At 46.3% G+C, this 144,179-nt stretch overlaps 1 protein-coding gene across 3 annotated transcripts; it reads right to left on the reverse strand.

Annotated features, from left to right (window-relative positions):
* Positions 1–7,464: 7,464 nt before the first annotated feature.
* Positions 7,465–110,374, reverse strand: VSTM4 (V-set and transmembrane domain containing 4). 3 transcript variants are annotated; one of them, XM_019499455.2, is made up of 8 exons: positions 110,249–110,374; positions 101,573–101,971; positions 65,706–65,774; positions 62,022–62,129; positions 53,121–53,154; positions 42,074–42,180; positions 41,317–41,378; positions 7,465–10,806 (listed from the first exon to the last, which is right to left on the reverse strand). In XM_019499455.2, exons 1-8 carry the CDS (start codon positions 110,301–110,303, stop codon positions 10,681–10,683), a joined length of 960 nt encoding a protein of 319 aa, XP_019355000.1. In that variant the 5' UTR covers positions 110,304–110,374; the 3' UTR covers positions 7,465–10,680. The 3 variants fall into 3 exon arrangements, with proteins under 3 accessions (XP_019355000.1, XP_006262119.1, XP_019355001.1); XM_006262057.4 differs by lacking the exon at positions 65,706–65,774; XM_019499456.2 differs by lacking the exons at positions 62,022–62,129; positions 65,706–65,774.
* Positions 110,375–144,179: the final 33,805 nt, after the last annotated feature.

Consider the following 144,179-nt stretch of genomic DNA (forward strand, 5'->3'; position numbering starts at 1 on the left):
CTGTTCTGATCATAAAACTGTTTTGTGAAATGAAGGAGGCTGTTCCCTGCCAGACCCCTACCTCATTTGTTGCAGAAGAGGTTTGAACCTCCATCTCTTATTTACTAAGGCAGTGTGCTAACCACCAAGTCACACATTAAGCATCATGGACTTAAGTTTATAACACTTCATCATTTTAGCTTTAAGAAAAAACAGGCAGCAAGGAGGAGGAGGTTCCACCAAGTTTTTGTATTAACTGTTTTTCAAGAGCTTAAGCAAGGAAGAATAGGAATTCACTTATGTAACACTAGGCACAGAAAGTAAAACTGGATTCTTCCCTAAATGTACTTTCTTCTTTTGCACATGCCTGATTTGATACCCTCAGGCATCTGGACAGTGCCGGGTTTAGGCATAAGCTAAATAAACTTCAGTTTCGAGCATCTTATGATGAGGGGCATCTAAACCAACCCCCCGGGCTGTGAAGGGTTGGCTGCCAGCCCAGACGTGACCACAGACTGGCAAACTGCGGCCCCGCAGGACTGGGTGGAGAGGCTGCAATTCCTCCTGCAGGGCCCGAAGCAGCCGCAGGGGGTGGACGTATCTTTACCTGTGTTCTGGCTGGAAATTCTGGCCGTGGGGCTCCGCGCGGTGGTCCACAGTTTGCCAGGCCGTGGCATAGAAAGGTCGGGAACCCCATCTTAGGGTCCCAGCATGTCATAATCCGGCCCTGCATCTGGGTGCCAGAATGCAATCCAGAACCCTTTGTTAGGTGAATCAGCAAGTCATAATATTTTTTGATGATATGTTAATTTGGGCACCTGTGCATTTCCCTTCTGCATGAAGCTGAAAGGAGCAACAGATCAAAGTCAGAAGCTTCAGTTCTTGACCCAAAGCTTCCCTGAGGGAGCTGGTCCCTGATCCAGTAGGTTCGATGAAATGGGTGTCTCTAAAAACAGATGTTCAGGCTCAGCAAGAAATAATGGGCAAAATGTAATGGCTTATGCTATATAAGAAAGATTAGATTAACATAGTCCTTTTTTAAATCTATTAATCTTGTGCTGAGACTCCTGAGGTTTACATACAGTTTCTGTCTTGGTCAGATTCCTAACACAGTCTATCAAGGATATTCAACTGATGTTTAAAGATAAGGTTTTGAGATGAAAGTCTTCTGGTGGAGGAAAAACAAATGTACTTATTTAGAACAGCACTGTAATAATGTTAAACAGATTTGTTCACTAGTATAATGGTTGCCGTGGGCTTTGAGATCTCTGGCTAGAAACTGCTGAACTAGGGTTACCAGAGTTATTGAAAAGCTTGCTATGATCTGCATCATTTGAAAGGTAAAAGAAATATGTGATGTCTGCTGCATACATAATTCTACCAGTCATCTAACAGGGGCTCCTCTGTTGCAAAGAAACTGCCTTTTAGTTTCTGAGCTGGTTAGAACAATCCTGTGGTGCTCCATAACACACAGTTTCTGTAATTTCTGAGGCCAAAAATATAACTAAAAGCCATCTCATGTGTTTGCTGCAGGGTGGGCCTCTTTCAAAAACTGTGAGTTGGAGAGCTGCCCATCCCTCTGCTCTCTATTTTGGATGAGGCGTGGGAAAGATTTCATGACCGAAACCACATCCAACATACTTTAAAAGCTCCCGCTTGTTTGCATCAGCAGCAACTGGAATCCGTTCCTTTTGGATTCTACTTGGTGGGCTTATCTGCTCCATATTGACCCTAAGTAGTTGTGGCCATCACATCCTCTAGGATTGTCTTTGATGGCAAATGGTAGAGGAAGGCAGTCAAAAGAATAAATATATCAGCGCACACTTACTTCACAGTGGGCATGCCTACATGTCTACATGTGCATTAACATGCCTTTTCTAATGAGCATTACATTTCATACCTGTGGGCACCTGTACACAAGCACGGAGGCCGCTCCGATGCACTGGAATTTCAGTGCATTAGTGCAGACTTAATTAATCAACGCTGCTGGAGTGTCACTCGATTAATAAGGTGTTTAAAAAGAGTGGTGGGGGTGCTTGAACTATAGCTTGTTGAACAAGGTTTAGTTCAAATGCCTCCAATGGCATTTTGAAATGTGGGGATGCTGATACACGAGATGCAGCCGCACTTTAATTACAGTGGCTCTAGGAGCCACTCTAATTAAAGCGCCTCCTCTCCCCCCACCCCCAGAGCACGTGTAAAAGTATCCTCCAATGTGAGGTACTGCATTAATGTGCATTAAGCTGTGCTAATGCACAGTAGCACATTTGCACCCTTTTTTGATGATGCTTAATGCACAGATTATTTTACTGCACATTAGCGTAATATCACCTTTTTATGTGACGCTTTAATGCGCAGTAAAATACTTTATTGTGCATTAAAGCGCATGTGTAGATGTGCCCACTAAGAGTGAAACAATATTTTCATTCCAACAAATCTGGTGGCCAGTGTGCTTTATGTTGGGATAATGCTTGCTTTCTTCCCAGCTAGGATTTTGTCTGCTTAATAAAATTAGATAATGGTTTTCAACAGAGGGCCTCAGAATACTTTACAAACAGCGTTCCCTCTAAGCTGTGTGGCATGCGTGGCCACGCAGGCATGCCTGGCAGCGTGGCATGAGCATACCTGCCCAGCTGCACACAGCATGCAGCTCAGAGGGAATGCTGTTTACAAACACTAATTATGCCTCATACTATAAGATGAGAGTTTATTCCCATACTACAGCCAGGAAAACTGAGACCACATTGGAAAAAATTCTTGCCCAGAGCCATGCACAAAGTCAGGTTTCCTGATGCCCAACCCATTCCCATTCATTCCTATGATAACTTTTTCCTGGCTATTAGCAGCAAGCAGTTCAGGAAAAACAAGTGGACTGATGATTAAAGCCTGACTTTATTTACTGTAGAATAACTTCTTACCTACAAACAGAAGAGGTTCTCCTCAGAAGTTATTTGGTCTTTACATGAGGAATAACAACATCAATCCTGTCCTTCTTGTCTGTATTCGGTCCTAGTGGCAGGCAAAGGAGTACCAAATGAAGCAGAATTTCGCCCAGAAATCATCACAAAGGATGAGTACACTTTACCTAGGACAGCATTCCTCAGCACCTGAATGAGGCATTTGGTTCTGAATTACTCAGGCTAGCAACTGCTTAATCATTAGACAGGTTTGGCCAGCATCTCTATCAGTCTATTCAAAATATCAGATCCTAGGATTTCAGACTTAAAGTCCCATTTACTTCATTTTAACCAAGGACCTGAATGAATGTGAAGTAAGAACCTTCAGAATTTGACTGCGCATGTAACCGACACCTTATTCATTGGTATTTCAGTTTGGGCAAGCAGAAACTATTCTCCTAGCAAAGGACACAAGTTGATTGTCCTTCTTAATGAAGAGAACAAACAGCACAGTTATGTTACAGTTATTCTAAAACAAATAATTTGCTTGTAAGTAGAGAGATAATGGCATTCCAACCACACCTACCAATTAGAAAGTTGTAATAAAGAGTAATAAAATACCCCTGCCTTGGGATGTAGAAACAGCCCCCACACAGCTCCCGACACTAATATGATTTACTCCTATTTGCTGATGGAGGATCCTGGCAATAAAATTTAATGTGGAGGAACAAGGTGCATTTAACCAAAGCTGTAAACATACCTAATTCTATTTAAAACTATAGGGTACAGTACATTAACATTTAACAATCTGACACTAAATTGGTATGAACCTAATAGAGCTGCATTTGTTAAAATTTCAGCACTAGGCCGTGATTTACCAATGACAACAGAAGGAGTGACCGAAATAGCATGACTCAGCGGACTCCAACTGCTATTTAATCAGGTGTTAAGAGTCTTCATAGGAGCTCCTGTCACATAAAAGGACACTCAACCACATTAAACCCTGTTGTAATTCAACAGGAGCTAGTGGGAGTTAAATCAGAGATGAATTTGGCGGGGTGTTTCCTATTGTGAGAAATTAAACCAAACATACATTGAGTTCTCCTGTTATTGTCTCCTGTGGCCTTTTTTTGTTGTTGTAATTCTTTCAAAGTGGAATGATAAGCTATTTAAAAGGTACAGTTAATTGGAAGAGAAAGGACAGTGCTTTTTTCCTGTAACATCATCTGAAATTCCTAATGCTCCATGGACACCGGTAAGAAAAGGCTTAGAAAATAACTAATGAAAAAGACCAGTGATGTTGGGTTCTATTAAGAAAAAGGCCTGAGATGGTCCAACTTCCCTTCTCTAAAAGGATTTGCTCTCTTTGAGCTAGATCATAACCCTACAAGCCACCTCCAGCAATGGAATCTCCCGAAAGCAGGACCAACTGGATATAGGCTATAGAAAGATGTGTAAAAGAATATAGAAAAAAAGGATATAGATGAATTAGAGAAGGTCAACCAGGATGATTAGTGGCATGGAGGGGCTTCCAAATGAAGAGACACTAAGAGGTTAGGCCTACCCAGTTTAGAAAAGAGAAACTAAAGGTTTACAATATACTAAATAGTGGGTGCATGTATGCATGTGCCCGACTGCGCAGTTGTTAATGCAGAGTCTGGGTGGCTCACGGGTTGTTTCCGACCCTACTGTGCAGTAGCAATGAGCAACTGCTCACTAGCATTAGCATCGTGGTTCATGCCTGCCGACACTATGTTGCCATAGCGATAAGCTATGTCTCCATAGCTCATCGCTTAAGTGACATAGCCTCTTGTGGAGAGGCACCCGGTGAAAAGGAAGTAAATAGGGATTTATTATTTACTATCAATACAAGAACTAGGGGTCATAAAATGAAACTACTAGGTAGTAAGTTTAAAAATAATGAAGTTCTTTTTCACACAGCATGCAATTCAAGTGTGGAGCTCACTGCCACCAGATGTTGTGGAAGCTGGCAGTTTAGCAGATTCAAAAAGGAATTGGACAAATTCTTGGAGGAACACAGCATCAGTGACTATTGAGCATGGGAGTTAGGGGTATGGGAGTTAGGGGTACAGCCTCTGAATCAGAACTTCCTTTATTTTTGATGCTGGAAGCTGCTGAGGAGCGGAACAGTGGAAAAAACCCTGGTCATACCCAGTTCTCTCTCCCTTTCAGCATCTACTCTCTGCCACTGTGACACAGGATGCTGGGCAAGATGGACCTATACTCTGACCTAGTGAATGGCAATTCTTATGTTCTCATTAACTGTATTATGATTTTGACAGTCTCAACTTCTCTCGCTTCCTCTGTGGTAGAGGACCACCCCTTTGGGTTGTACTTCTGACCCTGTGCACTGGCTAAGCTGTGCTGAATGGGGTGCTGGAGGCAGAGTCAAATTTTCCCTACTTATGCCCAGAAGCAGTAGCAGCCGGTATTAATATGCTTATCCTGATATTTAGGAGTGAACCTGAGAATCACCCTCAACAAGCCTGAGCCTCATGAGCCACCTCTTTTCATCTATGTCTTGCCTGGAAGACTATACCACAGCTGTCAACACTGTGCCTCCAATCCTAGTGGAGCCCTTCTAGGAATCAGTCTTGTCTTTCCTTTTGTGCTTGGCTCTAATTATGGACCACAGAGGTAGGAAGTGGGGTGCAGAAGGGCTGGAAGTCATGAAAAGGGGACTGTGCGATTGTGGAGCACTGCGATACATTTCAGACTCACTGCAGGGAGGGGAGGGCTAGAGGCACGCTCAGTCTCAGCTTCAGGAATTCAGCAGAGTTGACAGGTAAGACTGGAAGACTGCTGTGGGTTGAATATGAGGCCTTCCAGTGTGGTGGTTGGTGGGAGTCAGTGGCGTACCGTGGGTCTCAGGGACCATTCCTTGCATTTGCACCGCCCCCCTCCCCCCCAGAGATGATCCAAGCAGGGTGCGGTGCCCGAGGCAAATCAGCCTGTGCAGGGCCCCACCTCCCACCCCATGGCACTTCTGCAGGAGAGTTAGCAGCACACCACACCAGCCGCAGAGAGAGGGGTGGCAGTCGTAATTTCCGGCCACAATGGCCAAAGACAGCCCCAACCCTCTGGGCGGGAGGGTGGGCCACACACAAAACATGGAAGGCACCCTGGTCTCTCTGGCTGGCACCCCTCCCCCCCCAGGCTAGCACCTGGGGGCCATGCCGCCCCCACCTGCTCCCTCCCATCGCTATACTGCTAAGGGGAATGGGCATGAAGGTAGCCTTAAGGACAGTTTTACTAGCAGCAAAGGCCTAGCTTTAAATGGTTGTTCTCTTTTAGAATAGGATCTTCCCCTGGAGTAGTGCGCAAAGAGGATAAAGAGAGTTCATGTTCTTTTGCTCTCCTGCAATTTGGTTTCATTGTGCAGTTGTGATGTTGATCTGCTTACCACATTGATGAGAACTTTTTAACATTCTTATTCCACCAACTTCTGGGCAAAGAGATGGAGAAAAGCAGAGCATTGAATATCTTTCTGCCTCCTGACTCCATCTGTAATGAGCAGAATTGTGAGTATATCTGCAGGAAAGGTCACACTTGGAGTCCTAGCTTGAGGAAAACAGATCTCAGAGGAAAGTATCCCGGCTCGGGTCCTTGCCAGTAGGATACAAATGGGGGAATGAAACCCGGAATGGCCTGGACTGGCCATGTCCCCCTGCAGCACAGCTTCCCTGCAGCTGAGGCTGCACTCTAGTGCCCCCAGTTCCTGGTCTGAGCAACAGCAGGCATGTGCTTGTATGTCTGTGCAGTTACAAATTGGTTCAGCCTAGCCAGGTTAGACAAACCTACAAACCTATCCAGCTTTTGGAATGTCTGTCCCTAGCCTTTTACAGCATTTTGCCACTAGGGGGTGAGGAAGCCAAAAATTGCCTGTTTTCCTCAGCAAGCAGCTGCCCCTAGCTAAGCTGCATATAGACACACCTAGATTGGTGTAATTTAGAGCATTGTGCTTCAATCCCCTCATTTTCCTGTACTAATTCTAGTCTGGATTCAAATTATACCAGTGTTGGGCTTTACGAAGAATGTCTACTCCTTATTTCCATCAATGCAGACATGTGTATTGAAGTCCGGCTGTCCTGAGGTCGTTTCGAGTTTATATTACCATTATAACACATTAGAAATAAAAATGTAGTAATCCAGTAAATTCAGAATTTTACTTAAGATGGCAAAAATTTAAGATTCTGAAAGTTTGTGAATTTATAGGCAAAGTACTCACCAAAAGGTAACTCAGTTACTATAGACATTCCAGCCTCTCATTTTCCCTTCCGTAGTTTCTTTTGGTGGCTATTTTGTAAGACATTAGTTCTGGATAAAGAGCTTTTTAGTATATGATAATAGTGCTATATGAGTAAAAATGTCTTCATTCCCAAAAAAAGAAAAACACCGTGGGTTTCTTTTTTGTGTGAGTTGCTAAGGGCAGATGCCTTGTCCCCTATGCACAATGGAAAAACATGTGTCATTAGCACTAATAATTATCTTTAATGCCCATTTTAGTATCAATTTATAAATTTGTCCATTCCATATCAAGTAATAAATCCACACAGACTTTCTGAACTTCTATCACCAAAAAAGAACAGGTAATTTATTTAGCTTAATTAACAGTTAAGTTAGGGAATTCAATATCAATGATAAACAAGAATATACAAATACAAAACATTAATACATGAACAACAGAAATAATTAAAGTATTGAGTAAGGACTAAACATGTAGTAGTGGATTTTTCTAAACAATAAGCCTGATGCCCAGAACTGTGTGACTTGAATGATTTAAAAGAAAAAGAATTACCAATTAATTGATGGTTGATGGGGGGGAGGAGTCATCTTGCACAAAAATGAATTTAATTTTGAGAATAGTCAACCTCTGGCTGTTCCAGAGATGATCCTTAAATTTTTGCACAAAAAATATATTATTACTGATCAAAAGGTGTTAGCCATTGTTGGTGGTTGGTCGAAATGCTTACCAAACTATACTGAAAAGAATGCTGTGCCATTCAAAGGAAGAAAAAAATCTTATGAATAATGAAACGGTGAAATAAACAGTTACTTAACAACTCACAAGCCTGAAGATTGTTCAGCTAAATTGTTACCAGCAACAAAACTATTTGTAGTAATAAGTGTGAATTCGGGAATGAATGGTTGGCCTGAGAAGAGTTTAAATTTGGTATTATTGTTTTGGAATTAATATTATACGCAACAACTAATTGGACCAGATATTTTTTACATGTTCTCTCATGACATGGGCATTTCAATAATTTGGTAACATACAGATGACTGAATGTTGTGCGCCGTGTTTACATGATGGTGTTTTACACATGCAACAGAACCCAAGACCCTAGGAAAAATGTGTACAAAAATGTTACCAGGGAATCCTCATAAAAGGCAAAATTGTGCTCGCTTCACATACAAAACTTTTGCTAGCTTAGACATGTAATGGATGAGACAAGGGTCCTGCATGAGTAATATTGTGTGTTTAAGAACTGCACTGTAATACTCAAGTGTTGGGAAGCCTCACTATTTGAACCTTAAGTAATGGGTTGTTATTATAGCCATCTTTCATGGCATTTCATGGCATGGTTATTTTGAAAAAAGAAAAAAATAGTACTTGGCATAGTCAGACTGGCACAAGAATGGTACATGCCAAACATGGTACATGATGACCACTGGCAAGATCTGCTCATTTGCATCTCAGAGCACACTCTTGGTTTCCTAAACAGACTTAAGACAGGACAGCAGATCACAATCTTAACCAAAAATGAATCCACTGGGAAAGTGATGTAAGAATATAAGGGAATGATTTTTAAAAGCATTGGACAGATTTAGGAGCAAATGTCTCATTTTACTTTGAACATGTAATTGTAATCCCTTGTAATACTTTACAAAGTTAGGGTGAGTCGGATGGTCCAAACAATACGAACTGTTCAGAGTTTTGGGTAGTAACGGAAGGCTGACAACCATTAGCTACTGCACACTGGATTATATGCAACTGTCACCTTGAAATGGCTTGTACTTCTCCACAGGTTTTGTGCTTTGGCCTGTAAATGCATCCCAAGCTACAGTGCTTGCATTTCTTGCTCAAGACAAGTAATCAAACAGGAACGGAACCAAACTTACCCCCTGCAGGTCTGCTTCTCACAACCTTGGGCAAATCTGGACCCTAATGCTGTGGTGGAATTGCATCCATAGGAATGGAAAATGTTTCCTCTAGGCTACAAAGGAGAATATAAACTAGGGACATTTGCTGCTGATCTGTGCAGCCACTTGTTTATGCTGGGACAATATGGCACTCTGAAAGGCAGGAGCATAACGAGGAGGGAACGAGTGGGCTACCACCCCTGGGTGCCTATCTGGGGCGGGGGAAAGTAGTATGCCTGCAAAACATGCAGCAGCTTTGCTGTCAGCCCAGCTGTTGCTGCACCACCAGCAGTGTAACCACTGCCACTGTCCTGTGCACAGCACTCAAACACCCAGGCACAGCTCTGCTGGATGTCATGGCTTCATGCTCAGATTGTGGAAGAAGAAGGATGCAGAACTAGGAGCAGTAATGTTGGCTGCCATTGAGCAACTATACAGATGTTGCATCCTATGGAGTCCCAGCCCATGGCCTCTGCACTTGCTTTTCCAGGTTCAGCAACAGCTATGTGCATATGGCAATGTTTCCCAACCAGTGTGCCGCAGCACAAAAGTGTGCTGTCAGAAATGAACAGGTTTGCCGCAGAACTTTGCCATGGCAATAAGCTACAATAGGTATGAGGATGGGAAATGCCTTAACGGGTGTGCTGCGAAAAAATTTTATTAATGTAAGTGTGCCTTGGGCTGGAAAAGGTTGGGAAATACTGGCATATGGGATGGAAATCAGGCAGCACTTCCCTCACCAGCCCAGGTATCGATGGTGGAAATAAGAGATATGTAATACTTAGATTCTTCCTCACAGGACAGAGGCTCTAGAGTCTACTCTTAGCTCTGCCCCAGCCCTGGTCCTTGTCAAGGAATGACTCCACAGGGTGGTGGAGAGAGGCTGAAGAATGTGCTGTTACAGAGAACTGCAGGAGAGGGGCTCTTAAAGCTTCCCCCCTCCTTTGACACTTTGGTACTCAAGTGCCATGCAGGAGGTTTATACAGGGTTGAGGGAAGAGAGAAGCCTGGAGCTGGGCATAAAACTGTTCTTCCATTTTGCAAACAAAATGGAGCTATTAAGAATTTTTTCCCATTCCAAACTGGGACAGAAAGCCAAATCATAAAAAATGCCTCCCTCCCCCTTTCCCTTCCCCAAATCCCCACCCCAGAGCAACATAGGGGTTTAAATCAAAACATTATACTTTTTTCAAAAATGTTAAAGCTTTCTCAAGCTGAAAAGATATTCATTGAGCTTGATGCTTTCCTGGGAAAAGTCCCAGTACTGCTGAACTGGAATTTCTCATTGAAAACTGTTGGCAAATCCTTGACCAGCTCTACTCTTGCAGTAGGTATAGAATTGACTTGTGTGGAAATGAGGTTTCCACTGGGCTCTTTTGCACTTAGCATTCAAAATGGCCCAGGTAGTACATTAGTCTATAGAAACCAAGGCACCAAGAGCTTTTGAAAGGGCTGTTGTTTATCATTTGCCATCACTGTGATTCCTTTTAACTACAGGTTTAGAAAAAGTCTCATAAAAGTACAGAAGTACATGAATGGAAGTAAAAAAATAAGGACATTTGTAAGATTTTTATAAATAAACAGCACAGCAAGAATTACATAGAAAACAGACAAAGAATATATTTACAGACACAGGCTTTTACAACTTATTCTCCTCAAAGAGGATCTGTGCGTAGACTGTTGTAGTGGGGATGCCTTTGGCTTCCTGCAGGGGCTTGATCAGCTCAAGTTCTGCATATGTTAAAGTCTCCTCTGCAATTTTTGGCTATAAAAACAGAAACAAAAAATAATAGTTATAATGTTGGTATGGTTTTCCAGCTGAATGACTGAGTGCAAAAGATAGCTAAGTGTTATACTACAGGATCTTTTTTTCTGTCATGCTAAGTCTACATTACTGCTATTAGCTTTTTCATTACTAGCTCTCAAAAACAAAACAAGAAAAATTCTGAAGGAACATTTCCAATTTTATTTTCAATTCTTTCCTCTCTAAAAATGTTGCCATTTTGCTTCGTCTTCTTCTTTCTTTTCTTTTTGATTTCTCAAATCATAAACATTTAGAGTTTTGAAAATTTCCAAGAGTTGCACAGTTGGTTGGAAAACTGGAGAAAACTTGTGCGATTTCCCTCCTATACTTATATGTTAAAAACTCAGTCAAGGTCTCCTCTGTTATTGTTATGCAGGCAATTGTGCTAGATAGACATCCTAACAGCCTGTTGCCAACCCTTGCAGTTTTGGGTGGCCTAAGTGAGGCTATGGGAATATAGCTAAGCAAAAGGCCTGACACCTTGAAGCTCTGGGTAGCCGCCCTACAAATCTCATAAGCATTACAAATGTTGTGTCAACAGGTTGTTAAATCAAGCAACATCCCACTGTAAGCAAATGGCAAATTTGCCAATTTAAAAAGAGCAAAAGAAAAGCCTAGGCCTAAGAAGCAATTATTAAATGAGCTACTAGTCAACAACCAAAGATTCATATTAGTGTTTCAATATGTAAATTTGTGAACAGTAAGTACTGAGCTGTGTATTTCTATAGAACATGTATTGTAACTGTAAGCCTGTATTACCATATATTTTTGTAGCCGAATTCCTTGTAGATAGGGGAGAGAGAGAAAGAAGCAGCTTTATTATTGTAACCAGGAATTTAGTGATGAGTAAGAAAAGCAAGTGACAAGGAGATATTTCAGGCCAGTGAAAAAAAAAGGATTAGAAAATCTTCATTCTCAGAAGCTGGAATTTCAGGGTATAAATTTTAGCTAATCGAGATCTTCCTGGATCACTGAAGAACTGGTGTGAATTGGTTTTCAGGGGGAGGGAGGGGGGGACGCAGAAAAACAAAGGATTTTAAAAATGAACGATCAGAGAATGTTTGTTAGAGTTAACGACCCTCAGCCTGAAGAAGGGTGTGTGCACCCAAAAGCTTGCAAAGAAAGATATATTTTTTCTATTTTCTAGTGGTCTAATAAAAGGGATCACCTCTGAACCAAGAGTTTTAGAGATTTGTATTCTTCTCTTGTTAGAGTTAACTGTATATATCAGGCTTGTCCAACATACAGCCTGTGGGCTGCCATGCGGCCTGCCAAGCCATTTTATCTGGAGCGTAGAGCCAGCGGTGGTGGTGGCAGCGTGGAGCTGCGGCGGCGCGGAGTGCGGAGCCGCTGCTGCGGAGCATGGGGTGGCAGCGCAGAGTATGGAGCCACCGCCGTAGAGCGCAGAGCCACGGTGGCAGCATATGGGGTGGCGGTGGCGTGGAGTGCGGAGCCACGGTGGCGGTAGAGTGCAGAGCTGCGGTGGCGGGGCCACAGCGAGGTGGGCAGGGCCGACCCGTGGGCCCTAGCTGGCAGTGAGGGGAGGGGAGCTGCTTACCCCCACAGGGCCCAGGGGAGAGGCCCTGCGTGGGAGGCCAAGCAGCGGCCGGTGGCACTGCTGGCCTGCCTCCTCACCTGCCTGCTTCAAGCCAGCCCCGCTGCCCTGCCCTGCCCTGCCCTGCCCTGCCCCACAGCAAGGCGGCACCTGCTCCCCTAGCCAGTCTCTCCCTGGGTGCTGCAGCTCTCTGGGCCCGGCTGCCCACGTGCAAAGCCCCAAGGGCGCCACTTCTCATGTGCTGCTGGGGACGGGAGGAGCCCAGCCGGGTCTGCACCGACAAGTAGAAGTGGCGGCGGAGCCATGTGCCGCTCAGGATACGACAAGCCTGCACCGGTCAGCCTCGAGTGGCACATGGTTCCACTGCCGCTTCTACTGGCTGGTGCACACCTGGTCAGCCTCCTCCCATCCCCAGCAGCACATGAGAAGCCGGCTTTAGCCGCATGCTGCTTTTCCTGGCCGGTGCTGACCTGGTTCTGCCCAGGGGGGTCTTGCAGCATCATGTCAACCTGGGCATGGCACTGGCAGGCTGGGCAGGTCCCAGGTTAACCCCGGCCTGGCCCCGCAGCTTCTCCAGCACCAGGTCAACCCGGTTGTAGCCAAGCGGCTCCTGCAGCACCATGTCAACCCAGGCATGCATGCCATGTCAACCAGCACCATGTCAACCCCTGCAACTTCATTGGTGTCAAAGGTCACGTGACATCACTTCCTGATATAATACCACTTCCTGTGACATCTTTGACTATGGCTCGCCAGCCCACTGGGTGATAAAAAGTTCGTGATCTGGCCCCACATTCAAAAAGGTTGGACACCCCTGGTATATATACATGGGGCTGATCACAGAGAACGTGGGAGAACACAGCGCTCCAGCAAGGACCTGTGCTTCAGTGCAAACAATAAAGGGCTGGGCTGCAAACCTGTCTCCTGCCTCTTATCGCTAATACATTTCTAATTCAAATAACAGGCATGAGTCACCTTTTAACTTGATTGTATACCATTGTGATACCATCAAAGGCATAACTAGCAAGTTTTGCTCCCTGGGCAAAACCCTGATGAAAAGAGTGTGTGTGGGGGGTTGGGGGCGGGAGTGCTGCCGAGAGCCATGGCAGTGAGGTAGATAGGTTTAAGGATAACACTGGAGAGTAAGGTTTTTTACAAACAAAATCCTCACTATAAAGTACTAAGTAGTAGTTTTCAGGACTTTCATATCTACTGAAAATCATCAAGTGAACCTGTATTATAAAGCATTGGCATTGACCAGTAGGGCTATGTGAAACTTCAGTAACTGATTCAATTTGGAGGAGATTCGGCCTGGTTCAGCAGCTGAATCTCTGAATCTGAATCGAATCAGGAGACTCATTAATCTCCCCAAATTGAATCAGAAACCACCAAATTGATTCAGAGAGATTCAGAGATTCAGCCATAGACTGTACAGGCAGGCACTAGGCAGTGCTGGCGGAAGCAGCTGGGGGAATAGCTGGAAGACCCCTGGCTTGAGCTGGCAGCCCCGAGAAAAGGTGCAGCCTGTCCAGCTGGTCCCCCACCGGAGTGAGACAGGTAGGGCTGGCAACCCCAGGAGAAGCCGTGGGGAATGACCAGGGAGCTGGGAGATTGAACTGGGGAATTGAATTGGGAGCTGGGGGGGAAATAATCGGGGGCTGGGGGAATGATCAGGGGCTTCCCCTCAGCTCCTGGTTCGATCCCCCAGCCCCTGCAGCTTCTCTCAGGGCTTCTGGCTCAAGCTGTGGCTTGTCTGGCTGGTCCCCCATGCTGGGGAGAGGCAGACAGTGCTGGCAGCCCCAGGAGAAGCCATGGGTGCTGGGGGGAATGATTGGGATCGAACCAGGAACTGGGGAATCGAACCAGGAGCTGGAGGGAATGATCGGGAGCTGGGGGAATGAACGGGTGCTTCCCCTCAGCTCCCAGTTCAATCTTCCAGCTCCCCAATCATTCCCCCCATCCCCTGTGGCTTCTCTGGGGGTTGCCAGCACTGCCTGTCTCGCCCACACTGGGGGCAGCTGGCTGAGCAGCCGGATGAGCCATGGTTTCTCCCGGGGCTGCCAGTTCAAGCTCATCCAGCTGCTCCCCCAGCTCCTCCCGCCGGCACTGCCTGCCTGTATAGTCTATGGCCAGATAAGATTTGGTGCTGAATATCTTTGGATTCAGTCAAATCAAATCAGGACAGTGATTCAAATCACTGAATTGAATTACTGTCCCTCCGATTTGCCAAATCCGAATTCGAAGCGAATACTTTCCGCTTTGCACAGGCCTACTGACCAGTATAGTTGTCAATCATGAAAGAAGAATGATAGAATACTCCCTAATCATGACAGAAATGATTAGGAGGTAGTATAATATCAGGTGCACAAATAGCTAAGTATCACACTAGTTCATCCTGAGAAAATGAAAACAGGCAACACAAACACTTTTACTTTCTTCTTTACTGATTTTTCAGGACTGTATTATTCTCCCAGCAGCTTTGGGTCTCTGATCCTTATTATATCTTTGTTTGCTGCACTGCTGTAAGCTCCTTTGGGGCTTCATAACCTTCTGTGCCCTCTACCTGTTGTTTAATATAAAACCTAAATATGGAAGCTAAGCTAATGTAAGGGCCATTACACATAACAGCAGTATGCAAAACATTCAAGCTCTACAGGAGCAGAGCTACCCTGAAATCCCCACTGGGAGTTTTGCCATTGACTTCAATGGGAGACCAAAATATCAAATTGTGTTCCACGTGTGAAGACCCTTCCAATCTAGTGAGGCTTTGCAAACAAGTTGTTGGTCATGGCCAGTTTAAAATTCTGAATTTCCCATGGCTGTGCCAGTTCATCCTTTGTAACAAAAATATTTACATAGCTTTATAGAAATCAATTGCTCAGGGCAAACTAAATCCGTGTTTGCTTCCCCCTTTGCTGTTTAATTACATTTCACATTATGTTTTCACTTAGAAAATGCCATGTGTCCTAAAATAGCCACCCCAACGCCCAGCTCATGTAAATTTTAGAACTAAGATTTATGAAATCATATTGTCCAGGTGTTTTATTATATTATCTCAAAATTGCATTGTTTTCCAGTGTAGATTATCTCTTTATTCCTACTTTATTCTATTATGTTTGGATATGAAAAATAACACTAGATTCTCCAAATCAGGTCATTGGGCAGCATTGGCTGATGTGTTGCTTTCATACATTTTTATGATGTTCCTATAGTAAACATAATTTAATAAAGCCAAAACACACTAAATAAATAATTGCATCTAGAAAAGCAATAAAACCAAATAAAATTAGTACTTTCATAAGTGGAAAGGTACTTCAATTACTGCTACAAGCAACAGCACACCATAAAATGTGTAGAATAATTTCCCTTATGCATATTTCTAGTATGTAATAATTTGATTGAAAATATGAGGAAACACACAGGAGGTTCAAAAATGTGAAGGGTATACAGTTTTCAGCAAAGGATGCGTAATAACAGTGCATAGAAGCCAACGCTCTTTTAAAGTACCTATGGTAGCTAGCTTTTTGTTTCAGCCCCTCGTCTGTATTTCATTTCGTCATCCATGTGTTTAATTACATTTTGCATTTTTTATCTGAAAGCAAATATTCAGGAAAGCAGGGAAAGAAAACAAATGCTGCCACCATTTCCCTCATTTGGTTTTGATAGTATTTTGGCAAAGTAAGACCTGGAATCATGCCACCATCTTGTTCCAGGAACAAAAGTACTACCTCAGTACCAAACATCCACATTAGCAGGACTGTTCCTGGGAATGAAGATGAGGAGAGAAATGAATGACTACCATTCAATTCTCTGTTTCCAAGTGGTGCATGGTTGTCTTAGCTACCACTGTATGAGGTTGCTGGGAGTCTGACAGGACACAGTATGCTTCTGTACCTGTTTAGGAAAACTAGAAGTTATTGGAAAATGGTGTCAACAATTATTTTTTTCAGAATCTAAATTAGAATTCAAAGTGAGATTTCTAAGTTTAGGGCATTCATTTTGATAATTATTATTTTTTCAGGCTTCATGATCGATTCAGTGTAACATACTTCACAGAATCACAGAACTGGGAAGATCCATCCTTTATCTTGGCCAATACAAGATAATAAGTCTCCTTCAGTGTCCTCTCCTGTATAATTTTATGTTAGTGTAGTGTCGCTGGTAGGTGTTGTAAGGCTTCAGGCCCTTTCTGGTCAGTGCCTTGTTCCCTAGCGATGTCAGGGTGAGACCGCACCCTGGGGCCACCTAGATGTTTTCGGGCACTGCCTCTACTTGCCTGCCACGTCTTGATGTTGATTGATGGGGAGGCAGTTCCCTGTTGGTGGTCCCAAAAGGGGTCTTGACCCTGGTCTTTCTTTGTGGGGCTCCAAACCTCCCCTTTACCCCACTCTTACCACATCCACAGCCTGGGAAGACACTGCTCCCTGTAGTCTTCCCTGGGATGATCTCTTCTCATCCACTTTACCCGCCTCAATTGGGGTGAGGTCTTTCTGGCCGTCAATCTCCCCTGAGTCGCTTCCTGGTCTTCGGATCAACTTTCAGGCAACTAAACCTGCCCAAGCCTGGGGTAACTGTAACTCAGGAAAATTCTTAACTAAAAAAAAGGTGTTCGGCTTCTGCCGACGGGTGCCTGGGATTCTGGCTCCCAGGACCCCTCTGTCCCCTGGGACGGGAGAAGGAATCCGTCCATTTCTCTATGTATTTTTCCCAGGGCCCAGCTGACTAGGAGCTAATCACTCCTAATCCCACCACCTGGTGGTACTTGTCGCTTCCTCGTAGGGCTCCAAAGCAGCCGCTGCCTGCTCCTCCCTCTTCACCAGGCTACCCACAGGGTTTTGCTGTCACTCGCTGCCCCTCCCCGCCACAGTATCTGAGCTCTAGTGCGGCTGTGGCTTTGCCCCTGCTTGTGAGGATGAACTGCTTCTCCCCGCCGTGGCCCTCCAGCGATGTTCGGCTCCCAAAGCCTGGACTCCCTGTTCTTGCAGCCAGGCTTCCTAGGCTGATGCTGGAGCTTCACTTCCCATGCTCAGCTCTGCTGCTGCCCAGCTCTGCCGCTTGTGTTTCCTGGCCGGTGTGCCACTCCTCTCCTCCCGGGCAGCTGATTCTCTTCCCAGCTGCCCTTTGAGCAGCCCGCGCTTCTCCGAGATCCCACCCCCAGGGCTTTCTGATCCACAGGCTCAGGCAGCTGTGGAACTGCTGAGCCTGTGTCAGCATTTCCCCGCAGCTGCCGCTTGTCTCCTTCCTTACGGTAAGTACTGGGGCTCATTGGGAGGGGTTCTGGGACATGTTGGGGGGCTTTTACCTCCCCTTTCACATGTAGTGATGGGCTTTCTTGGGAGAACTGTTCCTTATTGCTTGTTACTAACAATCTACCTGCCAAATTCATCATTTGAGGTGTTGAAGACCACCTGATAAGTTTGTACTTTTAAACTTTTAAACTATTAGATTTTTGCTTCAAAATTATCAAGGAGATCAGGACTAATCCTCCTAGCTTAACTGGAAAACTTTTGGCACATCTCAAAGGTATTTACTATGAGCTCTTTCATGGATGGAGTGGACAGGTCTTGAACCTTCAATCAAGACATCTTTATCCAGTTTTAAATACATATAACAAACATGCAAATCAAATCTTAGAATTTTAAAGTTTGTCAAAATATCTCACGTATTGCTTTCTATAGTTCAACTTTCGCTCTCTTGGTTCTTATGATCTTACAATTGCATTAGCTCTCAAGTAATCTGAGTCTTCCAAAGTGAAATGAATGTATATTTGTAGTTTTTGAGCCAAGAAGATTTCTTTTAAAAAGCTGTTCAAGTGTTCCAGATTCAAACATAAAGAAGTAAAAACAGGCTTCAACCCAATTTACTTCATTTGCAGTCCATCAATCTCAAAAGACAGAGAAGTTTCAGCAGTGGTTGCATCAGCTATAGACAAAAAAAGGTGTCTAAATATGCGAAGGTCATGGGGGTTTATGAATGTAACAACATATGAATAGAAAGTTGTGTTGACTTGCTACACTGAACTGTCATCCCTTTATTATCTGGACTTAAATATGTGACCCAAAAATGTTCCTCTGGGAGTTTCATAAATATCTTATTTACTGCAGAAACAGTTAAGAGTGATATTCTGCATTCACTGGCTGTAGTCATGCTGGGTGGGTATATAAGTAGGAGAGAGGGAAAAGAGCAGTACCAAGCTAAGTATTTATTACCAAAGCTAGCTTGCTAACACATGGCAAAGTGGCACATGAGGGGTGACTGCAGTGTTGTTGCATGTGAATTGCTTCTCCAAAAAGAAAGCTTAAAATACGCCATTAGGGGTAGTATAGAGACAGGAGCTGGTGATATTATTGGTTTGATCCGATCTACAATTTATACATGCCAAGCTTTCCCTCCAACAGTAACCCTGTTTAAGTTGAATTTAACTATGTCTCTCCACGTGACTGAGTTTTGCAGTTATGCCCAGATGCCCTGAATTACCTTTTTCTTAGTGAGTTTTCCAGAACTTCCACTCTCTCATTCATTTCTCCTTTGCATACACCAAACACAAATCTTGGGTCCTTTCCATTTCATATTTGAGTAACACCCTGTTTTGTCCTCATGCTCTGTAACAGCTCCACAGGAAAAGTGCTGATATTATCCAGATGGCACAATTTAGGAGTATTTAAATATCCCATGTCACATCCCAAATATTTATAGGACCAGGAAAAGTGTTGGCAAGAATCTCCAGACCAATTTGAACACGTCCAGATATTTGTTTCTCTCTGCATATAGGTACAGAAGAGAGAAACAGTACAAATAGCTAAATCATATAGCACAAGACACTAAAAGTGATGGGGCACCATTAATCCCTTTCTGAGGCCACATCTACATGAGTTGCTGACTGCGCAGTTGTTCCTGTGCAGTCATTTAGTACTTGTATAAACAAGAACTCAATGAAGTACTAAATGACTGCACAGTATCCAGAATTACTGTGCAGTCATGATGAGGAACAGCTTTTTTGTGATGCTGACTGTGCAGTAGCTCATGACTACTGTGCAGTAGCATCACTTCACGCTTCCTGCCACGTGACACTACTGCGCAGTAGTCACAGGCTCCTGCACAGTCAGCGTCTCATGTAGATGCGGCCTGAGTATATTTCTTTACATAAGCATTGTGCTGTAAAAGCCAAGACAACAGAGTAAGGGGCATGCATGACAACTGCCATATAGGCCAGTGGCAGTGGTTTGACAGGGATCGTACACAGGGGAAAGCAGGAGATTCCAAAGCTTGAGCTGAAAAGCTGGCATGTGTGGTAGGCAAATGCATTACCTCCCTTGTCAATAGGGTACTGAGGGAGGATGTGTCTTGCGCTGACCAGTGAATGAGTTGCACAGGCACCCATTGGCATGCTCCAGAAGAATATAGCTGGAAATACAGTTTCCGCTCTGTAGCTTCTGCTTCTACATGTAGGCCACAGAGCCTGAAAGCAGGCTTGGGTAGAGCAGTGCACAGCTTAGGAGGAGGTTAGTGACTGTAGAACACCACGTGGGGCTGTTCTGCTACAAGGAAAAGGTAGAGAAATTCTCCTTTAGTCCTGCTCTTCCAGACAGACAAGATGGAAGGGGAATGGAACAAGTCACCCTCAACAGTGCACTCAGTGAAACAATGTGAAGTTCAGAAGCAGAGATAATTGTACAGCCTGGAATCTACCTGCATGAGCCTCTACTGCAGGGGTGGGCAAAATGCGGCCCGTGGGCCGGATGTGACCCACCATTCTATATGGCTCATGGAGCCCCTAAAAATTTTAGAAAATTAATATTTGTCTGCCCCTGGCTGCCTGTCATGAGACCCTCAATGGCTTGCCAAAACTCAGTAAGCGGCCCTCTGCCCGAAATAATTGCCCGCCCCTGCTCTACTGCCTAAGTCGAGAAGTCTGGCTCTCTGAGCTGAGACTGTTGCAGGTTCCATGAACGTAATTGTAGCTATGGCAGTACTAGAGGGGGAGAGAGGGATACATAGTGTGTGTGGATTCCAGTGACACTGCACTCTGGGTGGGATGTTCCAAACTATTCAATTCTGGTTTAACTTTGATAAAATTCACACTGACTTCATTGGAGCTAGGTTAGTCAATGGTGGCTGCTTTTAACACTCCTGCCTCTCTATTCATACCCATTGGAAAATCAACTTAACAGAATTTATATGGGTCAGACTTCCACTGAGACTTCACAAAGAGCAGTAAACTATAGAGCAGTAAACTATACTATACCTCACCTACATCAATTTATTAGGATGTGGATGACTCCCTTCTTTAGGCATCAATTTAAACCACATTTCTCAAGAGGCCAGAAAAAGAGGATTGTCAGTATTTTACCACTGGGTGTTTCACCAGGTTGTAGCCAGCAAGTCAGTATTTCCCCTGGAAGAGAAAGGCTTCAAAAATTGCTTATGCAAACACTTGCACAATGTTAGCAATTATGAAAGATGCAGCTGGATCTATGAGTTGAATTAGTCTTCAGAAATAAAAGCAAAATATAATTGCTGACCAATGTGAGCTCTGAAATGTCAAGGTTCAGTTTAATTACCACTGAAAGAGATCAATAAATATTGCATTGGGATGTTGAGCATCACCCAAACTTTTTATAATGAAACCATTGGTAGGAAAGTCTGTTTGCCCAGGGGAGAAAGACAGCTGCTTCCATACAACACTTGCCTCCTCCAAGATACTCACTTTTTATTCAACAGCGAAGTAGTTGCTAGAGCTAAATCCTACAGAGGGTGACTGTACACGTGGTTATTGGCTCCACACAGGAAGTTTGTCCATCCCAAATTACAAGTTCACTCCCTACACATCAAAATTAATGTCTATTGTAAGTATTAATACAGCCCTACTCAATGTGATGTGTACAAGTTATGTCTGCAGGCTGAACTCACCCCTAACATTATTCTACAGAAATAGTGAGTAACGCTAGAGATAAGTTGGTCCGCTGAGTTATAGTTGGTCATTTCCTCTTAAGAAGGATATAGACTTGAAAAATATTGGAAAGGTAGAACTGCATAGGACCTATGGAAGAGCATTTAGCCCCACCCTCAACAGTCCCCTTGTGACCATTCCCACAGGTGCTTTCCAAAACCATTCTTTAAAACTTCCAGTGAATGAGCTCCTACAACCCCCTTAATTAGCTTGTTCCCAGGCTTCAATACACCTACAGAGAGAATTTTTTTCTTAATATGCCTAAATCTTCTTGGCCACAAATCAAGCTGGTTTCTTTTTGCCTTTTGGATTCAAAGAAAAAAAAAAAAACCAAAATGATGAGATTTCTGTTGGAACCTACATTAGCAATGGGTGAAAGGTTCATATACCAAACCTCAAAATCACAAAGTCATTTGCTGTGGAGTTATATATATATATATACATATATATATATATATATATATATATATATAGTCAGTTCTCAGCCTAGCTCCATCAAAAGGTCTATTGAGATTTCACACAGCTTCTGTTATGGGTACAAGTGGCATTACTTGTGGTCTTAGCATGAATTCAAGCAAAGCAGCAATTTTGAATGTTTTGTATTCTGAGTTCGAACATGAATGTGCAAGTGACATTCAGGAAGTCCAAAAGAAGTGTACTTTTGCACTCCTCATATCCCATAATGATGATTTCTTCACAGCTCTTAATGCATCTTTGAGAAGAGACAAGCTAGAGGAAGATTATGTGGTCTGGCAAAGAGACAAATTGTGGGGTTTGAAAATAAACATTTTCAAAATTATAGGTGGTCAAGTGAAAAAATGATCAGTCTCTTTGTATATGTTCAGCTTTATATTACTTCTCTGGCAGTCATTAACATCTTTAGATATTGAGATTATAAATCACAGTGAAGACTGCTATGCATCTGGGGGGAAATTACCTTCCAAAAACACAGAACATAGTCTTCCAACTCCTTATTATCTAAAAAGAACTCATGTCTGATTGTTCACCTAGCCAAAAACTTCTAATCACCATATATATGCACAACACATCTTTTCCTCAGAGGATGAGCCAAATTCATATCTGATATAGCCCTGACTTGCAAAATAATAATGAAGTTACTAACCTGGGTATAAAATTAATTGACCCATACTCCCTCCTACCTAGGTTAGTAATTGAAATAAAATCAACCTGAGAGGTATGTCACTTGACTGAAAAAAAAATCACTCAACAAAGTGAAAGAATACAGTATATAAAGGGTGAATTAGTTCCTATTCCTACAAGAGATTGTAGCTGTAAAACGCTGGCTAAAGATGGTAGCTCATTATAAGGTACTGAAAACTTCTTAATCACGCAAGGACTTGAAAAACATGAGCTAAAACTCTTGTATTTCACAAGCTTGTTTCCAAAACAGTAATTAGGTTGTATATAATTCAATGATACTTGAAACCCCTCATTATGTTATGGTGAGAACTACTAGAACATAATATTCATTTTCTTTGTGCAGCAGATCTGGAGCAGCTATGGTTACTTGTTTTTGTAGAACTGTTTTGCTGGAAGCTAAAGGTCGAAAGGTTGGGCTATCCTTTTGAAAGAAGTGCTTGCAAGTGCCAGCCTCATTAATTAATTGGTTTTCAGACTATAGACCAGTGCTTCTTAACCTGTGCTGTGAGATCCTTTTAAGAGGGGTGTAGGGTGTGAGGAGGCAAACACAGAGTTTCATAGTTGTTAGTGGCTGGAAGAGACCTTACAGATCATCGGGGCCAAAGATTGCCAGGGTGGGTGACTGTACCACATCTGGGAGGAGCCTGTTCCACACCCTTGGTACTCAACTTATTTTTTTCTTTACATGCCTGTCCCTCCCTCTCTGCTCCTCTCCTCTGCCTTCCCCAGCTTCCCAAACACACACTGCCCAGCCCCTATGCAAGGAGGAAAGCATCATATTAAGTTAGTTTTAGAAATGAGATATCACTCAATTCACAGAAGTTACAGAGGGGAGCCTGGAGTTTAAGAAGGTTGAGAACCACTGCTATAGACTCTTCATGCAAAGGACTCATCCTTAGGCATACTGTGTAGAACTAAGTAGCTTCCCAAAGCTGTGCAAGGAATGTGGTTGCTCAGTTTCCATTAACCTTTTTGAGAACTGGGAATCCAGATCTTCTAAGTCAGGGGTTGACAACTTGTGGTCCTGGATTGGATCCGGTGTGCTGCCCTACAAAGCCCAGACATCTATAACGATTTGGCTGTGGGGGACTTTTGTAGCAGTTCTGCCGGAGGCACTGTGGGAAGCAGTGGCAAGGGAGGGAAAGGAGTGGCAGTGGCAGTATTGTGGCAGCAGAGGAAGCAGTGTTAAGTGATGTTGGCCAGGACAGAAGCCACAAACCACCTTCAGAACTAGCTCTTAAAGTCTTCTACTACTCCAAAAGGTTGCTAATGAATGCCTGTTCTATGTGGTTTTGCAAATCTCTGACTACAAGTATTTGTTATATGAGCATGTTTTGGTAAAGGAACATCATGTCAGCTTTTGGGAGTGCTCCCAGAGCCAAAATGACTTCCTCAGCCTTGCCTTGGAAATTCATAGCCTTTGATCCCTCCCCTTTTTCCAGTAGTTGTTACATCATCAGCCAAGTCCAATCAGCCAACCATATGGCTCAAGCCAATCAGTGCCCCCCCAGACCTCCCATCAAACTGTAATAAATAAAGGTATTGGTATTTATAATGTGATAAGCATACCTGCTAGGATGTTTCTCAAAAATGTACCAGCTAGCTAACTGAAACTACTGGATTTAACTCCTGGCGAATTTTAACTGCCCATGCTAAACAACAAGTACAACCAAATGCATGCTGAACCTCTTTGTTACCATTACTGGGGAACAAATTTAAAAGATAGGTCATATGACAAAGTTTGCTACCCGTGACTTGAATTCAGCTCTGCTAGGGAAAGGAAAGTTTACAGACAATGGCAGTAGGATGGCCCAGATTTTTGGAAACCTAATCCTGAGGCATTAAGAAATCATATAATTAAATGGGTAGCACTTACATGCTACTCTGCTTTACATTTCCAAAACACTTAATAACTAAGATCTAAGGCAATTATTTGTGAGAAAAAAATGTATTTGACTAACTCTGAGGTAGACAGTAGGTTATGCAAGTTATGCAAAGCCACACATACTCCTAAAGTGTCAGAAAATCATAGAGTCACAGAGAAGTAGGGCTGCAAGAGATCTCCAGAGGTCATCTAGTCAACCCCGCTGCCTGGGGCAGTATTATCTCCATCTAAAACTATACATCCTATACGCTCCATAATACATCTCCAGTCTATAGACTCCATAATATAAACTCTATGTATAAAGACTACCATTAAGAGACAGTCATGTGGGACCTTGTCAAAAGCCTCGCTGAAGTCCAGATATACTATATCCACGGCATTCCCTTTATCTACCCAAGTAGTTACTTTGTCAAAAAAGCAGATCAAGTTAGTTTGACACGATTTGTTTTTCATAAATCCATGCTGGCTTCTTGTGCTCAAACTTTACTCCTCCAGATGCTTGCAAATGTCCTTCCTTAGGATATGTTCCAGTAACTTCCCAGCTATTGAGGTGAGGCTAACCAATATGTAATTCCCCGGGACCTCCTTTTCTGGCCAACATATTTATAGAATCTCTTTTTGTTGTCCTTAACCTTTTTTGCTAGATGCAGCACTTTCTTTATCTTTGCCTTCTTGATTTTGCCTCTGCAGGTTCTTGCTATTTCCTGGCATGCTTCTTTTGTGACCTGTTCATTCTTCCACTGCCTGTATGCTTTCCTTTTGCATTTGAGGTATTTTAGAAGCTCCTTGTACTTTGGTCTCTTGCCATTCTTCTTGTGCTTCCATCATGTTGAACAGTTTCTTGTTGGAGCTCTGACACTGTGCCCTTTAGAAGCTCCCAGCCCTCCTGGGTACATTTATCCCTCAGTCTACCTTCCTATGGCACCATGTCTACTAACTGTTTTGAGTTGGATGAAATCCACCTTCTTGAAATCTAGCATTGTCATTTTGCTGATCTCATGCTTTCCCTGTATCAGGATCTGGAATTCTATAGTATCACGATCATTTCCTCCCAAGTTACGTATCAACTTCACTCCTGCACCAGTTCTTCCCTGCTGGTCAGGACAAGCTCCAAGATAAATGATCCCCTAGTTGTGGCCTTCAATTTCTGGAACAGAAAGTTGTCTTCCATACAAGTTAGGAACCGACTTGACACTCTGTGTATGGGCGTATTGTTCTTCTAGCAAAATGTCTTGGAAAATCAAAGTCTCACATCAGTACCACCCCATAGCTTTTTGATAGATTCATCATCCACCTCCTTTTCCTGATTTGGTGGCCTATAATAAATCTCCACCATTATATCAGTACTTTTACCTTCTTCACCCAAATGCATTCTGCTTTGCTGTCTTCTTCCTCCTAAACAGTGGAACAAGGATATGTATTTCTGACGTACAAGGCAACATCACCACCTTTTCTCCCAACCCCGTCCTTCTGAAACAGAGTGTAACCCTCAATGTTCACATTCCAGTCATAAGAGCTGTCCCACCAAGTCTCTGTGAAGCCAATCAGATCATAGTTCTTTTCACAGGCTACAGCTTCCAACTCATCTTGTTTATTCTCCATAGTTATTACATTTGTGTACATGCATTGGACATATTTTGCATTTTGATTTACTCTGTTCCCTTTTATGCTACTTGTTACAGTCCAGTAGCTCCCTGGCCCTTTCCCAGAGTTAAGTTGCTTCTTTACATTCTTTCGCCTCTGGACTGTGAACTCTGTTGCTAGAGGGTTTGATCATCATTCTTCTTGGAACCTAGCCCTCCTTACCTGATTGGCCAGACAACGCCCAAAGAAAGATGTTCTTCCCCCTTCGTGCCAGGTGGATCCCATCTCTTGATAGCAGTCCTTCTCCCAAGAACATCCACCCATTATAGAAGAAGCCAAAGCCTTCACTTTGACACCACCATCCCAGACACACACTCACTTCCAGGATACAATAGTCTCTGCCTGGACCTTTGCCTACCATGGGAAGAGTCGATGAGAACACCACTTGTGCTCCAAGCTTCTTAATCCTCCTGCCAAGAGCCTCACAGTCGCTTCTAATTTGTTCAGTGTCATTCCTGGCACTATCAGTGGTGTCTACATGGACAAGCAGGAAGGAGTAGTACTCCAAAGAATGGATGAGCTTTGGCAGTCTCTCTGTGATGTCCTGAATTTTGGCTCCAGGCAGACAGCACACCTCCTGGGCCCCCAAATCTGGATGACAAATTGGTGCCTCTGTCCCAAACTACATCTCCTTTTAAAAGCTCTGTCAAAATGTGAAAATCAATGGAAAATTTGCTTCAGCAAATGATTGTAGAGCTAGGTGTGAAGGGCCTACTCAAGCCATGAGGCATCTTTCCATTGACTTCAGATTAAGCACTAAGGTTGATGAAGATTAGCAACATGAAAGATGTCAAAAATGCATTATGTAGGCTGTGTTCTAACATCGAACTCTGTGCTCCTTTGTGGTGTTGGGCAACCACTGCTGATTTCTATGTGAGACACAAAGGCCTGGCTAGAAAATTTGGTTGACAAAATATAAAATCTCTAATGAATTATCTTTACAAACTCTTAAATCTAAACACTTCTGGATACATGCACAGAGGAGTTACTATACTGTACCACAGAAAATCTGAGTGGGCAAAGAAGAGAAGAATCTAGGACTTAGAATTCTGCCTCTCTCTATCACTTTCTGTGCTTTTAGCTTCACATAAATATGTATTCCTGCTAGCATTTCAGTATCTCTGTGTCCCTTGATGGGTACACATCTCCCAGTGACCCTAATGGGAAATGTGCTTGCAACAAGAGGAGCATAGAATTTTTATTCAGGCTAAAGCAAAAGCAAAAGCAATATAACTCAAGCAAAGTTTTTTTTTAATGGGTTTTACTTAGGGCTGTGGATCTGAATAACATATTACACTTTTTTTTCTGTTTTTAATTTTCAGCTGAGATTATGCACATATTTTATGCAGGTTACTGTATTTTTTTTCTTGTAAAATTCAACTGCAACCAATTCTAGCACATTAACAACAAAAGAAATCTCTAGCTTATTATAAACATCCTTCAAAGAAACCTTAAGCACATGTCCTCTGGAAATAATTTCGCTGGCATTTAGGTTATTATAAAATTCTCCCAGAATGCTGGAATTATTTGGTAATGTGCCTTTAAGCCCTGTCTTGACTGTTCAGGATTTCTACAGTGCTCTGACTGCCATGGCTCAGGTGCCTTATGCCAGGCTGATGAAGTTCAGAGATCAACAGCTCAGCGTAAGCAACTCTTATCGTTTTGCTGATTTACCAAGTGGCATCAGTTAAAAACCATCTAGTGCAGGAGCCAGCCATGTAAGTAGAGCTGGAAACTGTTTTCCTATCACTCAAAAATATTCATTATGTTCCAGTGCCTGGTGTTGCACAGAGGGAGGAGGGAAAGGCTGAGGGGATACCCTATTTCTTACAGGACAGAGATGGATCTGCCCTAAGATACTCAGCTCTTTCTGCTTCATTTCCCCACCATTGGTGGGAAAATTATGTCCTGTGATTAATCAATATATTTTTAAAGCAAAATGGTTCACTGAAAAAGTCTAGAGCTTCTGCCATGCATTACATATATTGTGATTAACTGTTTAATCACACAATAAATTTAGACTAGTCATATATGCAAAATAGTTATCACGCTATAAAAATGTCCATCCAGCTATAAAAAAGAGCCAACCAGCTACAAAATTAGTGCTTGAAAATGTGTAACAACGCTATAGCTGGTTCCTATCCAACTTTAATCTGAACTGTGGCCAGGGTCTAAATAGCTTTAATTCAGAACTCTAATTCAGGATGATGTAGTTCTGTATATCTAGGATCTTTGCCATTTTTTTCAATGTATGTTTTATCTTCACAGCCTAGGTCCTGTTACTAAGGACTGTATATTTATCTGCTCATCAATTTTGCATGTTATAGATACGGGTACTCACCATCCGTGTTTCAGTTAAGATGCCTGCAATTCAGACCCTCTGAAAAAAGAGGCCTAAAATGTTTTGAGGGAGATTTGAAAGTAGTAGCTAAACATTATGTAATGTTGACAATTTTTAAGAATTGGCATATCAGAAATTCCTACACTAGTGTATGATGACTACTCGGGGAATTTCAGAGTAATTTGTTTACACAATCCCGATACTCTGTTTAGACTGCATTAATTTCCTTATGCCTAAACATAATAAATGCTACTGATTGTGGTAATCCAAACTTTCATTCATATGATTTTACCCTTTCAAAGCTGAAATGTTTCTAGAGTTTTGCCAGGAAAACAGAAGTGTGTCAAAATGTCCACCTTCAGATAGAAACCTAAACTTTTTAGTTTGAAGTGGGGTGTTTATGTCTGGCCCAATAGTCAGGGATGTGGAAAATCCAGGGTCAGATCCCTGCTCTTCTGGGTTCAGTGAAGAATTTTTTTTGGAGAGGAAGGACTTGTACCTATGCCTTGCCTATTCCAGGCCAGTGTCTGAACTGCCAGGTTTAAGTATGAGAGAATCTCTCTTTCTCTCTGAAAACCTTCCTAACAAACAGTTTTTTTTAATTAGTTCAGAAGTCAGGTGGTGGGGGCCAAGATGATGTCTTCCCTGATTGTTCCAGTCAAGGGGAAGGGCCTGGGCAGGAGCAGACATATGCTGTGGGTCAATGCATGGCTGTGCAGATGGTGTTGCTAGCAGGGCTTTAGCTTCTTCAACCATCAGATGTTGTTCCAAGATTGCTAGGAAAAGACAGGATCCACCTGATGAAGACAGGGAAGAGCATCTTTGCAAACTGGCTCACTAACCTACTGAGGAGGGCTTTAAACTAAGTTTGTCAGGGGATGGAGACCAAAGCCCTGGGGGAAGTGGGTGACCTGGAGGAAGAACAAGTAGGAGGGGGCAACAGGGGAGGCCTTCTTATTCTTTCTGAGAAAGTAGGGCAGTTGGCTAGTTACCTCAGGTACACAAATGCATGGAGCCTGGGAAACAAGTAGGAAGAATTGCAAGTCTTTACATAGCCATGGAACTATGATGTGATTGGAATAATAGAGACTTGGTGGGATAGCTCAAATGACTGGAGCACAGTCATGGATGGGTATAAACTGGTCAGGAAGGACAGGTGGGGCAGAAGAGGAGGAGTTGCTCTTTATGTAAAAGAATCATAGAATCATAGAAATGAGGGTTAGAAGGGTCATCTAGTCCAACCCCCTGCTCAAAGCAGGACCATCCCCAACTAGATCATACCAGCCAAGGCTTTGTCTAGCTAGGTCTTGCAAACTTCCAAGGATGCAGAGTCCACAACCTCTCTGGGTAACCTGTTCCAGTGTTTCAATACCCTCCTAGTGAGAAAATTCTTCTTAATATCTAAATTAAACTTTCCTTGCTGCAATCGGAGACCATTCCTCCTTTTTTTGTTATCTGTTACCACTAAGAACAGTCCAGTTCCCTCTTCTTTGGAACCCCCCTTCATGTAGCTGAAGGCTGCTATTAAATCCCCTCTCAGTCTTCTCTTCTGCAGACTAAATAAGCCCAGTTCCCTCAGCCTCTCCTCAGAAGTCATGTGCCCAGCCCCCTCAACATTTTCATTGCCCTCCACTGGACTCTCTCCAATTTGTCCACATCCTTTCTGTAGTGGGGGGCCCAAAGCTGAACATAGTACTTCAGATGTAGCCTCACCAGTGCTGAACAGAGGGGACGAATAACTTCCCTTGACCTGCTGGCAAGACTCCTACCAGCAGCCCAGTATGCCGTTAGCCTTCTTGGCAATGAATGCACCCTGTTGGCTTATATTCAGCTTAATTTCCACTGTAACTCAAAGGTCCTTTTCTGCAGAGCTGCTGCCCAGCCAGTTAGTCCCCAGCCTGTACTGATGCATGGGATTGTTCTGCCCTAAGTGCAATACTTTGCACTTGGCCGTGTTGAATCTCATGAGATTTCTTTTGGCCCAATCCTCCAATTCGTCTAGGTTATTCTGAATCCTAGCACTACCATCCAGTGTATCTACTACTCTAAGCCATCTTTCAGGTCATTAAGGAAGATATTGAACAAAACTGAAGAGCATAAAGAGAATTGCTTGGGCATGCAGGGATGAAATCAGGAAGGCCAAAATGCAATTGGAGTTGCAGCTAGCAAGGGCCTTCAAGGGTACATGAAGAGTTTCTACAAGTATGTCACCAACAAGAGGAAGGTCAGGGTAAGTGTGGGTCCCTTACTAATTGGGGGAGCCAACCTAGTGATAGATGATGTGGAAAAGAAGTACTCAATGCCTTTTCTACCTCAGGCTTCACAGGTAAGGTCAGCTTCCAGAGTACTGCACCGGGCAGCATAGTTTGGGAGGAGGTGAGCAGCCAAAGAAAAGGTTAGAGACTATTCAGAAAAGCTAGATGTGTACAAGTCCATGGGCTCATGTACACACCATGATTTTTGCCCTTTCATGCGCTGCAACTGCATGTCTGTTTGCATGAGCGGGATTTCCAGACACTTTAAAATTCTTTTTTGTGCATTAAACTAAACTTTCTTGGATGTAGTTTGGTTTGGCTCACCAGGAATTAAAGCATTGAATCCATGGATTTGTTGTGTGCAAACACAAAGGCACTCATAGACATGTAATGAGCCTCTTTGTTCACCAGATGGCACTGTGACTTTTTTGTTGTTCACCCCTTTGAATTGCTTTCACTTTAGAATTGCTTACACTTTTTGTTTCTTGTGTGACTTTTTCTTTTTTTTTTTTTCTTGTTTGCCAGCTCCCTGCTTCCACAGCTGCATGGCAGGGCATGGGCATGGGGTGGGTGCGGGGCCCCAGGCTGGAGGGGCAGCGCTGGACCATCCCATTCTCCGGCGGCACTGGCCAGGGACCTGGCTTAATTAGTTTGAAAACCTAGTGCATGTAAACACAGATGCGACACTCCAAAATAAACAAGTTTAAATTTTATAAACCTACTAAATGTAATGAGGATTAAAACCTGTGGTGTGTACAGGTGCCCCATGGGGCCAGATGCAATGCATCTGGGGGTGTTGAGGATGTTGGCCAATGTGATTGCAGAGCCATTGGCCATCATCTTTGAAAACTCTCTCTATTGGGAGAGGTCAAATATAGTGCCTATTTTTAAGAAAGGGAAGAAGGAGGATCCAGGAAACTATAGCCTGGTTAGCCTCACCTTAGTCCCTGGAAAAATCAGGGAGCAGGTTCTCAAGCAATCCATTTCTAAGCACCTGGAGGAGGAGAAAGTGATTAGGACCAGTCAGCATGGTTTCACCAAGGGCAAGTCATGCCTGACCAACCTGATTGCCTTCTATAATGAGTGGCTCTGTGGATGCAGGGAGAGCAGTGGATGTGGTAAACCTTGACTTTAGCAAGGCTCCTACAACATTCTTGCAGGCAAGCTAAGGAAATACAGGTTAAATAAATGGACTGTAAAGTGGATAGAAAACTGGCTGGATCATCGGGATCAGAGGGTGGTAGTCAATGACTCAATGTCTTGGCAGCTGGTGTCAAGTTGAGTGCCCCAGGGGTCGGTCCTGGGGCTGAAATTGTTCAATATGTTCGTCGTTGCCCTGGAAGATGGGATGGAGTGCACCCTCAGCAAGATCATAGATGACACCAAGCTAGGGGGACTAGTAGATATGCGGAGGGTAGTGCTAGGATTCAGAGACATCAACAAATTGGAGTATTGGACCAAAATAAATCTCATGAGGTTCAACAAGGACACATGCAAAGCCCTGCACTTAGGATAGAACAATCCCGTGCACCAGTGCAGGCCAGGGACTGATTGGCTAAGCAGAATCTTTACAGAGAAGGACCTGGGGGTTACAGTGGACAATAAGCTAAATATGAGCCAACAGAGTACCCTTGTTGTGACAGTCTAACAGCATACTGGGACGCATTAGTAGGACTGTTGCTAGCAGATCAAGGGAAGTGATTATTCCTCTCTATTCAGCACAGTGAGGCCACATCTGGAGTACTGTGTCCAGTTTTGGGTCCCCCACTACAGAAAGGTTGTAGACAAAATCAGCAGAGGACAACAAAAATGATTAGGGGGCTTGAGCATATGACTTCTGAGGAGAGGCTGAGGGAAGTGGGCTTATTTAGTTTGGTGGAAGAGAAGACTGAAAAAGGTGGTGACAGAAAAAGGAGCAATGGTCTCAAGTTGCAGTAAGGGAAGTTTATGTCAGCTGTTAGGAAGAACTTTCATAGATTTCATAGACATCAGGGCTGGAAGGGACCTTGGAAGATCATCGACCCCAGCCCCCTGCCCCAGGGGCAGGAAGTCACCTGGGGTCAAAGGATCCCAGCAAGATAAACGTCCAAATGCCTCTTAAAGGAGTCCAGAGTAGGTGCTTGCACCACCTCTGGTGGCAGTCTGTTTCAGGCCTTGGGGGCTTGGACAGTAAAGAAGTTCTTCCTTATGTCCAGCCTGAAATGGTCTTGGAGGAGTTTGTGACTATTTGACCTTGTCATCCCATGGGGTGCTCTGGTAAACAGGTGTTTCCCCAGATCCTGATGTACACCCCTTATATACTTATAGGAAGCCACCAGGTCCCCCCTGAGCCTACACTTTTCCAGGCTGAAGAGTCCCATAGCTCTCAGCCTCTCATCATAAGGCCTGTTTTCCTGCCCTCTGATCATGCGCATGGCTCTCCTCTGGACTGTCTCAAGCTTCTCCACATCCTTTTTGAATTGTGGAGTCCAGAATTGGATGCAGTACTCCAGCAGTGGCCTCACCAAGGCCAAGTACAGTGGGAAGATGACATCCTGGAATTTGCTATAGAAGCATCTATGGATGCAAGCCACAGTTTTGCTCGCTTTGCTGGCTGCAACATCACATTGGTGGCTCATGTTCATCTTGTGGTCAATCATGACCTCCAAGTCCTTTTTGGCCATGGTGCTAGCAAGCGTAGCACTGCCGAGCTTATAAGCATGCTGTGGGTTTTTCTTCCCAAAGTGGAATACCTGGCTTTTTTCATTGTTAAACTCCATCAGGTTTTTGCCCACCCATTTTCCAAGCCTGTCCAGGTTGTCCTGGATCACTATCCTGTCCTTGGGTGTGGACGCTTTACCCCAAGGTTTGGTGTCATTAGCGAATTTGGCCAGTCCACTTCTGACACCAATGTCCACATCATTAATGAAGATGTTGATAAGAATAGGTCCAAGGACAGAACCTCGAGGGACCCCACTAGTCATAGTGCACCACGATGATTGACATCCATCAACTACCATTCTCTGGGTCCGACCTTGGAGCCAATTCCCCAGCAAATGGACTGTGATGTAGATGAGGCTGCAGTTGGCCAGTTTTTCTATGAGATGATAGAAAGCCTTTTTAAAATCAAGATATATGATGTCAAACTCTTCTCCCTTGTCCAGGTGATATGTCACCTCGTCGTAGAAGGAGATGAGATTGATCAGGCAAGTCCTACTCGCAACAAACCTGTGCTGGCTGTCCCTCAGGATGTTGCCTTCAGCCAGTTTGTCATGGATGGTCTCTTTGATAATTTTTTCCAAGATCTTCCCCGGGATAGAGGTCAGGCTGATGTGCCTGTAGTTCCCCAGATTTACTTTCCTCCCTTTCTTGAAGATAGGCACCACATTGGCCTTCTTCCAATCTTTGGGCACTTCGCCTGAGTGCTACGAGTTCTTGAAGATCCATGCCAGTGGCTCAGCTATGATGCTTGCCAGCTCCTTAAGTGCCCTGGGGTGTAAGCTGTCTGGGCCAGCTGACTTGAAGGTGTCCAGCCTCTCAAGGTGTTCCCTCACTTGGTCAACATTGATGAAGGGTAACAATTCTCCCTCGCCCTGGTCATTCCATACTGTATTGAGCAAGCCATCCCCTGAGGCTCATGAAAAACCGATGCAAAATACCTCAAAATACCTCACTCAAAGGAGATGGCATATTGTGAAGTCATATTTTTCTGCCAAATAACTGCTCTAAAGGGAAGGAGCTACACCCAGAAATGCAAATTTTAACCACTATCATCTTGCAGTAGTATACTGTAATTGTGATTATAGAGTAGTGGTGGTGAGAGGCCTGAGATACAGGATTGTGGAACTATTGTGGTAGGTGCTGTACACATATATATAGTAAAAGAAAGATCCCTCACCAAAAAACTTAGGTTCTAAGCATAGAAGGGCTGACAGCTGGAGAAAAGGAAGTAAACAAATGGAAGAGGAAAGACCAAGTAACAGTAACAATTTTGAACAGGACACTGAACTAGATTTTGATTTTTTATTTTGTTTCATCATGAGTCACATTCACAAGCTTTAGACACACACACACATGCACACCCTTTGCACAAAGTGGGAACAAATAGGAAGGGCCAAGGAAAGGGCAAAGAGGCTGAATCTACCAATAAGCTGTGAGCAGCAATCCCTGTTGACTTGTTTTCCAGCCATTGAATTGGAATAGCAGCAGCAAGCTCTGTTTACCCTTTGAACTGGAGTTAGAGGTTATTGACTTTAAGTAACCATGGATTCAGTGGCCAGCTCTCATGATAGTCCCCACACTTTGTCACAATGGTGGCTTCTCAAGTCTAGGTAAGGCAACTTATAGCTCATGTGCTGGATCTTTGTGGAGCCATTAAATCTAGCCTGTGGAGCCAGAGGGTTTTATGGTATTTTATCATTGTGGAGCCTCGCCTGGGTGGTGGCAAGAGACAGTGGCAGTGCTACTGCAAGGCAGAGTGGTGGCTGTGGCTCTGGCTCTGGCAGCATAGGCTGGGCTGGAAGTGGCCCATGCTCAGAACCAAGCTCCACTAAGTGGCAAACTACTACAAAAACCTTGCCAACCCCTGGTCTAGGCCCTTAAACAAAACTGTCTTTTCTTTATCTGTATAAGACTATATATATGACATACATAAATTATCTTTTGTACATGTTTATTTTTTTGGATGTTAGGCCAGATTCTTGGATGGCAGACACTTGGATAGTTGCACTGAAGTCAACAGAGCAATGCCAATTTATGCCATGCAGAGATCTTGCCATACACATATAAAGCTGGTGTTTGGGTACACATTTTCACTCTGTACTTATATACCAAGGTTAGCAGCACTTTGCAACTGTTTTTAACCTTGCTGATATTAAGTTTTCACTGGAAGAGTTTCCACTATTGCTCACAGTGTTGTAATTCCATTAAGTCTTGTCTGCACTAGAAAAGATTTGCAATTATATGTAAGCACGTGCATGTAGGCATGAGTATGTGCAGCTAGCTAGGTGCTGTCCAGGTATGTATGGGGCTAAATAAACTAATGATGAGCAGGTGTTAGGACACTGGAGGAGGAGGGCAAGGGCTTTGCTACGTTTCAGTCACAATAGATAAGTGCTTAGGGTAGTTGCCCAGGAAGTAGAAGACATGGATTCTAGGCCCTGCTTACTGAGGAGTTTGAAACTGTATCTCTAACTTCCCATCATGGTGCTTAAACTGTGAGGTTGCAGGTCAGACATTATCCAGTTACCTACTCCTGCCCTCCTTTTGAAGCTGGTTGCCTGGGCAGCCAAGAGTGTGAGGTGTGCAGGGCCAGAAGGAACAGGACAAGCCAGAGGGCTTCCTGTCCATTTTATCCAACGACTTGCAAATGCGAGGCACAGCCACTCTTATGACATCACTGCAGGGATAATAAAAAATCACAAGCTGTGTGCAAGTGCCAAAAATGCCACTTACGTGGCTGCACAAAGGGTAAAAGAATTCCACTTAGTGGGTGCATCTACATAAGATGTTTACTACACAGTTGACTAATTAGTTGAACAGTAAATGCTGTGCATCTACACGAGTGCCCCAGAGTAATCTAATTTACTTTACAGCAGGATAGTACTTGTAAATACAAGAACTGTCTTGCAGCACACGTATAGACACTGTCCTGGTTGGCTGGGGCATGAGGTGGGGGGTTGCCTGCCAGCTAGCACCACCTTTGTGCCCCAGCCAGGCCCTCTGCAGCACATTGGGCTGGGGGGAGCAGCCCTGGGCTGACAGGCTGATCCCTGGGGCCCTCTGTCAGCTGGGGCTGCTCTGACCCAGCTTAGTGTGCTGCACATGTGCTGCAGCCATATCTCTGTAGCTTAGTCTGAGTGACTTTCAATTCTGGGTTTTAAGTTAACAGCAATAAAAGAACAAAAGTAAAGCCTCCATGGTATCGCACAATAAGTGCTCTTCTGCAATAACATGCACTGGCTCAGCAACACCAAATGGAAGCTGCCTGTTCAAAGACACCAGACATTTAGGTGAAGTCTGATCTTGAAAACTTTTGCAGGTCAGTTTTGTGCACTGAAGTTTTGTTTATATGAAAACCAACCCTGGTCTGCAGATCATTTGTTGACTTCAGGCTCCTGTGGGTCCCAGGTGCACTCTGATGCGAAGTGATGAGCCAGCCAGAGATGGAAATTGCTTCCAGATTAAAATCTGTTAGCAAGGTAATAAAACAGTCTGCTGACTGCACAGGACAGAAACTCTCATCACTCTGGGAAGCTGAAGCAAAGTTATTTGCCTAAAAGCCCCTCTTCCTGCCCATCTCTAAACCAGACAAAGAGTCTGAGCCTTGTTAGGGCCTATTTATGATGTATAAGGATGTGGAGAGTGGAAAAATACTTGAGGCCAAAACCAGATCTATTCCAGAAATGCAATACCAACTGGAAACAAATGTGCTTAAAATTCAACATGTGTTTAAGGTATCCAGGTTGTAGCTGTATTGGTCTAGAGGAAAAGCAATCTGGGCTCATGGTAGAGGTGGTATATTTTATTAGACCAATTAGATATTTGTAAAAAAAAATTCTTTAATAGCAAGTTTTCGAGCACAAACACCCTTCATCAGGCATCAGAGAAAAGATAGTAAAAGTTTTTCTGGGTAAAAAAGAAAGTTCATATTTCATAGGATTTCACAGAGGAGTCAATAAATGGAATACTCCTTTGGGCAGGAAATTCTTAGCTGGTAAGGTGTTTGTGCCCGAAAACTTGCAATTAAAGAATTTTTTTTGCAAAAATCTAGTTGTTCTGATGAAAAATATCACCTCTACCATGAGCCTAGATTGCTTTTTACTCTAGAGCAATACAGCTACAACCTGGATACCAGACACATGGAAGATACTGAATTTAATCCCATTTTTAAAGTGAAATCTTCATAATTTCACAAGGAGGAAGCAACTTTCACCACCTGAAACCTGAGATACTGCTCCTGCCTTTGTTCAAGGTAATCTGCATCATCACAGAGCCTCAAAAGAAAGCTGAGGGACACCTTACCAGCTAAGAACTGCCTGCCCAGAGAAGTATTCCATCTACTGAGAAAGTATTCTCTCCTCCGAGAAGTCCTATTGAATATGAACTTTCATTTCTACCCAAGAGAACTTTTACCACCTTTTTTCCGATGCTTCATGAAGGGTGTTTGTGCTTGAAAGCTTGTAATTCAAGAAATTTTTTTGCAAAAATCTAGTTTGTCTAATAAAAGATATCACCTCTACCACAAGCCCCCACATGTGTTTATGTGTTTTGCTGATCTGATTTTGTGCATCTGATCCTTAATATGAGGTCCAAAGATTGAGTGATCTTAGATATAGCAGCTATTCCCAGTCACAACAGTATAATTCACATAGCACAGGACAGCTGCAGTGTCCTGATTCTGAGTCATTTACACCATAGACTATACTACAAAGTGCTTTTTGTGCACTCTGCATACTTCACTCAGCCCCCAGTGAAACCTGATGCTTCTGGAGATGGGCTGTCCAGGGCCCCATAATTCTGTATCATAGGGACAGAACTGGAGAATACTGTATACAGATTGGCAGAGTGGGGTTCTGGCCTGGCAGAACGTAATGAACTAAACTGAAAGGATGCCAGAGTACCATGGTTTACACTCCCGGTCATGTATAAAAGGGCCCAGAACACTGGCAAGTGGATGTTCATGTTCTGCACTTCTCTGAAAGCGAAGCCTTTGATTGGAGGCCCTGGGAAAGTTTTCTTGAATCCCTCTCCCGCTTGTTATGATTTTTCCTCTAACTAGGATTTCAGGCCTTATCTGGCTTTGTGTTTCTATCTGGGTGATTCTGTTTCCCCTTTGTTGCCTGGTTAGTAGGGGTACACCGATAGAGATTTTTGGGGCCCATACTGATAGCTGATATTTAAGGAGGCATATTGGCCAATACTGATCCGATATCCAATACAGCTGCCTTCAGGTGGTAAGTCTGTTGTGGAGGAAGAGGAGGGGGGAGGGGAAGAGGGAGGGAAGGGGCTTGGGGGTGTGGCAGGGCACTGTTGGTGCCTGCCACTTTAAGGGGGGAGACGTGTGGCAGGGCACTGTCGGTGTCTGCCCCTCTAAGAGCTGAGCCCAGCAGCCAGCAGGTGCTTGATTGCGGCCGCCATTTTAGATCTCTGGTCACCTATATAAACAGAGCAGTTCCTTGCTGGAAGGCTAGGCAGAAACATTGCCTGTCTGCAAGGCTGCATGCAACGTCCTGGAGGTAAGGGTAGGGGGTGGTTTGGAGGCTCCTGGTCCTGGCCATGACCTAAAACTGCACCCTGCTGGGAGTGGGTGGCTTGGTGGGGCTCTCAGTGGTGCGAGAGCCCACAGGAAATGCCAGGCCAGTTACCACCCAGAAAAGTGAGTAGGGGCGCCTTAACCCCATCCCTCACCTTCGGGTGTGTCATTTATCATCGGAGGTAGTTTGGGCCAGGCACAGCTGCGGCCATCTGAGCCCTGTGCGGTGTAAGACCCAGAAGGGGCCAGGCATGGCTACGGCCACCTGAGCCCCACCAGGGAGGGAAGCCCCATGGCCCCAGGGAGGGGGCAGAGATGTGGAGCCCCAGGGAGGGGAAAAACCAGAGGGCTGGGAGCCCAGTATTGTCTGAGTGTACAGAGTTGCCCCAGGACGGGGCCAGGGCGAGCCTGGCAAGCTTAGACCTGGTCAGGTAATTGACTGGTCACTACCTCGATGAGGGTTACGGGAGAGGCCCAAAAGACTGTACGTCTGCCACCCAAGGTATGAGCTAGCTAAAGCCTATGGCCTAAGGGGCCAGCTCCAAGAGGGAGCAAGGCAGTACAGGTTGTCGATGCATGAAAGAGACCCTGTGAGAGGAGATGGAGTGTGAGAGGAGGGAGGTATGAATGTGTGTGTGTCTGAGGCCTGACAACGAGGCCTAAGCTTGGTCCAGCTGTAGGCTGGGAGTAGTGTCATCTGGATGCCATCTGTGAGGCTTGGGCTGTGGTGTAGGGGAGGAACGGAGCCACATATAGCGCCCCCTGGCATCGGAGCAAGAATGGGCAGCCTCCCGCCTTAATTAACACCTCAATTAAGTGACAACAAGGCATAGCAGGTGAAACAGGTGGGCAGCGTGCCCAGAGGCAGGTGGGGAAACTAGCACTGTGGCTGGTCAGGGACCCTCACTTTTCCACAGGGGGGGCAGATCAATGCCCCTGCAATGAGGGAGGGGACAGGGGCAGGGGCAGGGGCAGGCACTGCCCAGGGAAAGGGGGTGTGGGATGTAGCCATGGCTTGTGGTGGGGAGGCAGCTCCTGCCACTGCTTGCATACTGGAAGGGTGGGGGGAGCGGGGGCGGGGGGGAGGGGAGTGAGTGCGCCCTGGATTTGCGCAGGGTGGGCTGGAGCTGGAGCTGGTGCTGTGTGGGGCTCTTCTTAGCAGGAGCTGGGCTTGAAGCAGGCACCAGTGGCACTGGGAGGGGCTGCTCCCACCCCAAACTTCGCTGCAGCTCCGCTCCCAGACCCATGTCACCAGGCACAGCCTGGCTCCAAGTCCTGCCTCCACCCACACACTGGGAAGAGCTGAGGCTGTGCTGGGTGGCTGGCATCGGCAGCGGTGCTGAAAGTACAGCTGCAGCAAAATTTGGAGTGGCTGCAGCTCCCTTCCAACACCACTGGTGCCTGCTCTGAGCCCAGCCCCCGCCAAGAAGAGCCCTTTGTACTGCTGGCTCCAGCCCGCCCCCCCCACCCTATGCAGATCTGGGGGGGCACACCCCCACTGCCCTCCCATGGAGCAAGCAGCAGCGGGAGCCGCCCCCCCCACCCTCATGAGCCACGCCACCATCCCACTGTCCCTGCCGCCCCTCCTGGGCAGACCCTGCCCCTGCTCCCTCCCTCCCTCCCTCACCATGGGGCTGTTGATCTGCCCCTCCAAGCCTCTTCCTTCCCTGCTCTCCTTCTGACTTACCAGCTGGAGGCAGCTCTCCATGCTGCTGGCTCTGCTCCGTGTTGCACTGTGACTGCGCGCAGCATGGGCATTTATCGGCTATATTATCAGCCCTATCAGTACCTGATGCAGCAAATTTTCTTTATATTGGTACCTATCTGATATTGGACCAATGTATCCATGCATCTCTACTGGCCTGAATAGACAATGCTGAGTATTGTTTACTAACAGAGAGAAAATGTGTTTCCTCTAAGCCAGCCAACTATATATGTAAGGCTTCACTGACCTGTTATTTCTGATTCACCCAACTGCAGAGTGGACTGAGACCCAGTATTTCATGTTTGAAAACACTCAAAGTCAGTTTTGCTAACAGTATCTGTGCATCACAGGATAACTGGTATAATTATGAAATTCTCAGCTCCTGGAAGCAAGTGAAATTCAATTTCATCTTTCACTTAAGAAAAGATTTTAAATTTCTAGCCCGTGGCGCTGTAGGGAAAAACTAGAAGTTTTTCAGAACTAGATCCAAGTGTAACCAAGGGCTCCAACAGCAGAGGGGAATAGATTCCCAAGAGAAAATATCACAAATGCAGCATGCAACCCCCCCCCCCCCAAAACAAAACAAAACAAAACAAAACAAAAAAACTTTTTAGGTGTCCATTTCATGACAAGCTGAACACTGGCTGTTGGCAATAATCACATCTGCAAAATAACTGAGAATCTGCAAAAATTATACTGAGAGAATAGAATACAGAAAATAATTTCATATAAGAGTACTTACCAGAATCACTTTTCTCTGAGGTTTCAGCAACTTAGGTTTAGGAAAATTGTTGGCTATTGGAGCTATAAAAATAAATATCAAAAGATTACTTCATATTAACACAATTCAGTTATTTTTAGTACATGCATCAGCCATTTTAAGTCTTGGATGGCAGCAATATAGCACGACAGCAAAAAGTGCTGTTTAGGAACAAATTCTTTTGCAAAACTCTCCACAGGTATTACTGTAGGAGCTGCTGGGTGTTTGAAAACCTGGCTGCAGAAGTGGGAATTGATTAGGTATCTTTAAGTAGATCTCAATATACCGTAATATTTGTAATACATGAACTATGCAAAATAGTAGACACTTTTTTAGTTGGCATTAAATAGCACCTAAACTATATGCATACATGTGTAGCTGGCTGTGCCAACATGGCTCTTTAGCACATCTGTCTTTGATTTCTCTCCTTTCTCCCCATACAGTGCCACTTGGAACCTTTTGTGCACGCTCCAAAGTTCCTACCACCATCATGGACACAAGCTAGCAAAACCACCCTCTCTACTCTAGCACCTTGCAACTGTGAATGCCAGAGCACCTAACAGTGTGACAAAGCGCTTCACAGTGTCTGTAAGAGGCACTGTAGATATCCCCCCACCCTTCCCGCCCCCACCCCATTTGACCAGTGGGAAACAGGAGTCACTGAGAAATGAATTGGTTCGCCTCAGGTTCTCCCTGTGTGAAATATAGCACCACTGGTTATATATTCCTTGTCACATACCTTTTGCTGGGACAGCTGGTGGTTGCTCTACTTTCTCCTTCTTTTTCTTTACTTTTTTGGGCTGTAGAGGGGATAGACTTGTCACACTAGTGACAGTCTCCCCTGAGCTGGGAAAAAAAAAAGGGAACTTGTGAAGAGCAGGAACAAAATCCTTATATCTACAAGCTCCAGCTTATCCCTGGCATGCAACAGCATTTTCACTCACACAGCCCTGACAGATTACTTAGATCCAGACTCTGTCATGTATTGAAAAATGCAACAATGCTGAGCAGCTTCTGTCCCAACTCACTTGTCTCATTACTTTTCTAGTACACAAACCAGTAAACAGACTTGTAAGATCTATGTACTCTGCCTGACCCATGAAGCACAAAGGGCCAGGTCTTATTTACCCCTTATGTTTCTAAGTAGTAGATACACAGCCTTACAATTGCACTTACTAACATTTATGCACAGTTTGGAGTTCAACATTGTCTATGTTAGCCAGGCAGGTAGGAAGGGAAATCAGATTCAGCCAGGTAGATATATAAATCCAGATAAGGCTTGGAAGCTGAGTTGGAGGAAGAAATAACAGGAGAGAGAAGAATGAAGGCTTCCCGCCTTCCAGTGTAATAGTTAAAGCAGCTGCAAAGGGAGCAGTGGAAGACATGAGCTCCAGGTCCCCTTCAATAGGGGGCTCAATTCTGTGTTTCCTGCTTCTTGGGAAAGTGCTCTAAGGTGCCTATACACATGTTGTGAGGCTGCTCTGATGCACTGTAATTACAGCATGTTGAAGCAGACTCGATTAATCAAGTCTGCTGGAGCGTGATAATTCCTGCACTCCAGCAGACTCCAGCATCACAGGTATCAGCATCCGCTCACTGACGCTGCTCTAATTAAAGTCCTGCCCCTCCCTTACCCACTCCTTCCTTCTTCTTGGAGCATGTGTCTAAACACTCCTAGCTACCAGACCATGGAGCAGGCATTATCCAGTGTCCTCTCCATCTTTTCTCTTGAAGCTGGCCTACTGGACAGCCAAGCAAGATCTGTGGGTACAGGAGAAAGAGAATTTGCTACAGAAAATGTGGCTTAGTAAGACAGACAAGGGAGGGGCCCTTGGGCATTCATCTGGACTCCAGCTTCAGTTGGTGCAGAAACTTGCCCAATGTGGTTTTATTTATTTTTCCTAATAAATATTACATGTCGGTGAGTTACAGAGCAGTTTGGGCAATACTCAGTCTGTGCCCTGGTGATACCTTAACTATTAAGCACTGAGCTAAAAGCTGGAAATCTCCCCTCTAGTAGGTATGGGCACCAATGCTAATGAACAGTACTTGGCTTGGGTGGTTACAACAACTGTGGTCCATTATAAACATGCCTACACAAGATGGCTTCTCTAGGTGAGCTATTTCATTTCAGAAGTCAGCAAATCCCCCAGATGTCTCCTACCCTTGACACAGCTGTGAGCTATGCAGACCAGGATTAAATGTAGTGTTTCCTAAATTACATCAACATATGCAAGATCTGGGGAGCAGGGAGTTCTGTTTGTTTAGTTCCAATAGTAATAGGATCCTGGGCTGTGACTGAGGTGTCTAAGTCTCACCACAGTAAAATAATAGTGACACTATAGTTTTTATTCCTAAATGCTTTATGTTCAGCTTGATGAAGGGACATTTTTCTTCAGGTCTTTAAAATAAGAGCAGATTTTCTAAACCTGTTTAGAGCCATGCTATTCACATGAAGCCAAATTTTTAAACTTTACATGCCTACCTCCCTTAGAGTTCAGTGCCTTTAGAGTCCAAGAGAGTTCAGTGCCTTTAGAGATTTCTACCATTGCCTGATCAAGAGTAACAGAAATCAGACTAGCTGGCCATTTCAAGCACCCAAAAACCCAGGTTAACTCTGTTACTATCAGGGGAGTAACTCAGGCATAGATGAAAATACAGCTGAGTTTGTTGTCTTCAGTGAACATTGTGGGTTTGAATATGTAACACAAGATGTAAAAATCTTAAAAAAGTGATTAGAAATAAAATATTTTATAATGCTTTATTTGTTTTACCATATTCACTCAAATCTAAGATAAGGTTTCTTTACTCCATTCAGCACAGGGGCAAAAACTTGAATCTTAGATTCAAATATGAGCCAGGCAAGCAGCTTCTGCAGCTCTGAACAAAGCCAGGGTGGCTCACACAGCCGACAGGGAGCACTGGGTGCAGGGGAGCATGGGGAAAGGGGCATGCAGGGCAGGGGGAGTATAGGGGAAGGAGCATGGGGTGTGGGGGAAAGTTATAGAGAAGGGACATGCCCCTTTCCCCACACTCCCCTCACACTGCATGTGGAGCATGGGAAAGCGTGGGGGAAAGGGTGCGTGGTACTGGGGAGAGTATGGGGAAGGAGCAGCCAGTGCTGGGGGGAGCATGGGGAAGAGACATGCTGTGCTGTGGGGGAGCATGGGGAAGGGGAGTGTGGTGCTGGGGAAAATAGGCATAGTATGGGGAGAGTCTAAGGAAAGGGAGGTGCACTGCAAGGAGAACACAAGGAAAGGGAGGCATAGTGCAGGGGGGAGGGTGGGGAGAGGGCATGGAGGAAGGGGAGCATGGAACAAGGGGACTGTAGGGAAGGGGTGTGAGGAAGGGGGGATGTGATGCAGGCGGAGCACAGGGAAAGGGACACAGAAGGTGTGTAGAACAGCAGGGGGAGCAACTGTGGCTCCAGCCTCGACTGGGACTGGGCGCTGGAGCCAAAGCCTCTGCTATTGCCTGGCCTGGCCACGTGCTCCATGGACCTGGCAGAGACAGAGACAGATCATCTGCAAAGGTAAGGGTTGGGGAGCAGGCACCAGAAGGGGGAAAAGTGACTAGGTGGGGAAGGCAGCAGGGGGCAGACTCAGGGATAAGTTGCAAGATGGGGACAAGGGGAATGGGGCAAGCTGCCTGCCCCTTGTCACTGCTTTCCCTGCCACTACTTTTCTGGTGGCAGTGTTGGGGGGATGAATTTAAGAGGACCCTCCAATAACTAGTTACAGAAGTTCAGGGTCTAAGAACCCATCAAGTTAAAACACATGTATAATTTTCTGTCTAAAATATAATAACTGGGGTTCTAAAATCTTAAGTTCAGGGTTGTCTTGGATTCAGGTAAATTAGTAAATTTTAGTTTTCAGATTAATTTCAATTACACAAACCAATTTAGAGACAGAGGGAACTTTAAAGTTCCCCCAAAATAGTGTCAATCTAAGCAATGGTAGCAATTTGCTACTGCATGAAAACCAGAAATTATAAATAACTAAAAATCGATAAAATTAAACTGATCAGCCTCATTTTACCATCCAAGCACAACACAATGTGAAAAGAGCAAAATATAATGAAACAGACTTTTCTTTCGTTTTTTAATTTCTTTTGGTTTTAATCATCAAAGGGTTTGTTATAAAAGATCAAAATAATGGTTTAAAGAGATGACTGTTGTGCTGTTCCCCTTCAAGCATGGTAATGTGAAATGGTTTCATGTAAATTCATTGTGTTAATGCTTATTCTTCATTTGCCACATAAAGGAGAAACACACAAACTTATTTGTGGCTTGCACTTCTGAAGGTGAGAAGTGTTCAGGGTTAACCAGCATAGTGAAATACAATAACTGTACTTGTTGTCTTCAAATCTAGTTCTTCAAACTAAATAAGAAGACTCAGAATGGTTTCCTTGGCTCCGAAACACTGTGCATCTGTGTGCTTGCCCTGTTGTACAGTTTCTAAAGAAAGTTACTTTTTTTATCTTGGGCTCCCTCCACCTCCTGGTTTCTATTTGAACAGAGTCACATTATGCCTTCCTTACTACATCTGAGGGGATTTCAGAGAACGAGAGTACAAGATATTTGGAAAAAAATGGTCATGGAATGTGTCTTAAAATCAGTGTGATTGGAAAGAGCATTATCTATAGGTCTGCAGATGCTGAGCATCAACACATGGTGTTTCTGGACCTTCATTTTGCAAGAACAAGCAGTATGTTATGTTTTATATTTTTTTTAGAAGGCAAGGTAGATTTGTACCCTATGGCTACATCAGAGATGTATAGCATAAATTTTGTAAAGAGTGGGCTATGAAGGGACTGCAGGAAGCTGAAAGCAGCACTTAGAATACAAAGGGTAGGGAAGGGGGAGGAAAAAGAAGGGCCACTGCTGGGCGAAGCAAGCTCATTAGGAGAGACAAAAATAGGACAGCTATTCCAATGCAGGATATAGGGGTTATTAACGCTTAATCTAGGCAAGGGGTTAAGAACCTATAGTCTTGGTTTGGACCATAGTTAACAAAATCAAGTCTGTGTATGATTTCTTGTTCCACAATTTCCTGTTCAAGTTCACTTTTGAAGTTCTGTTATCTAAGAAGAGCCAATCAGAGGTCAGAGAGGGAATGTCCAGGATGGTTCAAATGTTCTGCCACAGGCTTGCGTGTCTTTCTAAAATTGATGTCAAATTGGTGCTCGTTTATTTTTACATGAAGGGATTGCCTCGTCTGTCCAATGTAGACAGCAGAGGGGCACTGTAGGCAGGTGATGGAGTATATGACATTGGTAGAGGAGCAGGTGAAGGAGTAGGTGACAACCAAGGGGCTTGGCTGTTCTTGTCTCAGGGTTGGTACTGGAGCAGGTCGGAGCAGATTGTGAGCTTGGCTCTGTTGATTTGAGTAGCTCTAGTTTTCAAATTATATTGTAAGTGTAGGAATCCCTGCTCCAGATTCTTAAGGTGTGCATCCTGGGCAGTTGGATCAGAGCAGTTAGGGCTGTAATGTGGAGCTTAGCTGGAGATGATGGATCTAGCGGTGTACTTGGGATGAGAGCTCCTGGCATGTTGGTAGCTGTAGCAGTTGGTAGATTTCTGATACAATGCAGTGGTGATGTGGCCTTTGCAAACTTCCACAGTGGTGTTGAAGAAATAAATTTGCTAGAGGGTATATTCTAAAGCAGAGGTGGGCAAAATGCGGCCCACAGTCTGCATGTGGTCTGCCAGGCCATTCTATCTGGCCCATAGGGCCCCTAAAAAATTTAGAAAATTAATATTTATCTGCCCCTGGCTGCCTGTCATGCGGCCCTCGATGGCTTGCCAAAACTCAGTAAGCAGCCCTCCACTCGAAATAATTGCCCACCCCGTTCTAAAGGCAGTTTGGTGGAGGTGTGCAAGTCGTTACAGCCCTGGTGAAATTTCTCTAGACATTCTTTCCCATGCATTCATTTGGTGAAGGTGTCATCAAGGTATCTTAGGTATACCAGGGGGGATGAGAGGGCAGCTGTGGAGGAAGTGGACTTCAAGGTCTGTCATTATATATAATGACAGACCTTGCATATTGATATTGATGATATATATCATTATAGGCATATTGAGGGGGCCATACATGTGCCTATGGCAGTGCCATTCATTTCTAGGGTTTTTACCACCCTTGTTGATGTGCCACTTCTCTGGTGTTTATGTAGATCACGTATTCTGTCTCTCACACACGCACTTTCTTCAAAAGTCTGTTAAAAGGGGACTAGAAATTGGAAAGTCATGAAGGCTGCATCTGGATAATTTGTATTTTTCCAAAGGAAGAACTGGCTGCATATACCCAGAGGAGAACTAGGCACTGGTTTAGAGAAGGCTGGCATGGTGTAGTGTTTAGGATGTTACTCTGGGATTCAGGAGTAGAGCTTGGAAAGGGAAATTGCTTTTTATCCTCCATTAAATAGATTATTTACTGAAAAATGTAATTTTTTCCATTATCCTCTCTGTGCCTCTGCTTGCCATCTATAAAAATGTGGAGATACAGTTCTGATATCACTACATTCAAAACTGAGATGCTCAGTACCAGGGCTATACCAGTTCCTTAGACAGAGACACTATTGTGGATCTGGATTCCTGAACTTTCCCAAAGGTTGGCTGAAGGAGTTGGAATTCTCGCTGAGGCTCTGCTGGTACAGAATGCAGTACTTCTGCTTTGTGGGCATCACATGCAAATTTTCCCAGGAGTTGGACTTGATAGGTTCTTAGACTGAGCTTCTGTATCTGAATAAACTGAAAGACCTGACTGAATCTTGAAAGATTTTTGCTAGTTCTGAAGCAAATCACTGAATCCTTCATAGAAACAGTAGGGAGAGAGGAAGCTGACCTACAATTCAGCCCAATATTGGTCAAACACCTCCTGAGAACTAGTCCAGCTTCTGATGAATCTGGACAGGTTTGGAAGGTTCAGATAGACTTTATCTGGCTTCACTATGCAAAACCACACCTGCATCTCATCAGTGTTGCACAGGGGTAGGCAAAATATGGGCCTGTGGGCTGAATACATCCCACCAGGTGATTTCATTTAGCCCATGGCTGTGCGCCCACCACTTAATTGTATCTGGCCCAGCCTGTGGCTGCCCTGCTGTACTCCACATGGGATTGAACCCTGCCCACTCCCGCTGAGGCAGCATGCTGAGCTCCCACCTTTACCTTTGGGAAGGCCCCAGGCCCAGCCAGCATGCACAGCTTCTGGGTAGGGCTGTTGCTGTGGCAGCCACCCAGAGAATTGCTTGGCTTCCCCAGTCTCCCACTTCTCCTCCTGTCCCTGCTGCAGCACTCTAGGCAGCAGATAGGGAAGTGGTGGTGGGTAGAAGGGAAGGCAGGAGCAAGGGGCTGTTGCAGGGGCTGGCAGAAGCATGAAGCCTAGAGTGCAGGGCCAGGGTGGGTTGGTGGAAGCATGGGACCGTGTCAGTGGGAGCATGAGGCTGGCCCCGCTCTATCATGCGGGGCACCTTATAGCTCACGTGCAGCTCCTAGGACTCAGCTGGGAGTCACGTGCGATGGAGCTGGCAGTGGGAAACCCCATGTAATGGAGCCGAGCTGGCTCGGCTCGGCTCGGCTCGCCTCCACTCTCTGCTGTCCCAGCCGAGTCCTGGGAGCTAAACACGGCAGCAGAGAGTGAGGCTAGGCTGCTGGCTCCATCGTGCAGGGCTCCCCACAGAGGTACACAACTCCAGCCAAGTCCCAGGAGCTACATGTGAACCATGGGGAGCCTTGCCTGATGCACCAAGGTTGGCCTGGCCCTGCTGCCATGTGCAGCTTCTGGGATTTGGGCGGAGCTGTGTAACACTATGGGGCTCCAGCTTCCACAGGCCATGAATACCCTAAGGGCCTGCTGCCGGTGGCTGTATGCCATGAGGAGGCATGTGAAGGGGGCCCACATGCACACCCCACCATACCTACGTCCCCCTGATACAACCCATACCCACACCCCACACACACATCTACGCCCCCCCACAAAACCTACACCCACAAACCCCCCCACACACCCACATCCACCTACACACACATACCCACACCCCACACATTCCTCAACCATACCCCACAAACTCCCCCCACACATACTCCACAAACAATATGCAAGAGTAAGGCTTTATTTTGAGCTATTTTGCAATTGCCCCTTATACATACTATGCAAACACACAGAATTTAAAAATATTTCTATTTTTTAAAAATTAAATTAAAATATGTTATAGTAGATGTTTGATTTATCCAACACCCTACACAGATATTTATCCAGCCTATTCTTGAACCCTGCCAAGCCCCCTTAACTTTATTCCTCTGTCCTGCAGTTATCAAAGTTAGGATCATACTTAAGTAGACTTTTCTTTTTTTAGTAAAGCATAACAAGCATCTGCTTAATACACCATTTTAAGACTGGAGTCAATACACTGAAAATGTATTTTTACTTGTGCACTTTGGTTGCTGTGTTTCTGCTTTTCCAGGTTAGCAACATAATGTTTTGCTCCTTCTTTCCCACAACCCTCTGTCATTCATTTGCTTTTTGCAGTATTATCTCTGCTATACTGCACGTTGTCAGAGAGTTATGTTGTGTGATTTACAGCGATGTGTCTTCATATTTGACTACTATGCTCCCATTTCTGCCTCTAAATTGGTAGCCTTTTTTTGATCCATTTAATTTTTTTCTTTGTTTTGTGTTCTTCACCCATCTATTTTAATTTTCTTTTTTTAGCTATCCCTTTTTTCCTGGCAGCTAGCTATGAAACAGAAAGACAGAGTGGTCATCAGAGAGAACTAGAACTGCTGAGCTGTGCTGTTTATATCCATGGTTTAGTTGCAGTGGCTGTCCAGGGTCACAGAACACGGGTCATTCAAAGAGCAACATCAAAGGCTTGGCTTGCATTGACGCCTCCTGAACTCTCAATGGCTTTAGTGTGCATCCCCTTACAACTCACTTTAGGGTGCACTGTACAGAATGAATGCGGTAATTATCCCATGAGAAAGGATTGAAAATGACATTAAGTCAGGATCCAGGACATGCTATACTTAGTCCAGGACCATAGCCAAAAAGCATTGAGACTCAGACTAATGATAATAGATTTAAGGTCCAATATATTGTAAACTACAAAGGATGGAAACAAAAGCTTTATGTCACTGGCAAACTAGAAACATCTGCTCTCTTTGCATTGCCATGAAGCATTAACTTCTAAACCTCACTGGTCATAAGAATCTCTTGTCCCGTTTTTTCTGTTTCTGTTGCAGTGTAACACCTTAAAGACTAACTAATCAGTGGCCATGTATACACGCTATGCAGTAGCCCGAGACTATGGCACACTAACATCACATGGCAGCAACTGTGACACTGCTACTGCTCAGTGGTCTCAGGCTACTGTGCAGTCAGCATCATGAAAAAGCTGTTAATTGGTGCTACTGCACAGTAATTTGGGTTACTGCGCAGTCATTTAGTATCTGTTTATAAAAGTACCAAATGACTGTGCAGTAACAACTGCACCATCAGCGTCTTATGTAGACACGGCCAGTGACACCTTATAAACTAACTACCAATAAGTTGGCACTATGCCTTGCCCTCTGTTTCACAGAAGGGTTAGGAATCTATCCCTGTGAAGAATCCAGATTCTACGGAAGGGCGAGCAATTATTTTGGGTGGAAGGCTGTTTACTGAGTTTTGGCAAGCTGTCGAGGGCTGCATGGGTAGCCCCACCCCTTGACAGGTTTCCTGCCCCCTGGTCACCATCTTGTGACTGGAAGTCCCACCCCCTAACTCATGACCTTTGCTACCAGAAGTGCCTCCCCTTGCCCCTGGAAGTACTCTTCAGCAAGGGGTTTTGCCATCTCAGAACCAGAAAAATGTGAAATTATATTCTAAAAATCAAACATCTACAACATTCACTAATTTGATTTCAAAAAGTGTTTTTGTCCTGATTTACATGTGTTTGTGTAGTGTACACAGAGGTGACTACACAACAGCTTAAAATGAAGTCTTACTCTTGTATATTGTGGTAGGTGGGTATAGGTTTGTGGGGCTGTGGGAGTGTGGGTATGTGGGTGAGGGAGCATGTGGGTGTGTGTGGATATGTGGGGTGTGGGTGGGTATGGGGGAGGGTGGCTGGGGTTTGTGTATGGCAGTGTGAGGGGAGGTGTTGATGCATGTGTATGGTAAGGTGTGCATGTGGGACTCGCCCTATGAACACACGCACACCCCGTCCCTCCCCAGCACGATCCTGTGCTCTGTGGTTCAGTGGTGCAGCCAGGAGCCACAGCCAGGTGATGCTGGAGCAGGGCAGGGGCAGGAAAGCAGGGAACTGGCTGGGGGTGGGTGGGGCTGGGCTGCTCTAGCCTGCAAGCCTGTTGAGGGCTCCCTCTGGATCCTACTGCCCCTGTCTCCTGTCAGCTTTGACAGGGAGCCAGGGGCAAATAAATATTAACTAAATTTTTTAGGGGCTCCTTGCCTTGGCGAGCCTCATCTGGCCCATGGGCTGTATTTTGCCCACCCCTGTTCTATGGTAACAGAGGATAAATAAAAATGAGGGATAGAAATGTTGTGAGTTTAAGGGCTGATATCTTGAGTCCTGTAGTGGGAACTATATGGATACTTTCTGGAATAGTAAAGTTATCAGAGTACAAGTTAAGTTCTAGCTCAGTGATCAATAAGGAAAAAAACCTTCTCATACCCTGGATTGCTTTCTTTAATTCTGTACCAATTACATCTTATTAAAATGTCTATAGACTATTGCTCACTAATACATCAGGTTTAGGGCCCTGTAAGTCAGTCAGAATCTTCTCAGTTTCAGATCAAGTGGCAATGTTACAATTACAGCTTTTGACTGCAAGTTTACAGGTTCAAATTCCAACAAAAAACAATGGATTCATAATGGCACAGTTTATGCCTTTCCCCTACTTTACAGTGCATAGCATGAAATGGTGTGACTACTAGGCATCCTTTCTTCCGGAACAGTTCAGTGCCTTCATGCTCCAGGGGCAAGTGGCTTGCTATGGTAAAGGAAATGCATTACAGTAAAAGCTTTATTATCTGGCATGAGTGGGGTAAGGCGGGTGCTGGTTATCTAAACATTCCAGTTATCTGAGAGTTATACAGAAGATAGTGCCATACTTGTAGTGCAAATACTTGATACACATGTGCCTTCTGGATAGACCCGGCAAATATTCCAGTTACTAAAGTGAGGATTTGTATTGGGGGATATTGGAAATTCCAGTTAATAGAGTATTCTGGTTAGTAAAATGACGGTTAATACACCTTTTACTGTATTTTTTTCTCCCTAGTGGACGGAAAGGACATATTACTGCTTTAGCAGGGAACAAGGGGTACAATACCTTCTGGCATTATGCCCTAAATGCCACTGGCCAGAGCAAACATCAGGGTAGCCAACACTCCTCTCTGATTCTAAGCCTCAGGTTCTGAGGATTTATTTCTGAGGTTCATATTTGTGGCCCTAATCAGTGAAAACACAGATGTGTACTTGGGGCATAGAGGAGTCTGGAACAGGGTGTTTTATGTACCTTGGGTTGCAAGTGAAAGATTAAAAGGTAAAAGTGAAAATGTTCACATCATCATCACTATTATTAATTATTTACACTGTGCCTAGTAGTAGCTTAAGTGTATAAGAGAACATGCAAAAGGTACTGGGTAAGATTTCCAAAAGTGTCCATGAGAATTACATTTTCAAGTTGGCCCTTCTGAAAATTTTTCACACCTTCTTTCCAGCATCTAATGAAAATAAAACAGCATTGTTGCCATGACTTATAATTAAAAAGTATATTTTCATACCTGTTCTGAGGACATTTCACCAGGTAATGTTTCACTGTTAAAGAAAAAAAAAACACAACAGGACATAAGGCTATGTGGCTTCATATAGAGAGAATTTATGAGCTACAAAAGGATACAGCAAATGGATCCAACCTAAACAGTCTTGGAATTGTATAGATGCCAACTTATCACAACTGGAAAGCTGCTAGCTATAACTATAACCATGTATTATACTGAAAATTAGAACATAGTCTAACTGGAATGAGATGCTTAGGCTGGGGGAAAATGTGTATCAAACAACACTAGGGAATTGTTACGGAAGTGGAAGGTTACTCAAATTGCAGTGGTCAGGCCAACTAAAGGAGAATTTGCCAAGGACAGACACAGAACTCCAGTAATATGACTTCTAAAGGCTTCAGTTCTAAATTTTCTCTACATATTTATTGTTTTAAAAATGCATCTTCCCAAGTCCCTGAAATAACCCCCCCCCCCCCCTTCATGTACAGGTGTTGATAGAGTTCTTAATATAGGGCTGGAGGAAGGTCTTCGGCATGTACCAACTACCACAGCTGACCAGATTTGAGGACCATCTAGTCTAATAAACTGTCTCTGATAATATATATCCCTCTTTAAACCATCATCTCTCAGTATGGGGTATAGTACCCCAGGAGAAGGCCAGGCATTATTCTTTTGTGACTCCTCTGCTGTTCCCAAACTGGACTTGATATTGTGTTGCAGGTTCAACTCTCCCCTTCAGCTTATTAGCAGATGGAAAAACCTCCATTCTAGCTCCTGAGCCATGATGTGTCTTATATGTTATGCTTTATGCCGAAATACAACCTTGTCCATAATGAATTTGTCCATCCATGATCAATCACAATGCAGGGCACAGCTTTGTTTATGTTAGAACATAGAATGCTTTGGTTATGGTTACTTCAAGTATTGAATTTTATCTCTGAAAGAGAAGGGAAATTGATGGCTAAGACTAGAGAATGAGTGACATTAAACTACTGCTATGCCTATAAACCTAATCTAGTCTAAGACTATAGTCACCAAAACATATTATTTGGTGACTATTTGGCATATAAACAGAGACAGCTGGTCAGAAAACAGGGTTTTTTCCCCTCAAGATATTTTGACTTTTTGGCAAAATGTTCAAAGTTTATATATTGAGACCCAAAACCAACAAAGGTTTTGATTTAGAAAATGGCATCACAGTGTCTTGTAGGAGCTGTCACCTGGGTGATTTGTGCTTCCATTATAGGTGGTGTTGGCTGTGGTGTCTCATGGAAAATGGTGACTGGCCTGAGGGCCCAACTTATCGAGGAGTGTGAAAATATAACACACCTGAAAATATAATACTCTAGTAAGGCACCAGAACTGTACTTTGAACCACAATATTTTGCCTTTAGGTTAAAAGGAAGCTTTAGGCTTCAGGAATATGTTTTTTCAATGAAATATTGAAATGTTCTATGAAACAAGACCTATTTCCACAAATAATTTCATTTAATTAAAAACCAATCTGAAAAGCATTCTTTCCAGAAAGTTTTCAACCAGCTCTAGATATAAGTTGGGTGGTCTGCCAGCAAGGGTCCAGCCCTCTACCAAAGGTTACCTGGAAAAGATAGCTGTGACCCACTCTGTGTCCTTATCAAAGACTCAAGTAAAAGCATACAAACAATCTACAAACATTACATTTTACACAATGACACCTGCCTACTCTAAGCAATGGACCAGCTTCTACTGAGCTGCAACTCCACTAAAATAAAGAGTTTGATTTAGGCCCAATATCACACATTTTCATGTTAGTGCCATAAGGCTAACCATATGCCTGGCTAGGGTTTAAAAGCTAATACTCTGGAAAGAACACTTTCAGTTTCACCTGTTACACATCATGATCCTTAGTTTACATGTAAGTTGCTAACTGTCACTGGGTGCCTCTACATGTGCAATTAGCATGTAGCAATAAACTGCACTGGAGTTTATTGCTCCCAGGTCCAGTTTTAACACGTGTGTCCAGAACTGCAGCACATTAAGGCAGAGTGGAGCAGCCCCACCTGGCAGGGAGCCCAGGGGGGTCAGCCTGCCAGCGCAGAGCTGTTCCACTCTGGCTCAACATACTGCGGAGGGGCTGGCTGGGGCACAAGGGTGCTACAGTGAAGGGCAAGCCGGCAGGCAGCCCCTGTACTGTAGCACCCTCATGCCCCAGCCAGCCCTGGCCACCATCTACAAGTTCATTTTGGTGTGCTAACTTCATCATAGGATAGCACTTCTCCTGAACAGTACTATTCTACAGCAGAGTTAATTAGTTTACTGCGCCCTAATAAGGGCACATATGTAGACTGGTGATGCTTTACTGCAGAACTCTTTAGTCAACTCCGTAGTAAAGTGCATATGTAGATGCGCCCAGTGGGTGGGTAGCTCTTTAAGGGAGTTGGACTTAGCAGTATCTGGACCTATTATTCACCTCCCACTGATGGATTTTGGCCAGGGGGAGGTGATCAAACATTGTTTCAGGGGGTGGAGGAATGAGGCTTCCCATAAGCAGCAGTTTGGAGCTCAGAAAAGTTTGAGTTCTGAGTCAGGATAAAATCAACAGAGGGTTCCCCAAGCCCTTTTGGGAAAAAGGAGAGAGAACCTGGGAATGGCTGCTGGTGGATCATAAAACAGAGGTCCCATGACCAGAAAGGGATTGTGGGAAACAATGAGATGTCTAGGTAGAAATCTGTCTAGGAAGGTAGAGCAAAGGGGCCTTCTTTGCTTGCCACTGGGTCCCTACACTGGGGCTCAGAGAAGGAAGATTTCCTGACAAGGCCTGTGCAAGTGTTGGTTACAAGATTACTGGTGGCTTATTTTGGATGTAAATGGGAAAAAGATTAGTGACTGACAAGTCAGGTGTCAAATTCTACATGTGTGAACTAGATTTTAATCTTTGGTATGTCCTTATGCAAGAGATTAAATATATGTAAAGAGCCCTCACTCACCCCTATAGACTTCCTAGCTATGTTACTAATGACATGGTGAGTAGGGAATGCAGCACTCAGTGCTACTACACTGTCTCGGGCAAGGGGATACCAAGATTCTGCCCCCACAGCCCACCAGGAAAGTCAGCTGTGCAGAGGACCCTGCTGGTGGAGATTATATTTTCCACTGTGAAATGAAGAGCCGGGCACCATATTGTCATTTTCAGAGCTGGTTTGTATCCTAGCTCTCTCTAGGACTTGTGTGTAGTCTGCTACTCCAACTAAGACTAACCCACTAATGTGGAGTCAGGAGAGCACACACATTCAACAGTACTGACCCAAAAAGAAAATCTTGCCCTAAAACTGTTGCAGGTTCTTTGTAGCATCTCTCTCTCTCTCTCTTTGCTAAGATTTTTTACTTCTCTAGCTCAGATTTTTAATGTTGACATTGCATTTTGGATGATGTTCAAAATTTAATGAAATATAGATTAAACCTGCAATTAATTTGATTCTAGGGCAGCCAAGAAAAGGTTCTAGTTTTATATACACCCAGAAGGAACTACTACATCCATATCCCAGGACCTAATTCAGATTAGCTCAAACTGGAGAGCTGTTCTCCAGGCTGATCATTCAGTTACCCCAGCATAAACAAATGTAACCAAAAGCAACAATTAGCTCAATGTCTTTTGAAGACCTGGAATAAATCATTGTGGTTAGATGATCCATCACAGTGTTTGTAACTTCTTGGTGTGAGGTGCAAGCTATTACATCCAAGCATGTTAGCGGCACCGTAATTTCCCATGACTTGAACGCTTGAACGCTTTGCTTTTTTGAGTTGATCAGATGCAGCTTCTTCCTTTCAGGTCAGCAGCTTGCCCTCCAGTGAGATTCCCTAAAAGGTTTCCAGGGGTTCTCTCCTGCCATGTCTTGTTGTTAAGGGTTCTTGCTAGGAGGAAGTTCTCTAATCCTGCCTTTCCTGGTTTCCTCTTCAGTCTCTCACTTAGGTCATCATCTCAGGGCTCCACCTTCCCTACACCCCGCCTTGAGCCAACCAGCAATAATGTTAGTCCTTGGCCAGGCTAAAGCAAAGCCAATCAGCCATGGCTGGGCCTTAGCCCTTATCCAATCTCAGTCTTAGTTCAGATGGTGTAATGTCCTTATTCAGGCCTCACGTCAGCCTTTCTCATTATTGTGTTTACCCTGGGGTGTCTTCCCTCAGGACACTCTCTCTCTCCCAGGGACTACTCACGAGTTTAGTATCCTTTCTTTATTTCTCTCTCTACAGGCTCACTGCTGTCTCAGTCTCTGTCAGCTTCATCTGGGATCCATGGTTTTGAGAGAGGTATATATCCTAGCTCCTCCAAACCAGCCTTAGCTGGGCATCCCAACTCTCAGGATTGCCACCACTTGCCCCTGCCGGGGCATTTGTTTGCTTCCTGCTACTCTGGGCTCTCAGGAGGCCTCCCTTCTGTTCCTCCTCGAATGTGGTTGATGGGGATTTTATCCCTCTCCAAGGGCCAGCTGACAAACCTGCCAGCACGTATCTACAAAATGTGCCCACGCCGGTATAGGGGAGTGCAGCTGATCTCCAGTGGCATTCTGCTGTTGCTGCTTTTCTCCCTGCTCCTGCCCCAGTGCAGCTTGTCTTCTGGTGGCAGCATCTCCACCACTGCGTGTCTGATCTTTGGCAGCATTCTGTAGCCGCCGCTTCTCCTTCTGCTCTGGCAGTGGAGGCACGTTTTGGTTCATGGCAGTGTTCCTCCCACAAGCACATTGCTTTCTTGACATGGAGTCCTTTCCATAATCTGAAATTGTGAGAGAAATCTGCAGTATTCTTTCCTTGGAAAATGACTACATTCTGAGAGGTTTTACCTCTGAAACAAAGTCACAGCTTGGGATGTTTTCCTTTGTACATCCTTGAGTCATAAAAAAGCATCTTTTGACTGCCAGCAAATCTGATATGAATCCATTGCGTAAGAATACATATACAAGGTCTGAGCTATAGACTTTGGAAACCGTCTCAACAGTACTAGAGGTTGGGAGTGAAGGCAGGTTCACAACCAGGCAATAAGACCATTACTAATACATGAGGAAATGTCCATGGTTGTTTTACTTGGCTAACAACCGCTACACAATCCCTGCTTTGTACAAGTCCTCTTAGTATGGCTGGTAAAAAACATAACGTATTGAAAAAGGTTTGACTTCAAAATTTAACAAGCTTATTTGAAATGTTGGCACTTTTCAAAAACTGACAGACGTGTGTTGACATGTTAATTTTTAATAGTAAGACTGGTTGAAACTTTTCACCAGTAAAAGTCAAAGTGGATGAGATCAAAAATCTTGTCTACATGATGAAACTGCTCCTTGACAGTTTCCCATATAGGAAAATGTTGGCTGGGTTTCACCTTCTAATTCATTAGGAATCTAGAACACAAGATACAGAAATTGGAGGACCAAACATCTCTTCTGGCGTAGCAAAGCCCTGCTTAAGTCAATGGGCCATATTCTGAACATGTTAAAGTCAAAAGTAGCAGCTGGAGAAGTTCCATAAGACCCAGTTCATTGACTGTTCTAAAACATTTGTCCTAGGAAGTCACTATCATATCTCAGGAAGAGGCACAAACCTGTTTTCCTCTTGTTTACAGTATTTTTTACTTTCAGCTTTACACAAGACAGGCACTAGAGGAGACATTTTCACTCACTTGTTAATCCATTGCAGCCTTAATAAAAATAGAATGAGTGCACAGCAGTGCTGGCAACAGTATTTATTAACATCAGCTTTTGACTTTTAAAAGTATGAGATAATAAGGTAAGATAAGGGGGAAGCAACGTGAGTTAGTTCCTGTGCACTTCAACCAAGTGAGTGATGGGCCTGGATCCTGAGACGAGAGGAAATTGCCAGCTATTGAGGGACACCACAGATTTCCAAAAGAAACTAGGTTTCATTGACAAGCTTCCAGCAAACACCATGGATGTCACATCTCTGTATACCAACGTCCCTCAAGAGGATGCATTACAAGCCATAAGAAACATTATCCCTAATAAGACATGCTTCTGTTCTCATTGAACTCCCACATTGTCCTCACATGCAATTATTTCAGACTGGGAGACTCCCTATACCTGCAAATGAATGTGGCCCCCCCAGTATGCTAATATATTCCTTTCTCTACAGCTGCCCTCTCATCCTCCTGATAGATCTTATTTACTGAAATCCAAGATGATTCTGAATTTAAGACGACCCCCCACAACTATATTCTATATGTGGAAAATTTATAAATGTGTTATAACTGACCATCCCTAGCCTCTGCCCCTTCCATCCTCCTTCCCTCCCCCACCATTTACCATCTTAAGTATGACCCCAGCCCTGCTCCAGCTCTGGTAACAGCTATTATGGCAGTGGAAGCTCCAGCCCAGGCTCTGGTCAGGTTTGGGGACAGAGCCAGAGCCACAGCAGCTACTTGCCTCCCTCTCACCTTGTACTCAAATACAAGATGAAGGACTTTCCCCTCATGTTGAATGAGGGAAAACAAATTCTTGGATTGGAGTAATTATGGCACCTAAGGTACATTGATGATATCTTCATCATAAGGACACATAGGAAAGACCTCTAAAGAAATTCCACCAGGACTTGAACCATTTCTACCCCTCCATCAAAATGACTTGAATACTCAACCCAGTGCATTCATTTCTTGGACATCACTGTGAAACTTTGCAATGGCCACATCACCACTGTATTTTTTGGAAGCCTAACGCTTGTATAGCTATCTCCACACCACCAGTTTTCATCCTAAATACACCAGTCGATCCATTATCTACAACCAAGCTCTGTGTTGTTCTGTCTGCTCTGACCCTGCCTACTGGGATGCATACCTTAGAGCTTCCTACACTTACAGTACAATCCCAAAACTGTAACTACTCAAATCAACAGACTGTGCTCTGACCTGCTGTGATACCAACCACACAACAGGGACAACAGAATCTCTTTGGTTTTCACCTATAGCCCTCAGCTTGAACACCTTGGACACATCATTCATGACGTACAACCCCTCCCAGAAAATGATGACCATCTCAAGGTAGCCTTGGGGGGCAAGCTTATCTTGTCTTACAAACAGTCCCTAATCTCAAATTATATCTTTCCAGCAGCAGGCTACTTAACTCCAATTCTCATCAAGCCACCAGACCATTCTACAGACCCAGAAGCTATATCAGCTATACCCTCTTCATCAAAACAGACATTATAACTGGACCAAACAACATAGGTGGTTCCAGATTTTAAACAGGAGCAGTGCAGGAGCAGTGACCAAGGTTACAGGGATAGCTGCATCCCTGCAACCAGCTTTGCCCCACAACACTGAGGCGGGCAGACTATGCCACAGGAGCAGTGGTTAGGGATTTTTTAAAGTCTCCATCTTCCCCTCAGTGGTTAGTGTCACATCCTCTCCCCTCCCAGGCCCATTGCTGTCAATGTCTCTGGCTGCCCAAGGGGCAGCGGAAGCTCCAGAGCCCTTTCTATTTACACCTCAAGAACTTCTCGCTGCCGCTGCTGTCTTATCTGCTCCTGCCCCACTCCAGCTAGGGCTTATGGGAGGCTGTGCAGCAGTGGGGATCAGACCCCAGCCCAGGGCAGCAGCTTGCCTCTGCCCCGTGCATGAATCCATGGGGCATGTGCCCCCCGTGCCTCCCCTCGGGTGCAAGCAGTGGCGGGAGCCCCCCCGTGCATTGGGATGAGCCGCCAGGGCTCCAGCCATGCCTCCCATTCCTTTCCTGGGCATAGATGGATCCCAGGGGCCACTACCAATTCAAGACCCCCCAGGATCGTCATCAGCAGGGAAGCAATAGCTGTGGTTTTAAACTTGGCACCATTTTTGTCTCCCGGCAGGGAGACAAAACCATGGCTTTCACACTTGTTTCCCTGTGAGCCAGGAGTGGGGCCTCTACACCAATGGGACTGGGGGGAGGGTCTGGGCTGGGACCAGCCTGGTTGTGGGGGAAGGGGGAGCTTGGGCCAGGGCCAAGCCAGACCAGGAGTGCTGCGCCATGCCTCTGTGGGCAGGTGGATGGTGGCGCTGGGGGGGGGGGGGGTCTTGGGGGCTATGGCCACTCCAAAATTTATCTTAGTCCCCTGTAGGCACCCCTCCCAGCGCCGCTGCCCACCCGCAGAGGCATGGCACGGTGCTTCCGGCCTGGCCCGGCCCAGCCCAGCCCGGCCCGGCCCAGCGCATCTTCGCAGCTGCATAGGACACAGCTGGGCAGCAGCTCCCTACAGGTTAGTCTAATAGGGGCTGGGTGGGGAGCTAGACAGAGCCACGGACAGCATCTGGAGAGATTTGGAAAAATTCTGACTCTAGGGAGAGGAAGGGAGGCAAGGTTCCCACTGCCTCCTTCTTCCAGAATTCTGGCTCCTAATACTCCTAATAGCAAATGTCTGCAAAGTCACAAGACAAACACTTTCTCTGGAATGCACATGCCTCTAAATACACCCCTGGAACACAATGAGCTGCAGTTGTAATCTACCATGTAAGATGCTAATTAGAAGTGGTTGAAACATTTTGACAGATTTTTTTCAGTCAAAACGCAGTCTTTTGCTAAGCGATATATTTTGCAACAAATCTGATTCAGCACTGTTTTCAAGTATTCTAATTTTTCCATCAACAAGTTTGCTTTTAATTTAATATTCATTTTGGGTTTTGGAAGGCAAAATTAAACAAACTTCAATTCAGAACAAAATGGAAGTCTTTTTGTTTCATTTTGTATTTTTTGTCATTTTTTATTCCATGGCTGGTGTCCACAGAAATCCATTTCCTTCAAAACTTTAGCAGAGATAACATTTTGCCCTGTAAAGCTGCTAGACTTAGTTTTAACTTTTTGGGCCATCTGCTGTCTTTTCATATTCCTGATGTTCTCTTTGCCAGTCAGATTCCCTCTCTAACTAAGAAGATGATATTTGTATTTCACTCACCTCTGGATCTTCTCTTGTTTAGTAGGGACTGACAAAGAATGACGAGTGTAAAAAGGAGAACACTGACAATCCCTATGGAGCACACAAACACTGCATATATGTACAAGTCTGAAAAGCAAGCACAGAATTACACTCAGCTTGGTACTTCAGTACAGGAAAAGGGGGCATATTTATACAAGACACAAAATGGATAGGCCCTGTCCTGGAGCATTTGGGATAAAGTTTTAAAAGTGCCTACAGTGCAAGTCAATAACATTTTGGGTCCTTGAGAATCAAATGCTATATTACAGAAGCCAAAAGAATGAACATTTTAAAAATACCATATTTAAACAGTTCCAAGACAAGTTTTTTTTCCCTGAAACAACACAAGCAGGAAAAAGCCACGCCTTAGATTTGAGTACTAGCCTTAGGCAGCTGGTGGCTCAGCTCCAGGCTCAGAGCTGAAGCTGGAGCTGAGCCACTGCCTGCCCCAGACCAGGGTGACTTGTGTGGTGGGGGAGACTGCACAATGTATATATGTATATATGTGTGTATATTATATATGTATATGTATGTGTGTACACACACACACACACACACACACACACATGTATATGTATCAATTGAACACAATGGTGTTTTCACATGTGCTCCAGGATGGGGGGGTGGGGCGTTTTAATTAGAATGGCTCTCAGGAGCTGCTCTAATTAAATCGCCCATAGCATCTTGTGTTTTCAGCATCCCACACTTCAAAACAGCAGCAGGGGCACTTGAACTAAAGATTGTTCGACAACTTTTAGTAAGTGTTCCTGCCGCCATTTTGAAGCATGGGGATGTTGAATACTAGGGATGTACCAATAAAGATTTTTTTCGCCAGTATGGATAGCCAGTTATTAACCAGCCATATTGGCCAATACCAATCCGATAGCCGATATGCAGCCTAGCAGCTTGGAGAGCAGTGTTTAGACAGTAAGTCTGTGGAAGGTAAGGGGCATGGGGAGGTGGGGAAGATTAAGGCCCCTAGGGTGAGGAAGGGAGTGGGGCTGGGGCTGCGGCAGGCCCTGCTCAGCCTGGGCAGGCATGGGGGGCGTGAAAGGAGCTCCCCACTGCTGCACGCACCCTGGGAGAGGCATGGGGGGCATATGCCCTCTGGATCTGTGCATGAGGCAAGGGCAGGCTGCCTGCTGCAGGCTTGGGGCCAGGGGCTCTGCTGGCCTCTTCCCGGCAGGGACTGGGCCAGGTCTATAATCAAGGCAGGTGGAGGCAGGGTGGGCAGCTGTGGCACTGGGAGGAGTTGGGGGGAGGCTATGGCAAATTTTGGGGTGGCTGTAGCCTATCCAGAGCCTCCCCTGCCAGCACCACCACCCACCCTGCTCCTGCCTGCTCTAAATGCACCCCAGCTGAGCATCTCCACTGGGAAGTGGCCAGTGCAGCCCCTGGCCCCAAGCCTGCAGCAGGCATCCAGCCCTCACCCAACACACAAGTCCCCCATGCCTCTCCCAGGGGTGTGTGCAGCAGCAGGGAGTCAACCCCCCCTTTCCTACTGCCCCTGGATGAGCGGCCCACAGCTCTGTCCTCCATACAGCCCTGGCTGGGCAGTGCCTGCCCCAGCCCCATTCCCTCCCTCACCATGGGAGCCTTGATTTGTTCCCCCTGCCCCCGCCCTGCCCCTTCCCTCCCACAGACTTAATGGCTGAATGCTGCTCTCCAAGCTGTCGGGCTACGTTTCTGGTTCCGTGCATGTGGATGCTGCAAGTGCAGCGTGGCATTTAACAGTAACATTATTGTCAATTTTCCTTTTATCAGCACTGATCTGATATGGACCAATATATCAGTGCACCTCTATTGAATATACATGATGCCAAGGCTGCTGGAGCATGCTGATTAGAATGCTCCAGCATACTCAACTAATCAATTAATTGAATATACTCCAACATGTTCTAATTAGAACATGTCACAGAAGCCATCAAGCATGTGTTTTATTGATATATTTACAATTTTAAAGCAATGTGGAAATCTACCAGTGCCTCAGTCATTATAATAAAATAAATTCTAAATACCAATATATTTCAGCATTTGATTTTGGGGTTTTTTTATCATGGAAAATCAGAGCTCCCCATGACCCCTTCACTCACCAGGATGCAGGTCTGTCTGTGGTTGAACCCCCTGCATCTGCTTTGTGGCACTGAGCAGCCCTGATATGCTGGTGGCCCGCCCCTACCCAGGCTGTTGCCCCTCACTCCCAAGTCACAGCCCCCCACAGCCCTGCCAGTGCTCCTTATTCCTGACCCACAGTTCCCCGCCCCCTCCCCCACCCATGCCGGTGCCCCTCACTCCTGACCTGCAGCCCCCTGTCCCCACTGGTGCCCCTCACTCCCAACCTGCTGCCCCCTGGCCCTGCTGGTGCCCCTCACTCATGACCTACAGCCCCCTGTCCCCGCCTCTTCTGGTACTTCTCACTCTCAGCATGCAGCCCCCTGTCCCCACCAGTGCCCTAACTCCTGACCCACAGCCCTCAGCCCCTCCCCCAGCTCTGCTGCTGCCTCTCACTCCCAACCCACAGCCCCCTACCCACCCCCAGCCCTGCCAGAAGGGGTCCCCAGCTGCCTCCCCAGGCCCCAGCTCCTCAGTGTGTGGGGCAGGGGCTGTATGGACATAGGAAACACCACTGGCAATGTGTCAAAGGGGATGGGGGGCATGTGAAGCCTGGCCAGATTGGCACCAAGCAGGAGCCGCATCCATGGCCCAGTGGGTAGGACCTGGTGCAGGAGGGTGGAGCATAACAGGAAAGCTCAGTGCCACCACTTCTGGAAGCCCTGTGCCAGTCGCACCCCCATGGCTGCCAAGGTGAGGTGTCTCCTGCCTGCTCAGCAGCAGCTGGTGGTGGTGGCAGCTGCAGGAGCTCTGGCTCATGAGGGCAGCAGGGCAAGCTTGGCTCTGGTGCTAACTGAATGGAGGAGGAGGGCGCAATCTGTGGTACTGCCCCGCTCTGGGCTGGGGCTCCTGCACTGTACTAGGTAGCATGGCCATTAGGACTGTGCAAAGCTTTGAATCATGATTCAGATTTGGAGCCTTGGATGCGGCCTCTGCCACCAACCACTCCACGCTGCTGCCCATCGCCCCACATCCCACCCTGGTTTTCCATGGCTGGTCACACATGTGGTTCCGTGGGCTACTGACAGGTGGTGCATGACTGACTAGGTGCAAGGCCCATCAACAGCCCACGGAGCCACATGTGACCAGCTGTGGAACAGTGGGGCACGGTGGCAGCACCACAGGGTGGTGGGTGGTGGCCATAGTGTGAGAGCCACCCCCTCCCCAGCTGGCCACTGCATGCAAACACCACCCTCCCCTGCCCCCCCCCCCATGGCCAGCTGGCCACTACCACCAGAACAGGTACACTAGTTAAAAAAGTTTGAAAACCCCTGCCATAGACTTACCACCAGTACCCAGCTGCTGGGGCTGCTGCCACCACCCTGTCTGGCTGTACTGACAGTCACATATGTGTATGCATGCATGTGGAACACTGTCAGCTTGCAAGAGGAAACCAACGGTTTCTCCCTTCAATGGGAAAAAAGCGTGTTTTTTTTCTTTAAAAGGGAACATCCACATTTTTCTGCATTTTTCTGTGGGAAATGGAAAACCTGGATCCCTGTTAATGAGAAACTACATGCAAATAAGCAGTAACATTCAGAGCCTTTTTACCTTCAAAAAATTTCCAGGCCTCATGGTTTTTCTTGAAAGTGGAATCATCTGATGCTTTTGATGAAACCACTGAAAAGAACAAGTAAAGAAAATATAATGAAAATCACAAATCGGTGTGGGGGAAAACTGACCCACTGAAGTCAATGGGAGTTTTGCTATTGACTTCAAAGGGGGCCAGAATTTCAGGTCATACTATCCAACAGAATGGTCAGTTCTTAGGACTGGGACACACTAACAGTGGTGTAATTCGTGCCAGTTCTGAACACAGACTACCTCATCCTGGCCAGCTGCTGTAATAGGCAATCTCATAGGACCTTGCCACTAGATAGCGAGGGAGCTTTTAGTAGCCTATTGTATTAAGCCAACTGCTACTCTGGGATAAAAGCAGACACGAGTTGTACTACTGACCCCCTCCCCCTCCCCCAGGGTAACTCTGCGTTGGATTCTAGTAAATTGTACCAGCGTAGGGCTATATATTATGTATCTACTCTTCCTTTACACTAGCATAAAGGCAGATTAGAGGGGTGTAAATGAGTCACGACCTGACTATCAGGGCTGAAATGTAACAAGCCTTTTACCAAAATTTGATCCAATTTGGCAACAACTAACTGCAGCTCCTGAAAGAGTGGTAGTTATCTCTCCAAATTAAGTCCTATATTACAGCACAGGAACATACAATGATTAAACAGAGCAAGGTTGCAGTATGCAGCTATCCCATTCTGGTATATTAAATGAGATGAACAGACTTGATTCATTACTACCACCAGCTGTCCTGTACATGCTCCCCACCATGCCTCTCACCCTCTGCACCCACCATGGAGTTCGAAGCAGCAGAGCACAGCAGCATCACCAGAATGGGAAGTTTGCAACTGTGTTTGGAGTGTGGCACCTCTTCTTAACACTTTAATATTTCAGAGGTAACCTTCCTATTTCTTAAACATTGACATTGCCACTCCAGAAACGCAATGAATAGTGGAGGTGGACGCTGCATGCCAGACCTGCCCCCAGGATATGCAGCATCCTGGGTGATATATAGGTAATATCACAAATGTTTCACCATTGTGTGTGATTACCCTACTGCTGGCCTTGAAATTAATACAAGACATGCAGGTGCAGATGATGATAGCAGTGTATGCATCAATAGTGTTGCTCAAAGCTTGTGATGAGACACCTGCACATATAGGTGCCTCGGAAAAAAGGGGGTACAGATATGCGGTGGAGTGGGATAACCGAGATGCATGTGAAGAAATAGAAGCTGACTGGCTCTGTGGATAAATCTCAGGAGCAGCAACTGGATGGTCTGGGCCCACGAGAGCAGCTCGAACTGGTGGGAGAGAATCGTGCTGACCACTTGGAATGATCAGCAGTGGCTGGAGATGTTCTGAATGATCAGGGAGACATTTTATCATATCATCTCAATGCTGGGGGCCACGAATTGCAAGGCATGTGTTGGGCCATCCTGCTGGACAAGAAGGTGGTCATGGCCATCATGAAACTGGGCACCCTGTCCAGCCTCTGCTACGTCGTGAACCAGTTCACCGTGGCTCCCTGCATGGCTGGGCTGGCGACTCATGAGGTATGCCAGCTACTGCAGGATGTCACGGCAAACAAGTTTATTTGCCTCAGGAAGTCATAGATGGCTTCAATGTCATGGGGTTCCCTAACTGCGTAGGGGCTTTAGACAGCACTCACATCCCAGTGCAGTTCCCTTTGGGGAGGGGAAGGTCTTTCATAAAAGGAAAGGATTTGTCTCCATGTTGCACCACTGGGATTGGTTCATGAACATTTTTACCGGGTGGGCCAACAGCGTGCATGATGCGTGTGTGTTCAGAAACTCTCTGCTGCCTGGCCTCGTGGAGAAAGGACACTATGCACCTGGAGTCCCTGAGACAGTGATCTGTGGTGTTGCAATTCCCCTGATTATAATAGTGGACACTGCTTACCCCCTAAAGCCCTGGCTCATGAAGCCTTATGAAGGGAATGTTATGGACCTGCAGGAGCTTGTTTTCAACTTGCATCTGAACAGATGGAGGATGGCTGCCTCTGGCATTTCAGAATGTGCCTTTGGCCAACTGAAAGCATGATGGAGGTGCTCAACTGCCAGCTTGACCTGGAGCCAGAAAATATCACGGCCTTCGTAGTGGTAGCCTGCATGCTGCACAACATCTGTGAGACCTGTGGCAAGGTTTTCAGCAAGTCATGGGCTGACAAAGCATAATGGGCAGCAGTGCAGGGACCAAGGACATATCCACAAGGAAAAGTTGGTCGGGTGGCCCTTGTGCGGGATTGCCTGGCAGCACATATGGATATGGATGCTGACAACAACTAGCAGTGGTTGTTCTTGATTACAATAAATTCTTTTATTATTTACAACATAAACATCTGGGTCTGTCTGCAGGGGTGTGCAGGGGAAGGTAGTGAATGTGGGGTGGAGGATGAGCAAGGCAGTGGGGGAGGTGGACTGGGGTAGGGGGGTTGTTGTTTGGAGGCTGGCATTGGTCTGGTAGGAGCTCATTACATACCACCCCCTAGCTAGCCTGAATCATGTCCTATGAAAGGGTTAATGACACCTCTCGTTGGCCGGATTGGGGTGGAGGGTGGATGGGGAGCGAGTGGTATGAGCAGCCTGCAGGAGTCCGGTTTATGAGAATGTGCAGACTGGGGGGGGAGTGTCAATATGCCACCCCAGTATTCCACTCCTCCGACAACCCACCATTTCAACACTATTTCACAACACCCCTCCAAAAGCTGTATGCCATGCTAAACAAACAGACAAGGTGGCAGGTGTTCAAGGTGTCATGTGGGCAGAAAAGGGGAGTGGGGGAAGCACCTGCTTTGAGGCATCCCCATGGAAACTGTTCCAAGCCCAGGCAGCTTGGGAATGCAAGGAAATGTAGTCCTAAAAGCCAGAAAACTTACAGCTGTCGGATTTGGCACCACCCACCCCTCCGCCCCCTCTCACCATACTATAAGTACACCCTTAATTTTTAATAAGAGTTCATGGTACACACCTGCTTTGGCAACACAATGTGAAACATGAAACACCCACACACCAGTCCACCTCGCCACCATCATCAGCCAAAATCACCAACCACCCAGGGAGGCATCCTCTACTCTCACCCCTGTATATTTCTGATATGATATATACAGTTTAGAAAAATGTCATATATACATTTTCATTACTTTGTAACATGGGGGGAAGGGAAAGGGAGGGGAGGGAATGATTCACATGGCTTGGTATTGGGATCACCACGGGGTCTCCTACCGGGAGACTGGACTGAGCCTAGGCAGGTGCAAGTGGCAGGGTTTTGGGGTGAGCATGGCCTGGCATGAAGGGTCGGGGCAGCTTAGCATGAGATTCCTGGCAAGAGATGGGAGGCAGGGACTCTGGAGGCAAGTTTACCAGCAAACATACGCCTTCTGCTGTAATTCATTAGGAAACACATTACTGGGAGTAGATTGGTATTTGGCTCCCGCTGCTTGAATCTGAGAGGTATTATACACAGGGCTTACTTAATTCATTCGAAAAACTGTAGTGTGAAAACACAAACGCGATGCACCAAAATAACCCAGGTTAATATTTTTAAAGCTCATTAAATTAACAAGGATTAAACATTGTGTTATGTACAACTGCCCTAGGGTCGATGAATTGGGACCTACCTAATTTGCAGTGGCTGCCTCTGGATTTCAGTCTGGGTGCATCGCCGGTTGCCATTTTCACAGCAGAGCTGTTATGTCTCAGCTGTGTGTTCTTGGGCAACCCTGGCACAGGATGCAGTCTGTCTGACTCACAAGGACTCACCCCCCTCCCTCCCCTCCTCTACATAAATGAAACTGATTAAGATGCAGTGAGAGACACACTTAAAACCCTCCAGATAAGGGTGACAAGAGTGAAACAACTGCCCTAGGTCTCATTTGCATCTGAGATGGAACCAGATGACCATTCATTTACATGAGAGATGGAGAACAGAAAGCCTGAAGCAGAGACTGCAGTGAATTCTGGGACCAGAGAAGCAGGGGAGCACTGCATGATGGGGAATCTGTGCTCCAAATGTTAATCAACCCATGTTCACACACACCCAGCTCAGCATTTATCAGACCAGTTCTAATCTGGATTTACTAAGGACTTCCCCCCCCCACCCCCCCAGACACACACACACAGCTCTAAGTTTAATAGGCATCTCGGGCCATACATTCCCCGGTCCCACTATGGGAGGCCTATTTAAACTTGATTGACTAAAACTCGGTTGCCGGGTTAGGGAATGCTGAGGCAAGAGACCGAGTCAGAGGGGGTAGGGCAACAGTTGAACAATGGTTAAAGGTTCATCACAACGTCCAGCCCGTTGGACCCTAATCACATGTGTTGTCATACTTTTCCCAAGACGACTGGTGGGAGTCCTCTCCACAAAAGGTTATGAACAGCCCAATAATTGTCTGAAGTCTGTTAAAAGACTATAGTAAGATCTGGAAAAGTCATGCTAAGCTGAGGCTTGTTCACAACAAGTAAAAATCCAAAATCCTGATGCTGCAAGCTATCTATTGTTTCTGAAGAAACCATGAGATATCCCATCAGTATATCTGCCATCCATAGGAATTTCAAGCTGGCTCCCAAGTATTTGGTTACTCCCTAATCTTAAGTGTTTCCTGATTATCAATCAGTTTCTTGAGATGTTCCAAACCAGATAACCCCTTGTCAATAGAAAAGACAATGATTTACACAATTAAGGATGCTTCGAAGCAGCTGAACTGAGGGTATAAAAATCTGTAAAAAGTGTGTGTGCTTCAAGAAGAAGAAGGAAGAAAGGAAGGAAAGAAGAAGAAAGAAGAAGAAAACTTCTGTGCTGACACCATCCCCTGTCGTTGTTGGGATGCTGGAAGAACAGATCGTCTCTCTCTTCTAGAATTGTGCTACGGACTGTGCCTGTCAGCTTTGCAGCCTGAGTACCTTGGACTGGTGAGATCCCATCGCTCCCTCTCTCTTTTCTCTCTAGGCATAAACTTCTGAACCTGAACTGTATTAGTTAAGCTTGAGCTAAGTTTCCCCAAATACTTAGTGAAACCAGGGTAGTATTGTAATTGCTTGTGCTTGTTTTTCTTTTGCATGTCTATTACTACTAGTACCATTATACATTTCACATGCTTAGCAATAAATAACTTTTATAGGCAAACTGGCAGTAACTGGGTATATTTTTCCTTCTCTGCTTCTCTTTCCTTCTGTGCTCTGCAGAAACGCTTCTATTACCTAAGCTAAAGATCCCTGTGAAGCCCAAAAATATTGTGGGGTCTGCTCATCAAGAGGCCAAAAACTGGGACGTGCTGAGTTTGAAACACATAAGGGGATCAGCTTGTACAGACTGATTGACCCAGTTTGACTCAGACGTGCCTTTATGAACTGAATGCTGGCCCATGAGGGCGTCAGCTGGACACCCAGCCGGATTCAGAGGGATTCTGTTCACCTGTGTGCTTGTGTCTGACTGCATTTTATTGTTGCTCTTATGAACTGATTCTTGGCATATGAGGGTGTCAGCCTGTCCATGCTGATCAGCCCGTCCATGCTGATCAGCCCGGCCAGGTCAGGCACGTCATGTTAATTTGTGTGTGTTTGTGTGTATGACTGATTTGGTGACTGGAGGAACCCAGTCCCATTGAGATTGAGTCCTGTAAGATAGCTCCACTGGGGGTGAGGGCTTGCAGAAGGGAGAGATACAGCTCCGTATAGTAACACAAGCAGCACATTGACAGAATCACCAAGACCCTAGAAACTATCCCTAATAAATGAGCACACCCCAAAGTAATGGGCAAATTTGGTAACAGAGCGTGGTGCTCCCCCCCACCTCTGATTGGCCGAGGGGCCTCAGAAGTCCTGCCCCTCCCAGGAGATTGACAGATGGCCATCTGTCAATCTCTGGGGAGGGGCAAGACTTCCAGGGCCCCTTGGCCAATCAGAGGTGTGGGGGTGGGCCGCTGAGCTCTGCTAGGAAAATCTCTTCCCCCTCTCCCCGTTACTGCCCCCCCCCACCGTGCTTCAGGACACCAGGACTTCCCACCTTTTCCCACCTTGCAGCTTCCTTTCCCCCCACCTCCCCGCACTTGCTGGCCATTTTTCTGCTTTTTTGCAGTCTCTGTGCTTTTTCATAGGGACTGGGCTTTTTCATAGGGACCTACCAAATTCATGGTTTCCACGAAAGTCATGAAATCGTGAATTTGGTAGGTACTTATCAATGAATGTTTAGTGGAAGAAGACACCAAGCATTGCATACAGTTATAAATAAATCTTTCGATACTTGACACCTCTGTTTTCAGTTAATTTAACTGTCCATATGTTTTGACTTTGGGACTAGAATTTTCTAAAGCTGGCCTGTGTCGCAAAACAAATTATTCTGAGAAAATGTAAGCAAAAATGGTTCAGCAGTTAAAAAGAAAAGGAGAATAGTTAATATCTAATAACTACAGATATGAAAGATTTTTGGGGGGTTAACCGACTTGAGTGCTAAAAAGACTGGAGGTAAACAGCTGAAATCTAGCATTGGCAAAGTTTTCATGGGAGATTGATGTTTTAGAGATTTCATGGGAATTGACTTGGGTTTTTACCAAGTTAGGAACCATTTCTAAAACACTAATACCAAATTGCTTTAACAACTATGGGTGCTTGTAGCCATGCTGGGAGTCTGCTCCAACATGCTGTAATTACCGTACATCAGAGCAGACTTGATTAATCAATTAATTAGCATGCTCCAACCAGCCTCCATGTCTTGTACATCAGCATCCCCATTCTTCAAAATGGCAGTGGGAGCACTTTAATTAAAGCTCATTTACTAAAGCTCATTTTGAAGTGCAGGAATGCTGATACATGAGACACTGAGGTGCTTTAATTAGGGCAGCTCTCAGAACTGATCTAATTGAAGTGGCCTCCGTTCTCCCTGCTCTCAGAACACATGCAAAAATGCCCATTCTGAGCTATGGTAAGTGCCACTGTGTCATTGGAGGAACAGCCAGGTTCCAGCACTGATTCTGTAGTCACCTGAGCCAATGTGAGCAGCCAGAAGTCCTTTCTAAATACTTCTGGAATGTGCCATTCCTGATGAATAAATTGTTCTTGCAAATCTTACAAGAGTTCATGCTGTCCATCAGAATGAACATGGGACTGAGTGCCAGAAGGCCCAGAGTTCTTTTCCCAGTTGCCTCTTTCAGTGAATGATTTATATCTTCTGTGCTTGTAAACTTTTCACACCAGTCATTTGGAGACAGACAAATATCACACCCACTTGACAGAGATACGGGTTGTAGCCATGTTGGTTTATAGGCAAAAGCAATCAGAACTCAGGCAGATGTAATCAGAACTCTTGGTAAAGGTGATATCTTTTATTAGACCAACTAGATAGTTGCAAAAAAATGTCTTTATTTGCAAGCTTTCAGGCACATGCACCCTTCCTCAGGCATAGGAGAGTGCAAAGATTGTCAAATTTCTCCCAGGTGGAAATGAAAATTTGTATTTTTCAGGACAGCTGAAAGGTGGTGTACGATCTCCTCATTGGAAAAGTTCATTTTATGCAAATTTGGCTCAGATAAAAGTTGGAACAGTCTGTTTACCTCACAGTTGTCTGATGACAAGCAGGATGTTGAATTATGCTTCTTTCTTGTTACAATGTTCCATATTTCACAGGAGGATGGGTGATGGAAGGCTCTCCTGAGCAAGCAATTTCTCTTGTGTTAAGGCTGCTCCTTGAGCATGTAGATTTGGCTCGAAACAAAGGCTGGAGCAGGGATGTCAGATTTCGGGTTTCAAGGTGCTGAATTTTGTTTCCTTCTTTTACAATCTTTGCATTCTCCTATGTCTGAGGAAGGGTGCGTGTGCCCAAAAGCTTGCAAAAAAGACATTTTCTTGCAGCTATCTAGTTGGTCTAATAAAAGATACCACCTCTGCCAAAAGTTCTGATTCCACTTGTCAGAGGGTACTTCCAGCAGTTAGAATATTGTGGCTTGCCTGAGGTTGCAAAGCAAGTATGTAAGAGAGCTTGGATCTGACCATTTTCTATTAGACCTCAATCCCTTTAATTCAGACCTAGATGTTATGTCTGTTTAGAACCTCAGCTGCTATCTATAAACAGTAGGGCTGTGCAACGTTTCGGGTGCTCATTCAATTCAGAGATTTGGCCCAATTCGGCAGCTGAATCTCCAAATCCAAATAGAATCAGGAGACCAATAAAAAGGTCCAACTCAATTTGAAGCTCTCTGAATCAATTTGAAAAAGATTCAGAGAGCTTTGGAGATTCAGGCAGTCCCCGCTCACTGCTGCAGGGAGCTGGACCTGGAGTCTGTGCTGGTAAGTAGAGGGCAGGGGAGGAGGGGGCTGAAGGAGGGGAGAGGGGACCCCCACCAGGCCCCATCCTCTGCCTGCTCCCCCATCCCCCCCGAGCGCCCCCCAACCCCTGCCCACTCCACCCCTCCCCCCTTCCATGGCTGCCCCACCTGGCCCCAGCTCCCAGGCCTTTAAAAAAAAAAAAAAAGCCCCCATTCACCGGCTGCTGCCAGATGTGGGGGGGTGATCCCTACTGCCCCCCACTGCCATGGGCTGTGTGGGGGCTCTGCCATAAGCCCCCATCACCTGCCTGCTCTCCCAGCCCCCGCCATGGCTACCCCACCTGACCCCATCTCCCGGTTCTTTAAAAAAAAAACAAAAACAAAAAGCCCCCACCATTGGGGCTTCTGGGGGCTTGTGGCAGAGTTTCCCCCCCCCCCCCACAGCATGGGGCAGCAGGGATTGTTGCCCTACCTGGCAGGAGCGAGTCCAGGGTTTTTTTTTTAAGAACCAGGAGTTGGGGCGGGTGGGGCAGCCATGGGGTGGGGGGCTGGGAGAGTGGGCGGGGGTTGGGGGGCTCTTGGCAAAGCCCTCCCCCCCACAGCATGGGGCAGTGGGGTTTGCCCCCCCCCCACCAGGCAGCAGCCAGTGAGTGGGTTTGTTTTTTTTGTTTTTTTTTAAAGAGCCAGGAACTGGGGCTGGGAGAGCGGGTAGGGGATGGGGGCTCATGACAGAGCCCCCTCACCACAGCGTGGGGCAGTGGGGATTGGCCCCCCACCTGGCAGCAACCGGTGAGTTCGGGGCTTTTTTTAAGAGCTGGGGCTGGGCAGGGCAGCCACTGATGGGGCTAGGAGAGTGGGCAGGGGATGGAGTCTGTCCAATTCAGAGATTCGGCCAATCCAGCAGTGGCTGAATCTCTGAATCAGATTTGGCTGAATTGATTCTGGACAGTGATTCAAATTACCGAATCGAATCACTGTCTCCTGAACTGGCCAAATCTGAATCCGAAGTGAATAGTAACCGCTTTGCACAGGCCTAATAAACAGTCCAAGTAGCATAGACATCCATTTATACCAGCTCTGGGTCTGATCTGTTGTCTGTGAAATGGTGCAATTCATGCTTGCTCATATTTTCTAAGTATTTGGAGATCTATGGATTTAAAAACAGTTGATCAAGAGCTAAGAATGTCTACCAGGTCAGCTTCACAAGTCAGAAGAATGAATGATTTGGCTGAAGACAGTAGCTGTTTTTTATCTAAGCGGAGCAAGAGAAGGCACTGACAATTCTTTGCATGATATTATGTTCTTCATTTTACAGAGAAATAAACCCTACTACTGAGGCTTTAAGTGATTTTGCAACTAGCTGTGAAGCGTGAAAGCAGATATTGCCTTTCCTCACCATAAAAATGGTTATGGTAGCTGTGGAAGACTAGCTGTGCCATCAAAGTAAAATTGCAGCCTGTCTCGTTGAACCAGGTAGTCTCCTTTAAACTTGCCTGCCATGACTGAGATGGAACAGGAAGAAGCCAAAGATGGACACAGTCCTGCGATAGAAAGTTGATGTTAAGTCTGCAATTTAGAAGGCTGGCTTCTCTTCATAGGGTTCCACCATCCCCATACCCCGTCCTTACCACACCAAGTGTTTCAATATTAACCTCATTAGGTCCCCACTGCGGGAGTCTCAGTCTCTTGGTTGCCTTGATTGACCTCTAGGCAGCCTGTTTCTTGTTCTCGGTCACTTGCCCCATTTTTCCCCATATGGGTCCCAACCAGACTGTCATACAGCTTGTCCCTACCCTTATTCTTTAGGGTGGAATTATATTGGGCCAATGCCCCAAACTCATGTTCGTGCTTGGTCTCTTCTTTTCCCTCCTTCAGGTCTCTGGAATGGAGTCCCGTCCCCACTGGACTCGAACTCACCAGTTTGGACGCTCCAATGACCTAGTCTTCCTGGCTCTGTGGGTAAGTACTTCTTCAGAATACACTCCTGACTCCCTTTGGTCGGTCACTCACTGATACCATCGCTCCATGCTCCCACGTGGCTTCCTCCATGCCGTTCCCTTCACCTGAGGAGAGCTGACTGCTCAGTCAGCTCTCTTTTAAATTCTTGCACTGATCAGCTGTGTGCCTGGCTGCAGTGTCCCATTTGCTGCTTTGCCAGTTCTCACAGCTGATTGCTTTAATTACCATCCAGGAACTTGAACGCGGCTCTTCTACCATCTGGGATCACCACCGCAGTAAATTTAGCTTTCTCCTTTGTTCCTTTGGTGCTTTGTGATAGAGTAGGCTTACTGCCCTGTCACACACCTCCTGCCCTAGTGAAAACCCATCCTATGGAGTCATAACTTCATCTTTACCGTCACCATCATTGGCCTTCTCCATGTCAGTCATCTCCAACTGTTTGTCAGTTTGCAGCCTTGATTGGAAGTCAGCCGCAATGTTTAGTCATCTGGGTTGGTGGTCTATAGAGAAACAAAAGGGTTGTAGGGTCAAAGCCCATCGCACAGGTCTGGAATTCTCTGTTTTAAATGTTTGTAGCCAATGATGGGGTATATAGTCCATGATCAAAGTAAATCTCCCATATAAATAGTAATGAAACAACTCAATTCTCTATTTTATAGCTAAGCATTCTCTCTCTACTGTTGAATACTGAGTCTCAGCCCTTGATAACTTCCTGCTCACAAATGCAATAGGCCACTCTTCCCCTTCTACTCACTGGGTTAAAACAGCCCCTAAGGCAATGGCCAAGGTGTCTACATGTAATCAAAATGTTTGTTTAAAATTAGGGGTATACAGCACAGGAGCATGGCATAATGCTGGCTTAATTTTCATGAACGCTGCCTGGGTTTCTGGCATTCATTCTACCTGTCTTCCTTCTCTACCTTGCAACAGGCCTGTCAATGGAGCCATCAATTCTGAGAACCACGGTATAAATTTCCAAAAATAATTTTCTAATCCCAGAAAGCCCTGTAGCTGTTTCTTTGTTTGTGGTTGTCAATAACACTGGAAGGCCTCTACTTTATCGGCAAATGAAGAGATTTTGCCGCATCCCACCTTAAAGCCCAGATATTTGGTCTCAGTCTGCCCTAGGGTACATTTTTTGGATTGGCTGTTAGTGCATTTTGTCTTAGTTCTTCCAATATCTGTTTTACATGGTGGATATGTTGTTCCCATGTCCCTGAAAAAAATTACTATATCATCAATATACTCTGTGGCGTATTCTTGGTGAGCTAGCAGTATCTTGTTCATTAGCCATTGGAACGAGGCAGGTGCCCTGTGTAGACCAAAAGGCATGCGTGTGAACTGGCATAGGCCCCAGGAAATTCTGAATGCCATTTTTACTTTGTCCTCTGGGGCCAGGGGAATTTGCCGGTAGCCCTTTGTTAAATCTAGAGTTGAGACAAACTTGGCTTGCCCTATTCTTTCTAACAGTTCTTTCATGTTTGGCATTGGGAATGTATCGAACAAGGAGATCGTGTTCACTTTCCTAAAATCGACACAAAGTTGAATGGCCCCATCTGGTTTTTGCACTACAACAAGAGGGCCTCTTTATGGGCTCTGTGATTCCTCTATAATGCCCCAGGCTAGCATTTTTTCTAATTCCTTTTGCACAGGGACATATAAGGCCTGGGGTAGCCTCCTCCAATGTTCTCTCACCACCTGACCTGGACTAGTTCTAATCCGGTGGCAAATTCCTTTGGCCCAGCCTGGCACCTCAGTAAATATGTCTTTAAATTCTCCCACCAGTTGTTCCAGTTGTTTCCTCCCTCCTTTTGGGTACTTGCATCCCAAGAACAGGGATGGAGTTACCCCCTGCATGGGAGTCCTTACTCTCCGGAGCCCATTCCTCTTCTACAGCCCTGGGGAACATCAGGTAATTTTTGTGCTCCTCCCATTTTTTTAACAGATTTAAATAATAGATCTGTTTGGTCTTCCACTGCCCAGGTTGGACTACCTCATAATTTGTGGGACCTATTTTCCTATGTATCCTAAAAGGACCCTGCCATCTGGATACTAGTTTACTGGTATTATCCGGTAGCATAACCAGGACTAAGTCACCTTCCTGTAATTCTCTACTTTAAGCACCCTGATCATACCTTTGTTTCTGACCATATTGACTTCTCTCTAAATTGCCTCGGGCTGTCTGTCTCACCCACTCTAGACACTCTCATAGCTCTAAAATTTGATGAGGACCCTTATCACTCATGGGCTCATTTTCCTTCCAACCCTCACATACAATGTCAAGGATTCTCCAATACTTATGCCCATAAATCAACTCGAATGGGGAATAGCCAAAGGATGATTGCGGTACTTCCTAAATTGCAAACATAGGAGGGGGAAAGTACAGTTCCCACCTCTTAGTGTTCCCTTGAATACTTTTCCTAATCATGGCTTTCCATGTCCAATTACATCTCTTAACCAGACCATTGGTCTGTGGGTGGTATACTGATGTCCTCAGGTGGTGTAGAATGACCTTGTCTTCCTGGCTCCGTAGGTAAGTACTTCTTCAGAATATACTCCCGAGTTCCTTTGGTCGGTCACGTGCCGCTACCATCACTCTGTGTTCCATGTGCCTTCCTCCACACTATTCTCTTCACCCAAGGAGAGCCGACTGCTCAGTCAGCTCTTTTAAATTACTGCACTGATCAGCTGTGTGCCCAGCTGCAGCATCCCATTATCTGCTTTGCTGGCTCTCACAGCTGATTGTTTTAATTGCCATCCAGGAACTTGAGCGCAGCTTTTCTCCAGTCCGGGCTCGCTGCTGTGGTAAGTTTCACTTTTTCCTTTGTTCTTTTGGTGCTTCATGACAGGGTAGGCTTACTGCTCTGTCACAGTGGCATAAAGCAAAAGCAAACATACCTCACCTTTTGTCATGCCACAAATACCCAAATTTGTGGCTGCAACAGAAGGTAGTGATATTTTTTTTGCGCTGCTTTATTGTAGCAGATGTCTATTTGCTTTATGGCAAGTGAGCCAGGGCAGCTCAGGGCTTTCTGCATTGTCTAGCCACCCCAGGGGTAGCAGGGGCTTGAAGGGCCCAATCCTGTCCACCCTTCAGAATTCCTGCATGGGATCAGTCTGCCGCAATCTCCAAGGCACATCTGGATAATTAGGGAAAGTCAGTATTTCCCTGCTTACCCAAACACGATCTCCAGAACATATCTCAGTAAGCTGGGAAAGCTGAGCAGATGTTCCCAGGGTTTGAGAGTCATGACCTTGCATGGGAATTCCAAGAATACACAGGACCAGGACCCCCATGCCTACTGTCCTGCAGCATAAACAGGTGGGATGATGGACAACACGTGTTTCGCCCAATGAGGTAGCTCAGGTGTGCTGGGACATATCCAAGCACAGCTTATCTGCTTAATTTGGCCATGTTTATTTCTAGCCATGGTCAATCCACAGCATAGCCTGGACGAGGATCATTACTTTAAGCTCCACACCATTTTCCATGAGCCGGTTGGTGACCCTTCCATAGTTCTTGAAGAGTCCATTGTAGAGGTGATCTCACTTAAATTCTCAGCATATTTTTTTTCTTTTCTGGCAGTCATTAACACAACTGCAACCTAGGTAGTGGAACACGTATCAGCTAGTCCTCCAGGCCTCCAAAAAAAGCTCTCTAGTGAATGGCCCCAAGGGCTACATCTTATTTCACTTTATCCACCTACCTGACAGGCAGGTACACAGCCATGTAACTGCAGTTTTTGACTTTTAACATTGTGATTTGGCCCTAACATTGTGATTCAAGCCTGTGGTACACAAGCCAGCAAATGTCTGTTGAACATGCTTAGTAAAACCCTGATGTCTTGCCAGGCAGGTTTGCTGTGCGACAGTATTTCTTAGTATTCCTGCACATAAGGTTGAATAAATTCTGAAATGTTAGTCAGGCAAGCACTGTGACAAGTGGGTTAGAATGAGGTGGAGGACTCTCCCATGTTTCAGTCTGAGGACCTTGGCACACATGTTAAGGTGCAATTAACATGTTAATTGGACCATGAATAGTAACAGGTCTATACCTGCAGCTGATTTATGGCATCATAAAGTGGCAAACCAGCTACAAAGATATTCCTTGTGCTCATGGAATGGTGCCATAATTTGAACATGTAGTACATCTGTGCTGATGCTGATTGTCAGGGACAGGGGTTGGCATCCATACCAGGAAAATTGGCTGCCAAGGGAATGGGTTGCAAAGCGTAAGCAAGGGTGGGGAGCAGAAGTGCTCTCCCTACCAAAAATTAGCAAACCCTGCATCCGGCAGTCTTTCCTGCTTTGCTCCATAGCCTCCACAAGGCAAAGCACATAAGCCCTGATACTCTAGTACTGGAGAGAAGTTCCCTGTTTCCAGGGCTCCTGTCCACCAGGACGTTTAAAAACTATGTACAGCCCAGGTGCACATGTGGTTTTCTCACAGCCATGGTGTACAGGGACCCTAAGATCATGGAACCTATCCCTGATCCTGGGATCCCGGTTTACTGAAACCTTTGAAAACTGTATGTGCAGATGGATTTTAGATATCTCCAGGAGATAGGCATCCTGGTACTGGGGAGAGGCTATCTGATTCCAGTATCCTTCTGCAGTGGGACCTTTCAAAATGGCATGTGCAACCTACCTGCACACTCAGTTTTCCTACAGGTAGCAACTCTTCTCTCCCAGGGGTCCCTGTGCACTGGGACCTTTAAAAATACATAAACAGCTGGGTTTTAGTCATCCCCAGCATGCAGGTATGGAATGACATAAGGTGCAATTATTGGGACTGGGGTTTACATTTCATTGCACTCTTAAGTGAACATCTGCAACCCCCCTAATAGTTTAGGAAGCAGGAGATCCAGTTTCTAGTCATCCCTGCCTCATCCAGAAGGGGCTCATTCTTGCATATTCCACTTCCTAGCAAAATATTTTAACTACCAAACCTTAGATTAATATCATCCAGTCCTTTTTCCACTTGCTCGTGAAGCTGGCCCTCTGGGCAGCCAAAAGAGGGAGATATATGGAGTCAAGAGAAAAAGCAGAAGGTTGAAGGTGTGTGGTCTCAGGGAGATAAATGATCTTCTGGATAGGAGGATTCCCTGGATTCTAATCTGAGTTCTTGCATGCAGTGGTACAGAAAATTTCTTAGTACTGTTATTCCGTTTATCTAATGAATATTAAATGCAAGGTACAGTGGGTCAAGCTGGAGAGGGATCTGGGTAATGCCTACCCCATGGTAGGGAGGTCAGAGCACCATTTTTTCCCAAATAATATAAAGTCAGTAACTATAAATGAAGTCCTTAAACAGCTATAGTCCTTGTAAGATCCCGCAGAAGAATCAAATAGCCAAGGATTCCAGGAGAGCTGGCTGTATTTTAAGCAGGACCTTTTAAGGGTGCAGGAGCAAGCTATCCTGATGAAATGGATGAATGGGAAGTGTAACAGGAGACCAACCTGACTAGACCACTGCTGTTTCAATGAGCTGAAAGTCAAAAAGAAACTCATGCAAAAAGTGGAAACTTGGTCATAGTTATAGGGAAGAAGATAGAGTATTGCATGGGATGGAGAAAGAAAGAGAGAAAATGAAGAGAAAATTAGGAAGACCAAGGCACAATTTGAGATACAGCTGGCAAAGAACATAAAAGGCAATAAAAAGGGATTCTACGAGTATGTCAAAAGTAAGAGGAAGACTAGAGAAACCATAGATACCTTACAGAATGCAGAAACCAATCTAACCATGGATGATTCAGAGAAGCCTGCAGTATTTAATGTCTTCATAAATAGAGGCAGCTACCAGATGAAGAGTGCAGCTGGCAGCCAAGATAGGGAAGGAGACAAACAGCTTTAGGATAGTAGTAAACAGGTTAAGAATTGCAGGTCAGTTGCATCTTATGCGGGGGTTAGGTGCTGAAGTCAATGCGTAAAGTGAAAATTGCGTAAGGCAAAAATCGGGGTGGGAGGTGGGGCGAGGCTTGAGTTTGCACGCGGCACTGTGCTTAGAGCTGTGCAGCTGGTGGCAGCGGCGCAGTGCGGGGTGGTGGTGAGGATGGCTGCGTGCCACCCGGCCACCACCACGCTGCCAGCAGTGACTGCCTCTGCCTCCAAAACTTCCCGCCGCCGCCACGGAGCCGTGCTTACAGCTGTGCGGCTGGCGGCAGCGGCGCAGCACAGGGTGGTGGTGGAGATGGCTGCATGCTGCCCAGCCACCACCACGCTGCTGCTGCTGCCCAGTGGCTGGCCACACAGCTCTGGGCACAGAGCTCCATGGTGACAGCGGGAGGTTTTGGAGGCAGTGGCTGTCACCGCCATAATGGACCTCCAGGTAAGTGGCAGTGCCGCGTGCAAGCTCAAGCCCCCCCCCCCATATAGTTGAATTTGCGCAAGTTAAATGCGCGTAAGATGCGATCGCCCTGTACTTAAAGAAACTAGAACAGGGGTCAGCAACCTCCGGCATGTCAGCCAACCACGGCACACACGGCCATTTTGCTTGGCACACCAATGCCAGCCTAGGCTCTAACCAGCTGCTGTCAGTTCTCCCAGCAGGCAGCTGGGAGGCTGCAAGCCCTGCTGCAAGCAGACCAGGCTCCATGGGCTGGCTGCAGCCGGAAGGCTGCAAACAGCTGCTCTGGGCTCCAGCATGTCGTAACTCCAGCACCTTCCAAGATAGACATTGTGGTTTTTTTGGTACTCTGGCCAAAAAACATTGCCTACTCTTGACCTAGAAGCTTTCAAGTTAGCAGGGCAGGATGGGATGTATGCTAATGTACAGAAGGGTTCAGAACTGGCTATAATGTAATTTCTGAGCCATTAGCTATCCTTTCTCAGAATTCTTGGAGGTTAGGTGAGGTCCTAGATGATTGGGAAAGGGTACACAGAGTGCCCATCTTTAAAAAAGAGAAGAAGGAGGATCTAGAGAATTACAGACCAGTCAATCTGACCTCAATTCCTGGAAAGATCATGGAGCAAGTCCTTAAAGAATCTACTGTGAAGCACTTAGAGGAGAACAAGGTGATCAGGAACAGCCGGAATGGATTCACCAAGAGAAGTCATGTCTGACCAACCTGATTTCCTTCTATGATAAAATGACAGGCTCTGGGGCTGGGTAGGAGAGCAGCGGATGTGACAAACCTTAACTTTAGCAAGGCTTTTGACACTGTTCCCCATGATATTCCCATTAACAAGCTAAGGAAATACAAACTATATGAAGGTACTCTAAGGTGTATACGTATCTGATAGGATCATTATACTCAATGGATGTGTCTACATGTGCCTGCGACTGCACAGTTGTTACTGATTAAGTACTAAATAACTTAACCCAGTAGCGCATGAGTCATTTCCAACTCTACTGTGCAGTAGCCATAGCTCATTGTTACGGAGATGTAGTGTCTCATATACGTGTGCCCAATGAGTAGTCATCAATGGTTCAAAGTCTACTTGGAAAAAGGTATTAAGTGGGGTTTTCCAGGGATCTGTCCTGAATTTCTGTTTCATGGGAAACTTTGATACTTTAAATTACTTGGCACCAATCTAATGCATGCAATTGCAATGGATGCAGAAAAGTCTATAACTTATGAACACTGTATCTGTACAGGTCATTTTGTCTGGTGTAAGCATTTCTTGAGTTTGACAGAAAACACACTGAAAAGGTTGAGAAGACAATGTATCCTGATAACTTCAGAGACAAGGCAAAAATCATTCAGTTATGATACTCTGGCTCAGATCCCTTGTAGCAAAGTTCACAAATAGGCCTTTGGAAAAAAAAGTTTACAAACTCAACATGAGAAAAAGAAGACTCACAAGGTCAGAGGGGCAGCTAGCCTTGTAACTATGACAGTAATAATTAAACCTTAAGGGATTAGATGCCACATAAACCAAGTCTGTGCATAAGGATTCACTGTGAGGTGTGACATTATGTGTTGCAGGTTATGAAATCATTTCTTCCCTAAAAGCAAATGAACAACTTTTTAGTAAATAAAGTATTTGAGCTCCACTTGTGTGGTCCAGTAAGGCTCTCAGTGTAAACACAGGAAGGTTGAATAAGTCCTAAAGAAGGATATTGTGATACCCAAAGACTTGTCTAAATCTATCCCAAACATGAAGTAGGTCCAATAAAAGACATCACCCCCCAAAAAATCTTGCTTTTCACATATTTCCTGGACTATCATGGCTATAACATCAATTCAAGACTATGAAAAATGTTGACTATAATTCTAATGGAAGCAATGATACAGGGCCAGTTGAAAGCAAAAGAATCTGCAAGAGCAGAGTGTCAAACATAGACCCTGTGGGCTGGATCCGGCCTACGGAGCTGAGCTGCTCCATCCAGCCCACTGGACAATCAGAAGTTTGGTGGGCATGGCCAGGGAAGTGGTTTGCCACAGAATCTGGGGGCTTGAGCCCTGGTAGACATGGTAACTGATGACAGGATGTCAAGCTATGGCCCCGGTAGTCCTACAGCAGCTTCGTCACCACCACTGCCACATGCCCCAAGCTGCCACCACCACATACCCTGGACCAGAGCACCCTGTCCTTACAAAGAGCCTCACAGTCTGGATCCAGGCTGCGGCACAAGGTGAGATTGACATCTCTGTGCTGGAGCTTAGGGTAAAGCATTTCCCAATAAGGCTGTCAAAAAGCAAAAACAGCTGTTGAAAACCTTTCTGTCTTTAAGCAAATAACTTCCAGATTTTGGAGCAAATGACTTCCCCCTCTACCCCAACAAGTCCTTCATGCCTCCAAAATATTTTTACCCACCAAAGCAGGAGAAATTCTGTTTAAGTGGACCAGCTCCCTTTGAGTGCAGAGAACCTGATGGTCAAAGGTGGGTCTTGGAACTAAGATGTGGGTTTCTGACCTGCCCCTAAGAAGGGAATATAACCTAGTGGTTAGGGCAGCAATCATACACAAGGTGTTTAGATGTCATTCCTGATTCTATGAGTACAGTCTTACTTTTTGAATAATATTTTGAGAGTCAAGGTGGTTAGATTTTATTCTTACTTCTTAGACTGTTGTGGGTAGGGCATGGTCCTAAGAACCAAGACTCCTGGACTGTGCTCTTGGCTTGACTGCAAAACTTGGAGAACTTAATCAGTTCTCTGTGCCTGAGTTTAACCGTCTGCAAAAAGAGTAACAGCTGTGTAAGGACACGCAAGCCAGAAAGTCCATTTGTAAACTGGACATATTTCCTTTGGAGTTAAAGGCTCAACACGTATAGAAAACAATGGTGCTACTTTCAGAGTTGATTTCTGTGGATGGAGGAGGCTTTTGAGGAATGTTGAGGGGAGGGGACTACAATGCTAGGTTTTTAGGGAAGGATCTCCTGTCATATGAAAGCCAGCAGTTCATTAGCTTTGACAGCTCTTAAACATTTCCTAAATCCCTGGCAATAGACATATTAGGGTGTAAACACACAACACAGTTACCGTGAAATAATTTACCCCAGATTGTACTCTGTGGGCACATCACTGTGTTAAAATAATCCAGGAGTAAACTACTCAAGAGTAAAATCTCCCAGGCACATGTCTACTCGTGCAAGGATGCTGTAGAAAATTTGCTGCTCCTAGGAGCAAACTGCTCCTGCTCCCTGTGGCCCTACACCGGGCCCATGTTGCCACTAAGGGGAGCAGGAGGCTCTGGCAGCAGCTGCCTGCGGTTGACAGCCATCTGCAAAAGGCAGCTGTGCACACTGCTTCCTGGCCAGCTGCTTTTCTAGCTGGGAGCAGCATGCAGAGCCCAATGGCAGCATGTAGTAGCTCTGTTGCTACCACCTCTGCCAGCCTTGCCACGGCTGCTCTATCCCCCTGGCCCTGGCAGCAGCATCCCAGGCCCTGGACTTTTGCTTGCCATGCTGCTGTCCTGCCGTGGCTACCACCGTCTTTCCCAAGGCAGTTTGAACCCTGGCAGCTCCCCTGCATGCTGGGCCCACCTGACTGGCTTAACTGCGCTCTCTACTGTAGCCTGCCTAGATGGCCACCTACAAACCCCTGCCCCACTGTGTACCCCCAGCACCATGCTTACTGCAGATAGTTCTCAGAAAAGCACTTTATTCCACCCCACAGAAACAGATCCCCCCCTCTCCCCTTCCTCTCCAAGAACAAAGTCTGTCCCCCTCATCCCCTCTCCCTCCCCCAGAACAGAGCCTGTCCCCCTCTAATCCCCAGAACCCTGCCCTTCCCTCCACACAGAGCCCTTCCACCACTCATCCCACCCGCCACCAATAAAACATCCTCTTCCCCATGCTAACTATTTACAAGTGGGGTGTGTGTGCCCTCCCAGGTTGGGGGGCCATGGGATCTCCACGCAGGTACCCAGCACCCTGGCCTCTGGCCGCTGCCCCACAGGGGTGCATGCCTCAGCAAAGCTGGCAGGCAGGGGGCTCGCCCAGGGGTAATGGTGGGCGCTGCTCACCTCATGTGGCTGGATCTGCCCCCTGCAGCCAATGACCAGGGCAGCAGGGCCTGCACATGGTGTTGGTTCTGCTGTGGGCAGCTCCTGCTCCACAGCCACATGAAGCCAGGGTGAGTGGCAGGGCTGGGCTCAGGCCAAGGGGCTATGTGGCAGGAGACCTTAGGTAGCCAGGGCAGGGGCTCCTGGCTGGTGGAGGCAGCACTGGATGCCCACCCCAGGACCAGACCCATGCAGCAGGCAGGGCTCCAGCTGGGGGCTGGGCAGCAGGTAGCACAAAGGCAACCACCAGAACCAGGACTGTGTCTAGCACCTGGTGGTCTTCCTCCATGGCCTGCACTCTGGCCACCAGGACAGCCTGCTGCTCCTGGGCCTCAATGTGCTGCTCCTCCAGGGTCAGGAGCCTCTCCCAGAACTCCTGATCTGCCAGGTCCTGCTACCAGTCCCACGCCTCCTTGCGGGTGACAGCCTCCACCCACCAAGCATCCTGCCAGGTAACATCCTCTCCCATCAAAACCCACAAGTCCACCAGATGCTCCTCGGATGCTATGACCAGGCAATCCAGCAGAAGGGAGCAGTCCTAGGTCTTTTGCTGCCTGAGCCGCCACATCCACAGGGCCCCAGCTGAGGCTGGCAGTGACCCTGAGCCACCATCCCACCTGCCCACAGATGCCTCTCCCCTACATGCAACTGCAGGACCTGCAGAGTCAGAAGAAAGAGGCTGTTTGTGAGAGTCTGCAACATTTCTGAGATAAGATGCTCTGTACCAGGAGCCGTGCACTGTCTGCCCTGCCCTGCAACCTCTGCCACCACCTGGAGGGCTATCTGTGGCTCCACTACCTCGTCCTTCCCCTCACAGCCAAGGAAGACATTGCCACCTACATTGACATGTTCCTCAGCATGTGAGAGGCCCATGCCTACCTAGCAGTGGGGGCACAGGCTGCTCAATAAAGTTTTGCACAGTCTCCCACCTCCCTGCATGCTGCAGGGCAGGGGGGTGCCCAGGGCCAAGGGAGCACACACGACTTGGCTGGATGGGAAGGTGGGGCAGAGGCCATGGTAGGGAAGGCCCTCCCCCCAGTGTGAGGCTTACCATGTGGGCAGGGCTGTCATGCCCAGTGGCCCAGGTCAGTGGTCTCTGGCAGTAAGGGCATGTGGCTCCCAGTGGTGTCCTGGGGTGCAGGGGGACAGTGTCCAGATGCCCAAGTAGGGGTCCCCTCCATGGAGGAGCTGGAGCTGCAGGTGGCTGGCAGTGCCATGGCTGGCCTGGCCTCATGGGCAAGGCTGATCCTATGGAGCTGGTGGACCAGGCACTGGCCCGGGCTCCCAGAGCTGCTGGACACTATGGATGGGGAGCTCAGTGGGATGGGCTCTTGGTGGGCTGAGGGGCCTTCCCCTGTCATATCACTGCAGATGCTAGGCCACAGCAGAGGCTTGGGTAGGCTGCCTGTGCTTGAATAGATGGCACAGCTGCTGGCAAGAGTCTTGGGGCATGAGGATATCAACCAGTTGCTGTGCAAAGGGCATGGACTTGGTATCCCCTGACCGGCAGTGGTGGTCAGTGACCGTCACCCACTGTGCCTGCAAGTCCTTGACCTTTATGTGACACTGGTGTGCCTACTGGTTGTGCCCGCACTTCCGCATGCAGCCTGACAACCCCTTGTAAATGTGAGCGTTGGAGTGCCTGCCCCATACAAACTGTGTAAGGACCTCAGCCTTGCCCCAAAGCACAATCAGGTCCACAGTCTCTTCCTTGGACCATCTGGGGCCCCAGGAGACAGCACGTGGTGTTGGTAAGGACACCAGTGTGGCTCCCTCAGCAGCTTGTTGGACCTCTGCACAGCAGCCCCGGTGCTGCCGGGCCTGGGCAGCTACTTGCAGTGCCTAGTGCAGGGGCATGGCATGGAACTGGCAGATGTGCAGTGAAGCTGTGCCAGACAATTGCTCCAGGGTCCAGGCAGGCTGGTGCAGGTAGCCTGAGGCCAGCTGGAGCTGGATCCAGTGGCCAGAAACTGGCTGCAGGTGGCCCTGGATGCTGCCACCCCTGGCAGGTACCTGCTGCACCCTGTGGAGCTGGAGGGTGTGGCCTGGCAGCTGTGTGGCACTATGGTGCCAAGGAGTAGTGTCAGGGTAAAGGCAGGCTGCTGCAGCTGGCCTCTGGCCTGTTCTGGAGGATGCATTGGCCAGCAGTAACCACAGTGGCTCTTAAGGGCCTAGTGCTAGGCCAGGCATAGGACCAGCCCAGCCCTGGGGCAAGGGATGCTCCCAGCCCCAGGGCTCTGGGGCTAGCCTGAAGCTGGCCCCCTAGTGGCAGGGATGTCCAGAAGCAAATTTGCTCCTGGTCAGTGTCTACACATGCGCTACTGCGCAGTTACTACTCACAAGTAAGTATGCTATTTGTATAGAAAATTTACTCACGAGTAGAGCCATTTACTCCACAGTAAGCTGTTGCATCTCATGCAGATGTGCCCTTTACATACTAAGACCTGAGTTCCCTGCAGCCTCAGAAATATTCTAAATGTAAAAATTCCTCGATTTCAATTTGGAACCTCCGAAGTTGTGGTCATGGAGGTTTGATTCAGCGTATTACAAAGGTAGGGGCTGCTTGGAAAATTCAGATCCATAAACAAATACCACTGAGGGCCAGATTCTATTCCACTTATTGAAAGCCTAAGTGGACTTAGGAACCTAAGCGTGATCCCTGTTCAAGTCCCTGAAAATCCATTAACACATTTACTTTTGTTAAAATCACTATTTTACCCTTAAGATTGAGTCAGATTTGAGTGCACAAATCTGGTGGGGCACATGCCCCCACTCACCACCCCAAAATGTGTTCTGTGTCCTCCCTGTCCCCCTGACACATTGTCTATGCCCTTTCCCTGCCTCCACCCCATAGACTTACCTGCAGGAAGCTGCAAGAGCTGCTCTCCACACTGCCAGGCTGCTACGTGCATGTGTGTGTGTGCGCACATGCAAGTGGCACCCCCTGCCTGATCATTCTCCTCCCGCTTCCCTCAGCCCCAAGCAGCCCCTCGCAGGCTGGAACTCTGCCAGCCTGCAAGGGGAAATTCATGGTTTCCCTCCTTTTTCTCCTTTAAAGGAGAATCCATTTTTTAAATTTGTTGATCCATTTTTAAAGTTTGCTTGTGATCCTTTCATATATTCTTGTGATTCACTTTTGGGTCGTGACCCACAGGTTGAAAAATCCTGCCTTAGAGAACTTCACTGCAACAGTGTCAGTTGGAGGACAATAAGTTAACAACCTTCATTTTGCTCATTACATTGATCTAATATCTGGAAATGCAGAAGAGCTGAAGGAAATAACAGAAAGGATGCATAAGGCTACACAGAGATATGGAATGGAAATTAGTGTGGAGAAGAACAAAGTAATAATAACATTAGCCAGTAGCAATGATGATACATCAGTAAAAATTGGTGATGAGAAGCTAGAAAAAATAACACACTTTAAATACCTTTGAGCAACCATCACAGAGATGCTATATCAGAAAAGGAAGTAAAAACAAGAATAGCCGTTGCCTTTGGACAACTAGCAAAGCTGAAGAAAATCAGGACTAGCAGCAACATCACAAAGAAAACAAAACTTCACCTACTACAGGTTTCCCTTACTTTATGCTGTACACTTGTTCCTGGAAAATGGTGCACAACTCAAATTTGCATAAAGAGAACCCACTTTACAATGTAACAAATGGAGATACGTTCCAAGACCTGGACTGTACTGACCTCCAGACCAATTTCTAGCACTTTTACAAGACAATTTTGGTACTCGCCAACAGCAGACATTACACACAAGCACAGGGCACTAGCATAATGGGGATGGCAACTACAGAAACACGTGCTGCAGACAACGAGCAAAAAGCACAGATCCACCCAGGAGACTATATTTTGGTGTGTGTCACTCCCACAATGTACTGCACAAAGCAGTTGACTGCGGGCTTCCACCACACCAAATGTATAAGAATTCATTTACCTCGCATATAACGAATTTTGGGTATAAAAGTAGGGTTGTGCGAAATAGCAACGTTTCGTTTCGACCTCCGTTTTGCCATTTCACCAGGATGGTGTTTCATTTCTAGTTTCATTTCTTTTCAAAAGTGCTGCTCCATTTCATTTCATCAAAACTGTTTCACTGGTTCAACGCTGTTTCAATGTTTCGCCCATGGGCTATAATGGGGAAGCACAAAACTGCCTTTAACATTGTAATTTCTTGTCTGATTCAGATGAAACTTGCAGAGATGGTAGCCCCTTCTGAGGCCATGAAGTCTGCCAAGTTTCAAGCAGATAGGTGTAGGGGTTTCTGGGAAACTGTACCTCAAAGTGTTGAAAGCAAAATTCATGTCGTGTGTGTTAAGGCACAGCGGGGTGAAAACTGCAGGGAGGCCACAAAGCTTGCCAGCTTTCAAGGAGATAGGTGCAGGGGTTTCTGGCAAACTGCACCTCAAGCTGCTGACAAGCAAAACTTGTGACATGTGACTTTGTGCGTGTGTTAAGGCGCAGTGGGTTGAAAAATGCAGGGATGGTAGCCCCGGATGAGGCCATGAAGCCTGCCAAGCTTCAAGGAGATAAATGCAGGGGTTTCTGGGAAACTGCACCTCAAACTATTCAGAGCAAAACTTGTGTCACTTGTAAGTGTGAAGGCACAGAGAAAGCTCGGTTCAAATAATGCTTTTTATGTTGTTTTTCCATCCCTCCCCCACAGCACTGGGATTGGAAGCGACCTCAGGGAAGGATCACAGTCACTGGCCAGCTACACAGTCAATATCAGAATAGTCCTTACCTCCTCTTTCCCCTCCCTCTCCTTAGTTTCTCTTTAGCTGCAAGCAAACTGAGCTTCAAAACTCGAAACGTTTCAACTGTCCTCATTTCGTTTTGAGGCTGTTTTGAAGCCTTTTGTTTAATTTCAATTTTGCTGTTTCAAGCTTGAAACGAGTTGAAACAGTGTCAAAATGAAGCAGCCAGCAAAATTTCGCATAGCCCTAATAAAAAGGGTCACTGCATAACAGCAAATTCACACATACAGAACCTGCATAAAGAGAGGGAAACCTGTATATGCTGTTGTCATTTCAACAACTCTCTATGGCTGCAAGACCTGGCCACTCACCAGGGCAGTGGAAAAGCAAATTAAGACCTTTGCAATGCGGTGCTTCAGTAGACTTCTACACATATCCTATACTGCACACAGAATAAATTAATCTGTGAAAGATCAAATCAGACAAGAAGTTGGCAAATACAAACCCCTATTCGAAATCATAAGAAGAAGAAAGATGCAGTGGTTTGGATATGTAAAAGGAGGGCCTGGCACCCTTACCAATACCATCCTTCAGGGTGCTGTGAATAGATGAAGAAGCAGAGGAAGACCTAGGATAAGCTTGACCATCAACATCAAAGACTGGACAGGATTAAAATTGACTGATTGTACAAGGATTCCAAAAGACCGGGAAGAATGGAGGAAAGTTATTGCTATGTCAAAGGTGCTCCAATGGTCAGTGCGGTCTCAGGACTGACTGACTGACTGAATTTTTCAGGGACTCAAGCAGAGTGAAACAGGATTGCACTTAGATACCTAAGTGCATTTGTCTAATAATGGAATAGGATCTGGTCCTCTGTTTCCTTTTTCAATTAAGAAAACATGCCACTAGGGTTATGCAGATGATGCACATTTCATCTGATGAAGGATTTCAAATTTGGCTTCATTCTAAATCATAATAAAATGCAGACACTTCAAAAGGTCACTGAACATTTGTTTTGGATTGCTCAAAATGTGCTGTTTCAGCCTAGTGTTTATTTTTGTAATATTGTAGCATACAAAATGGTCAAAAAAATTAAATGGCTATTTTAAAACATTTTCTTTCCAGAACACGTTGAAATGGGATGGTTTGACAGTCAGATTTTTTTTCTTCTTTTCCTCAAAACTCTGGCAAAAGTAAAACATTTTGATTTTCAACAGAACTGCATTCACTGTCAAAAAAGGTTATATCACAGGTTTTGACCAATTCTACACGCCAGGAAGTCTAAGAAAAGAAAATTCTGTGTTATGCTATAGATTCCATTGGCTGGCTTAGGAAAGGCAAACTTCCCCCTATGCCTTATCATCCCCTCCATCTGAAAAGCTTGGAGGCAAAACACATTTCCCAACGATTATTAAAAACTAGACTGGAACTGCAGCCTCCCTCTAAGAAAAGAGAGTCACTGCTCAACTTCCCCCCCCCCCCCCCGCCGACTTTCTGGAAACGAAAATATTTCTTAACTCTAGCACTTATAAGGAATAGGATGAAGCCCATCTTTGCTCCATATAGCTATAGTCCCATTATCCTCTCTCCTATTATGGGTAGAGAAACCACATCCTGATCGCTATTTCAGGATGCATAATGAATGGGTTGGAGAATATTATAATACCACTGGTGGAATTCTGGTATAATAATAGTCTTTTACCTTGTTTTTCTTGTAAATTAATGATACAGCCTGATCTGGAACACTGTGCAGGATGCTAGTCCCTGAACTTCCAAGAGAATATTGGAAAATTGGAATAGGATTCAAGAAAGGGAAACCAATGACTTTCAAAGATTTGAGAACCTGTATCTTGGAAAGCAGTTGAAGAAGGGACACGGTAAAAACATGCAAAATAATTAATAAGGTAGCTAGACAAGAAGTTCTTTTGAATAGGAGTGCACTGATAGAAGATTTTGGGGGCCAATACCAATAGCCGATATTTAAGGAGGCATATCAGCCGATACTGATCCAATATCCAGTACAGCTGCCTCCAGGTGGTAAGTCTGTTGTGATGGAAGGGGAAGGGAGAGGGAAGGGGCATGTGGGGACATATCAACGGCTCTGCAGTGGAGGGATGGGGCAGAGGCAGGCGTTGCCCAGGGTAGTGCAGGTGGGACGGAGGCACAGCTGGTGTGGGGAGCAGCTCCTGCCGCTGCTTGTACCCCGGGAAGGTGGAGGGGGTGCCCCCCAGATCTGCACAGGGTGGGTGGGTGGGCTGGAGATGGCACTGTGCAAGGCTGTTCTTGGTGGGGGTGGGCTCAAAGTGGGCACTAGGAGGGGACTGCAGCAAATTTCGATGCAGCTCCACTCCCAGTTCTGCCATTGCAACCAGCTTGGAGCAGCCTCAGCTCTTCCTAGCACACAGGTGGAGGCAAGACATGGAGCCGGGCTGCACCTAGTGGCATGGAGCTGGGAAAGGAAATGCGGTGAAATCTGGGGTGGCTGCATCCCCTCCTAGTGCCACTGATGTCCACTCCAAGCCCAGCTCCCAGCAAGAAGATCCCCATGCAACACTGGCTCCAGTCCATTCCCCCACCTTGTGCAGATCCAAGGGGCACACACCCCCTGCCCTCCCAGGCTGCAAGCAGCAGCAGGAGCTGCCCCCCCCACCATGAGTTGCACCATGCTCCCACCCCCTTGGGCAGTGCCTGCCCCTGCCTCCTCCCTCCCTTATCACAGGCCTGTTGATCTGTGCCCCCAAGCCTCTTCCCTTCCCCCTCCCCTTCTGACTTACCAGCTGAAGGCAGCTCTCTACGCTGCTGGCTCTGTTCCGTGCTGCGCTGCAGCTGCATGCAGCACAAGCATTTATTGGCCAAATTATCGGCCCCATCGGGCCAAAATGCAATACAGCAAATTTTCTTTATATCGGTACCAATCCAATAACAGACCAATGTATCTGTTCACCTCTAGTTTTGAAACAAAATCATGGGATGATGTGAACTCCTCCATTCATCTCAAGTTTGTTGACTCTGTAACATAATTCCATTTTAAATATCATCTTTGATGAGTGTAGCACTGCTAATCAACATATACAAGGAAGCTGTAGGTCAACTGAATGACAAAGAGCTACAAACTCCTATAAGATTGGTACTGATAGCATTTGTGTGCCCAGGCTGCTCCAGGCGGCCGGCAGTGGTGGCACTGGGAGCGGAGTGGTGGTGAAATTTGGGGTACATGCAGCATCCTTCCAGTGACATCAGCACCCACTCCAAGGTCAGCCCCCACCGAGAAGAGCCTCACGCAGCCCCAGCTGCAGCCTGCCCTGCTCTGCACAGAACTGGGGGGCACACGCCCCTCCGTGCCCTCCCGGGGTGCAAGCAGTGGCGGGAGTTGCCTCCCCTCCCATGAGCCGTGGCCCTGGCCCCCCCTGCCCCACCTGGGCAGTGCCTGCCCCTGCCCCTTCCCCTGCCTTCTCCCTCACCACAGGGTGGGGTGAGGGGGGCATTGATCTGCCCCCCCCATGCCCTTTCCCTCCGCCCTCCTCTTCCACCACACCAAACTTACTAGCTGGAGGCAGCTGTATCGGAAATCAGATCACTATCAGCCGATATGCCTCCTTAAATACTGGCTATCAGTATTGGCCCCAAAAGTCTCTATCAGTGCACCCCTAGGAAGAATGAATTAAACTGATCCAGAACCCAAATTTCATCTATTAAGAGCAAAGTGACAGCTGTCACCAAGCAGGTTATTCAGGTTTGTTTGTTGCAGATGTCATCTGTGAAGCCATAAAAACACAGCATAGCATTTTACAAGGAAAAAAAAACTGTAACTTGTCAGGACTTATAAAGTCCTTTGCTCAGAGTTATGGACATCGGTTATATAGAGGACGTTGGTGAAATAGGCTGTTTAGTTCCTGGAGGTGGAACTGGGAGGGCCAGAGCAAAGTGTGCCAGTTTGTATGTGAAGGGAAGAGGAGGAGAATCAGGTAGGGAATGTGCCCTGTGTTCTGCTGCCAGCTGTCTGGAACACATTGCTCCTGCAAACCTGAATGATAGATGAATCCATATGTCTGCCTACCACTGTGGGCATCCAGGAAATTCCACTGTTCGCTGTGTGAAATAAACTTTTTTTTTTTAAATTGCTGGACTGTTTTTATGGGGCTTGTGCGAACTGCTTGGCAACAGGCCACACAAAGGACAAAAATATTCCTGCATTTAACTTGCTGCTTTTTTCCTAGAGGCTTGCTCTTATTCTACAGGATTTATATACATTCTTGATTATACTTTGCAGAACTCTGAATCACCCCACACCCCACTTAACATACACCGTCAATTTAACAGTTTTTTCTCAATTCCACTTAGCCCTTGTTCTTCTCATATCCTCATCCCTGTTCCTTTCACCCCACTGGTGCTACCATCCTTAGATTTCACAGATTTCATAGACATTAGGGCTGGAAGGGACCTCGGAAGATCATCGAGTCCAGCCCCCTGCCCAAAGGGCAGGACGTCAGCTGGGGATCCCAGCAAGATAAGCATCCAGTTTCATCTTGAAGCTTTCCAGGCGAGAGTTCCAGGAGCCCGGCCGCGATTTCTACTTCTCCCCGGTGCGGCAACCCGGTGCTAAATCATCTTTTAGCTTTCTGTCCAGTTCTCCCAAAACCTTCTTCATGCCCTCTCCCACTCATGCCCTGCACTCATGAAACCCTCACCATAAAGGGTGCCTGCAGACATAAAGGGAGGCTGCTTCGACATGCTGTGATTAGCGCATGCTAATTATTGCACTCCAGCTGCCTTCAAGTCACGTGTATCCATGTCCCCATGCTTCAAAATGGTGGCAGGGCATTTTAACTAAAACTTGTTTGACAAGCTTTAGTCAAAGTGCCCCTGCCACCATTTTGAAGTGCAGGGACACAGATACACGAAACACTGCGGGCATTTCATTAGAACGGCTCTTGGAGCGCTAAAACACCCTCCCCTCCACCCAGCACCCCGGAGCACATGTAAAAATGCTCAAAGTGATTCCCAAAACAGCTTATTTCTTCTACCAAACCCATTTCATGACCCACTTTTTCAGTGACACAGGATGCTAGACAACTTAGACCTAATGGGCATTTATTGGAAAAAGTAAAACTATATAAAATGCTGGTTTTGAGCTGAGTTTATTCCCTTGCTCAGTCATGCAACCCATGCTGCTGCAAAAAAAACAAGGGTGCAGTGTCTTTAGTTTGCCTGACCCGGAGTCCAGCCCTGAGAGGCTAGAAAAAGCAATGAATAACCTGTGATACTTAGGAAGAACATGTGACAGTATGTAGGCACTAAAAGTATTTAGGCATCAAGGTGGCTAAATCGTGAGGAAGGTAGGGGGAAGAAGCAGAGATGGATGAGGCAGGGGCACTGGGGTGGCAAGAGCAGATTGTCTAGGCTAAGCTGATGGACAAACTAGTTTGGTCTAGGATAGAAGTGGGCAAAACATAGCCAGATCCGGCCCGCCAACTGAGTGGATCCAGCCTATGGTTGGGCACCCACTAACTGTTTGTATCTCACCCGTGACTGGACCCACAGAGCTCAGCATGCGGCCCAGCCCCACCCGCTCTGGCCTGAGGCAGCCCATGCCACGCTCTCACCTACACCTACCCCCAGCCCTGGCTAGAGTGCACAGCTTCCCAATGAGGCTGCTGCCAGTGCAGCTGCAGCCAACCAGGTACCGCTCAACAACCCCCGTCTCGAGCAACTCCTCCTCCTCCTGCTATGCCACTCCAGGCAGCAGGCAGTGTGGGGAACCTGTCAGGACATGTGCTGGGCAGCAGATGCTCAGTCAGGTGTGGGGAAGGCTGCAGCAAATTTAGCTCGAACAAAAATGCAAATTTACCTAGCTTGAACAAAAGCAGGAGCAAGGTTTCAGAAAGAAGCAAAATCTACCACCTGGAAACCTGAAAGCTAACACCTTGCTCCTGCCTTTTGTTCAAGCTAAATTTGCATTGTCACAGAGCTCTGTGACACCTCAACACAAGAGAAATTCTTTGCCTAGGAGAGCATTGTATCTTCCCATTCTCCTGTGAAATATAAAACATCATAACCAGACGGAAATATATTCTACATCCACTTGCCACCAGACAACTTTGAGGTAAAAAGACAGCTCTAACTTTTATATGAACCTAATTTGTACAAAATGAACTATTCCAACAAGGAGATCTTATAACACCTTCAGTTCTCCTGTGAAATATGAATTTTCATGTCCACCTAGGATACATTTTACAATCTTTGCATTCTCCAATGCCTGAAGAAGGGTCAGTGCACCCAAAAGCTTGCAAATAAAGATTTTTTTTTGTAAATAGCTAGTTGGTCTAATAAAAGGTATCACCTCTGCCACAAATTCTGATTCCTAGAGCTATTCACATTCACCTACTTTCCTACTGGCCAAGCACAGCCCTGGTGCCTACTTCCTGCTCAAATCCCTGATGGACTGCATATCTCTAGAGTCTCAGACATTCAACCCTGGTAATCTATCCCAGTGGTCCTAGTGACTAGACCTACCATTGCCTTTGTCCCACAATTCTGGTATCAGAACACCCCCTCAGTCACCACCTTATTGCATTCAGGGCATATTAACACAGGCTCCATTTCATAGTCAAGGCTGCTATGAAAAAATAAGACCTGCTCCCACTCCACATATCCCAAATCCAGGACTGAGGCAGTGAGAATTTTCTCTGAAGCCCTACTTCTTGGGGCCTTTTCTGTGAGAGCAGTGCAGCCTAATAAACAGACCCTGGGCTGGCAGTCAGACACCTGAGTTTTCTTCCTGGTTCTACCACTGGCTCACCAGGTAACCCCCAGATAATTAATTTCACCTCCAGGTGCCTCCGTTTATGCATATATAAAATAGGGGTAAAATAAAACATATGTCCTTATCCCAAACCAAGCGTGAGTTTTCTCTCTGGCTTGTGGAAAGGCAACAATCTTTCCCCCTGGCATTCCCCTTTTGCATCATGTGTGCTTTCTTTCAGGTTTTGACCAGGTTCTGAAGCAGAAATACCAGAACATTGAGATATCTGGATATAATTTAGAGAGAAATTCAGATCTTGTTTTGAATTCTCCATAATCTGGGGGAATTAAGATTTAGGATGCCTAGACACAGCCCAGAATAAAGTTCAGATTCAAAATTGTATCTGAATATTCCCCACAATGCACGAATGATGCCGGGATCTCAGATTTTAGACCAGTCTCTCTCTACAAAAAGGTCTTCTCTTATATTTCTGTCTGAATGCAAAGAGGGAGCATGGGAAAACTCTTATGAAATCTGAGACTTTCCAGCCAGATTTTACAGACTATCAGATGGTTTAGGTTAAATACTCTTTGCTACTGATCCAAACTAAACTTCAACTGTGGAGTGTCTTCCATAGCTGCTAAGAACTTCAGCTAATTGCATTACTCTAATCCTATGGTTCAATCAAGACAGATCTAAATGTTATGGAGTGAAATGCAGCTGCTGCTTATTTTGATCATGTATTTTTTCACATCTTTGTTCTCATGTCAGTAATGCAAAAGCTTCTGAAATCTATAAGTTATTGGGAGGGATTACAGATTTGTAAAGATCATCTTTTTCTTTTTCTTTTGTCTCCCTGCTGGGTGCATCTACACATCGCCATATGGCAATGATGCTGTGGTGCCATGCTTAAAACTCTTGGTTCAGAGATGATACCTTTTACTAGACCAACCAAGAAATCATAAAAAAATATCTTTCTCTGCAAGCTTTTGGGCACACACACCCTTCTTCAGGTTGAGGGAAAATTAAAGATGGTAAAAGTCCCCTTACGTAGAAAATAAACTTCATTTTGCACAGAGGAAGCTGAAAGTGCTCCTCTGGGTCCAAGAGGAACCAAGAGCTTTAGAGTTTTGCATTTCCATTTAATTGGATCAATAAAGTTTAGCACACTGGGAAACCTGCTTTAAGGCCTGTGTCACAAGATATAAGCTAAATAAAACCTTTGGGGCTGATACAGTATAAATCAGGAGGAAATGTGAAGTCAGCGGAGCTCCACTGATGCAATACTAGTGTATGATTTCCTAAGTACTTGGCATAACTTCTTCATTAAAAATATAGTAGCACAGTGGTAAATCAAGCATTGATAGTTCAAAAAAAATCTTCATAACCTGAACCAAAATTCTATTCCAATCCATTTTTCTGTGGATGATCTGTCAGAATTGCCAAACCTATAGATCACCCAGGCATTCATAGGAAATAGGGCTGGAAGGTACCTAGAAAAATCATGCAGTCCATTTCCCTGTCCCAATGCATAATCAGCTGTACCCAAATCATTTCTGTCAGGTATTTATCTAAAAGACTCTTTAAAACTTTCAGTGATGGTATGGCAGAGCACCTTTGGTGCCTGCCACTTCAATGGACTGAGAGCAGGCAGCAGGCAGCCAACAGGTGCAGGTCAGCCCTAATGAGGTGGTCAGGTGACTGCAGGAGGACGAAAGGATTGGAGGAGAAGGCTGAGCGGCTTCCATTTTAGCTCAGGCCCTCAGGGCTGAGCCCGCAGTCTGCTGCTAGCAGCTGGAAGAACACCACTTGGCTGAGCGACTGCTCAGAACACCCTTGGAGGTAAGGGCAGGAACTCTGGAGATGGCAGGAGGCTTCTGGTCCTGGGGCATGACCAAAAACTACACCCTGCTGGGGAAGGATGGTCTGCTGGAACTACCCATGGCAGGGCCATTCCCCAGAAATGCCAGCCCAGCTGCTTCCCCAGTGGGAGGCAGGTAGGAGCTTATAACCCCAGCTTCCACTACTCAGTGAATAATTTAGAGCAGGGACAGGCATGGGGGCCAGCCACAACTACAGACACCTGAGCCCCAAGGGGTGTAAGAACCTGGAGGCCCCAGAGAGAGGGAAGAGAGAGGGAGCGTCCCTAGTGAGGGGGCAGAAGTATGGAGGCCTGCACAGAGTAGGGTGTGCGGTGGCAGCCTGAAGGACGGTGTATGAGGGTGTAGAGAAGGGTTGCAAGGGCAATCTGAAGGGCTGCACCAGGGGGTGTGTTGAGTAGGGCTGCAGAGGTGGCCTGAAGGGCAGCACATGGGCCAACCCCCATAAGAATGTAAACTTAAGAGAATGGCCCAGAAAGGGGCCAGTGGCTGAGTTCAGCCCAGTGGGAGGCATAAGGCCAGTGGCTGCATAGAGTAGGGTCTGTGTGAGGGCAGCCTGATGGGCTGCATGTGGGCTGGCTAGAGTGTGAGTAAGAAAGCACAAAGGCCCGTGTACAGTCGCAGAGTAGGGCAGGTTCAGTGTGGCCCAGTGAGAAGCAGTATGAGTGAGAGTGGGCAGATTGAAAGAGGCTCTGTGAGAGAGGGTGGTATGAAAGAGACCCTGTGAAGGGCAGAGTGTTAAGATTCAAATGTTAGGGGCCCTACAATGGGCAGAGTTTGGCCTGGCCTTGGGCTGGTGCATTTACCAACTTATGATGCCATCTGAGAGGCATGGGACATGGTATAGGGAAGGTTGGAGCCATGTACAACACCCTGGGCATCGGGGTATTAAATGCCCCACCTCCTGCATTCAACGTCCAGTTTATTACACCACATTATGGCAGGAAAGACAGGGCAGACTGCCCTAGACAGGTGGGCAGATCGACATTGAGACCCAGCCCTGAGATGGCTCCCTGTCTCAGATGGCCATCCCACAACCTCCCTATGTAGCCTGTTGCTTAAAATTAGTAAGCTTTTCTAATATCTAGCTCCGACTTCCCTTCTTGTAGTTTGAGCTCACTCCTTCTTATCTATCCCCAGTGAACTGGGCATAATTCTGTTACCCTTCATGCGTCCAGATAGCAATTTTCCAGCCCATATGTAGCGTTTTTGGCACTTATACAGTTTGCAATTTTGTTACCTTTTATTACCCATGCAGGGTGGACATGCGAACAAACGTGCACATACTGTGCATGGGCAGTAGCCTTTGTACTAGACAGGCACATACATACACATGGGAGAAAATTCTATTTTCAAGAAATCTTTAGAGGTAAAACTGGGACACTAGAGAGCACATTTCTATTCCTGGATTAGGCACTGCCTACAGCACTCTCATAACTGGTTTTTGCCTAAATTTCTCTGTATTTAAATGGTAACAATCTTAGCTCTCTTCTAAAAAAATCTTTGAGACCTTTAGCTGACTTAGTGCAAAGTGCTATTGGCTACCACAGCTTTGGATGAAAAGCAAAGAAATGGAATAGAAACCTACTTTTTACATATGTTCAAATCTTGCTTACTGTGTGGTGACTGGAACATTCAGGCTGTGAAATGCTGTAATTATTTGAGAAGTCAACCAAACTTATTTTCATGTGATTTTTTGAAAAATAACTTTAAAAATTTAATTTGAACATCATCTGGATTCATTTTGTATGAAAAGAAAATCAACAACTAATGATCATGAGCAAGAGAAGTTAGGAATGGGATTGGTGACATCAGATGTATCCTCACCTTTTACTTCAGTGGCTGCTGTGCCATTTGACCATGCCGTCCATTTATTCTTATGTTTGCCAATTTCCTGGACTTTGCATATATAGTGTCCTTGATCTGTTTGCCGGAGATTCAGAATGAGGAATTTGTACATTGTTCCATGTTTTTCTTTGAGAAGGCGAAGTCTTTTCTTGTGGAAATGGTAGGTATAATTTCCATAGTACTGGACAACCCCAAATTTAGTCATTTTGATCATCAGATGCTCCTGTGTAGGTGAGTGGGCAAAAACCCATCGGACAGCCAGTAAGTTGTCTTTCCTCCTCTTTTGAGAAACATGACAATAAAGGGTAGCATTGTCTCCCTCTAAGTATTGCACTGTTGGTCCTGGTGAGACTGTCACATTCAGTGCTTCACTGACATCTGCAAAGGAATGAATGCCCTGTGAGAATTTGCCAGAATGCATCTTAATAAGCAATCTCCTGTATTGGCAGGTGAATCTCAAGTGGATAAACTGAGATGTCTGCAGTTGGATATATGATGACTTTCTAAAGAGCTTTTGGAACCTGAGGCCCATGGAAGACACACTTACATTTAAAGTGTGATTGATGAAGCAATAAACTGTAACATGCCACACATTCAAGCAATTTATCACCCAAAAACAAGTTGTAAAAGTGGTGATCCAGCCTCAAAGATGTTATTTCATAACTGTAGATTATCTTTATAGCTCATTTGTATCATGCTTTAATCTGAACATTACCTGCTGGCTGTTAGAAACAAAGTCTGCCAGGGGCCTGAGCTCTTGTAAATTCTCCATAGATATTAAGGAGCCCATGGTACACGTCACAAACACAAGTTTGCTCTAATGTTTTTGCTTAACCATTTCCACAAAATAATGCAGGAAGGGAAAATCTCCTGGGTCACTGAGTCCAGTTTCTAGCTACTGTAGGTAGCATGTCACTTGATCTCCTTCCCAATCTGATCATGTTGCATCTAAAACTACTTATGAGCTATAGAGGCAAAAAAAGCCTATTGGAAGGTTGTCTGTAATGTCACTTCTCTGATGGTAAAAGACCTAACTTCCAGCCTAAATTGACCACTAAGACATCATTGATTTAGTTTTTCTTTTACCAAGCTAACATGACCAGACACACGGAAGAACTGACTCACTTGTGGTGATGACATATAATGCTGTTCTTCAATGGGGAACTAGTTCACCTTCAGAGACAACTAAGGTGCAATTCCAGGCTGCCTGGCTCTGCTTTTCAGCAGTGCAAGCTGCCCAAGCATGCACTACACTGTTTTTCTTTTTCCATGGGTTTCTTTGACCCCTGGATATCCAGGGGCCAAAAGAACCATGGAAAACAAAACCTAGCTCAGCACATGCTTGGGCAGCGTGCCCTTGCAGTGCGGAGAACACCAGACTGTGTGGTATGTGGTGCTGCAAAGGTATTCTCTCTTACCCTGAAGGTAGCTGTACTTCAAGGAACATTTTCTCATGACTGAAATAGTCTAAAAAACACACAGGGATCCTTTGGGATGAACACACTCTGGAAAGGTTAAGTATTATTCATCCCTCTCTGAGCAAAGTGTGTGCAAACATTTATGGGAGCTATGGGCCAAATCAAAAATACAGAAAAAAAGTAGAGCAATTCTTCTGTTGTAAAGAACTCAGAAAGATGTGGCAACAGGACAGAATGATTTTAATGCTATGGATTCCTATTTGAGATCTCTGGGTTCATCATGTCTGCACACCTAAACGTGCTAACATTGCATGGAACCCTATGGCTCCCTTGAAAGGATCTCAAGGCACCCAGGGTGCTGCAGCACATAAACACACTTTGGGAATCTATTCCACCCTGTGGTGAAATAGAACTTGAACATACCCGCCAGAAATATAGCAGAGGAGAAGGCCCCTCACTTTTTTTCTTGGCTCCACAAGTCTTTCTTGGCTGCCCAGTGGGCCAGCTTCAAGAGAAGGGCTGGAAGGGTCTCTGGGTAGTGTTGCCTGGGGGTTAGAGTACTTTGCTGGAAGCAGGTGAGCCTACTTTAAGCTGCCTTTGGGGAGAAGGAGAATCCAAAACCTGGACCTACTGCTCCCTGGGCAAGTGTTCTAACCATTCGGTTACTGGGCTAAAACTTGAGATGGCCTACCTGCTTCTTCTATTTACTGGCTAATTGTGTTTCTCCAATGACTAAAATTCAAAACTTATTTGTCCTTATGTATATACCTGTGCCAGAGCAGAGGACAGCCCTACTGAGCAAGCTCAGTAAGTTTGTGCAACCTAAAATGAATCACTAATTGTGTGAATGCTAAAAACTACAGTTATCATGGCTGCCTACGTTTCATTTATGTGCCAAAAGTGGAATTGGATGTATCCCTGTATATTGGCAACCCTTGGAGGATGGGTTCTTGCTTCCAGTTATTTTTAGGCACATCAACAAGGAAAAGCTTAACCAAGAGAGGATAAACCTTTGGGAGAGGGTTTTGGCTGACTTTAACTCCTAAGGCACAAACATATACTTATCTTCAAAATAAGCAGGAAAGTACTTCTGTCTACTTTTGAAGAAGCATTGGAAGCAGCAGTGTGAGTTATACATGGCTCTAACTTATCTGTGAAACTGAGTGAAGTATTGTATTTTTTTTATTTAATAGGCTACTAATAAATTTAAAGTATTACACACTATACAATATGCAGTTATGGATTCAAACAATACAGCAAAACCATTGTCTGCAGCCATTTTTATAGCATTTTCTATTTTTGGGTATCTTTTTTCTTTAAATAGAAGCCATGTGGACAAAAGAAGAAACTGAAATGAAAATAAAATCGTTACGCCATACTACTAAATCTTTTCTGCATTGCTTGAGAAGAAAATATAAGACCTAGTTAGGCATAGGATATTAATTGAGGGAATACAACCCATCCACAAATGCATGAAATGCTGTAAATCCCAATGCAGAATACTATTTTAGATACTACAGCAGGCATAAACAGTTGGTTTGAAATAAATAAAAGGAAACTTTAGCCTCAGTATCATGAGAAGTCTCCTTACAGTAACATTTTTTTAAATGTCATTGTTTATTAATGCACTTTTTGCTATGTAAACTAGATGTTTTCCAGCTGGATATGAAGACTGGATTTCTGTCTCGATGAGTTTTGAAAAAAAATAGGAACTTTATGGATGTAGCTAGTGCTGCTCAAAAAATAAGAAACTAATTTCATTAAAAGCTCAGAGCCTTTTTGTTTGTGTGGGTTTTCTTAAATTTGTTACATTTTTGTTAAACATAACTACATTTATTTAATAAACGTCTGATAAATTTAAAACATTTTTTTTTCCTACTGGAATGATTGTCATTAATTTTTTCAAGTGAAATAACTTTGCCCTTTTTGATGCATAAACTTTTTATTTGAAAAATGTTGGCTGGCTCCAATTGTGGAACAGCATCCCCAAGAAAAAAGGCAAAAGACTGTTGTCTGAGTAATTCAAAATTACACAGGGCACAGTGCGAAAAACTACCTAAAAGCATAACACTAAAATGATGGCTGGAAAAGCATAACACTGAAATGGGGCTGGGGGAAGCAGATACATGTGTTTTTCTAAGTTCGCTGTTTTCTATCTGATTATTTGTTCCAATATACAAATTATATTTGTTTAATGTCCACATTTTTTATTTTTCTTTTGGTTTTATAGGTTGTTGCCAATCCCCCATTGCTACAGTGGCATATGATAAAAGGACAGTCAGTATCTGTGTAAAAATGTTTCACAAATCTATATGAATGGAAATATCCTTGCTCATACCACACCTCTTTCCCATTTGATTCTGTTAGCTCTGGATCAGCCTCCCACTGAGAGATACGTTGGATTGAGGCACCCTTCCACTATAAGAGAACGCTTCATAATTCAAAGGGCAGACTCAGGGGCAGACACAGCTCTGAGCTCCCAGACTATATGAGGTTGCTACATTAAATAGGGAGAAACTGGAAAGGCAAAGGAATGAAAACAACACGGTATGGATGTTGCGGCAGCTGAGACAGAGCTCACCACAAGAGCTTAGTTTTGTTGTTCCTACTACTTGAAAAGGGGACTATTTATAGAAAATAGAAGGAAAAAAATGAGTCAAAGTTAGAAATCATTTGCAACATGCTCACCTCTGTCTATTCTGGCTTTATTTACAACCAGCCGTTGTAGCTGTCATAAACCTCAATATTTAGGGCCTCTTGGTCTCACTTGTCTTTGGAATACGCATTTCTCCATGACTTGCTGTGAGGCAGCAGGGGGTAGCAGATAAGATACAAGGCTAGGGCCCTGTCCACACTAAAGATATTTCTCAAATATTCTCTATGGATGCTAACACCAGTTCTACTCAAGCCATGTTAGCTAGGTCAGGTGAGTGCCTTGGTATGGTTATTTGGGGACATCAACTCAGTTGGTCTAATCCAGTGGTCTCCAACCTTTTTAAGAAGGAGATTACCTTTGGCATTTAAAAGCAACCCAAAACCTACTGTGCGTTGCCACTCCCACCCCCCCAGCAGCAGGTAAGTCTGTGGGGAAGGAAGGGGCAGGGTCTGGGGCAGATTGAGGCAAAGGAAGAAAAAATTATATGGGGGCACACCTACTCAGCAGGTAAGTCCCCACTCAACTTACTCCTGCCTCTGCGACACTGTCCCTCACAGCGGGGGCTCAATCTAGCCCCCACTCTTTTCCTCCCCCATGGACTGACCTGCTGGGCTGGGGCACACGTGTGCATGCACACGGGCACTCAGTCCCCCACCCCAGCCTTGGATCAACTCCAAGAGGCTTCAAGATCTACTGCAAGAAACTCTGAGATCTACTGGTGGATCGAGATCCACTGGTTGGTGACCACTCATCTAATAAAAGATATCACATCTACCCAAAGAACTTTGCCTGGCTTGGTATGGTTAGGGCCCTATCCACCACACTGTCATGAAACTCTGCTCAGAGCATCTGTAATCAATAAGGCTTTCAGCACCCAGACATCCATTTACACAAGTATTCCCAAAACATTTAGGAGTGGAGATGTACTGGGCTGGTAATTATAAAAGGATCCCTAAGTATTTCAAAACTGTAGTTGTGACTGCAGGCACTTATACCCATGATTCCCATTTACTCCAATGAAGTACTGTTTGGAGTAGCGTTTGTAAGTGAAGTAAGTAAAGTAAAGAGTACAGTAAAGCCATAGCAGAAGCGCTAACAGTGCAGCCTTGAGATTCCAATGAATCTGCAAATTCTGCTAAATACCTTGTCACACAAGGACACAAAAAAGGAAAGGAAAGGAAAAGAAAGGAATAGAGCTACACACATGCTTTCAAGATCAAGGCTTTATGGCCATACACAGCTATTTCTTCCTTCAAACAAATTGCTAGCAAAACATTTTTATCAGCCTTCAAGAATGAAGCACTGAGATCCCACCGCTCTGTTCTACACCTCTTTTCCTTTGACTATCAGGATGGATGTCTGTTTGAATGTTCTACTTGAGCACTACAATGACATGAGCAGATGCATATGCGTGGGTTTTTTCTGCATTATAGTTTGGTACCATGAAACAATGTTAGACTGAAATGAAAAATCTGCATTATTATAACTTCCCAGCAGTGCAAGGTAGGAAAAGCAGATGAGCCAGAAAGAAGCAAAGCCCTTTGTTTAAATAAAAATAATAAGCATCTGGCAAAGAGACCATAAAAAGCAACCAGATGTTTTCAGTTTGCTTGATATGTTTGTAAGTTGCCCTAGCCAGGCAGCCCCTTTCTCAGAGAAAGCTCCTCCTAGCTCTAAAGAAGGGCCTGAAATAAAACTCTGCCTCAAAGCTTTGTTGTAGAAATCCAGACCAAGACCTTCCTGCTGGTCCAGAAGAATAAGGAAATAAAAAAAATCTTGTTCACAGCACCTATGCCTTTGGTGAAGTTTGGGTCTAGATTGCATGCTCATTTATCAACCTAAGGACACTAATGCTGGATAATCAACAGTGTCAAGATGGACCCCATAATGTGGGATGAAGAGAAATCATGGGTAAAACAGTGAGAAGTGCCTACATCATAACTTCAATTTTGAAGATTTTTATTCCAAATCTCCCCTTGCTACAGTGGCACCTAATAAATGGACAGTTGGTGCCTAGGACCTTGTTACACAGTGACTTTAGGTGGCTCCTGGAGCTCTTAACTCATGGACTGGCTGCAAATTAACACTTTTAAGTGCGTTAAAGCACTCATTATTTGGTTTAAAGTTACACCACTTTAGGGCAGGATTATCTCCAATCCACCTAATTTTCTTCCTGTTCCATTACTGTATGGTACCACTTCCTACAGTGATTCTACCCAAGTTGAAATCCTCCAGTATCCCAGAATGAGCAGGGACATCAGGGTACAGCAGGGCCAGTCACGGTGCCTTGCCCCTGCAGGGACATTGGGCAGAGGCAGCCCTGGACCACCTGGGGGTGCCTCCCACTGCCATTTGGACCTGCTCTGCTCCTGCTCACAGCAGCACCTGGGATGAGCTCAAGAAAAAGAAAGGATTGGGCCCCCCAGAGCTCAGGCAGGGCTCAGCAGGCCAAGAGCCCAGCTGCCAGCAGCGTGGGGGGTTGAGCTCCTGGCCTGCCAGACACTGCCTGAGCTCTGAAGGATCTGGTCCTTTTTTTTCTGTAGAGTTCACACCCTGTGCCAGGCAAAGTGAGAGGATCCTACCCCATCCTTCCTGCACAAGTGCAGGGATACCCCGCCCAGCTGCAGAGGAAGCAGCAAACACAGGGGGAATTGCCCCCCACCCCATCTGCTTGCTGCTGCCCAGGAGACATGAGCTGCCTGTGGACGGGCAGGGTGTCTCCAACTACCTGCATGTATAACTGCTCCTGGCTGGCAGAGTGAGTGGCTTCAAGGCTGCAGCAAGCATGGGCATCAGGGCTGGCCCGCCCTATCCTGCAGAACCTGCAGCTGCAGGGGGCCCCACAGCCAAGGGGCCCCCTGCAGCTGTGAACACCCCAAATCAGTGCCGTAGCAAGGGGTGAGCAGTTGCCACCTCTCCATGTTGCTGCCACCAGCTTCGCATCCAGCCGCTTGCTGCCACCCCCCCACCCTCCACCACCGATGCCACCACCGGCTTCTTCGGCCTTTTGCCCCCCTCTGCCGCCAGCTTCTTTAGCTGCTCGCCACCTCCTGTCACCCCCATTGCCAACACCGCCACCAGTTTCTTCACGTCAGGGAGCCCCAAAACTATATTTTTCAGGGGGCCCCCAAAACTTATGGGCAGGCCCTGCTGGGCAGGTAAGGTAGGAAATCCCCTCCACCCCTGCAAGGAGCCTGCATCTCCCAGAGAGCAGCAAACTTGGGGGGAATCTAAGGTTACCATATTTCCAGTTTCCGAAAAGAGGACACTTGTCGGAGGTAGATATGATTGTGAGGAGGGCAGTGATATGCCTGTGCCCTGCCCCTGCCTCTCACTCTGAAGCCACAGCCCCCTCAGCCCTGCTGGCCGTGCAGCTTCCTGCTGCCCCAGAATAAGCCCTCCATGTCCTTCCCCCACTGGAGGGGCTGGCACACACTCACTCCCTCTCTCGGGGAATCCCCCTCCTCAATTCTCCCCACAGGTGTAGGGAGCCAGGCACCTTGCTGCTTCCTGGGAGTGCGGAGTGGCTGTGTCAGTTGCTGCCAGACAAGAGCTGCTTCCCCAGGTCTCTCTGGTCTGGCCCACGCTCGGCCTGGCGGGAGCAGCGCAGCGAGCAGGTTCTGCTCCTAGTCCTGCCCTTGTTCGCCAAGTGGCAAGTCACAGTTGTACAGCTGAAGCACAGCCAGAGCAGTCGCTTTACCTTGTGACTGCTCCACTAAGCCAAACAACACTAGCCAATTAATATTTGCTGGGCTTACAGCAGTGGTCTGCCAAAAACACCCGCAACCTGGACTTGTAAGATGGTGGCATGCCGGGGCGGGCAGTGGGGCAGCCCGATCCTTGTTGTGGCTGCACAGCCCCGACCCCTTCCATGTTGTCCACCCGCCAAGCAAAACACCTGTGTGCGCCACGCGCTGGCACCCGTGCCACGGCTTGCCTACCGCTTGCCTTCCAGCATCAGGTCTGACAAGGCCCCAAGAAAGGTTTCTACATGAATGGAAATGCCTCTGTGATTCCTTCTTAAAGTCCCTGCAAACAGGATCTTTCCTTGCCTCTTGTCTCTGTCAGCAACCAGCCCTTCGCTGTCCAGAAAAAGCAAAACCTGCGCTAGTAGGAAGGTGCCTGCTAGCCGCGTGTCAGCCAGTGCGGAGCACCGCGCCGGGCAGGCCGGGCCCGCGACCTGCCCCAGGGGCTGCGAGCTGAGCAAGTGGAGAAGGGTAGGTCGCGGCGGGTGGCGTGGAGGTTACGGGCCCCGCGGGCTCCGGCGGGTGCCGGGCACAGGAGCGGGCAGGCGGCACCGCAGGAGGCGACAGCCGAGATCCTCGCCCGCCCGCCCGCCCCGGGGCTCCCGGCGCCGGAGCCGAGCGGACGAGGAGCGCGGGCCGCGAGGAGCAAACCTGCCCCCCGGCCCGCGGGGAAACACCCGCCTCACCTCACCTCACCGCCTGCCCCGCGGGTCCCTGCCCTTCCCAAGCCCGGGCCTGGAGGGGGCGGGGGCTGACTTCCCTCCCCGGCGCCGGGGCTGCAGGAGCGCCCCCGTCCCCCCGCGGCTCCTTGCACAACGCGGGCGACGCTGCTTACCTGGGCCGGGGGCGCGGGCCAGCAGCGCGGCCACCGCCACGGCCAGGAGGCGCATCGCCCGCAGCGCGCCGGGACCCGCCGCCTCCGTCCCGTCCCGTCCCGCTCCGCTCCGCTCCGCTCGGCCCCGCTCCTCCTCCCGGCCGCGCTCGCCCGGCCTCCCCCCTCCCTCCCCCCGCTGCTTCCCTCGCTCCAGCCACCGCGCCACGCCGGGGTTTTCCTGCTCGCCCGGGTGCCCCGAGACCGGGGCCCGCCTCCCTGCCTTGCTGGATGTGTTTGGCATCTCGCCCCCAACGCCCCTCTGCAGGGAGCCAATTACACTTGCACTCTGGGGGGGGGGGGTGCCTATCACGATGCCCTAATAACATTGGAGACTCCCCCCCAGGGTGTGATTTTCAGATCTTACAGGGGGACTCTCCTCTCTTGGGGGGGGCTCCCCCATAATTAAAAACCTGCCCATGTCAGGGGTGTGCAACAGGCTTCAGTCCACCCAGCTTGTCATTGCTGAGAGGACTAGGCTAATCCGGTGGAAGATGCGTGACCAAGGGCTCTTGGGGAAAGGGCTTGACTGCCTGGCGGCCCTGAGAGGGGACATTCCCCTGCGCAGAGTAAACAGAACAGCCCTTGTGACAGGAGCCTCCTGCCCTCCCTGTGGAGGGGCGTGCAGCAACGCCAGGTACAATGGACAGTCTAAGGCAGGGGTGGCCAAACGCAAGTGGCACAGGCAGCTTTGGCAGGGGGCAGATCATAGGCAGCACAGTGGCAGATAGGACAGAGCCAGCAGCATGCCCTTGTTGCAAAGAAGGTTGACAGTGTACTGGGCTGCATTGATAGGAGCATTGCCAGCAGATCCTGGGAAGCAGTTATTTCCCTCTATTCAGCACTGGTAAGACCACATCTGGAGTACTGTGTCCCGTTCTGGGCCCCCACTACAGAAAGGATGTGGACAAATTGGAGAGAATCCAGTGGAAGGCAATGAAAATGGTTTGGGGGCTGGAGCACGTGATTTCTGAAGAGAGGCTGAGGGAACTGGGCTTATTTAGTCTGCAGAAGAGAAGACTGAGGAGATTTAATAGCAAACTTCAACTACCTGAAGGGTGGTTCCAGAGAAGATGGAGCTGGACTGTTCTCAGTGAGGGCAGATGACAGAACAAGGAGCAATGGTCTCAAGTTGCAGCAAGGGAAGTTTAGGTTGGATATTAGAAAAAACTTTTTCACTCAGGGTTGTAAAGCACTGGAACAGGCTACCCAGAGAGGTTGTGGGCACATCTACAAGAGACAGTAGATGCACAGTAGACTAATTCTACTGTGCATTAGCGCATTACAGCAAAAGCCGTGCTATTGCACTAATGCGCAGTAGAATTAATGTACTGCACATTTGCATTACTAAAAAGGTATGCAGTAGCGCCAGTTACTGAGCATTTAGTTAGTACCTGTTATTACAGGTACTACACTTAATGCACAGTAACTATGGTACATTAATACATGCGTGGACATGCCCTGTGGAATCTCCATCCTTAGAGGTTTTTAAAACCCATGGAGACAAAGCCTTGGCTGGGATGATATAGTTGGGAATGATCCTGTTTTGAGCAGATTGACCCTCTGAGGTCCCTTGTGAACCCTAATTTTCTATGATTTTATTAAAGTAGGGCAGCAGATGGAGCAGGGAGTACACAGTAGGAAGCAGAAAGCAGAGTAGCAGATCCAGTAGAAGTAGGGGATCAGAGTGGCAGTTGGGGAAGGCTGAATGAGCACACACCAACTGCTGAAGCTTCCTTAGCCTGACGAAGGGTTTTTGAACCCGAAAGCTTGCTTAATAACTATTCTCCAACCATTTGGGTTGGTCTAATAAAAGATATCAAATTCACCCAAGGAACCTTGTCTGCCTATGTCCTTAGACCAACACGGCTACAACCCAAACCCCTGCAAATATATATTTTGGCATCTGATTTTGGTTTTGTTACCATGGCAAATCAGAGCTCCCCCTGCCCCTTTCACTCACCAGGATGCGGGTGGTTATCCGCTGCTGTTTTGTGGCACTGAGCAGCCCTGATAAGCTGATGCCCCTCACTCCCAAACCACACCCCCCAGCCCTGCCAGTGCCCCTCACTCCTGACCTGCAGCCCCCTACCCCATACTCACTCCCTCCTGGCAGCAGTTTCCCTCCTGCACCAGGATACCTGTCCAACTACAGCTGTTCTCCACATTGCTTTGTGGTGCTAAGCAGCCTTGATATGCCCAAACCACACCTCCCTAGCCCTGTTGGTGCTCTTTGCTGCTGACCCACAGCCCCCTGCTCTTCTGGCCCTGCTGGTGCCCCTCACTCCTGACCCACAGCTCCCTGCCTTCCACAGCCCTGCTTGTGCCCATCACTCCTAACCTTCAGTCCCCTGCTCCTGCCGACCTTGCCAGTGCCCCTCACTCCTTACCCACCGTCCCCTGACACAGTCACTTTCTTCTATCCTAAGCCACCAAAATAGTATATGCCTTTCCATCAAAACTGAGGGTACAAAGCTAATCCAATGGGAAATCAGATGTGCCAACATTAGCATCCTCTCTCAAGCAAACACCACAAGCATCAAAGTGATGATCATCCAACATCAACTTTGCTGAGCCAGCCATGTCATCCAATCTCCCAAAGCAAGTTTTATTCTCCCAACTCAGGCAAGACAGGCTCAAGAGGATGGAAGATAAAGTGCTTCAAGGGTCTTTAATGTGCTAGACTGCATAAACTGTTGCTTTTAGCAATAGCCTGAATTTAGTCTCAGTATATCAGAGTATTTGCCAACTGAACATGTAAGGGAAAAAAATGTAGGTTAGTAGAGTCCTGACCTCTGAGGAACTGGAATAAACTGTTCAGAGATTAATGCAGGGGGAATTAATTGAGAACTTGGGCTCCAAATCTTCCTCTTTTACATGTCAAGGAAGAGTCTCATGGGAATGTCCAGGATTTTAATTCCATGGACCTCTAGTGAATTATTCCATGCTGGGAGTGAGGTTAAAGGCTGAACAGTATGAAATAATGATGTTGCCCAAAGACCCCAACAAGGGCCATGCAAACATGCAAAGTGAGGGCAGGAAAGCCACCCACAGAACCATTGTGCGCTCTTGGGAATTTGCTGACATGGAGAATAGAGGAGGAATGTGTCTATAAATTGGCCCAGAGTGGAGATGGACAGGATACTGCTATCTCAGGCCAACAGGCAGCATAGCAATATTTAATTAACCTAAAGTGGTGGGGCTGTCTGGATCTGAGATTTTAGTTTGGGCAGTTACAATGATAGACACTAGTCTTCCAGCCTAACTCTAGCTATAGGTTTTGAGGCTGATATTATATATAGATATCCTTCGCTGGCCTCTTTTGTTTAAGTGCTAGAGTTGCACAAGTCTTCTAGTCTTTCAGCAACAATATGTATGTATGTTGTGATATATTAGTCCAATGATATTACTAAGAACTGCCTGGGTTAGTGTGAATGAGGCTGCCATAAACAACCACTATGAAGTTTCTGATCATAGTTTTATCTGAAAGTTTCACACTAACTCAAGTTATAAGTGAACACCAAAGACTCCTCTAGCTGAAATGAGCAACCTAACTAGTTTTAAGATGAAGCTTGAACAGTTTAAGGAAGGGGTTATGTAATTTGGTTGTCTGAACGCAGGGAACATGAAGCCCTTTCCTGTCCTTTGTTCCTAAGAATCCTATCAGTTTAACTGGAAGACAATGCTCTATTTTCTGTCTGTTCTCTGTGCACTTGCCAGATCTCTGTATGTAGTAAGTTCTGTGCTTCTTTCATTTAATCATGTAATTACCAGTAGTTTCTCTCTAGCTGAAAAGACCCTCATTTTCATAATAACATGAAAGATCCTGGGAATATTTTTTTGAAGGAGTGGGTTTAGTTTCAATGTCAGGCCATACTATTTTAAAGGGACTGGGTCACAAAACTGAGATCCTTTTAAATTTATCATTTAAAAATACCAAGTTGACTGTGGTCTTTAAAGTTTTGCTGAAGATTACAGCTGAAATCAGGAATAGAACCAGGAGTCCAGACTTGCAGCCCTCTGCTGTAATCACTAGACAGTACCTTTGTTTGTATTAGCTAGATAGTAGCTCTGGGGAAAGCAGTTTGCCATTTTGTAAATATTTTTGGAAACGCTGGTAAAAAGTCCTGGCTGAGTGTTAGGCTATATCTATGCTGCTTCCCTGTAGAGCTTAGGACTGCTGCTGGGAAGCAAACTCCACCACTTCACTCCAGCTCTGCACATACCAAATGCATCATATTTGGCTTAGAGAGCCCCTATACCTGCACCCCAGTGCCTTTCTCAGGCCTTTTGTCCCAGAAAGAACTGTGCCTGGCACTGGATAAAAAAACTGATCTACAGGAAGAAAATTCAAACTTGATCAGCTAGTCAGTGTCACAGTTGCGGCAGAGACCCCCTGACTAATTCTATACCCATGCAAATGCATGGTTTGGAACATCAACAAATATCCTGGGGCTGAGCTAGGACCGGATTCTCAAATTTGGGATGGGAGTCCTGTTTCAGGGAGTCCTCTAGGAACTTAGAACATGGCTTGAAAACCAGGGACTGTCTCAGAAAATCAGGCCGGTCTGTCACTTTAGTGCTGTGATGCATGCTTAAGACTTTATTCTAGCTTTCTTAGTTTTGGTACTCACAAAGCAGGAGTGAACAAGTGGTGCTTGTGCTGGTGCTGGTCCTAGATGCATGGACTTCTGTATAGAAAGCAAAGGACTAGAACTTGAATGCTGAATTCCTGTGTCCTATTCTTGGCTCTGCTACTAAGTCACTGAGGGACCTTAAGAAAATAATTTCACTTCTTGGTGCTGTAGTCTTATTACCTGCAAACCTTCTCCATGCCATTTTTATGAGGATTTCTTAATGTGCACAGAATGTTCTGTGACCTTTGCATTCATATAGTTTACAGGGTCTCACTCTTACCTGTTTTTCTCAACTCACTGATGGCAGCAGAGGCTTTACTGCTTTTGAGAATGTGCTTTTATACAGTCTGCACTTCCTGACAAATCTGAATTGCAGTTTTTCTGCACGAGAAAAGAGTTATCTAGAGAAATGAGTGAGGATGAGCCCTTAGTTGAGGCTCTAACCCTCATTAAACAGCTTTGTACATCAGTGTGGTCCCAGTAATTTCAGTGAAACTATGCTAATAAACACCAGTTGAATATCTGATCCTCAGGATATATCTTCCACTACCTTGGCAGCATCTGCTGGGCCTCATTTCCTGTTAGAACGGGTCTGTTCTAACTTGGAAAGTGCCTACTCAGCACTTTCCCAGCGCAGCTGACGCAGCTCAGACTGCTTTCTCATTCAAAGTTTGGAACTTCTCATTCTCTGGAGGAACTGCTTTTCAAATTCCTCTGTCCCTTCAGAGGGAGGCTGGCTACACACATTCCTGTTAACTCTTCAAATAGACACCACTGCAACTATTGCTTTTTACTTCCCTCAGCAGCTGTCCTCCTCCAGTCTGTTCTGATCTGAAAGCTTTATGGCCTTCCCCAAATTCTTGTTCACAAACCCCTGATAGATTCCTGTTGCCATGAGCAGGGTTATGACTTGCTCCTAAATACTGTTCTGGTGCAGTAAGGAGGCACAGCAACTTTGTCTGTTCCAACCCTGTGTAAATCTCCACCAGCACTATGATGCAGGGAGAGCAGTCCCCATGCATCTGCTACACATGCTGTGTAAATTGGTGAGATGTAGGCTGGCAGGGGTGCCTACAGCAATAGGCTGGCTTAGGGTGCAAAGGACATTTCACCAGCAGGAAGGAACTGGGACAACACAGCAATGCCACCTCTTCTTTGAGGCAGATTGTAAGGCACACCTTAGGTAGGGGAGATATTTATGTTCAAATTTTCAAAAAAGCTCTGCTTGCAACAACTCCTATAGCTAGTAGCGTCCAGTTGATGAATGAGTGTTTAATAATCAGAGCTGGACACAAAGCAAAACCCTAATTTGGGACACTGCCAAGTGCTGAGGGGTATGGTGCTGCTTCTGAGCTTCTCAGCTGTCCCCCGTGGATCCAACTAAAATTTGAAACCTAAGGAGCTTCAGACTAGTTTAGACTGAGTGCGTCTAACCAAGAAATTTGCTTTGCAGTTCACCAATTAGCTGTGCAGTAAACATTTTGTCGTCTACACATGTGCCCCTATTAGGCTGGAGTAAACTAATTTACTCCAAAACAGGATAGTATTTATAAATACAAATACTATCCTGCTGTGGAGTAAAAAACTCCACAGCAGCACATATGTAGATGCTGGAGAGGCTGGCTGGGGCACAAGGGTGCTCCAGTGCAAGAGCTGCCTCCTGACTAGCCTGGTGTTAAAGCTCCCTGGTGAACCAGCCAGCCCTCTGCAGTATGTTGAGCTGGGAAGAGCAGCCCTGGGTTAGCAGGCTGACCCCTGGGGCCCCTGCCAGCCGGGGCCACTCTGACCTGGAGCTTCACATGCCAAGCATGAATAACTGCAGAGCCTATTGCTCCGGAGTTAATTGCTTCGGGTGCAAGATTTGAACGTGGGTCCTGGAACAATTAACTCCAGAGCAATAATCTCCAGTTTATTCATGCACAGTAGTAATAGCACATGATTGACTCCTACTGCCAGGCCCTTCATCCCAGGAAAGAAGAGGGAAGACCTAGGTCACTTGCCAGGACCAGGGAGGCCAAGAGGCACTCCCATACTGTCCAGCCAGGGGCCTGGGCAAAGGTTGTCTCCAGCCCCAAGGCTCACTGTACCAGGGTCACCACCCCCCTGGATCTCTGCAACAGGTACAAACCTCTTGAAGCACCAGTAGAGCCTGCAGAGTGGCCAGCTACTGCAAGTGAGGAAGAAACATGACCAGCTATCATCCCTAAGATGAAACATAGAGTGGTTGTTGTGGGTGACTCCCTCCTGAGGGGAACAGAGGGAGCAATCTGTCATCCTGACCCCTTAGCCCAGGAGGTCTGCAGCCTCCCAGAAGCCTATATCCGGGATCTGGCTGAGAGGATCTCAAAACTTATCCAGACGTCTGACCACTACCCTATGCTCCTTACCCATGTGGGCACAAATGATATGGCTTGGAGCAATCCTGGCCGGGCCATGAGTGACTACAGGGCTTTGGGAGCAGGGCTTAGGGGGTTGGGGATGCAGGTGGTTTTTTCCTTAATCCTTCTGGTTACGGGTCACAGGCACAGGAGGAAGAGACGAATCAAGGCAGTAAACAGAAGACTGCAGCCAAGATTGGGGACTGCTGGTGCCACCACAAAGGCTTTAGCTTCTATGACCACAGTCTGCTCTTCGGAGAGAGTGGTCAGTTGGGAAGAAATGGCTGACCTGATCGACTGGGCTTTAAACTAAGCTCACTGGGGGGTGGGTGGACAACCACCAGAGCAAGCTCACCAAATATCAACTGCAAAACCAGCAGGTTAGGATGCTCAAGGGAACCCACTCCTACCCCAGCCCAGGCACAGAGCTTCTCCGTGTGTACAAGGGCCTCCAACAGCACACTTACTTGCCTGTACACTAAGGCTAGGAGTTTGGGGAATAAACAGGAGGAACTGGTCCTTAAGCTAAACAAAATCGACTACAATCTCATAGGGATCACGGAGACCTGGTGGGACTCCTCCTATGACTGGACTACCAGTATAAATGGCTATACCCTGTACAGGAGAAATTATGCTGAAAAAAATGGGTGGGAGTATAGCTCTCTATGTGAAGGAGAGCTACACGTCCCTACAAGCTGAGATTGGAACCCAAGGAGGATGACTGGAGACTCTTTGGGTTAGAATACGAGGGGAGTGTAGTGAAGGGGATGCAATGGTAAGAGTCTAGTACAGACCTCCAAACCAGGAACAAGTGCTTGACCAAGAATTCGCCAGGAAACTGGCCAAGGCTGCACGCTCTTGGTGCATGGCGATCATGGGAGACTTCAGCTACCCGGACATCTCATGGAATGAGCACTCAGCCAAATCTGATCGGTCCCAAAGCTTCTGTACATGTGTGGATGAACTCTACCTGTCTCAAGAAGTTTATGGGCCAACAAGAAGCAAAGTGCTGCTGGACCTGGTACTGGCCAAAGAAGATGATCTAATCAGCGACCTAAGAATCAAAGGGAAGCTGGGTGACAGTGACTATGAGCTGATCACTTTTACTATCCATCGCAAAGCTGGCAAGTCAGCTAGCAATGCAGTACTCCTTGACTTTAGGAAAGCTCACTTTCCTAAACTCAGGAGGCTTGTTTTTGAGGCCCTGAGGGCCATGATTTCACAGGGAGGGGAGTTCAGGATGAGTGGTTGCTCCTTAAGGAAGCCATCCTAGAAGCACAAGAGGAGTCCATCCCAACCCATAGGAAAGATGGTAAAAGGGCTCAACAACCCCCTTGGCTCAACAGGGAACTCATGGATCATCTATGTCTAAAAAGAGAGGCATATAAAGGATGGAAGACAGGAAACACCACTAAGGAGGAGTATACTGCACTGGTCCGCACCTGCAGGGGATGAACTAGAAAAGAACCAGAATTCCATCTGGCTACACGAAACAAGGATAATAAAAGTCCTTTTCAGATATGTGGGGAGTCGAAAGAAAAATAAGGGCAACGTTGGACCCCTGCTAAGCCAGCTGGGGCAGTTGACTACCAACACCCAGGAAAAAGTCCAATCTGTTTAATGATTACTTTGCGTCGGTTTTTCACCAGCCCAAAGGGACCACCCTGCCTAACATGATGTGGGATGACCAGGGAGAGGATGAATATACGCTCAGCATTAGCATGGATCTTGTGAGGGAGCATCTTGAGAGGCTGGACCAGATAGGTTACACCCAAGAATGCTAAAGGAATGGCACACCTCATAGTACAGCCACTGGCGAGGACATTTGAGAACTTGCGGTGTGCAGGCAAACTACCTGAAGATTGGATGAGGGCCAATGTGGTGCCAATCTTTAAGAAAGGGAGGAAAGAAGACATGGGAAACTACAGGCCAATCAATTTGACCTCAATCCCTGGGAAGATTTTGGAAAAAAATATCAAAAAACCCATTCTTGACAGGGTAACAGAAGGCAAAGTTCTGAGGGATAGCCAACACAGGTTTGCTGTGGGTAGGTCTTGCCTGACCAATCTCATATCCTTCTATGACCAGGTGGCATATCACCTGGACAAAAGGGAAGAGGTTGATGTCATACATTTGAACTTTTAAAAAGTCCTATGATGTCCTCCTGGAAAAAGTGGGCAACTGCGGCCTCGACTACTCCACAGTCTGATGGCTGGGGAACTGGCTCCAAGGTCAGACCCAGAGAGTGGTAGTTGATGGAATCGAATCAACATGGTACTCAGTGACTAGTGGCATCCCCCAAGGCTCCATTCTCAGACCTGTATTCTTTAATGTCTTCATAAATGATCTGGACACTGATGTCAAAAGCGGACTGGCCAAGTTCACTGACAACACCAAACTTTAGGGAAGAGTGTCCACACTTGAGGATAGGCTGGTGATCCAGGCCGACCTTGATAGGCTTGCAAGGTGGGTGGATGAAAACCTGATGGCATTCAATATGGAGAAATGCAAGGTGCTCCACCTCGGGAATAAAAACCCACATCACACTTATAGGCTTGACTCACTTGCACCATGACTGAAAGAAACTTAGGGATCATGACTGACCAAAAGATTAATATGAGCCACTAATGCGATACTGCAGCTGGCAAAGTGAACAAAACACTGGCTTGCATCTACTGATGCATCTCGAGCAAGACCCAGGATGTCATCCTCCTGCTGTACTCGGCCTTGGTGAGGCTGTGTCCAATTCTGGGCTTCACAATTTAGGAAGGACATGGAGAAGCTTGAAAGAGCCCAGTGGAAGGCCATGTGTATGGTTAGAGGGCAAGAGTACAGGCCTTATGAAGACAGGCTGCAAGCTATGGGACTCTTCAACCTGGAGAAGCACAGGCTAAGGGGTGACATGGTGGCAGCCTATACGTACACTGGGGGTGTACATCAGGATCTGGGGGAATGCCTATTCACCAGAGCACCCCAGGGGATGAGAAGGTCCAATGGTCACAACTCCTGCAAGACTGTTTTAGACTGGACATAAGAAAAAACTTCTTCACTGTCCAAGCCCCAAAGGACTGGAAGAGACTCCCCCCAAGGTGGTGCAAGCACCTACTCTGGACACTTTCAAAAACATTTGGACGCTTATCTTACTGGGATCCTTTGACCCTAGCTGACTTCCTGCCCCTTGGGCAGGGGGCTGGACCCAATGATCTTATGAGATCCCTTCCAACCCTAATGTCTATGAAATCTATGAAAGTCCCCTGCCTTAGTTGCAGCCAGTACCCAATGCCTCTGAGGAATTCTTTCCCAACCCCATGTATCAACCAACAAAGCTTAAAAGCACAGGAAATATGCACAGCCGGGCAAGGGCATAGCTATGCCTAGGTCATCCCCCACCAGTGGCTGTCCAACCTCTTCTTGAACAGCTCCAGTGATAAAGAGTCCATAGCTTCTCTAGGCAGTCTATTCCATTGCCTCACTGTTCTAACAGTGAAGAATTTTTTCCTGATACCCAATATAAGCTTACTTTGATGCAACTACAAGCCATTGGTCCACATCCTATTCTCTGCAGCAAGAGAGATAAAGTATTCCCCCTCTTTTTTTGGCAGCCATGTGCCCTTCATGTATTCGAAGGCTGTTTTCATGTCCCCTCTTCCGTGCCTTTTGTGCAAGTTGAACATGCCTAGCTCCTTCAGCCGCTCCTCATATGATTTGCTTTCCAAGCCTGTTATTTTTGTTGTTTATCTCTGGACCCTAACTTCTCCATGTCCTTCTTAAAATACAGAGCCCAAAAGTGCACACCATACTCTACATGAGACCTAACCAGTGCCAAGTAGGGAGACACTATCACCTCCAGTGTCTCACACCTAATGCTTCTATTGATGCATCCCAAAACCACACTTGCCATTTCTGTAGCTGCATCACACTTCACACTCATATTGAATCTGTGATTACCAAGGCTCTCCAATCCTTCTCCATAGTGCTGCCATGCAGCCAAGTGTCACCCATTTTGTATTGTATTTATGATTATACTTCCCGAGGCATAGCACCTTGCATTTGTCAGCATTGAACTTCATCCTGTTAGCTCCAGCCTTGCTTCCCAATGTGTTGAGATACTTCTGAATTCTGTTCCCATCCTCAAACATGTTTGCAGTCCTTCACAGTTTTGTGCAAACTTTCAAGAAGCTTTCTATGAACACATCATATTATAGAAAGGTGAAGTTATACCTAGGAACCTACCAAATTTCCAATTGTGTGATTTTCATGGAAACTGTGAATTTGGGTGGGGTCCATAAAAAATGGCAGGCTCCACAATTTTGACAGGCTCGTTGCAAAAAACTCAAAACAAACAAAAAACAAACAAAAAACCCACAAAAGACCTTACTAAAAATAGATTGCTGGATCCCCAAGCCCACACAGCTTGGCAGTAGGGAAGCGGAGAAGGGAGCTGCTGGCATGAAGGGCTGCTGCCCCCACCCCTTGCCACTGATTGCCTCAGAGGGCTGCTTGTCACGTGGCCCTGCAGCTCTCTAACAATCAGTGGCGAGAAGCAGGGCTGCACAATGGACAGCCCTTGCAATCAATCAGCAGTGAGATGCAGAGCCTCTGGGACCCTAATGCAGGTATCAAATTTATGCTTAAGTTGGCGTAAGTCACCATATTTACCACGCAGTATGGGCATGCACATGTAGATCTGTGCCCGTACTGCACAGTAATTTCAGCTACTGCGCAATAAATGCGCATGTATAGACCTGCCCACTGAGGAGAAACTGCTACACTAGCAGCAAGTCTCTGAGAGGTGTTGCATTTATATTCATTGTTTAAATTTCCAATCAATTTCTAGTCTGAATCTCTAGGGTTAATAAAACTTTCCTGGAAATGTCATGAATGGAATTCTCGCATAGATTTGCTGATCCTGACTGGTTCTGTTTGGGCCAAAAATACTCCAAAAGTAACTTTTTCATGGTGTATCTACCCTGACCTTTCCCATCTAAAGAACCTGGCGGTACAGGGTGGATATGAGATGGAGATAATGGGTGAAACAAGAAAGTGAATTCTTTTCGACCTCAGGGCTGAATGAAAATTATGGTGAAAAGAAAATTTCTAATTTTAAGCAAACCTATTCAACGGTCTCTGCTAACATCCTTCTGTGTGCTGTCATTATGTGTCATTGCTTCTAGCTACAGTCATGATACATTTAGAATCCTCCTCTGCCAAATGTATTTCTTGAAGCAACAGTGCCTGCCCTTTTTTAATCTAATGACAGCTCCAAAGCAAACCCCTGGCTCTGTAAAATCTACTTCCACCTAGGGAATTCTGGACAAAATCTAGATTTAGTCATTGTACCTGGTACTATGTCTATAATATAATGGGCTGAAATAAACCCTGGATCTGAACAACCATCAACTCTGGAAATTGATTTGGGAACTGAACTTCATAGCTTGGGTCCCTCTTTATATTACCATCTTATTCTTCACGATGGGACTACTAAGCCATTAGCTGTCCAATGGTAGAAGCAGGAAGCTGTCCACAGTATGTCTAAGAAGCCATACAGTTTTGTCTCTGACCTACTTTGTCCTCCCGAGGCATGGAAGTCGTTCAATCCACATCTCTGTTTGTCCACTGTCTCCCCTTGAATCTTGATCTGCTTTATGTATCATTCAGTTTTAATTAAAAATCCTGCATCTTTGTGGTTTGTTTTGCATCTTTTCAAACATTCCATACTGGATACTAAGCACCCACAGAGTGCATGGCACAATACTTGTCATCAGAAAAGCGGGGAATCCTTCTCTAACCTTAGGAATGTCCCTGGCAGATGCGTCTGCCATTGGCTCTGTTTTGTTCCCAGCCAGGAATGGTGCTCCTTCACTTTGGCAACTATTAATTTTAAAACCTATTTTTCGTACAGCAGAAACCTGCTGTTTTTAAGCAATGTTTTCTTCCACAAAGACCTATACTGACTGAAACTGTTACCACTGGACGCATATACTCATTCATTAATATACTTTTGCTATTGTGCATTAAATTTAATACCTGTAATGTGAGGTACTAAATAAATGTGCATTAGGCTGCCCTAATACACAGTAGTGAAAGTGGATTTTTTTTTACTACATTTAATGTGCAGTAGCCTATTTTTTTTACTGTGTATTAGCATATTAGCATGGTTTTTGATGTGATGCTGTAATGCACAGTAAAATAGGCTACTGCACATTAAAGCACATGTGTAACTGTGCCCACTCTAACCCAGTTCAATGTCAGATGCTAAGTAGAGGTCATTTAGGTCAGTACTTGCATGGAAGGCCATCTATGAGTATGGAGAAGAGTTACTGAGGAGTCAGTGGTGTTTGTTTCTTTAATCATTAAGAACAAACGTCCCAACCTGCTGTTCATGGGATGCTAAAGATGCTGCCTTTTGCATGAGATTTTAAATCCTGACATCTGTGGCCATAAAAGTTCATACAATGCTTCTTTAAGAGCTGAGGCTTTATTCCAGGGTTCTTGTCAAATTGCTTTAGTGATATTTATTTTCTGCTTACCACCCCCGCAACCTCAGTTGGGCAAGTGTCTTTCTCTAACAATAGAGAACAAGATTACACAGTGCTTTAGGGCTAGGGACAGACACTGCATATAAACCAGTTTCAGTGATCAGAAACTGGTTTAAATCTGTAACAGAACAGATGTTCAATGCACATAAACCAGTTTGAAAATGGATGAAACCAGTTTGAGATAAACCTGGTTGAATGTAGTATCACACTTAACTGATTTGGGTCAAACCATTTTATGCAATCTTTGTCCCAAACCCCTTGCTGGTTTAAGTTAAATCACAGTCCCCCAGCATCCCAGCATGCTCTCTGGGCTGGACGAAACTCTCTGCTCCACAGTAGAGCTGGCCCTTCCCCTCTGTTCCCTGGCCAGAACTCCAGCAGAGACTTGCAGGTACAGCAGGGTCTGCTGACTTCCCTGTGCCCTCCTCCCCCCACCCTCACCACTTGCTACTTAAGCAGGGATCCCTTCCTCCTCTCTGCCACAGCAGGGACCATAGCCAGCATGTGGTATGCTAGCTAATGCTGTGTAAGTCTCCAGCAGAGACTGCAGACACAGCAAGTACTGCCTGGCTTCCTCCTGCCCTACCCTCACTGCTCAAGCAGGAAATCCCACTCGACTCCCTCCCATCACCCACAGCACAGACCCCAGCCCCATAGACCCTAGGCATGTGGTATGCTAGCTAATGCTGAATTGTGTCTGTGTGTGTCTCTTTTTCTCCAGTTTCACTGCAGACCCTATGACAAAGCAGGGAGGGAGACTGAAAGGCTCCATATCATCAACAGATGCATGCACTGCACCCTGCCTCCCCCACACCTTTGCCTCAGAGTGCTAGCCTGGGGCTGGCAACATTTCCACCCCTTGAGCAGCCAGTGTGGAAAAGCCTGGGACTGTTCAGGCAGACCTCCCTAATGAGAGATTCCTGCTGGAGCCTGGCCATGTCCCCTTCAGCTCAGCTCCCTACAGAAGGGAATTGAAGGAGGGCTGCTGTAGTACCTCCCCACCCCCCAGGCTTCTAGCCTGAGTCACTACAGGCATGTGCCTGAATTTCCTCAGTTCAGAGAGAATGTCTCTGGTTTCAAACCAGTTCAGCCTAGCCAGGTTAGACTAACCTGCAAAGATTGAATCCATTCAGGCTCAGGCTTTTTGAATGTTTGTCCCTAGCCTAGGAAGTAACCACCTACTCTACTTTTCCCTGAAACTGGCTGCATTTCAGAGCTGGTGGAATGATCCTCCCATGTTTCTTTCCTAACTCTTAGAGCCGTTTGTTGTGAGGACTAATTAGATAATACTAGTAGTGTTCTTTGAAGTCTTCAGAGGAAGGACTGAGTGCTGCAATTATTTGTTCATTAAAAAGATCCCAGTTGAATTCTCTTCCATTCCAAAGGTGTGTAGTGCATACTGTATGAATCAATGTGTGTAAGATGAAGGAAGATTCTTGTTCTGCTCTTTTGGATTTACAAATGCATACCTGTAAGGAGTTGAGGGTATTGCAGTCATGCTGTATGTAGTCTCTTTGCTTGAAAGGACATACAAGAATTTGTCTATTTAGCCTCAGTCTAGGAGTGCTCCTCACCGATGCTAATTTCTCACATAGTAGTATCTCTGGTTGACTATAATACTGCTGCTCAGATTTAAAGATATTTATGCTTTGCTCCTTTCAGCATTGCAAAGCCTAAATTATTTTAGGTACTGAGGCATCTTACTCTTAAGATTGAGTCACAATCTGTGGGCAGTTGAAACACTCACAGAATTAAGAACAAGTCCTTCTGCACAGGCGTGTCTACACATGCACCCCACTGTGCAGTTGGTACTGCACAGGCATTTAGTACTGGCTAAAGTCATTTAGTAAAGCAAGTACTGTGCGGTCCCGGTAGCACACGGGTCGTTTCTGACCCTACTGCGTGGTAGCGGTGGCATCACGGTTAGTGCCTGCCAATGCTACATTGCCATAGCGTCTTGTGTAGATGCATCCTGCAAGTACAATAAAAAAGTATTTCTCTTCATGTCTGTAAATTGGCTAAATCTGGATAGTTTTTCACAGGGACAACTCGAAACATTTTTCTGACTTTAAGATTGCTCCCTGAAGAAATTCAGATGCTTTCCCCTTCCCAAACCAAGAAGGTGCTAAAGTTGTTCTAATAACTAATCAGAAAAAATGTTAACATTGGCATTAACATTAACTCCCTGTGTTTCAAACAACTGAACAATTTCTTGGTCTTTCCAAGGTTTAAAAAACAAAAACAAAACTAAACTCAAAAAGTTAAAGTCTGTTCAATCTATAAAACTACTAAATGAGAAGACTAGGATATAAAGTATTTAGGCCACTGCTAAGTACAATTGCAGAAAAGATACAGGAAGAAGCATGGTGTTAAAAACATTCCAACATTTAAAACTTTGGAAATCACTAGCTAAGGAAATCCAGGGGTCAAGAAAACCTGTGGGGAAAAAAAGTAGAGCTGCGCACATGGTGGCAGCGTGCGCTGCCTGAAGCCAGCCAGAGCTGCACTCTCCTGCTGGCTAGGCTCCACGTGGCAGGATTGCTGCTGCTGCAGCCCTGGGAGGCCCCCAGGCAGTGTTCCCTCTAAGCTGTGTGGTGTGCGTGGCCGCGCAGGTGTGCTTATGCCGTGTTGCCAGGCAGGCCTGCGTGGCTGTGCACGCCACACAGCATAGAGGGAACCCTACCTCTGGGCTGGCCCCAGCCTCCCCTACCTCACCCGGGGTACAGAAACTTGGACACTGTGGCCATATCCAGACGTGTGTGGATGTTTTGTTCCCCAGGGACAACTAGTGGCACAAGGCATGCTGCCACTAGTTGTCCCTGGGGAACCAAACATCCATGCACATCTGGATGTGGCCATGGTGTCCAAGTTTCTATTCTTGCAGCATGATTTTGAAGCAGACTCCTACACAGTTGCAAATGTATAGGCAATCCAGAATTTGACCCAAAATTAAAAACTAGGTTTACTGTTGAATGATCATCACTAAACACAATACTAAGTTGCAACATAAGCAAGATATTTTCTAAAAAAAAAGTGCATTCATACACTGGTCTAAAGCAGAAGGCTGGTAGGAAAGAAGAGGGATACTAGGATGCTATCCTTTAAATATAACAATGCATGGTGCATGGTCTAAAATAAACAGTAATTATGTGGTATAGCCTTAGGGTAAGGAAATGTTATCATTGAGAAGGAGTAATTTGAGCAAAGATTGGGAAGCACAACCTTCTGCTTACCAGCTGCAAAAGCCTACCATAAAAACAGGTTTCCGATAATATATGGAGGCCTTGCCTGCTCCTTTTGATCTGTGAGCATATTACAGCTATACTTTCTTTCTCCAGCATTAAACACAGAAAAGTAAATAAAATAAAAACCATACTTAAAACACTGACTCACAAAAGCTCTATAAATGGTGTAAGTTCTATTAGTCATTGTAATTAAAATAATAGCCACAGATGTCTTAAATTGAAATAGAAGGAATATCCTACTAATTAGTAACATCTGTAGTACTTTCTTGCTATTTTCATTTTTAAAGCTCATATCTTCTGTAGGTTCATAAAATGTGTGAAAGTGTTTATAACTGGCAATACCATGGGCCAGATAATGACTTCACTTACATCTGTGTTCAGTGAAAATAATTCCATGGCTTTTAAGTAGAAATACCTGGATTTATACCATTGTAACTAAGATTAGATTTTGTCCTTTTTAGTTTGTCTTGTTAACCCATTTTTCAAAAAGAAGCACTAGGTTTAACCACGCAGATTAGATCCAGTCAAGTCACTTGCATACTTGGAATGTACTTATTTGAACAAAATATGTTTTCAAAAACTCTTTCATGGTAAAAGTCTAGGATCCTTTGAAATGCTCTAGGAGTTGCAAAACAAGGAGAGGGTTGCAGATTTCAAGCCACCTACTGGGCTTCTGCAGTAGCCAGTACAATCCCTATTATAAATTAAATGGCCAATAGGTCCATTAATATAGTGTAGCCTAGCCAGCTGTCACTCTGAGTCAAGGAATCTGATAGAAGCCAGCTTCATTCAGTGTTTGAGTTCCAGTTAATAAGCACTGTGTAACATGAGTCTCTGCAAAGCAACTGGTTCCAGCTGGCTCATACCAGAGCCTCTTAAGGGTATAGTTTCCTGCCTCTTTGTCAGGTCTGTAGCCTCAAACCCACCACTTTGGCCAGACTAGCATAGCCACCTACCCCAACTGGCTACCCTGCTACTGTTCCCAAAGGCTGAATAAAGCCTGCCTAAAGCCTTCATCAGTACTGGAGTCTCTGCCCACTCCCTGACACCTGAGTGACTGGATCCTGTCATCTGACCCTACACTTTCCCGTATATAAGATCAGGGAAAAGAACAGGAAGTGTTTAGGCAACAGGATTCTTTCTGTTTTTACAACACACCTCTAGTAACTCTTATCTGCTTCCTGAGCTTCTGTTTTCCTGGCTCAGCTTACTTGTGGACTCTGCTTTCCATTTGGTCTCCTGGTTTTCTGGCTCAGCTCACTCATCTGTTTCACTCATCTCTTGATTCCTGGTTTCCTGACCTGACTTGTCCATGGACTCTGCTTGCTCTTTCTGACTTCAATTTGTACACCCATTCAGTTACCTTGATCCTCAGTGAGCCCCCAGACTTGACCACCCATATCCCAGTACTGACAGTTAGTTTGGACCACCCCTTTGGTGCAGAGGACCTAGTATTGATTCCACTCACCCACTGATGCTATTGGACCCATCTGCTTCATATGGCAATTCTCAAGGAGACCCCCAAGCCATGCAGAAGGTGCTGATCCAGCTGGCTTCTGCCCAATAAGCCTTGGAGGCCTGTGTGTTACACCTAACTGCCACAAACCAGATCATTCAATCCCAGGTTGCCTGCCATCAGGAGCATAGCTAGTGCTCGTTTGAGGAAGTGTGGCAGATTGTGCTAGAGCCCTGCACCTCAGTTCCATTACCCAAAAGGTACAATGGAAACCGGCAGTGTCTCTGGGGATTTCGCAATCTGTGACACTTCCTCTTTTATGCACAACTCAGAATTTACTCCAGCGACCAAGCAAAGGTGAATCCTGGTGGACTGGGTCACCCTGCTTTTGGAGCACAGCAACCCGATCCTCCAGAACTGGAAGTCCTTCTTCCAGGCCTTCTTGATTCCCACCAGGCCTGGATGGCAGAATCTGCATGGTAGATCCTGTGCCCAGGGCAAGATTCAGTTGTTGTCTGTGCTGCTGTCTTCTACTGCTATGCAGCAGACACCAACTGGAACAAAGCAGCCCAACTCTGTCAGTTCCAGTGGAATCTATAAGAAGAGATAAAAGGATGAACTTGCCTTGGCTGCTAGCACTTCCCAAATTTGATGACTTTGTTGGATTTAGTAATCTGCATTGACCATTCCCTCTAGGACAGGATAGAAGAGTTATTTTCTCCCTTCCTTGCCCCTGTCCAGATACTTCTGCCTCTGAACCTATATGGTGGGGACACCATCACCTTACCCCAGATAAGCAAGAACAATGCCCCCAGCACAATCTGTGCTTCTACTGTGAGACATCAGGCCATGTGAGTGCTTACTGCCCTACAAGACAGAATATAGAAATGACCCATCCCAGGCCCTGTAAACGGGGTTGACTTGGGATAAGCACAAGTCCCCTCCTCATGCCTCATAGCTGAAACCCACAGCCAGTTCAACCCATGAAACTCTCAGATACAGCTGTCTACCTACAGACCCTGCATCAAACCTATGCACTTCTGATATTGTGTCCTCCTGGACAACAGCTGGCCATTTCATCAACAAAACTGTTGCCCAAGCCCTACAGATTCCCTTACAACAACAGTCCAGACTGGAAACAGCAGTCTATCTTTACAAAGGAATCCCATTGTGACAGAGAGCCATCTTGCAGCTGGTCTAATCATTGGCCTGCCCACCTGTCTAGGGCAGGCCCACCTGCCTTTCCTGCCATGCCTTTGATGTAACTTTGAAAGCAGTTTATAAGGCAGGAGACTACCCATTTAACTGCCTGATGCCAAGGGTGTAATGCATGGCTCCATACCATCCCTACACTGTGTCCCATGTCTCGCAGATGGCAACATTATGTGGCTCCAGCCCCACAATGGATCTCATTCTATGCCTGCCTGGCATTCAGACCCTACCTGGATCCCTCCTCAGGTGGTCTACTCCACCCTCATTCTGGGCAGCAAGAGTCCCTAAGCCCTATTCCCTCATGGCTGTGGCCCCCTCCAGGACCTTTGGCCTCACTGGCCCTGACCTCACCTCTATGTCAGTTGGGACTCTCGGCCTCTAGCCTCTGGATGTCCCTCACACTGTGTGCTCTGGCCCTTCGACCAGTCTGGTCCACGCCCTGGCCACAGCATGGGCCAGCTGAGGTTACTTTGGGTAGGTATAGAACTGCTCACACTCCCATATGGGTCCATCTCTAAACACAGCTCCCTTTCTACTTAGGCTGACCTATGTACAGTCCTTCAGGCCCCCCATACAGACCCTACTCTACACAGCCCACTCACTCTTACATGCCCCCTCACTGGGGCCATTACACCACCCCCTCACCTGGGCTACCACACCACACTCTCACTGAAGCTACTAGGCCTTACACCCCTTGGGCCTCAGGCCTCTGATGACAATGCCTGGACCCCTTGCCTGTCCCCAGATCATGAGGGCTGAGGCTATACAGCACCCCATCCACATCTTTGACTAGGGAGGCACTGGTGCAGCATACCTGGGGACCACCCCCCACACCATCCTACCCTAGCAGGATATAGTTTTAGGTCTTTCCCCAGGACCAGGAACCTCCTCCATCCCCATAGTTCCTACCCTTAACTTCCAGGTGTTCTGCAAGCAGCAGCTCCAGCCAGGCAATGTTACTCTTGCAGCAACTGCACACTCATCACTGAGGGCCTGGATTTATACTGAGGCTGCCCAGACCAATCCTCCAATCCAGGAGCACTCTTGAAATCATGTGACTGCCTCGTTAGGCTGCACTGCACCTGCCAGCTGCTTCACAGCCTGCTCAAGCCTCTCAAAGTGGCAGGCACCAAAGGTGCCCTGCCACACACATCCTTGACAAGATATGGATATCTTTACTGGAGGAAAGAATTTATGTGCCCCTTCACCTGGTTAGTTTGACCATCCTGCGTTTAAGTCATGACTCTCCACTGGCCGGACACACTGGGAGTGAAAAATCATACTGTCTCACTTCTGCTACTTCTGGTAGCCACAGCTGCACAAGACAGTACAGGTCTTTGTTTGCTTTTACGATGTATGTGCCCACACTAAAAGGCCTCCTCAGAAACTTTGGGGACTCCTCTAACCTCTTCCCACTCCACTTCATTGTGGAGCTGCCTGTTTCAATGGGTTTCCTGACTGTGACGAATCACATTGCAAAAATATTCTACTTCATCCCATGCATGGGTCTTCTCTCTGCAAAAGATAGAGCCCAAATTTTGTTGAACTGTGTGGTTCCACAGACTCCTGGAATGTGTCTTTTCTGACTGAGGGCTATAGTCTGTTTCCTAATTCTCACATAAAGCCTTGCAGTTATTGTGAGTCTGCACTCCCCCCACCCCGTTTCCATCTGCTTACTGTCCCCAAATGAATGACTAAATGACTAAGCAGGGGGAACAAACCAGATCTTGAAGCAGTACCTCCACTGCTACCTGAACTTTCAACACGACAGGTGGTCCTCCTTCTTGAAACTTGCAGAATTTGCATATAACGACTGTGAACACTCCTCAACCAAAGTCCTTTTTCTCAAACTAGGAGTTCCACACCCAATTCCACCCCACATTGCTCCCAGAATCCATCAACTCCGCAGATACAGAATTATTACAATGCATCCATCAGGTGCAAGAGGAACTGAAACAACACCTTGAAAAGGCCAAGGAAGATTATAAGCAACAGGCAGGCATACACTGCCAGCTGAGGCCTATCTATTCCATGGGACAGAAGTATGACTGTCTATTGAACACCTCTGTACAGACTAACTCTTGTGAAAACTGGGCCACCATTTTCTAGGCCCTTACCACATTAGCCATCAGATCAACTCTGTGGCATATGAATTAATACTACTTCAAACCCTAAAAATCTACTAATTAATTCCATGTATCCCTCCTCAAGCCAGATATAGAGAATTCCTTCCCACATCTGACAACCTCCACCATCCCTGATGACATTTCAGGGACCAGAAGAATAACTTGTCCACAAATTTTGGGATTCAAAGTGGAGACAAGGGAAACTGTGTTGCCTGGCTGACTCGGAGGGACCAGTAGAAAACACCCATGTCCCTGATCTGCTGAGGGAGTTCCCTGGTAACTTGGAACCAGTGCCACTCAGGAGCCACTCACTCTTAATGGGTGGAGGGGAAGTGGGGAGTATGATGTCAGACCTACAGTCTTAAACTCAGTACTTTAGTCCAATCAGTATGGCTGTCTACCCCATTCTACCACCATGACACTGTTTCCAAAGGCTGGATGAGGCCTGCCTAAAACCTGTATCAGTACCCAAGTCTCTGCTGACTCCTGAGTGGCTGGATCCTGACATCCGACCTTACACTTCCTCCTTTATAGATCAAGGAAGAGGAACAGGAAATATCTGGGCAACAGGATTCCTATTGATTTTAGACTGTGCTTCTAGTACAGGGGCAGGCAATTATTTTGGGCAGAGAGCCACTTACTGAGTTTTGGCAAGCCATTGAGGGCTGCATGACAGGCAGCCCAGGGCAGATTAATATTAATTTTCTAAATTTTTTAGGGGCCCTGCGGGCCAGATAGAATGGCCTGTTGGGCTGCATCTGGCCCCCAGGCTGCATTTTGCCCACCCCTGCTCTAGTAACTCTGTCTGCCTCCTGACCTTCTGGTTTCCTGACTTGGTTCACTGACAGACTTAATTTACCTCTTAGTCTCCTGGTTTTTTGATACAGCTGATCCCTGGATTAGTGGTTCTCAGCCTTTTCAGACTCAAGGCATCTTCAGACAATTCCAGCTCTTAGCTTTCGCTACTTTTTGACTATGGAAAAATAACAGAGCAATTCGTCTGTTCCAAAGAATGCAGAAAGAGTGCAACAGGTCAAAGTATTTCGACACTGTTTAAAATCTCTGGGTTCATCTTGTAAATCATGCTGGATTAATGTTTTTCCAAGATGTGTTATTTCCATTACATAGCATTTACATTTTTGTTGGTATAGCTTTATTTTCCCAGGTCTTATTCTTTCCAAAGGTCAATCTATCCTATCATTTTTCTGTAGATTAAAATATCATCTCTGTAATCCTTAGTACACATTATATCAACAAAATATGTTGCATTTTTCTATGGAATACCCAGGTGCTGAATGCAACCTAAATGGCAATTTGAGAAAACTGGCTGCGTATACACGAGTGGCTGACAGCGCAGTTGTTACTGTGCAGTCGTTTAGTACTTGCTTAACCAAGTACTAAAGGACTGTGTAGTAACCAGCATTGCTGCGCAGTCACATTGCCACAGTTATTTTTAGACACTACTGTGCAATAGCTCGTTACTACGGCACAGTAACGTTGCCATCATGGTTCATGTCCACCGACGCTACAGCACCACAGGAATGAGGTAGGATCCAGTAGCTCATTGCTACTGCACCGTAGTGTCTCAGGTAGACATGTCCACTGTGTCTCCCAGAGAAGGTAAATGTGAATAAATTTTAATTTTAAAGTAGCAGCTCTGCTTTTCTTAAAGCTACTTGTCAGCAGACTGTTGACACATCCAGCATGGAAAAATATTTGCCATCAGTATTTCTCTCAACATTTCTCCATTTGCAGGTAGTGGAAACTATTTCCTTTTCATGTATCCCTGTCACCTGGAAGATAACTGTAATCTCTTCTTCGATTGTTTTGGTTCCTAATTTCTCTAATGAGCATATACTTTTGATGAGACCAAGTACTTGACACATTTTTAGATCAGCAACAAGTTCTGTTTTTCGCTGTGACAAACTCTATTGTTTCTATGTTATTAGTTATCTATACACTGAGTTTATATACTCTCTTTGTGGGATTAGCTCATTACTGTAAACTCTGTGATTTAGACATTTACCTTCTACTGGGAGCATCTACATGACCCACTTTATTGCAAAGTAGCATAGTTTACTGTGCAGTAAACATGTGTGTCTACATGTGCACATGCTTACTGGACAGTAACCCTTGCTAATTCTGAGTAAATTTGCTACCTGCAGATGCAAGTGGCAAATTTACTTGTGAGTAGTAATGGTGCAGTAGTGCTCATGTAGATACCAGCTGGCCAGCAGGGGGTGGGAGATTATTCCCTGCCCCTGGGATGTGGCTGCTGCCAGGGTGGGCTCTACTACTAGAGCCTGGGCAGGGATTAAGTTTCCCAGCCCCAGCAGCAGGGAGCTCCAAGCCCCCACTCTGAAATCATGATTGGGGAGTGGGGGCTAGGAGATCCTTATCTCCCAGTGCCAGGTCTGTGACTGCAGACCTGGTGCTGGGAGATAAGGGTCTCCCAGCCTGAGCCCCATGACCATGGAGCTCAGGCTGGGTGATAAGGTTCTCCCAGCACCAGCCCCACAACCACAGAGCTGGTGCTGGGAGCTCCCTGTTGGCAGGTGCTGGGAAGCCTGTTCCCCACCCACCTCCATGATTGTGGAGCTGGGTGGGGAACAGGCCAGGGAGCTTATTTCCTGCTCAGCTCCAGGAGCATGGAGCTGAGCAGGGAACAAGTTCTCCAGCCCCCACCATGCCATCATGGAGCAGGGGCTGGGAACTATTCTGGTCAGGGGAGGTCCCAACCCTATGCCACGATTAAGCGATCACGACATGGGGCTTGGAAAGAACTGCAGGGGTGGGACAGGTCCCAGTCCCTTGTTCCATCTGCCAGTGGAACAGCTAGGAATCCCTGCCCAGCTGGGGGCTCACTACTAGCTGTCCCACTGGCGGATCAGGGCAGGGGGCTTGGACCTGCCCTGCCCCTGCAGTTCTTTCCAAGTCTCCTGCCCCGATCAGAGAGCCAGGGTTGGGAGCTCCCTGCTGCCAGGGCAGGGAGACATTGTCCCCGCTCTGGCAACAGGCAGCTTCCTGTGGACAGAGAACAATGTCCCAGCCCTGGCCAGGAAACAGCTATCTCCTGGCCCAGTGCTCCCCCTGGTGGTGGCAGGGGCCCATTGCAGGGTCACAGGAAGTGGGAGCAGTTTGCTGCTAGGAGCAGCAAATCTGCTCCCACGCCTCTGCATATGTAGATGCCTGCCTGTGAGTGTTTACTTGTGAGTAGTTTACTTGTAAGTAAACTGATCTCAGATCAAATTCATGTGTAGATGCGCCTGCTGACTATGGCTTTTCTTTCAGCTCTCATACCATAGTTTTTGGCGATGCATCACTTATAGATAACTTAAACATAGTAAGTGTCCCATTTCCATTATGTCACATTGTCATTTTCTGCTGCAACATTATCTGTTCCTCATGTGAAGAATTTGGCATCATCCTTTTTTGTCAATACAGTACATACTTTTCCAAACTCTTGCTAAGAGGTAAAATCATTGTTTTTGCATGTTGCCAAATGCCAGACATTACCTTGACTTATGTCGTTAGCCACAGCGGATGCAGCCCCATCTGCTGTTTAGTGACCTTTGCATGCCTTTCTGTCTAATGTCTCTTATCATAGTACTCTGGATTCTCTATCATGTCCAGTACATCAAAGCATTATCCATATCCTATAAGCTTCAGTCTGAACTGGACAACTTCTTTGTGCTTGGCATATTCTGATTGTTTTGTCAAGGATTAATTTTAGATCTTCCTATAGTCTCTGAGTATCTTATTCTTGAGTCTAATCACAGGGTCTGTTCTCTTTTCTGAAGCACAGTTAATTCCCCAAAATTACAAGTTTGGCTCTTCTGCTTTAAATTAGTCACAAGTGGTTCTATGTTTTCACCTTCTTTTTTAAAAGCATACCATTTGCATATTACCATTTTACATGGAATGTAATACTTCTCAAATTTCTCTAAGTTTGATAGTTGGCATCTACATGAGATGTTTACTGTACAGTTCACTAATTAACTACACAATAAACATCTCAGTGTTACTGTGCAGTAGCCTAGTTAACTGCACAGTACAGGGGAGTGTCTACATGCGCACACACTTACTATGCAGTAAAAACTACTTTCAAGTGAAGTTAGCACTTTAATCGTAATTAGTTACTGAATAGTAACACCTGTGTAGAAATGACTTGGCAGCAAATTTCATGCCAGGTCTGCCTGGTCAATAGGGGGCCAGCCTGAGGTCAGCCCCAGGGCTCCAGCCTAGGAGCCTCTCCTGGCCTAGGGCTGGGCTGCATCTATGGCAGCCCCTGCCTGCAGGCTTTAAAAGCCTGCAGCCTTTTTGTGCCCTGGGGCACACATCATAGGCAGCCTGAGGGAGTGCAGACCCTGTGTGCCCCCTGCGCAGGCCACAGCCCTGCTGTCCCTGTCTGCCTGGAGCTCTATGCTGCAGCTTGGCCCTGCTCAGCCTTGCAGGTGCCAGGGCACTGCTGCCTGACCAGCAGGATGGACTCCACCTGCTGCAAGCTGCTGTAGCCCCTGCCAACCCTGTCAGCACCCCAGGGCTGCCTGCAGGAGGGCCAGCAGGACCTGTCTGCTGCAGACCCCAGCAGCCTGCCCTGCACCTGCTGTAAGGCATAGTTTCTGCTAGTCCCTTGCCATGCTCCTGTTCATGACACTTTTGGCAACTGCCTAGGGCCAGCAACAGAGGAGCAGCTGCCCAGGAGCTGGTGCAGGACCCAGCAGCATGGCCTGGTCCTCATCGTCCAGGCCCATTGCTGCCCACATGCTTACACCTGTGCCCTCCACTCAAAGCCCCAACTGGATCCAGGAGGAGGCTGGTGACCTCATGGTGCTCTAGTGTGATACAGAGGTGCAGAGGCAGTCTGAGCATGGTGGGTGCTCGAATGCCCACATTTATGAGGCCTTGTCAAGTGGGATGCGGGAGCATGGGCACTCCTGGTCTGTGTGGCAGTGCCGCATCAAGGTCAAGGCCTTGTAGGCACAACCATAATCATTGGTACAGTCGTGTCCACAAGACCATGACCTTTATGCAGCAACTGACCTGCATTTTGGTGTCCCAGGACCCAGGCTATAGCCATGCAGTTTATACAAGTAGAGGTGGCCTGCTCGAATCCCCACCCCACCCTGACCCCTCACAGGAGGAAGGACCCTTGGACATTCCCCATCCTGCCCAGCTCCCTGGCTGCTCAATCCAGTAGCAGCTTGGGGAGCCCTGGCCAGTGGCTGCCTTGCCAGCCGTGTAGCCCCAACCCCTGCTCATGCCCTTCCCCACCTTCCTGGCTGGTCTGCCTGCACTCCCTTGGTCCCAAGTTCCCCCGCACAGCATGCAGAGGTGGGACACAGTTCAAAACTTTATAAAGCAGCCTGTGCCCCTGCAGCTGGGTGGGCACAGGCCTCATGCCCTGAGGAAGGTATTAATGCTGGCAGCGATGTCCTCCTTGGCAGCAGGTGGCAGGGACATGTAGCACTGCTACAAGTAGCCCACTAGGCAGAGGCAGAGGTTTTGAGGCAACCCAGGCTTTCCCCCCGTGCCATCAAAGTGCATGATCCGGTACCAGGTGCGCAATTCATCTGGGGCACTAGGAGGATCAGCAGCAGCAGAGTGTAGTGTGCCGGGTAGTCTTAGCCTTCACAAACATCTCATCGTGCACCAGCCAGGGCACATGCAGCAGGGGCATGCTCAGGGCACAGCAGTGGCACAGGAAGGCAGTGTGTGTGTGGGGGGTGGTCCTTGGAGAAGACCCCTGCGAGGAGGGGAGGGGAGGGGAGGGGAGCAGCCAGCCCCTCACCCCAGTTGTCAGAGAGCCCTATGTGCCCCGAGCCCAGGAGCTGTGGGCTGTGCTGCAGCCCAGCAGCGCAGGTGGCTTCCAAGAAGCAGGGAGTGGGGGGAGGACAGGAGTCTGGAGGTGCGACAGCAAGTGCTACCAGCGACTGGCTTGGCCCACCCTGGGAAGGGGGAGGGGGAGGTAGGCTGCCTGCAGCTAGCACCCAGCAGGCCACTGGCCCCAAGGGAGCATGCAGAGACAGGGGGTTTGGCTGCTGGCCACCTGGGCCTTGTCTAGCCTGGCCTGACTTGCCATAGTCCCTGGGCACCTGTGCACAGCCAACCCCTGATCTGAGGCCAGGCAGTGAACAAGATAAGAGCATCTTATCTCTGAAATATTGCAAACTTTCACAAAAGGCTCCTGTTTCTTGGCTCTGCAGGGCCTACATTTGGATGTGGAGGAGAGGCCGCAGGACCGAGAGAGGATGCAGGCTCAAGGATGCTGCCACTGAGTACTGGAGCCCTCCAGATGTGCTGGCTGTACCAGAGGCAGACGCAGGACTGGACCCTTCTCTTCCAGAAGCTGGTGGTGATGGTGGTGGTGGTGAAGGAGAGGGTGGATGATGCCTGGGCCTGGCAACAGGATCTGGCCTGGGAGGAGAGGTGGCAGTGTCAGAGAAATTATTCGCTTAAGCTCCCAACCTGGAAAGGGAACACCTGCGAATACTCCTGACCCCAATGGGGCTTGTTTCCCAGCCGAGACTCAAATAAGCAGGAGATGACTGTGTGGTCTTTTCAGTTTATTCGGCCGAAGGTCCCCCGACCTTAGAAAGGCAGAGGGGCCCCGGTTGCACTCTCACACATGTATTTATATTCTCTGGGTACATGATATTTCACATGCGCAAAGCTTTAGCGGAAAATTACTAGTATTGCATGACTCTTCTTCAACCTGCGGGGTAAGACGAAATAAGGCACAGGTCTGCCGTTAAGCTTGTCTATCATGCTTAGTTACTATGGGGGAAGTTGTGGGCCCCTGAAGGTACAGGCTGTGCTTCCCGTATTGCCAAAGGAAACCCCTTTCTCTGCGCACAATTTCTAACAATCCCCCTGTCACAGCGGAGTCCTGTAGGAGGGCCGTGATCTCCTAGAGGCCCCCTCTTCTGTGCCAAGTCGGCCCAAGGGCACCCTCAGATTCTCGCCCACCACGTCTTTGGTGTTTAGGTAAAGTTGGGAGGCTGCCTCATGTCTCCTTGGGCACGGTTAGTTGGGACCTCTGTCCCCGTGTTTTCCCGGACTCTCCGGGAGGTCTCCCTGTATGATGGGTGCTTCCCGGGCACCCTAGCCTTATGGGCTACGCACGGCTCCAACCACCCCTGATACCATGCCCCAAGCCTCGCAGATGGGATAGACATTGGTCTGTCTCTATAGATACACCGCCCGTCTCTCGGGCCTCCTCTGTACGCTTGCCCACTCTCTGGGGCCTCCTGTGCCCACTATGGGCCTCCTCAATCAAACCGCCCACTTCTAGGGCTCTCTGTGGCCACACTGGGCCTTCTCAGTCCAACTGCCCTCTCTCGGGGCGCTCCTCTAATGCTGCCCCTCTCTCGGGGCTCTCAGCGCCCACTCTGGGCCGTCTCTGTAACGTCGCCCCTCTCCTGGGGCTCTCTGTACCAGCGCCCCTTTCCTGGGGATCTCTCTAAAACACCGCCCCTCTCCTGGGGACTTCTGTGCCCCCTCTGGGACTTCTCGGCTACGCCACCTGACTCCCGGGCCCACCACACTGCTACCCCCTTTCTCCCGGGCTTACTGCACCACTACCCCCTCTCGTCGGGGTTTACCGCAGAACTTTGCCCTTTCCGGGGTTTACCACAGTACTCTGCCTTCCACAGGGGCTCACAACGTCTGCCCTGGGGCTTCTCAGTAGTACCCCTTCTCTGGGGCTTGCCACACCTGCACTGGGGCTTCTCAGAAGTGCAACCCCCCCCTTTTGGGGCTCACCGTGCCCAACTTGGGCTACTCAATATGGTCCCCAATGAGTACGCTGCGCCCTCCCTGGCACCGGGGTTCCCACACCGCTGGGGGTTCCCCCTGAGGCCTCCTTCAACCCCTTATAGCCTCACCCTAGCCACCGGTGTGATAAACAAAACAAAACGAAACACAAGCCCCTAGGCTGCAACATAACTATAAGCCGCCTGGCTACAACTACATTGCTCCGACATCTTAGAGCTGCCTTCTGTTATCTGGCTTAAGCAGTACCTGTGGTTCTCACTGCTTCTCGCATCCCTACTCCAGGAGCTTCTGCCTCTGTGGCTGCTGGCAGGGAACTGCCAGCCTGGCCTCAGCCCTGGGCTTTATGAGGGCCAGGCCCTGCCCCCCTCCAGTCAGCTGACTTCCTGGTTGCCCCGGGCAACCCACAGCTGTGCTCGTTATGTCCTGCCAGGGCTCTCTCCCTGGCAGTTTCCGCTCTCTAGGAGCAGAGCACCAAGGTGCCCTGCGACACCCCCCTTATGGCCAAAGGCCTATGGCCTGCTGGCCATTTCCCAGTTTTGCATGACATTGAGATTAATTACTTTTTGCGTAACGTGAACTACACATGCTTTAATTACAGCAATTACTAAAATAATAACTAAGAATATTCCTAATCCCCACAAAATGTATTCTAAGATATACTTTCCCCACATTCCTAGACTTGAGGCGATCCATTCCATTACTGACCAACTTCCTAAAGCGTTTACCCATCGTGATGTGTCTTGAATTGTTTTTACTACGGCAGTTATATTGTCAGTGTGGTCAGGAATGTAGGTGCAGCAGGGACCTCCTGTGATTAAAGCATATACCCCTCTTTCTCTAGTTAACAAATAGTCTAATGCTAGGCGATTTTCTAAAGTCATAGCATGTTTGGCAGAAGGCTCTCCTTGCAATAATTCAATGCTCTCTGCTGTGCTATTGGTAATAAGCTCCAAGTTTTATTAGAAGTGGAGCATCCTATAGAATCTTTCATAAAGTGCCATATATAAGGAAGCTGTAAGGAGCTGCAGGGGGCAGAGACATTTCAGGGGAGGTATCCTTTTCTTTTAGCTTCTTTGGTTTCTACCACAGTATTCTTTGGCCATATTAGGTGTGTGGAGTTAATGGTTAGTTTATAGCTTGGCTGCCATCTTAAAAATCTCTTTCCTCTTCCATGACGATTTTCTCAACACACTTGGGCCGATAACATGGCATCTGAGAGCGCTACTTTTTTAAAGTAAGGGTTATTTCGCCTGGTACTTACTCCAATTCTATCTGTATCAGCCCATTCTGGACTAGAGAAGTTTTCTTCCCAGGGGATTAAAGGATAGGGTGGAAAGTTAGTGGAAGGGGGCTGTTTGCCACATATCCAGCAATCAGATAAATTTAGGGCCTGCGCTATGGCTATAGTGGAAATCAGGTAACTATTATCTTTCCACTGACCTTCTTGTTCTGTATCACTTTCCCACAAATAGGCGTTTGTCCTATGCGCCCCAAGCAATAATCCTGTCAGGATAACCTACTGAAATGCCATTATTAACTTATAATTTCCCCTGCTTCTACAGTGAAATACAAACACAAAATATGACAAGAAAGGTAATACAAAGCAATCCTAAAAACACAGATATTAAATGTTCTTGCATTCTTGTTAAGGAGTCTGGACAGTCCACAATTTTCCGATTCTTGTTAGCCGCAGGGGCGGAACAGAGGCCGGTTGGTCGTGACTTGCTAATGTCTCGTTTTTGTCTCAGACGGCCAGAGCCGACTTGAGGTGATCTAGAAATTGCTCGGTTGTTGGGCGGGCTGGTGAATGGAGAGGCAGACAAAACGTATTGGTTGCAAAAAAGCTTTACTTACGCTGCTAGTAGCCGCTACGCAGGTGGTCCGGTCACTTAAATAATCACAAAAGTTGCTCCAGCTGGCAAGACTCAGGCCAGCGAATCCATACACGAACCAGGCCAGCAGGAAAAAGGTACGTCGAGGGATGGCGCTCGGTGATGGGGAGAAAAATCGATAGTTGATCAGGCTATCGATTAGCTCAGCCACAAGTCAGGAATCTTCAAAGTCACTCTGCAGCGCGCTCAAAGTTCTCCGACTTGGGCGGAAGTCGCACAGAATTTTATACGGCTAACAAGCCAATTGCTAGCCGCCACGTAGGAATAATTTAGAACTGGCCAATAGTGGGACATAAATTTGCATACGAATGGCGGGAACTCTCTTGCACTGGAGTTTTCTGTTGCAACAGAAAACTTTTGCTGTGCGCAGAGACTCTCATGCAGCGGGAAAATTCCACCGTGCTGAGGCACTAAAATCATTAGGTTGTGACAGTTTTCAGAACTGGGTTCGGTGCCAGGTTTGAGGTGACTGTGATGAATCTAGCTTTCTTTCTCGGCAATTTTCACAGCAGTGTGCGTAGTAAGGAGAACTTGATATGGACCTTCTCAGACTGGAGCCAAGGCGGGTTTTTTTCCCGCCAATGTTGTTTTACTCAACCTAGCTTACTGGTTGATAGGGGTGAAGATTACAGTTTAAAGGTACTGATTGAGCTAAAGCAGCTGACCTGTGTAAACACTGGAGAGACTCCTATAAGAATAAAACATAACTAGTTAAAGCTTCATCTCTGCCAAGTAAACTAACCTGCGGATTTTCCCATCTTTTATATGTAATAGGAGCATGACCAAACAATAACTCATAGGGGAAAAGGTTGAGAGGTCGCTTGGGTTTAGTTTTTATAGCAAACAGCACTATTGGTAACGCATCTGGCCACTTTAATTTGGTTTGGGAGCAGATCTTTCCTAAAAGGGATTTTATACTTTGATTCATATGCTCTACCTGACCCAAGGATTGGGGGTGATAGGGTGTGTGGAAGTGCACTGCTATTTCAAGGACTCTGTAGACTTCTTTTAAAACAGTTTCTGTAAAGTGAGTTTCTCGGTCAGAGTTTATCTTTCCTGGAATGCCGAAACGTGGAATTATTTCTTTTAATAAATGTTTAACTACTGTCACTGAATCTGCTTTTCGAGTGGGGAAAGCTTCTGGCTATTCTGTTAGTTGATCTACCACTACTAGACAGTGCTTGAAATTTTCAGCCTTGGGCAAATCCATGTAGTCAATTTGCAGTTTTTCAAAGGGTAAATATGCCCACGGTTGGGCCCCTCATAGTTTTTTGTGCCCCCCGTACTTGTTGAAGGCTCTGCACTCGGAACATTGCAAAGTTGTTTGAGCAGCTTCTAAATGTATACCTGGGGCAAACCAGGTGGATAGGACCTGTTCTGCTATTTCTCCTTTTCCTGAGTGGCTGTATCTGTGGGCATCCTGAGCCAGAGTTCGGAGCAAGGTGCAAGGAGCAATTGGTCTGCCGTCTGGCGCATGCCACACTCCATCTTTTCCTTGCACAGCTTGCCACTTTTGGGTCCATGTGGAAATTTCATCTGCTGGGACTTTGTCATAAACAACGGACAAGGGTGGAAGAACAACTTGAGATGTGAAGAGGCTTTCTTTAGTCTGTAATGCAGCAGCTCTAGCGGCAGCATCTGCAACATGGTTCCCTTTAGCAATTTCGGAGTCCTCTCTGGAATGTCCGGGACAATGTATTACCGCTATTTCAGCCGGTAACATGATAGCCTTTAGTAGTTCTTGGACTTCGGTGGCATTACTGATTGCATGACCAGAGGACGTGATAAAACCTCTTTGTCACCACAACTGTCCTATCGCATGATAGATCCCAAAAGCATATTTAGAGTTAGTATAGATAGTGACCCGGGAGGCTGTGGCCAATTCGCATGCACATCGGAGTGCCACTAGCTCAGCGGCCTGGGCGCTGGTCCTTGCTGGCAGAGGTTGTGCTATCCATATCCAATGATGGGTAACAACTGCGTATCCTGTGTGCTGAATTCCTTCTCGAACGAATGAAAAGCCATCAGTGAAAAGCACATAATCAGGATTACTTAAGGGGACATCTAATAAATCAGAACGAGGTTTCTCTTGGGCTTCTACCAACTGACAGCAGTTGTGATGAGGGTCCCCATCCTCAGGATTCGGAAGTAAAGTGGCTGGATTTAGAACTGTACATCACTGAAGTTGCACATCTTCTGCTGCTAACAGCAGAACTTCATATCTGTTCAGACACTGGTTAGAAAAATGTTGGGTGTTGTGTTGTAATAGGAGAGCTTTTATCTCATGAGGCACTTGAACCACAAGGTGTCCTAACACTCTGAGACAGAGAACTGCTGCCCTTGCTACAGGATCTAGCTGAGCATAGTATGCTATGGGACTGTTGGAAATTTCCCACGGCTGAGTTAAGACACATGAAGCAATGCCTCGATTCTCATGAGTGAATAAGGTAAAGGGTCCTATCTGCACTTGTGTCTCAGCGCCACGGGGCGCTCGCATAGATTTCCCAGTTACTCCCATAATTTTTTCAGTTCCTGAGACTGCAATTCCCGCCCTTTTTGGAGATTCTCCCAGTGAGGATAAATCTGCTCCCGTATCTATAAGACACTTATAAATTTTTCCTGCTACTTGAAGTG

This window comes from Alligator mississippiensis, chromosome 6, assembly GCF_030867095.1.
Source record: "Alligator mississippiensis isolate rAllMis1 chromosome 6, rAllMis1, whole genome shotgun sequence".
In the NCBI taxonomy this organism is placed as follows: domain Eukaryota; kingdom Metazoa; phylum Chordata; order Crocodylia; family Alligatoridae; genus Alligator; species Alligator mississippiensis.

What these genes read in the sequence shown, in the direction of transcription:
- VSTM4 (XM_019499455.2), bottom strand. Translation starts at nt 110,303, where the DNA reads ATGCGCCTCCTGGCCGTGGCGGTGGCCGCGCTGCTGGCCCGCGCCCCC. An exon ending in GGCCCGCGCCCCCGGCCCAG is followed by an intron (nt 101,972 to 110,248) that starts GTAAGCAGCGTC and finishes ATTCCTTTGCAG; the next exon opens with ATGTCAGTGAAGCACTGAAT. An exon ending in ACCAGCTGTCCCAGCAAAAG is followed by an intron (nt 41,379 to 42,073) that starts GTATGTGACAAG and finishes TTATTTTTATAG; the next exon opens with CTCCAATAGCCAACAATTTT.